Genomic DNA, 144,179 nt, shown 5'->3' with positions numbered 1-144,179 from the left:
CGATGAACTCAAGAGCTGAAGTCCGTGCTCGCTGCAGAGGAGCCGAGGGAGACTCCTTAAGTATCCCAGAGCTGCACAGAAGACGCATGCGCACCAGACACGAAAGACAGGATTCCAAAATAATATTGAAATGAGGTGATGAAAAAATGTGAATGCAAAGTTATGAGTCTGTGGTTTTCTCTAGAAATTTGGCAAGTCCGGAAATTTACAGCTAAAGTTCATGATGAGCTGGTGAGCAAGTGAGAGTTACACAATAACTCCTGTCTCCTCAACATTTTAGTGCACATAATAATAATTATAAAAAAATAATAATATTATTATAGAATGCCTCTGGGGACCCCCATGGTTTTAACCACCGCCCAAGTTTAAACTCGGGCCTTCCATTGGCTGAGAGCCAACAGACCCCACGGCCCCCCCTGGAGGGAGGCCGGACACCTCTCAGGTAATAAATACGGAGAATCCCTGCAACTCATTGCTTCTTCCCGGCGCTGAAGATTTGACCACAACCTCTCCCGGTTACTCCAGACGATCCAGCCGCTAAAAGGGAGCAACCATCCAGACGTTTGTATTTTTATTTTTACCTTAAGTTTCTGTTTTTCTTTTTGTGAACTTCCTCTTTCACATGATTTTTATTTTGAAAAGACCGCGGCAAAAGTCTTTCACTCGCAGGCCGAGTTCCACAGACTTTTCCCAGATCCATAACCACAGCTGCTCCTCAGCTGTTCATCCCTGCAGAAGGGCAAGAAACTTTCGCCAAGGAGAACAAGACGAATTCTCTCCTATCCGGCCCAGCTTGATCCCCGCTAACACTCAACTGTGCAATATTCACTGTGCCATAATCATATGTCTGTGCAATATAAACGGTTCATGTGCGATCCATTCACTGTGCATATTCTCTTCTCTAGTTTAACTCCATTCATATTTTTCTATATTTCTATGTACTTCTCTTATATCAATCAATCAAATTTTATTCGTATAGCCCATATTCACAAATCACAATTTGTCTCATAGGGCTTTAACAAGGTGTGACCTCCTCTGTCCTTAACCCTCAACAAGAGAAAGGAACAACTACTAAAAAACCTTTTAACAGGGTAAAGAAGGTAGAAACCTCAGAGAGCCACATGTGAGGATCCGTCTCCCAGGACGGACAGACGTGCACTAGATGCCACGTGTGACGGAGAACATCAGAAAGATAAGAGTGTTTGCAGCATTAATGAGAATAAACACTTTGCAGCATAATGGAAGGTAAATTAATTGATGGATTATTGTCAGTAATGGTAAAGTATCTGAGTAGACATGTTGTACATCAAGCAGTCTTGTTGTAATCATAGTCCACGGTCAGCAGCCACCACCATCAGGATCCACCATCACGATAGGATGCCACCATCGTCCACAATATATATTATATTTCGACTTATTACTGCTGATGTCTTTTTGCTGCTGTAATATTGCAAATTTCCCCATTGCGGGACAAATAAAGGACTTCTTATTCTTATTCTTATAATAATAATAATGATAATAATAACTAGCGCCTCTTAAGAGACCTAAGGACACTTTACATGTGTCAGTGAGGACAAAAAAAGGAAAGTAAGTAATTCACACATAAAACTAGAAATACGGTACAGCCGGTGTTTACTGTACCTCTCTCTAACCAGAACAGTCTTGTCTGCATACATTTGTGAGCAAGTGACCACGTGTGCCAACAATGAAAGAATTCCCTCGAGCAGCAGAATTCACACAAGTCAAATCATGTTTTAATAGAAAGGGAAACTACTTCATTATCTCCTCACCACCATGTCACTGGAGGTGTGGGTGACGTGAAGGTATTTTTATTTTTGGCTGAACTATCCCTTTAAGAGGTTACAGTGACCAGAATCGAACCAGTTCGTCTTTGAGTCCCAGGGACCATTTTGGCCAAATCTTTAGAAAATTCACTGGAGACGGACTGATTCATTTTCATGAACGCGATACAGGAGTCACTCAATGTGAATCAATGTCACATACATCCTGTGACATGGCTCACTCTCCAGTCATCTACAATACTCACCCACACTATCAGGCACTATCTATTTCAGCAGAGACAATTTTCCCATTTGCTGACGTCAGTATCGATGCCAGTTGCGCAGTATTGCTTCAGCCCCCCCACATCCACCTGTAGGCACCGTCATCACCCCCGGGGGAAGTGTCTAAACCATGTTGTTTTAGGGAAATCTGTTTTTGTAAATGTTTCTTGTACTTATGTCTCTCTTAGAAAAGACATAATCTCAGCGCGACTGCATGATTTCATGAGGAATAAAGACACATGAAAGATGATTGACAGTGTATTATTTCTGTGAAACGATGTGTGAACCTACAGACACAACAACACCGTCGTGTTACTCACAGGAAAAGGATGATCATCGTACATTAGTCACCACTACCGTACTGCATAAACATTGATATTGCATGTTTACTTATTACTTTTACTGATATTTTTCACTGTATTTTTGAACTGTCCTCTTTGCTGCTCCTCACTAGAGCTAACTATGTTTGCTGTCCTGGCTCCTAAATGGTGGATCGAGCTCCCCATTGACATCAGGACAGCAGAAAGTCTGCACATCTTCCACCGCAGACTAAAGACACATCTGTTCCGACTACACCTTGGTTAAGAAGATGATGTCTAACAACCAAAAACGTAAGTTTAGTTGCACTTATGTGTTGCATTTGTAGTTTGGCTTTTTGAAGCTAATGTAATTGATTCTTGCTGATCTGGGTTTGTTCCCTCATGGTTGAATGCACTTGTTGTGGAATGCCTTGGATAAAAGCGTCAGCTAAATGCAACGTAACAGTGACACCCTGTGGTGTAGTGACGTTAGATAAGGATCATTAAAGCATATTATAGATAGGTATTAAAAAAAGACATTTATTTGACATTACTATGTACACAATAGTTGAATTGATAAAATAATACAGATGTCCTGTGTGTGAGAAACCCTCACACTTGACCAGCTCATTTCTTAAAATGCCTGGATGGAGATTTACCAGGATAACACTTTTCTTTTTTCTCACTGATATTTGAACAGCGACAAACTGGTGAAGGCTAAACACCTTCATCACAGACGAGCTGGACGAGCACCTTGTCTTTAAGTGCTTCGTTCTGTCTGTAGATAAACATCGGTGCGTCATTAACAGATGGGCTGGTTCCCCCGTCCTCCTGTTAAGAAGTAGACTTGAAGATGCCCTTCACGAGACAGAGCTTGCCCGAAAGCAGCACCAGGAGGACAGAGAAGCTTGCAGCAGACTTGAGGAACAAGTGAAGAAGGAGAAAGCCAGGTTCTTGCGAGTAAATAAGAAATTAGAGAGGCTAAAGAAAGCCCCAGCGGACATAGAGGCACTGATGTATGACAAGGAAACACTAAACCTGCAGAACAATGATATCACAGGTAAATTAGAGGCCATGGAAGCAAAATTTATAGAAACCGTGTCACAGAAAGATGATATTATCTTTAAGAATCAAGCCATCATTGTTGAACTCCAACATACGGTCAATGAGTTAATGTTACCGGCGCCAGACCTAGGGGAAATCTGGACCGGCAGCAAGGGTTACACAGGCTAGGGAGCGCTGCGTAACCAATAGATACATAGATGTAGTCTCTGTGGATTTAAGAAGGGAGGAGACTAAATTCAGCGTCTTGCTCAGACTGAACTCATTTATTATCAAATATCACAACTTATAGATCTTCACACATCATTCATCTCAATTCTCCATTCGGTTTCACTATCTTGTTAAAGTGCTTTCTGTTATCATTATACCCAAAATAATACAAAAATGAAATGACAAATACATAAATACTAATTAACAAGACTGAAACACATTCACTTAACATCAATTCCTACACTGGCTCATACACACACTACTCTGATTACACACATAGACACACACACACAATGAATCTCTCTCATACACACGCATAACATAAACCAATTCCCGTTTTTAGCACTTCTTTCAATCATACCTATCACCATTTTACACTCTACACACACACACTTCACTCATCAGCGGCATCTAACAAAATGGCGTGACAGCTATGACCGGTAAAGTGAAGCTAGTTAGCATATAACATTTCACTTGTGAACATGCGCCAAGAGCTGGCTACAAATACTTTTAGCACATTTTAGAACAAATGCTACATTACAGAACCGAATATCTGTTACACAGACTTATTACACCAGTGGTTGAAACTTAAGTTCAAAAGAAAAAGTACGTGTACCCGCCATGACGAAGCACGTCAGGACTGACGAGTCACCAAACTATATATTTTTGTACTTTAACCACACTTCTCGCTATCATCAACACTCATCTAACAACCAACATAACATCCACACTTGACTCTGAAACTAAATTAAGTTATAAAACTGAGTTTTGTATTACCTGTGGATTTAAGAAGGAGGAGACTAAATTCAGCGTCTTGCTCAGACTGAACTCATTTATTATGAGCTGCGCATGCGCTGAGCCTGTGCTTACGGTCTCCTTCAGGATCCACCGCTGTAACAACAGCACCACCTACTGACGTGGAGTAGAATTCTCATGGGAAACTGTTAGAATAGTTCAGTTGTCTTTCAAAAAAGGGGGTATCTGTTAAATGAAAACTAAATGCATAGCATTTTCAACCTATTACACTCTCCCTGCTTTAAGAGATGTCTCCGGCATCTAGAACCAAACTAACAGAAGTAAGGTGCACCTGTCAAAAGTCTAGAAAGTCTGATTGTCAATGGTCAGTCTGTCGCAGTGTCAAAATGTCAATTAAGTCAAAGTATGTCGTCACCTGACTAGTATGTCCATATTGGTGCAGGGTAGTAACAGGGTTCAGGGATAGCTGGGTAACATGACATGGGGTGCAGACGCAGGCAACCATCATGTTTACTCCTGGCCTCCAGGGCTGGTATGAAGGTTGTCCAAAATGGTTGTATGTGAGCATCTCACAAGGTTTCATTGCTCGGGTTGACCTCCTCACCGATGGCATTTCCTCCTCTAGCAGCTCTGTGACAAGTTCACAGTCTCCTTGCTCCTCTACCACTGCCTCCATTATATCATCCCTCACTTGTCCCTCAGCTGGTGGTGTAGTGGCCGGTATTGCTATCTGTACTGACCCTGGCACTGGAACCGGATCAAGTTCATGTGGCTGTTGCATTTGAGCTGTCTCAGTAACTCGTCTCACTGGCTGAAATTCAGGAGCTACAGCTCTGAGTTCATTCCCTAGTTCGGACCGGGCACTGACTTTTCTCATTTCATACGCAGGTATTGACCTCAGACAATAAGTGTACTCTTCCTCATCATCTGAATGTTCAGACTCCTGTCAACTGTTTCACTGGGATGAACCTGACTGTTTCTCTGTTTCCGTTTTTCTCGGGAGCATGCTGACTCTGTTCCAAGGGTAAGTCATTAACAGGTAACAGAAGGTTGCGATGCAGGACACGGAGCGTTCGCTCTCCTGTTTCTGGCTGAACTCTATACACAGGTCCATCTCCAATCTTTTCAACAACCCGATGAATTTTCTTTCCCAGTAAGAGCGAAGTTTACCTGGCCCACCCTCTCTGACAGATTTCTGACAAGCACCCTGTCTCCAGGCTGCAGCACCATGCCTTTAACATGCCGATCATAGTACCTCTTCCCTTTAGCTGAGCTCTTTCCACTGTTCTCTGAAGCAATCTTATATGCCTCTTGCATGCGAGATGCCCATTTCTGTGCATACTCCTGTCTAGACTGGGACTCTTGTTCAGGTTTTAAATCAAAGAGTAAATCAACAGGCAAGCGTGGGGTTCTGCCATACAATAGAAAGAATGGTGAATAGCCCGTTCCCTCATGTCTGGTACAGTTATACGCGTGAACTATATGAGGTAGATGGGTTTTCCACTCAGCCTTTTTCTCTTCCTGCAGAGTGCGAAGCATCTGCAGTAGTGTCCTATTTAGACGCTCGACCGGATTCCCCTGTGGATGATAGGGCGTAGTTCGAGAATGAGATATTCCTGCCAGTTGTTGGAGTCTCTGGAAAAGATTGTTCTCAAACTCTCGGCCTTGATCATGATGCAACTTTTCAGGATACCCGAAGCGTGGGATAAAGTCAAAGAAGATTTTCTCAGCTGCTGTCCTGCCTGACTTGTTCTTGGTTGGGTAGGCTTGTGCAAAGCGAGTAAAATGATCTACTAGGACTAAAATGTACTCATAACCACCTTTACTCTTTTCAAGATGGAGATAGTCAACAGAGATGAGCTCAAAGGGGGCACTGGTTGTTATTGAACCCATAGGTGCTCTCTCTGGAATGCCTGGCTGCTTCTGTTTAATACACTGGCACTGGCGAATGACGTAATCTTCGATTTCACGTTGCATAAAGGGCCAATAAAATCTCTCCCTCACCAAGTGGATGACTTTATCTGCGCCAACATGTCCCATATCATCATGAAGATGTTTTAGTACAGTAGATTTAAGCTTACTGGGGAGAACCAACTGTTTCCTTTGCCCTATCTGCCTGTACAATATTCCCTTGTCAAGTGTAAGTCTGTTCCACTCGTGGACTAGCCTGCGTGTCTCTCTACCCATTTGTCGCTTGTCTTTGTCGTTAGGATTCCATCCTCTTTTTTTCAGGTTTATCACCTCACAGATGGGAGCATCTTCCTTCTGAGCAGCTTTGATGCTTTCAGGAGTGATAACTGGAATGCCTTCATGAGGTGGTTCATCCTCAACCGGATTCATCTGCAGTGCGGCCACCCAGGGTACATCACTGTCTTCGGCAGCTTTGTCCCCCTGCCAGATGGCAGAGATTACATCTGGGGGCATTGTCTCTGTGTACTCTTTAAGGTGGTCGTGAAGTGGCACGGGATATCTTGACAGGGTGTCAGCGTCTGCGTTTGACTTGCCTGGCCGATATCTAATGGTGAAATGGAAGTCGGCTAACTCACCCACCCAGCGGTGTCCTACAGCGTTCAACTTGGCGGTGCTCAGGATGTAAGTAAGGGGGTTATTATCCGTATATACGGTGAAGGTGGGGGCATAATAAAGATAATCTCTAAATTTATCACAAATTGCCCACTTCAGCGCCAGGAACTCGAGCTTGCCTGAGTGAAAGTGATAGTTCTTTTCAGCCGGCGTGAGGGTCCTGGACCCGTAAGCAATGACACAGAGTTTTTTTTCCTGTTGTTGATAGAGCACAGCTCCCAGACCTTCATTTGATGCGTCAGTGTGGAGGACAAAGGGCAAATTAAAGTCTGGGTAGGCCAATATGGGTGGACTGATGAGCATGTCAACAAGGCGCGACACCACAGCACTGTGTTCTGGTGTCCACTGGACAGGGGTCTTGGATGATAACTGACCACTTTGTAACACCTTTTGCTTGGTCTTGTTAGATCTAACTGAGCTAGCTGTCTGGCTAGACTCACTTGTACTGTCTAGGAGTTTAAACAGTGGCCTTGCTATCCGGGAAAAGTCCTGTATGAAGGTTCGATAATAGCCTAGAAAACCTAGAAGAGCTCTGACCTCGCCTACATTCTTTGGCTCTCTATCCTTCAAATGTTGAACTGCCTCAAGATCTTTAGGGTCTATCTTGATACCTTCACTGGTCACTAGGCGCCCTAAATACCTGACCTGACTTTTAAACAGCTCACATTTGTTTGGGCGTAGTTTAACACCATGTTCTCGCAGGCGGCACAGCACCTGCCTCAGGTCATCAACGTGGTCACAAAGGTCTTAGAAAAGCAAAGAACGTCATCCAAGTATGGAGAGCAGCACTCATCTCTTAGACCATCGAGCACTCCCTCCATGCACCTTTGAAATGCGGCTGGAGCGTTGGTAAGGCCAAATGGAAGGCGGATCCACTCGTACAGGCCCCAAGGCGTGCTGAAGGCAGTCAGATGTCTGGAGCTCTCATCAACAAAACCTTGATGGTAAGCACTGCCTTGGTCGAGTATTGAGAACCAGGAGTAGCCCCCCAGGTTATCTAACAGATCTTGGATGCGTGGAAGAGGGTGGCGGTCTGCGACAGTTTTGCGGTTCAAGCCCCGAAAGTCAACACACAGACGTAAACTTTTGTCCTTTTTTCTGACACAGACCACAGGAGATGAGTAGGGTGAGGTGGACTTTCTGATCCAGCCATGGTCGAGCAGGTTTTGGACATAGTCCTTTACCTCTTTGTACAAGGGTTTGGGAACTGAGTTGTAGGACGCTTGGACTGGTGTTTCGTCCTTCAGGTGAATTTTCAGTCGTAAGTTTGGGATGCAACCAATGTCGGAGTCATCTTTAGCAAACACATCGGACTCTTCATACAACATGTCTCTGACCATCTTTTGCTCATCCTCTTCAAGATGTGACACATCTACCTGAGGGTGCCATCTCTGTTTTGTCATGTCCGGTGTTTCATGTCTCTCACTCGCTTCTCGCTGCTCATCTGTTTTTAGCTGAGCTGAGTAGACATTAACAGTTGGATGTGGCTTTGAACCACCTAAAAAACGGTTAACTGGTGTCACTGCAGTAACTTCCTCCAATGTGCCTAGAACTGTTCTCTTTGTGAGGTAAATATCATGTTTAGTGGGGTTCTGAATGGAGATTTTAACAGCTTTTGTGGACCCACTTGGAACATCTACCAAAGCTGGCAACAGCTCTAACCCTTCAGGACAGTTACTCACTAGGTTAGGTTGAAAGAACATAGTCCCGCCCCTTGGCCACTCTCTGACTCTACACTTAAGCTCACAAATCTGCCCTGCAGGAATGTTTAGACCTCTCTTCCCTGTTCTCACGCAGTACTCATAGGCTATTGCATCAGGAGTAAGAATCTGGAGGTTAGAAACTAGCGCTTCCACTGCACTATCACTGATACTTAAAGCTTCCTTAAGCAAAGCGGAAATATCTGTCTCATCTTGATTTGTTTTGATTATCTCAGCTATAACATTACTGCCTAACAGAGGACAGTTCAGGCTGTTGCTGCTGATTAACAGTGGCACTTGTATTTTGACCTGTCCATAATTCTCACTACAGACCTGAAGTTCAACATCTACCCAGCCATCAAAAGGAACGTCTGTGCCATTAGCTGCAGTGATCTCCAAAGGCTGCTCGGAAAAGAGGGATTCAAGTGGCTGGATTCGAACATTGGGGAGTGCTTTGTCTATCCATGCTCTCTCTACCATAGTCACTTGGGACCCTGAGTCAAGCAACATTTCTAGAGGGACTCCATTGATAGCACATGAGACCATACATCGCTTTCCTATGAGATGTGCTAGGCGCTTTCTTAGTGGTGGTTGGGACGGTGTTGGCACTTCCCTACGGCTGGCTGTTTTAGAATTACTGGCTTGTGCTGTGGGCTCCTCAGCTGTCACGGTCACTGGCTGCCCCTCTCCAGTGACCTCACCCCGTTTCCCGACACCTTTCTCTGCAGACAGCCGATGGCACGATGACCAGCTTGGCCACAACAAAAACAGTGAGGGCAGCTCACCTTGCTCTGCTGTATACAGTTACTGCATCTGCCCCTGGTCTCAGATGATGGAAGCTGAGGACGGGCTGCTGGTGGGCAGGGGTTCGCAGGGGTCCGCAGGTGTCACACTGTCAGGTGGTTTTGCAATCTGGGCGAGATGTTTTGTCAGTGAGGACACTTGTGCAGTCAGTTCTCTAATAGCAGCACGGTTAGCCTGTAACTCAGTGTCAACTTTCGCTTGTTTGTCTGAGTCACTACTGTCAAGCTGAGCTGTACTTACAGTCACTGGTCGAGGTTTTGCTACTGTGCCCAGGCGCTTTAGTCTTTCTGCCTCTTCACTCGTAGACTTAGTGATTTGATCTAAGAGGAAGTCGTCACTAACCTGTAGGTCCGTGAGAAAGGGTTTGAGGTCATGTCGAACATGGCTGTTTTTCTCATTTAACCCCTGGTATAGTGTGTGCAGAAAGGTACCCTGAACCAGCCTTTTGTCATAGCTAAACTCTGCACCAGGCTGTTGTGACTCAAATAGAACACGTTGCTTTAAACCCATAATTTTGTACAAAAACTGCTGTGGACTCTCCCTGTCTTGCTGTTTAGTATTACTTAACTCTTGGAAAAGCTCAGTACTGTTTTTGTCCCTGATGTGGGCGCGGAGAAACCGCTTTAACTCATCAACAGTTAAATCATTTTTGTTAGTTAACATATCTCTGAATGAACCCGGTTTTATGATCTTAATCACAGTGCGGATGACCTCTGACTCTGTAAAACCTTCTTGTACACCTTCATCCACTTGTTTACAAAGACTACTATATGACATGTCAGAACCAACATCAGAAATTTGTCCACCATGTAACTTAAACTCTCTGCGAGGAAGCAGAGCTGCAACATCATTAACCCTTAGTACCTGATCTCCCATACTAGTGGATAGACTCACTCTACCAGGAAGAGCACCACCAACACCGGTGGAGAGTGACTTGGCCGGCATTGAAGTGGTGAGGTTCTCAGCTGGCATACCAGTGTCTCTTCTCGTGGGCGATGTACGTCGGTGAATGTCTCTGTCCATGTGTGGTGGATGTGTGGAACTGTCTGTGGTCGGTGGAGATGGATAACCGTCTAGATGGTTGTGGTCAGGATGAGGGGGAGTGGAGCTCCCCTGCTGGTGGCTTGTTGAATCTCCGATCTGAACTTCACCCACGCTGGGGTCCGTGGCCAGCAGGTCACTCAACATGTCGTCGAAGGCAAGGAGTTGGGCCATGCCTTCATCCTCCAGGGCGGTCAATTCTTCACCTCTTATATAGTCAACAATCAGGTCATACAGTTCTGGTTCACTCAGCTCATCAACTCTGCTAGTTGTATCGATGTAACTTACAACTCTCCGTAACTGGCTTACACTCAAATCAGACAGTCTCTTCTGGATCTCGAAGACCAGCGTCCGCCGGGGGGTGACAGTGGCCATGATGACGTTACACAGGTGGCCTCTGCTCTCTGGATGACGCACTTGACTGCAGCCTTCCCTGAAGCACTGGACACAGGTTCACGCTGTCTTGGCACTCACTTCACCAGGCGTTGTCGCTAGATCATCCCGGACGAGCCCCCAATTGTTACCGGCGCCAGACCTAGGGGAAATCTGGACCGGCAGCAAGGGTTACACAGGCTAGGGAGCGCTGCGTAACCAATAGATACATAGATGTAGTCTCTGTGGATTTAAGAAGGAGGAGACTAAATTCAGCGTCTTGCTCAGACTGAACTCATTTATTATCAAATATCACAACTTATAGATCTTCACACATCATTCATCTCAATTCTCCATTCGGTTTCACTATCTTGTTAAAGTGCTTTCTGTTATCATTATACCCAAAATAATACAAAAATGAAATGACAAATACATAAATACTAATTAACAAGACTGAAACACATTCACTTAACATCAATTCCTACACTGGCTCATACACACACTACTCTGATTACACACATAGACACACACACACAATTAATCTCTCATACACACGCATAACATAAACCAATCCCGTTTTTAGCACTTCTTTCAATCATACCTATCACCATTTTACACTCTACACACACACACTTCACTCATCAGCGGCATCTAACAAATGGCGTGACCCGCTATGACCGGTAAAGTGAAGCTAGTTAGCATATAACATTTCACTTGTGAACATGCGCCAAGAGCTGGCTACAAATACTTTTAGCACATTTTAGAACAAATGCTACATTACAGAACCGGAATATCTGTTACACGGACTTATTACACCAGTGGTTGAAACTTAAGTTCAAAGAAAAAGTACGTGTACCCGCCATGACGAAGCACGTCAGGACGACGAGTCACCAAACTATATATTTTTGTACTTTAACCACACTTCTCGCTATCATCAACACTCATCTAACAACCAACATAACATCCACACTTGACTCTGAAACTAAATTAAGTTATAAAACTGAGTTTTGTATTACCTGTGGATTTAAGAAGGGAGGAGACTAAATTCAGCGTCTTGCTCAGACTGAACTCATTTATTATGAGCTGCGCATGCGCTGAGCCTGTGCTTACGGTCTCCCTTCAGGATCCACCGCTGTAACAACAGCACCACCTACTGACGTGGAGTAGAATTCTCATGGGAAACTGTTAGAATAGTTCAGTTGTCTTTCAAAAAATAGGGGGGGTATCTGTTAAAATGAAAACTAAATGCATAGCATTTTCAACCTATTACACTAACAGCACATCGGTCAAACAGTGAAAGACCGATGGACACTCCAGATGAGTCCAAATGATGTCCCTCCCTCCTTCATTCCTTCCCTCGCTCCCTCCCTCAGGTGCTGACCTCCTGCTCCAATAGCTGAAGTGTGGTGAGGCCTGCTCACACGTGGCAAGCCCGTCTGTATTTCTGGGGGGTGTATCAGCATTTTCTAGAGGTCCTGGGTGCAGATCTGGTTCTGCCAGTCGCTGCGTTTGAGACGTCTGTGGCAACTGATGATGTTTCAGATGATGCAGGGCCTCGTTTGACCCCTGTGACCCTTTGGTCGACAGGGATGCAGCGAGCTCGGGCCTCTTAGCACTGGTCACGATTTTTCCGAGTTAAAGCTTAATATTGCCGGGCTTGAGCTACAGTCTCAAGGCGAACTGACCTTGTTGACTTATTTAGGATGCGCTATTTGGATCCTTTTAATCCTGAACTCAGACCATTAATGACTGAAGTAACATTCAGTCTGATTGTAAGAAAAATGTGGTAAACACACAACCCACAGTGGGGTGCTGTACTTATAGAAAAATATTTACTGGAAGAGATTTACTTACTAAAAAGATCAAGTATAGATAGAATTATTTTTCAAAAGAGATATATTGAAATATGTCTTAGAAACATGAGACATTTATAAGATAACGCTGCCTAAAGTGGCTTATTTAAAACACTAAACTTGGATGCAACTGTCCAGGGTGATATTTCGTACCTGCTTTTTTCCTAACATTTCTTTTATTCCTTAGAGGAAATAACAAAAAAAAAACAAAAAAAGAGAGTACAACAAATTGATAACACAGTATGTTATAGCAATTTCTAGAAACAACTTCATTGAAGTGGTTTGTCAGCAAACACTCAGCACTCCAGTTCACTTTACAGAGCATCGAGTTGTCCCCTCGTTTCAGTCCACACGTTTTTACCATGTTTGTCATAAACTGGCTTTCCATCAGTTGCCATACGACGCAAACATAAACACCCGCAGTCATCAACCTTTTGTCTTTAGTGCTCCTTTTTAAAATATGATCATTTTTGCATGCCTGCAAGGTTTAAAGTTTACTTCTCAGCCTAATAATTAAAAAAAAGCCACAGACTTCCCGTGCTTTGGGGAATGTCACCTTCATTGTCCCACTTCCTTTGGTGTGTAAATCTCTCGTTGAATTTTACTTTACCCACTTCAACACAGCAGAGAAATGCCATATGAAAAAAAAAAAAATACTCAATATCTGGGAGCAATAGTTTTTTTTTTTCTTTCTTTTCTATTGATATAAATATACTATATATAATATTACACATGAGATTGAACTACATCCTTCTTCCTGTACTGTGTTACGTGAAATGGCAGCTGTTTCAGTCATGTGTGTTCTGCTGTAATATTCTACCAAGTTCCTTTCAACGAGAAAAAAAAAGTTTTTTGCTCAGGAGAAGTGTGGTGTCTTTTATAATCCGTCCAGCTGGAGGTCGCAGTTTTCGTTACGTTTTTTAGGATCCGCTCATGTTATTCATGTATTCATCAACCTTCAGATTATTTTCAGAATCAATTGGTGAATCATTTTGGCTAAGAAATGCTAAACAAAAATGAAGGTGACCTCTTCATGTTGCCTGATTTTTGAGACAAAGGCAGAGGACGTAAGGAACAAGGGGGAGAATCGTCCAATATCGACATTTAGTGTTCAATACAATAGTATAAAGCTTTTATAAACACGTGACAGCAATTTGCAGTGAAAATCTATTCAAACTAAATCTGTGTGCAATGAGAACACAACCTGCTGTTGGAGCTTCACACTAATGCATGATGAATGTAAATAAAAATAAAAATGGACGACGCATCTTCTCTTCCTTCCATTGGACAAAAATTTGGCTAAAATATCAGGGACACAAGTCCAGCTTGTGTTTTTGACGTCATTTGAAGCTTGAGTGATCGGGGGGTGAGGGTATAGAGTTCCCGCTGATACACCCCGTTGCTATAGCATCAATTAACTAATTAAAACCAAACATATCAGAAACATGAACACTTGGACAAACATCCGTGTGATGAGAACTTTTTAAACTGGGATAAATAATAATTTAGACTTTTTAGTGGCCATGTATGACCCTCGAACATGGAGGTTCTGCAGCCAGCCACCAGGGGGCGATCACGATAGGTTTGGCTTCACTTTTCACGTCATGACAGTAAATACATCAGTTAACGTGACGCTTATGCAGCACAACTGAGAAAAAAAGAAGGCTAACTCCATGGCCGGAGAAATGCTGAGCTTGCCTCAACGTGCAAACCGACTGATGCGATGACATCACGCATTGTTTTGCAATATAGAGTTAAATAGAAACAGCAAATGAAACTGACCGTACTGTTTCCAAACATCAGGATCTGTCATTAACCACAAGCAGGATTAACGCATTAAGCAATCTTTATTGACTGATGCAACGCCCTCTCCCACGTAAACCGCACACCACCAAATCGTTCTGTTGACGTAAATGAAAGTGTTGCATGTTTTCTTGTTACCTGTTTCGCCACAGTCTCGTCAGCAGCTACAATCTGTGATCCACGCTGCCCCTGTGAGCAATGCTAAACCCACTGCTGTCACAATCTGTTTATCCTCAGGCGAACAAACGCCGCTCATTACCCTCAAGTGCACTTGCACGCATTTCATCCACAGGCACACACACAAGCACCGCCCCCTGCACTCTGTGTCACACGTGGCCTCTGTGACCTCTCCGAGTGCCCAGTGATGTGCGAGTGTGTGAGGGAAAATAATGCAGGGTGTGTGTGCGTGTGTGTGAGAGGGCAGCTCAAGTGCACGTAATACCACACTGAGCCGGGTGCCAGTGAAAGACAGGATTACTTCTCATGGCCCTGGTGTCCTGATGGCCCGCTCCAGAGATATGAGCCAGGCTAAGCTGCCCATCCATCATGTAGAGCAGGCGAGAGCCAGTGGAGGCCGAGGGTTGGATCTCTATGAGGTGGTGAGGTGCTGAAAACACCTGCCCCCCACAGCAACACACACACACAGACAAACACACACACACACACATATCCACGATTCATTTCTAATACAGGGAGAACTTCCTCTCTCACGACTTCTGGGTTGTGTAGGGGTGCTCTTGAGGTATTGCAGAATAAATGAGTGGGCCTATAGCGCTGTAGCCACAAAATCTAACAATTTAGGAGTAAATAAAGATTCTGCCAATTCTATATTCTGTTTTCGATATAAACAAAAAAAAAAGATATAGTTCCATTAAAAGAAATTTAACCTTTGACTTTGACTGAGTGTGGAATATAGTTATTAACGCCACCATGACCAAGCTGCTGCATTAGCCTGATTTACATCCTCCTTTAGATCGTCATTAAAACTCAGAGTAAAGTTGAATTAAATCGAGTTGTCACAAATTTCACACACTCGTAGAATCAGTTCCCTAAATATGCCAGATTTAGGGAACTGACGGGCGTGAGAAAAAACCAGTTATCTCTCGGGTTTTCTTGTGTACAGTGAGTCGCAGCACAGGAAACACAACCGTCTGCTGGAGGGTTCAGAACTTCAGAACTCATTGCACAGTAATTTAAAAACACAGCCAACTCTTCTCTCCATCTCGTGTGACCCAAACCCGACATTAATCTATTGTGATCGTTCACATCACAGGTTGTGCATCTAAGGTTTAGTCAAACTTACCCAGGATGCATCTGTGATCTGTAGAGCCTCACTATTAAGGAAATGTTTAATGTCAGGAAGGGGCTGAGTTCTTGCTTGTTTTTATTTCCTCCTCTGCATTTCTTTGTTTGTCCCTCCTGTCTTCTCAATAACAGCGGACTGATTGTCCTCCACCTCAGCGTTCCAGTCATGCCTGCTCATTAGTTCCCTCCGACTGAGTTGGCCAATCACCATCCAGGACCCGTGAATAAACGAGGAAAACCTGAAAGGAGGATTTCTTTGTAGAAAAGTTATCATGTTTCCTGCCTGAGACGTTACAGAACATGTCTCTGTCCATCCATCCATCCATCCAGGCATCCATCCTGCTTATCCTTTGAGGGTTGTGGGGGGCTGGAGTAAACCCCGGACAGGTTGCCAGTGTATCGCAGGACCAACACATAGAAACAAACAACCATTCACTCTCACACATATTTAGAGTCTTCAATTACCCTATAACCCAGGCCTGCATGTCTTTGAACTGTGGGAGGAACCAGGAACCTTCTTACTGTGAGGTGACAGCTGTCCACTGCACCTCCACACAGCTCAAAAAGAACCTGTTAAGTATTTAAAAAACGTAGAAATGTGTTGCGAGGTAGGACTGTAGGTGGGGTAAACCTGGGATGGCCTTTACATTTTGTATGACTTGTTTTATATTAAGAGCCACCTCAGTATCGTCTCGGTGCAGTTTCTCATTAGATAAAAGCATCAGGTGTTAGAATTTGCGGAGATAGTTTGGTCAAGCAGCCTTTATTGATTTTTATTAATTTGGCATTTTGAGAACCTTTGTAAAATTTGACTTCTGCTCTGACTTTATCAAGTCTTTGGGTTTTATGTTTTATCGTCTTCAGTCTCTGAAGACACAAGAAGAGAAATAATCATCAGAACATCACGTGTGAGAGCCAGATACAATAAAGAGGCTCATGCTTATATTTGTGAAAACCTTTCTGAGATGCAGTGAGAATGAGTGAACAGGGAAATACTCCAGTGTCTGTGTAGAGTGAGTATAAGCATGAGGAAGAGGAGAGACTGCGAGTCTCTGTGCTGGTGAAAGGGTTTTCCCTCCTGCCTGGTTTCCTGCTCAGCCTGTCCGATAAAAATCCACCAGTCGCTGGTTTGCAAGACCTAAACAAAGAAGAAGACAGGGAGGAGGCAAGGAAACAGGTCAAAGAAGACAGAGGTGTTGATGAGAGGAGGGTTGTTGATGCATGTAGATGTGTCAGGTAACGGGGGGGGGCAGAGAGTCTGGAGCAGAGAGTCCAGGGATCCCAGCGAAATATCCTATAGTGTGTGAATGAGTCGCCCCTGAGCTATTTTTAGCCATGTTGCCATGTGTAAGGAATGCTCTCCACTGTGTGTTCAGGCAAACTGTACAATTTCTACGCGCATGACACAGCGTCATCATAATCCCATGCATGAATGGAGCAAATGATCAGCTCGATTCCACAGAGCTGAACTGCTGAGAGATGCACACACACACACACACTTTCTTGTGCTTCTTATTCTTAGGGAGCACACTCATTGGCATAAAAGCGTTCCCGAGCCCCTCACCCTTACCCTGACCCAAACCCAATTCTAACCCCAAAACCAAGTATTAACCCTCAAACAAGTCTTGGAAAAGGTGACGACTGATCAAAATGGTCTATGCTTAAAATGTAGACACACGCACACACTTTAGTATCACTGTCGCCTCTTTCTCTCCCTGCATCTCAACATTCCTTCAATTCACGTTGATTTACTGACATGACAGCTGAGGACAAAGTCTTTCTCCAAAGGAAGACTTTCTCTCTCTCTCTCCATCTGTTTCTTTTCTTCCTGTGGCTCAGGGGGGCACAGAGGGTTCTACACCAACCATTCCAGTGTGTCCTTGGGCAAGATGCTGAACCCCTAATTTCCCCTGATGGCTGGTGTGATAGAAAAAACAGCTCTGCCTATAGAGCTGTGCATGGAAGTGTGTCTGATTTGTACCATAAAGCGCTTTGTGACTGGAAACAAATACAGTTCATTCAGCATAACAGATGCTGGGTTGCTGAGGTCATTGGGTTTAGCAATATAAGCAATTCTCCTCCAATAAAATTGCTCTATTTACATTTTTTAAATCAAGCAAACGTCACAACACACAAATGGGAAGAAGCCTTAAAACAAAAATGAAAACAATGACAAGATTCACTTGATTGTCATTCACACGCAAGACAAGTGCACAGTGGAATGAAATTATATGGCATCCAGCTCAAAAATGTAATTTTGAATGCCACTTTAGTGCAAATTCTAAACATTAAAATAACCTTTGATTTTTTACAAATCCCCAGCAGGAAATCTCTCTTTTTATTGTACCTGCTGAAAATACAGTTATTATCTTGAATTAAACATTAGCCGGAGAGGCAGCACTAGAGTAAGGCCACATGGGAGCAGCAGAGAACAAGTGATCCAGGTGCAAAAGGTGCAGCTTGCATCACGATGCCTGTTCATCTGGCCTGCAGGGAGGGAAGCCACAATTAAAATCAATAATGAGTTAAATAAAAGGACAATGGCAGCTGGGACAAATCAATCCGGCCAGCCAGGGACACACGCAGTGAGATCCGTGAAGCAGCCGCTCAGTGACTTTGTAGAACAGTGGAAACAGTGAAAACACTGAGTTTCTCTGGTCTCAGCTGCTCAATGATCAGAGCAGAAGCTGCAGGTGGTTTGTACCGAGCTGGAGTTTCTGTGTCCTCCTCCTCTCTGCTCTCACTACAACTAATAAACACTCATCACTAGTTATCAGGACCTGATCAGCACATGAAGTCACTTAGTGTTTGTTTGATTCGCTCCAGAGTTTACGAGGCTGCATTTAAACATCATGAAAAATGACTCGTCAACAACCCAATAAAAAATAAGCGTAACTAACCCTAACCCTCTGAACTTGAACTAGTTCATTTTAAGTGTGAACTGGCTCAACACTGCAAAAGAGCTACTGGACACCAGTCAGCATTGAAAGGCAGAAGTAGTAGGACTGGATCATCACACTCCTGTGACCAATCCTGCATGAGACTGAGGTTAGGCCCGTCTTTCTCATTAGCATACAGACACAGAAATACAGAAATAAATAAATGTGGAAATAAATAAATGTGGAAATATATTTAAGACATTTATTTATACATTTCTGTATTTATTTATTAATTTCTGTATTTATTTCCTTTTTTATTTATGCATTTATTTAGGTATTTATTTATACATTTATTTATTTATACTTAAGTCATGTATCGTCCTCCATACAAACATACAGAAACACACACACGCATGCAAACACGCAGGTGTTTGCATGCTGGATGCTGCAGGCTGGATTCACCGAGAGCGAGTGGGGGGCGGGGTTGATGGCGCTACTAACACGTGACAGACGCAAACAACTAAACAAAACAAATATCTCCCGGTGAAAAAGTGGCGACACACACGTTGAACACACCGACGAAGATGACGACATATGTGAAAGGCAAACTCCGTAGCCAATTCGCCATATTCTACCAGCAGGTCAGACACAACGGCCAGACACACACACGTGCACACACAAATACACGCACGCGCGCGCCCGCACACACGCACCGAAGACACGCGTATACAAAGACACACACACGTTAATAGAATGACTATTGGCCCTTTGACGTCTTTTAAATGACATAGACATAGATAGATATAGATAGTCTATGTTAAGATAGTCTATGTTATTTTAGTCTATGTTATTGAAAAGACGTCAAAGGGCCAACAGCATCAAAGGAACACACTGTAGATGTTTAAAGCACCCTGACTTGGTGCCACCCACGATAAGAAGAAGAAGAGCCATTCTGACATTAATCAAATGCACTAGTTGGCGAATAAAAACAGTTTTGTCAACACTAAAACAAGACAAATCAACAGAAGACAAAAACAAATCAACAGTGATGGCTACGCATAATTTCCGAAGCTCCAGTCTTCAGGACACTAAGAAGGAAATTGAAGAGGAAATTAAAAAGGAAACTTTGCAGGAATCTGACTATCAGTCGGACGCAGAGGTAAATGAGTGTATTCAGATAGAAAAAGATATAAACAACTCGTACAAGACACACCTACAGACTTTAAAATTAAAATGACAACAATCAGAAAACTTATAAATTATGAATTCATTTGTAAAACAAATAATTAATTATTAAATTATTATCTTTTGTTAATAGCATTCAGTTTTCTTTAGACGTGTAACTCATCTCATTGCATCCAATGTATTAATAACTCAAATTCAATAACTCTGTGTTGTCTGTATTATTTACTGGTAATTTTGTCTAGTTTGTTCAGCTACACAAGCAGACAAGTAAAGTAAACATGTTAATGGTTTGATAAATATGCTAATTTACAAATATTGTTTAAGAATGAACAGGAATGAACAACAAACTTATAATTATCTTATGTTTCACAGTTCAGTGAATCGGAGCTGTCAAGTGAAAAGGAGATTAAAGAGGAACTTGAGGAGGAGACTGAAGGTGAACTTGAGGAGGAGATTGATGAGGAACTTGAGGAGGAGATTGATGAGGAACTTGAGGAGGAGACTAAAGATGAATTTGAGGAGGAGACTGATGAGGAACTTGAGGAGGAGACTAAAGATGAACTTGAGGAGGAGACTGAAGGTGAACTTGAGGAGGAGACTAAAGATGAATTTGAGGAGGAGACTGATGAGGAACTTCAGGAGGAGACTAAAGATGAATTTGAGGAGGAGATTGATGAGGAACCTGAGGAGGAGACTAAAGATGAATTTGAGGAGGAGATTGATGAGGAACTTGAGGAGGAGATTGATGAGGAACTTGAGGAGGAGACTAAAGATGAATTTGAGGAGGAGACTGATGAGGAACTTGAGGAGGAGACTAAAGATGAACTTGAGGAGGAGACTGAAGGTGAACTTGAGGAGGAGACTAAAGATGAATTTGAGGAGGAGACTGATGAGGAACTTGAGGAGACTAAAGATGAATTTGAGGAGGAGATTGATGAGGAACCTGAGGAGGAGACTAAAGATGAATTTGAGGAGGAGACTGATGAGGAACTTGAGGAGGAGACTAAAGATGAACTTGAGGAGGAGACTGAAGGTGAACTTGAGGAGGAGACTAAAGATGAACTTGAGGAGGAGACTGAAGGTGAACTTGAGGAGGAGATTGATGAGGAACTTGAGGAGGAGACTAAAGATGAACTTGAGGAGGAGACTAAAGATGAACTTGAGGAGACTAAAGATGAACTTGATGAGGAGACTAAAGATGAACTTGAGGAGGAGATCGAAGAGGAGCATGAAACGGATATTGAGGAGATTGAAGAGGACATTGAAAAGGAAACTTTGCAGGAATTTGACTATCCCTCTGACTTCGATGAGGTAACACAAGAATAATTACTTAATTCAACTAAGACACAGCTGCAGACTTTAGATTATAAATGACAACATTTACATTAAGAAAATGTAAATGTAAATTATTTATTAATTTATTTAACAAACAATTAATTAGTAAATTATTATCTTTTGTTAATAACATTCAGTTTTCTTTAGACGTGTAACTGATCCCATTAAATTCAATGTATTATTTACTCAAATTCAATAATAGTAGTAAAATTACATGTTAATGGTTTGATAAATACTCAAATTTAATTATTTTATGTTTCAGGCTTCGCTGAGCTCGTCAGACTCTTCTCTTCGGGACATTAAGAAGGAAATTGAAGAGGAAATTGACTTTGACGAGGTAAGTGTGTGTCTTCAGATACTAAAAGATATAAACAATTCATACACAAGAATAATTATTTATTTTGACTAAAACACAGCTGCATACTTTAGACTTGAAATGACAACAATTAGAAAATGTATAAATTATGAATTAATTTATAAAACAAATAATTAATTAGTAAATTATTATCTTTGGTTAATAACATTCAGTTTTCTTTAGACGTGTAACTGATCTCATTAAATTCAATGTATTATTTACTCAAATTCAATAATAGTAGTAAAATTACATGTTAATGGTTTGATAAATACACTAATTTAATTATTTTATGTTTCAGGCTTCGCTGAGCTCGTCAGACTCTTCTCTTCGGGACATTAAGAAGGAAATTGAAGAAGAAATTGACAGTTCACATTTCAGTGAATTGGAACTGTCAAGTGAAATTGATCTCCAAAAAGACCTCCTGAAAGAAAGAGGAGCCAGAACTGCTCTTGAAGTGAACGTGAACAGTGTAAAAAGAGATCGAGCTCGAATGGAAGAAGACCTGAAGAAGGAGCGAAAAGAAAAAGAAGCTCTCGCAAAAACTCTCTCTTTGAAGCAAGAGCAAGCTCAAACATCCGGTCTGCAAGCAACACTTGAGCACATGAAGGTAGAAATGGCTGATAACAGGTCAGGGGAAGACCACCAGCATCATGAAGATCACCAGCTGGCTTCTGAGAACAAGATGCTAAGAAGTAGACTTGAAGATGCCCTTCACGAGACAGAGCTTGCCCGAAAGCAGCACCAGGAGGACAGAGAAGCTTGCAGCAGACTTGAGGATCAAGTGAAGAAGGAGAAAGCCAGGTTCTTGCGAGTAAATAAGAAATTAGAGAGGCTAAAGAACAAGAGGCTACAAGGCGACCTGAAGGATGCTTTAAGTGAGATGCAGCTTGCTCGTGACGCCGCCGTCTCCAAGCAATGGGAGGACAGAGATAAACTAGACTTTCTGACTCGTGAAAATCAACAAGTTGCCTCTGTGAACAATAAGCTAAAAAGTAAACTTGATGATGCTGTACGTGAGAGACAGCGTGCTCATGCGGCAGACATCTCTAAGCAGCGTAAACTGAACAATCTGACTGAGGAAAATCACCAACTGGCTTCCAAGAACGAGAGGGTACAAGGTGAACTTGAGGATGCTCTAAATGATATATGCCTTGCTCGTGATGCTGCCATGTTCGAGCAGCAGGAATACAGAGCTAAACTGGACAAATTGACGAGGAGAAATCAACAAGTTGCCTCTGAGAACAAGAGGCTACAAGGTGAACTGAAAGATGCTCAAACTGAGATATACGTTGCTCGTGAGGCTGCCATGTCCCAGCAGCAGGAATACAGAGCTAAACTGGACAATCTGACCAGTGAAAATGACCAAGTTGCCTCTGAGAACATGAGGCTACAAGGTGAACTGGAGGATGCTGTACGGCAGCACCAGGAGGAAAGAGAAGCTTGCAGCAGACTTGAGGAACAAGTGAAGAAGGAGAAAGCCAGGTTCTTACGAGTATATAAGAAATTAGAGAGGCTAAAGAAAGCCCCAGCGGACATAAAGGCACTGATGTATGACAAGGAAACACTAAGCCTGCAGAACAATGATATCACAGGTAAATTAGAGGCCATGGAAGCAAAATTTATAGAAACCGTGTCACAGAAAGATGATATTATCTTTAAGAATCAAGCCATCATTGTTGAGCTCCGACATACGCTCGATGAGTTAACAGCACATCGGTCAAACAGAGAAAGAAAAAAGGCCCACATTGAAGATTCCCTAAACCATCAGCAGAAGGATGCAGATAAACTGGACAATCTGACCCATGAAAACCAACAGCTGGCTTCTGAGAACAAGAGGCTACAAGGTGAAATGGAGGAACAAGCGAAGAAGGCGAAAGCCTGGTTCTTTCGAGCATATAAGAAATTACAGAGGCTAAAGAGAGGCCCAGCAGACACAGAGGAACTGATGTATGATAAGGAAACACGCAGGATGGAGAACAAGTATATCACGTGTAAGTTAGAGGCCATGGAGGCCAAATATGACCTAATAGTTCAGAGAGACAGAGCTCACCATCGGCGGAATGAAGAAGTCCTGCCACAGAAAGATGATGCCATCTTGAAGAATCAAGCCATCAATGCTAAGCTCCAACATATAGTCGATGAGCTCAGGGCACAACAGTCAGAGAGCAAGAGGAAACAGGCCCAACTTGAAGACACCCTACATCAGGAGCAGATACAAAGGGCCGTCTTGGAGGAGAGAGTTAGTAACACTGCCTCCACTCTTGAAAAACAAAAGAAGAAAACCGTTCATTTTGCCTATGCTGTTAAAAAAGAAAGGGCCACAAGTAAGAGATACAGTTTTGAGCTCACGGAAGCCAAGATCAATCAAGTAAAATTGCCGGAGCGGCAGCATTTGAGTCCATCCCTCCACAACCTCTGACAACCTGCAAAAGAAACATGGAGACTTTCATTCTACTTTCCGCGAGATGCTTCCAAATCTCGGCACCCACCCAAACAGCAGGCGCAGCCGAGGGCCAGAAGTCCGTTGATCTCATTGTCCCCATTAACATCAGGACACCAGAAAGTCTACACATCTTCTGCCGCAGGCTGAAAACACATCTCTTCCGACTACACCTTGGTTCGGCCCAATCCCATTTCAATCCTTGGCCCTATCCCTTGAAACAGAGTCACAAGGGGTAGTGGTTGAAATCTTCCCCTACGAATTGGGACTGCCCTTCAAGAAACCTGCCACGTCATCAGTAGTGGTCAATGTAAACAGACGAGTCAAAAGTTTTGCCGGGGATGTCATTGTAATAAAAATGTTGAGATCTTATATAAACCAATGCTATTGTTTGCAGTTACTAAAGTGACAAACCTATAATATCCAAATAACATCTGTGCTAATGCAGGTCCCAGCTTGCCGGTGATTCGCAAGGCATTGTGGGTACCCCTAGGTTTGAAGTGAGGGTCACAAAAATCTCAGTTCCTACGCCTCAGTCCCAACAGGTATTGGGGACACCTACCCCTACACATGAACACGGGAAAACAAAGGGGAAGGGCTAAGGGGTGAAATGCGATTGGGCCTTAAGAAGATGGTCTAAGTCAAGTTGCCTTTTTATATTAACTTGTCTTCCATATCATGACTGACAACAACTGAATTTCCCTGTTGTGTGGATCAATAAACTTTTATCTAATTGTGTCTTATCTTGAATTAATTCCAGAATCATCTGAAACTCATTTCAGCCACGTCACACTGACTCAATGTTTGATTTTAAAGCTTTAAAGCTGTTCATGACCCAGCTCCTGATTATATATGAGATCTTATGAAACTGAATGAGCTTTTAACTCCTCGACCTCCGTCATGACACGATGAAAGTGCATTCTCACTACAGATGAAGAAAACGTGAAATTTAATCTTTAAACAATAAATCCAGGTCTGAATCCGGGTTATAAACTGGTAGGAATTTGATGAAGCGGAAGTGGTAAGAAGTGGTTTGCACTGTTGCCTCACAGCAGGAAGGATTTGGGTTCGAACCCGTTTGGTTGGGTCTTGTGTTTGCATGTTCTCCCGTGCCTGTGTGGGTCTCCTGGTCCAGAGGTCCTTTTAACTCATTTGTACATTCTTAATACAAAAAAGAAAATATAGTAAACATTGCTTCTAGTACAATTTACCTTCAATTCCCCCCCTGCCACCTCTGGGCTGTAGAAATGGTTGTCACCCTGGAAGCGGAGAGACATCTGTTTTTTATTGTCTTTTTCACGTTCACTGATGTACATCCAAGCTGAGAACAGATCAAATGAGAAGAACAACTTATTTCAAATTCAAAAAATAATGCACAACTAGGGCTACGTTGTAGCACTAACGGGCCCGAGCACACGCATTTTGAAGCCTGTTGCGGTTAGTGGAGAGAGTGATCAATGACCAAGTGCACGTCTCCGCGTTACGTGCGTTTTGCGCACTGCAGCAAGGATAAACGCTTCACTTCCTGCGTCCGTCACGCGATGTCGATCCTTGCCTGCTAATTGCTCATTACAGTCCACGCTATCAATTGCACATCACACTGTGAACATTTTATGTAAATCGAATGATAGTTGTAAAACAAAGCTTACATCCTGTTGCCAGACTAATAGATCTGTTCAAGTAGGGGCTCTGATGTAGCGTGAGCAATTTTGTGTCAATTGGACAATGTTACAACAACATAATTATCACACTGATCAGTAGGTGGCGCTATGACCCTGCACTAATATTAATATATGAAGTGTCCGTCCGAAAAAAAAAATACGACAGACGGACGAAAAAAAAAAAAATTAAATAAAATTAAAAAAATTAAATAAAATCCGTCCGTCTGTCTGTCCAAAAAAAATAATAAAATACGGACAGACGGAAGTAACTAAAAGTACGAAAGTAACTAAAAGTACGAAAGTAACTAAAAAGTAACTAAAAGTACGAAAGTAACTAAAAGTACAAAAGTAACTAAAAGTACAAAAGTAACTAAAAGTACGAAAGTAACTAAAAGTACAAAAGTAACTAAAAGTACAAAAGTAACTTAAAAGTAACTAAAAGTACGAAAGTAACTAAAAGTACGAAAGTAACGAAAAGTATGAATGTAACAAAAGTAACAAAGTAACGAAAAGTACGAAAGTAACGAAAAGTAACAAAAAGTAACTAAAAGTAACGACAAGTAACTAACAGTAACGAAAAGTTACAAAGTAACGAAAAGTAACTAAAAGTAACGAAAAGTTACGTAAAGTAACGTAACGTAGGTGGCGCTATGACCCTGAACTAATATTAATATATGGATGTGTTCAGGTCAGGATTGTGATCATAGGTCAGTAGTTCGGAGCCGGTTGGATAATGCAGAGTGGATTTACAAAGTACTTCCTGTTTCATGGCGAATCAGTAGGTGGCGCTATGACACTGAGGAAATATTGACACATAGAGCTGTTCAGGCTTGGTCTCTGATCATGAGACATCAGTTTGGCAGTGATAGGACGATGCACACTGGAGTTATGACAACATCGTCTCCTTTGGCGAAGGATGAACCTTCGCCGCACCTCAATGTTTACACGGTTTGAGGAAATGTCACAATTCTGACCATGATCCTATGACTTGTCTCAGCTCATTTGAACTGTATATTGTAAAGCAGCCAGGAGCAGTTCATCAAAGTATAAAACATGTCACTTCCTTTAGCCAGCAGGTGGCGCTGTTATTTTAAGTCATGATTTCTGTGTAGATGTCATCAGGCCGGGACTCTTGTCTTACATGTCTAGTTTGGAACTCGATTGGACCAAATATGTCCGAGATACAGAACCTTGTGTTTTGATGGCGTGTAATCAAACTTTGACGCCACGCCACGGTCACACCGTGTGACGAAAAATCGATCTTTGAGGTAGTTTTTATCTCCATCTTGTTGTGATGACACTCATCTCCATATGAAGTTGATCTGATGAAAGCCCTGGGACAAGTACAAAGTAAAAATGTAGAAAATGGCCACTAAATCCAAAATGGCGGGCTTCCTGTTGCTTTTTTCCCATTGCACCTCTGACCTTTTTTGTTTGTCTGGTCATGATACACCTGGGCTACGAGTTTTGTGAAGATCGGTGAAAGCTAACTGAGGGGCTTTTCCTTAGATGGCGCTGTTGAGCCATTTTTCCACGCCCATTTCAAATTACTCCAGAATACAATTACTTTTTGGGGTTTTGAATTCCCTGCACACTTTGGTAAAAATTTGAGCATGTCTAGGCCCTGAAAAAGCCCCAAAAGGGAAATAGAAATCCTTTGAAATACAATAGGGCTTCCCACCGTTCGGTGCTCGGGCCCTAATAATAAGATAACATTTCAAATCAAAGACAGCAATCTATATGATTTAAAGGGGACATAGCATGCAAATTCCACTTTGTTAGTGCTTCTACACGTTAATGTGGGTATCTGGCATGTCTACCAACCCAAAAACTCTGGGGAAAAAACACTTGCGTGTTTTGTTATGGTTCCTCTAAGTCAGAAACGTCATGCTTGAGCGACTCGATTGAGCTTCCTGGGTTTTGTGTCGTAACAAGGCACTGGAAGTCTCCCTACATGGTCTTGGCCCACCCCCCACCTCAGTCCCCCGTCAGTCGCAGCAGTACAGGCAGAGATCAGCAGCTTCTCGCTGCGCCGCCATCGTCTCGGCCTGGTCCGTTAACCAGGGTAAGCAGTTCAGAGGAGCTGCGGGAGAGTCAAACCCCGGAGGAGCCGTGAAGAGACTGGGAGCGAGAGGGAGCCAAGCCCCGGAGACCGAGGGTCACCGAGGACAAACCTGAGCCAGAGCTCAGCAGAGTCCGAGAGCCTGGTGAGACGCACGGTGCTGCCCAACACCGGACAGACATGGCGATAATACTGACACGTTCACTCTCTGCCATTACACACACTGTTGTTTATTTGCCTTGACAGTGAAACCTGAGCCTGTTGTCCCGACGATAGAGAAACCTGCTTGGTCTGAGGAGCAGATCGAGAGGAAGTCCAAGTCCATCATCGACGAGTTCCTGAACACTAACAATTTCAAGGTGCTAAGATCCAGTCAACTGATAACTGATTTTTATTCACACCAACAAATGGCTGCTTATAAGAATATTAACAATGACATGTTTACTGCATCCGTAGATTAATTTATGAATCAGATCATTTGGTCTTTAAATACATTATTTCGTGGGGCAACCTGATGGTGAAGGCACCACATAGACATACATGCTCTCAAGCAGCAGCTCTCCTGTTTGTCATTTAGTGTCATACCCCTCCTCTCTCCCTACTTCACTATCTGTTTATGGCCAAAGTGGTGTTGAACATCTCTTTTTCTCACTCCTCTCCAGGGGCCTGTACTACAAGCGAGTTCAAAATACCCAGGATATCTTTCTGATATCCTTAACTGAACTTAACCTAACTATCGCAACCGCGCAACAGTGTAGTTTCATTTTGGTGGCAAAGAAATATATAGTGGCATGATATGTTACAGTTTAAATATAAATCAAACCAAATTTCTTTATGTAAACATAAACGCAGGTTTTTTACATTGTTTATTCTGTAGCTCAAGGCTGCATTTACAGAGATGTACGAATGCAACCACCACATCCCAGACCCTGAAGTGGACGCCGGTGACCCTGAAGTGGACGTCGGTGACCCTGAACCCGAGGTCCCAGACCCTGAACCCGAGGTCCCAGACCCTGAAGTGGACGTCGGTGACCCTGAACCCGAGGTCCCAGACCCTGAACCCAAGGTCCCAGACCTTGAACCCGAGGTCCCAGACCCTGAAGTGGACGTCGGGGACCCTGAACCCGAGGTCCCAGACCCAGAAGTGGACGTCGGTGACCCTGAACCCGAGGTCCAGGACCCTGAATTGGACGTCTCTGACCCTGAACCCAAGGTCCCAGAACCTGAACCCGAGGTCCCAGACATCTCTGGTTTGAAGCTCAACTGAAGAGGATAAAAACCCACTGGTGCCGACCTCCAGTCTGAACCTCCAGGAGACAACATTTGTTCCAAACCTCAAACCATAGAAGAGGAATGAAAAGAATTTAGTAATTTAGTAAAGTAAGAACTTAGTAATTGTTTTTCAGTGTTTCTGAATGTATGTTGCTTCTGTGGTTCACAGGATTCAATCAAAATAAATGTTTCAATATCAATGAAAAATGTTGTGTAGTCAATATTTGTCTGATATAAACCTTTGTCTATTTGCATCTATTTATAGCCACAGAGACGCACAACAGCAACAATAATTATAACAATGATAATATTGACAATAGTGAAAATGATAAAAGTTGAACAATATTCCAGAATTAACTGATTTACATTCAGGTTAGAAGTTGTAATGTAAATTAAAGCCCTCAAAAAGCCAATTCATTTGCCTGAAAAAATAAAATAATAATAATAATAACCAGAGTCGCCTGACAACAGGACGCTACAGGGTTTCCAAAAAGAGAGCAGAATTTACACCAGGTGTGGAGAGCATGACACGCTGTGTCTTAGGATCAACAGGATCCCCTGCACAGTGGCCAGACTGTTGTCGCCTGACAGAGTCCATCTTTGTAAAACTGTGCAACCTCTATAAGAGCCCTAAAAACCAGGGCAATTATGCTCTGACAAGATGGACTCTCATCCTCAAAGACTACAGCAAAATCAGGCAGCTGGTCCTGGGTAATGGTGTGGTCATGCAGAGCACTACATTACAGTTGTTTGAGTCAATCAAACAACCCTCATCCAGTGGCACAACAAGTGCCTGAAGAGGCAGGAATGTGGTATTCTGCTGCAAGGGGTCAACTTGCCTCCCTCTATTCCTGTTGCTCCTGTGCCTCTCCCACCAATGCAGTCACGTCCCACTGCTGCACCCCCACAGCTTGGCCCCCAACATCAATACCACTTGCCACAGAGTACAGCAGGAAAGGCCGTGTACAAGAGGAAGTCTGTTCTTCCAGCCCAACACCTTCATCCTCCAAAGGCTGTCTGCCCAGGATTGCCTTCTCTGAGGCAGTTGGTCACACAGCAGACACGTCCACATACCTCTGCCCCTATGCCCGTTGTCCCCCCACCCAGCCCTTTCAGTGGCCCATTTGTTTTTTTGCCCCCTTTGCCTATTGTCCCCCAATCCAGCCCTGTCAGTGGCCCAATTGTTGTTTTGCCCCCACAAGTCCCTGCAGTCAAATTGCTTGCTCCTGCTGGCCCCCTCCCCTCCCCATCTTCTGCCCAAAGACGGTACATTCGGACAACAGAAAAAAACAAATGCAGTCAGTGTCAGCAGCCCCAGAATCTTGAAAATGGCCATCGTCAATATTATGGCTATGTATACTGTCCTTTTAACACTGACATGCCACATGACCAGTGGATGGAGGACATGCGGAGGAAGAGGGCAGCAAAGAAATGATTTCATTCTTCTGGAGTGTAAATAATGTATGTATATAGTTTTAAAAGAAAGTGTTGTTGCAATAGTTCAGTATTTTTTATCTTCTAATGTTTGGTGGTTTTAGTTTTTTTGTATGTTTATTGGCCAATACATGAGGATTTCTTTCATTCTTTGTATTTATTTTGTTATTACCTCCAACAAAGAGGTCATTTTTTCACTCCAGTCTGTTTGTTGGTCCATTTATTTCATTCATTTCTTCGTTGTTACTGTTGTTTGGGGTTCTTTGTGTCAAGATTTCCAGTGTATTTTATAATAAATGTGTATACTTTTTCTACAGCACTATCTTGTTTATTTCTCCCAAAGATATAGCATATTTTAGCTATTAACTGTGTGTATGTATATATATATATATATATATATATATATATATATATATATATACAGTTAACATTAGCTTAATCTATTCAATAAGAAAAGACCATTCAAGTGAAAATAATAATAAAATATGTGTTGATGCAACTACTGATTGTTAATAATGTGAGTTACATTGCTATAAAAACAAGATTTATTAATATTATTTCATTAACAACAATCACATCTCTATGCAAGCATTACAAACACAATGTTTGACCATTTGACCAATATAAAGTAACTAAGTGACATTTACGAGATTCATAATACTTGGTAACAGTTTGGGTAAATAGACACATGTTGCTGACGGGAATTGATCCAGCAACCTTCGGATCCACAGCTGCTTATGCCATACTCCAGCAAAGTGTCATTTTGGTCATATTACTCTAATTAATACAATAACAAATGCATCCTACAACATCTGACAGGCACCAGGATCAGTTTCAATTCTCTATTCTTTCCATTTCCTCTCTTTTTCCTTCCCCCCTCTTCCCCTTCTTTCCTCTTCTCCCCCATACAGACTATTGTTCCCCCATCAATGGCGTTTGACGAAAAGTCCCAGTAATCTTATGCCTACATTTTCAATGTCTTGAGACCCGTTTGATACAGTTTGACATGGTTGCGGTCAGTGGATGAGGAGGAATACATCCAAGTGTAAGACATGCAAAAAACATGACATTTCCTGTTTCCACCAGGGCGCGCTGTGATTTGAAGTCATAATTTCTGTATAGATATCATCAGGCCAGGACTCTTGTCTTACATGTCTAGTTTGGACTCGATTGGTCCATGTATGTCCGAGATACAGAACCTCGTGTTTTGATGGCGTGTAATCAAACTTTGACGCCACGCCACGGTCACACCGTGTGACGAAAAATCGATCTTTGAGGTAGTTTTCATCTCCATCTTGTTGTGATGACAGGCATCTCCATATGAAGTTGATCTGATGAAAGCCCTGGGACAAGTACATCAAAGTAAAAATTTGGAAAATGGCCAATATGGCCACTAAAGTCAAAATGGCGGGCTTCCTGTTGCTTTTTTCCCATTGCACCTCTGACCTTTTTTGTTTGTCTGGTCATGATACACCTGGGCTATGATATTTGTGAAGATCGGTGAAAGCTAACTGAGGGTCTTTTCCTTAGATGGCGCTGTTGAGCCATTTTTCCTTGCCCATTTCAAATTATTCCAGAATACAATTACTTTTTGGGGTTTTGAAATCCCTGCAAACTTTGGTAACAATTTGAGCATGTCTAGGCCCTGAAAAAGCCCCAAAAGGGAAATACAAATCCTTCGAAATACAATAGGGCCTCCCACCGTTCGGTGCTCGGGCCCTAATAATAAGATAACATTTCAAATCAAAGACAGCAATCTATATGATTTAAAATCTGATCTCAACGACTGCAAATAGGGCCTCCCACCGGAGGTGCTCGGGCCCTAATTAAGCATCTTGTCATATTCATCCGCTGTACATTTACAATTCTAGCTGTTCTCATTCAACATTTCTGTGTCTTAAAGACAATTAAAAAATATCCCCCTTATTTTATGATTTAACTTGTCCATAAAACTCTTGACACGCAGCTTTCAGCTATTGTGATTAGATTATCGATATTAAATTTTAAATAATTTTTTTAAGGAAATCTACTTCGAGCATTTTCCAGTCCCTGCAGCTTCAGAGATCATTTCATTACTTGATCACATGACTAATATTTGTATCATCTTTAGATAAGCTCACTTGGCCAGAAGAAAAATATGATCTGACGGATGATGCCAAGGACCTCTTAACCTCTCTCCTGAAGAAGAACCCTGCGGAGCGCCTGGGTACAAGTAAGTGGCAGCTTTCACAAATGATTCACATGTGGATGAATACCTCATGGTTTGGGATGCACTACATCTCACAGGAATGAGACTAGTCTGGTGGACCTCAAAGAAAAGGTCATGAACAGATGGACGAGGTCTGGAGAAAGAAAAATCTAGACCTAAGAATGTGTGTTCTTAGAACAAAGGAAGATATTAGTGGGGCTAAGGAGGTGACATCTTAAGCTAGGCCTAACGTGTTGAAATACAAACAAAATGTTTGATTGTTGTTCTTCTTATCCAGGAGGAGCATATGAGGTGATGGACCATCCATTTTTTCAGAAACTCGACATGAACAACCTCCTGAGTGAGGTTCCTCTGTACATCCCCGAGTTGGAGTATGGGGATACCTGCTCTGAGAACGATAGAGAATCAAATGAAGGAGAAGAATCTGCTCTTGATGAAAAACCTGAAGATGAAGAAAACTATGAATCTTTCACCTATGTGGCCTTCCGCTTCCGAAAGGTGAGGTTTTTATCCACTGCTGTTTGAGAGAAGTTGAAACTATCTCTTAATATTAGATACTCACTGATTAAAAATGACTGAGAAAAATGTAACTGTTGAGTGTAGTGTTTAGTCTAACTGTTTTACTTTTAAACTTTCAGGCGTATGACAGACCTACACCGCTCAAGCAGAGCCACTCGTCCTCAAAGCTACACCTCAATGAAGGAAATATCCTGGAGTGTGCTGAAAGACTTGATGAGGAGGACGTCATGGCCTCCAGTGAAGAAAATGTCAACGAGGCTGCTGAAAGCCTTGATGATGAGGAAGACATGACCTCTGATGAAGAAGATAGCGAGGAAGAAGATGCTGAATACCTTGATGAGGAGGAATTCATGACCTGCAGTGAAGACGATGTTGAGGAGGCTGCTGAAAGCCTTGATGAGGAGGAATTCTGGACCTGCAGTGAAGATAATGTTGAGGAGGCTGCTGAAAGCCTTGATGAGGAGGAATTCTGGACCTGCAGTGAAGACAATGTTGAGGAGGCTGCTGAAAGCCTTGATGATGAGGAATTCTGGACCTGCAGTGAAGACAATGTTGAGGAGGCTGCTGAAAGCCTTGATAAGGAGGAATTCTGGACCTGCAGTGAAGACAATGTTGAGGAGGCTGCTGAAAGCCTTGATGAGGAGGAATTCTGGACCTGCAGTGAAGATAATGTTTAGGAGGCTGCTGTAATCCTTGATGAGGAGGAAGACATGACCTCTGAAGAAGAAGATAGCAAGGAGGATGCTGAAATCCTGCCCCATGAAGCTACAGCAGCCGCAGAAAAGTACATTGTACAACAAACAACAACAACAAAAAACAGTTACGAGTGTTCCACCATGAGGTTCATTCACCTACAGCTGCTTGAGCTGGCCAGAGAATGTGACTCTACACTCCAGAGCGGTATGGTCAGCACCAACAACTTCTTGGAGCTGGAGGACAAACTGGAGAAGCTTCTCTATGAGGTTGGAATAATTATCAAAGTTTTTTAACCACGCTGTCATTTGTCTTGTCATAATAATATACGACAGAATAATACAGAGTTGTTAAGTATATTTCTAAATAAGGGTGTTTTTTACGGAATTACATTCCATGTATGACTTCCTTTCAAATTACGTTTTATAAAATGAAAAAAAATGCAGGGCTGTCAGAGTAAAAACTGCTTTCCCTTTCTTCACCCACACCTTACATTCTCCTACCTCATATATTTTACTGCATGTTGTTTATTCCTTTATTTCAGTTCATGTTTCTTAATTTTCATGTGTCTGATTTCAGACCCGCTCAGCCTCCAGTCAGAAAACCACAGATGAGTGACTCTCAGGTCAGAGAGTAGTTGAATCTCAGACATGGACGTACTGAAGGAAATGAGGAGACAATGAGGAGACAGGGCGGGCAAAGGAGACGAGGAGAAGAGAAAGAAGAAGAAAAGTCAGCAAGTGTAATGATAGACACGCTTTCAATGCGCACTTCAATTAAACGAAGCATAAACTGTTAAAATGCCAATGATGGAAACAATAAACAATAAAACATTGATAACACTTGAGATACTCGTGTGATGTCACCACACTAGCCGCTACGCACGCCAACACGGTGACTTTTTTACCCACGACTTCTCTGCAGTCTATTCTACATTATCACATGACTCACTGCTCATGAGTCTGACTACGCCCATTTTCAAATGTTGCTATTATTTTCCATAGTTGTGTCGCTTTCAAGTCACAACATACACACAGACACAGATTTCATAATAATGCACAAAAGTGAAAATAAGAATACCAAAGTAGATCCTTAGCACCTGAGTAACACTTTGCAACAGCGAAAAAAAATGAAACTATTCCAATACCAACAGTCTGTGTGGAACTCGGCTGCAGCAGAGGAAACGTGTCAAAGACAGTCTTTGCCTCATTATTCTTGGAGTTTAAAGTCAAATAAGGGACCTGAATATATTTTGTTAATACCCAATAACAGAAAAGAAAACACGTCCTGAACAAAACAGTATCAAAATAAGAAAATTGAGGGTTGAGAGTTAATTCTGAAGTTGAAAACAAACACTCAATAGTCAAAGGAAAGAAATTGAGACAAAAAGGAAATTTACACGTGAATAATCCATCTGCTGATTGAAAGCATCCCAACAGCTACTTTGTGGATTTTTCACATTAACACACAAACATTTCCTCCCAAAATTAGACTTTGTATAAGAGGTTGCCCAGTGTGAAATACTCCATTGATTGTGATTGCAATTATTGAAGCACACTGTTTTAAAGATTCACAATCACTGACTTATTGGGGCGGACAGATTACCGGAGCCTGTGTTTGACTGGGAAAAGATCAATCTGACTGAGCTGTGATGGGTGGCTAGCTTGGAAACAACCACAAAACTACAAGAGGGATAAATGGCAATTTTAAAGCGTTCAAATGAATTGTTGAAGAGCAGCAGAAAGCTGCCTCTGACCTGGCGTCGCCTTGACCTAAAATAATTTCCTCAAAAGCAAAAAAAGACGAAAACATTACATGGCAACAAGAAGCTATTATGCTACCACTTAAATCATTCAACATGGCTGCAAAAGGAGCCTTCCATTATGGTAGCATGAATGTACTGCACCTTTGTTCTTATCTGACACAGCAGGTTTATCATTTGCTTTGTGCATCATGCACGTTGAAGTTGCGTGGCAGAGAAAGGATTGCATGGGGATCAGGGTGCGACCTGGGCAGAGCGGTTAGGGCGAGTACCACACGGGCACCAATGGCTGATGGGCCCGAGGAACTGACTTGTTCCCAGATGATTCATTATCAATTTAAGCGCTAATGACAATGCACCGCTACACTCAGCAGATTAGGTTCTGAAATGATGTGCACAAACGTGTCATTATTCTGGCTTCGTACTCCTTGTGAATGTCACACTCTGATGTGTTCCTCTCTTTTGCTTGTTCCTCCAACAATTTTCTGTCTAAGAAATAAACTCCTCTGCACCTATTCCACTTAAATCATTACTTTACCTCTCAATAAACATATAGTATGTGACTTTTCTTTCATTATGGTGTTGGTGACAGCACACATTCAATGTCATTTATCCTGCAACACCTAAATCACCATTTAAATAGAAGTTTAAACGCTTTGAAACAATGTTGTGTGTGTGTGTGTGAAGCTGGTTGTTCATCTTCATAGGTCTATCTTTGTACTTTTTGTTCCTCTGATTCTTATTAAATGCACACAATTTGTTGACTCAGTTGTTGGCGTCACTAGATGTTCACACCTGGGGAAGATGGGGTCTTCATGTGTGTGGACATCTTGAAGGTGGTTTACAAGAGACATCCACTAAGCCACATTCTCTGGACAAGAGCTTGAAGATGTAGCAGTCCAGTACACATGGGTCTTGATACTTCGCTGTCACTTCCAGTCTTTGTACCTGGCTATCTTGTCAAGCTTCCTTGATAAGCCTTGTTAAATTGTAAAGGTTGAGAAAGGGATAAATAGATAAATATAATGACACTTGAACTCACAAATAACCATACAAAACAAATCCTATTTCGATAAAAACAGTACACACAACCTCAACTTTTTTTAAATGCCAGATTTCATAAAACTGCTTGATGTCATTGTCCTTTAGGTATTTCTGGACTTGTGACTATGTATTCCAGTGTTATACCCTTTTCTGTGAGGTGTTCTAGGATCTTTTTAGGCCCTCAAGCTCCATTTGGTAACTCCCGCCAACTTTGTTGCTCTGATGGTGGAGACAACACATTAGAGTATCATATCTAAGGGTTGAGGAAATATATTTTTGTTGTTGTCTTTTGCACAGCTTTGTTACATCAACAAAAAAGACACAAACAGTGTTTGTCCTACATGTTATGAACATGCATCATGAACAGTAATGTAAAAAAAGAGTCATTGCATCACGCAACATTACCTGTCCTTGCTAAATGTATAATGTTCGCTGTGTTATGCGCTTTATATATATATACCAACCAAATAATATTTTCTGTGGAAACTGGTCGACTTTATCTGACACTCACCTGCCCCAGTTGGATGTCACTTATTGTGTTGCTCTCAAGGTGCATCACACTGTAGCTGCCCTGGGGATATATATATATATATATATATATACACACACAGATCCGTAGCCCCACGGACACCAGCTCTCTGAAAACAGGAACCCAGTCCACTGCAGTATGTAGATGATGCGCATGGTCAACAACCGAATACTGATGAAAATGAGGACCCATCCTGCAGCCGTGAGACCCCATGTCATCAAACGCTTGTGCTGGTGCTCTTTCGCGAAAATTTCCCAGAACAACTGCAATGAAGAAGGGAAATAGAGTCCACAGTGACCTCTGCACAGAGATCCTTCTGGTACAGGATCTCCAGAGTGTCTCCTGACTTGGTTTTAAAAAGCATCAGCTGCTTCCCTCTCTGCATGGCCACGATGCTGACCTGAAAAAAACAAACAAAAGAAAAAACCTTTTGAGTCATGAAGTGTCCCGATATTTTGGTCCAGACATTCTCCAGTCTTTGCCTTTCATATATATGAAGAAACATCAGGGACATGTCTATATATCTTACCTGGTGAGTCCGCCCTCATGTCACCTCCAATGACGATGCTGTCTTTTTGGCTAAGCTGTTGTGGAAGTACCTCCTGGGCCATCTTCAATTTATGGAATATGCTGGCTTCCAGGTACTGTACATGCGTGCATGTCTTCGGAATGTGTTGTATTGGAAGACACGGATGTGCATTGCCTTGAATATCTAATATAAATATAAAGATATAACAATAATTACTCTTTCTTTGCATGTTAATATATAATATAAAAGTACCTTCTCCAGCTTGAAGAAAGACGCACCAAAGAAGTAAATTGCAGCAGACAGGTGAATGTTCCCTGCAGGGGTGCTTCCACAAACTGGCTGGCTCTTCCATTGTCTAAAGAAGCTGCAGTATTGGCAGAGTTGATCATTGGTCAAGGAAGTTCCTCGACTTCTTGGGGTGATTTCACACACCCGTTGGCACACTGGGCAGCTCTCAAAGCTCAAGGAGGCAGGTTTCGTAGACAATGTATTTTTCTTCCCCATAGGAAGGACTCTAGTACATAGTTACATTTGTTTACATTACATCTTCAAATCAAATTCTCTTCTGAAAATACAATCTGACACATGTTCAACTATGAAATGTGAATGACCATTTTTTTTACCTCCCCAAACAAAACAGAAATTATAGCACCCTTACGAAATTTGTGATGTCTCTCTAACAGCGGTCACAGAGTCTTGGGTTGAATGTCGAGTCGTGAGGCTCAGGAATGTCGAAAGATACATCCTCTTCCCTCCAGTGTCTACGCGTGGTCTTTTGCCTTGGATAAAGCTTACATTCTCTCTGACTGGTGTTGAAGACATTGGAGACTCCCCAAATGTGTGGAGAAAGGTACTCGAGCCAACCCCTATCTTTCTGCAAGTCACTGTGGCCTGTGTGCCTAATAAGACCAATGTAAAAACAGAGGAATTTGAGAAAGAAATGAATATAATCATTGAACATAATACAAATTTTGTTTACCAACAATGAGTTTTACTTACCTTTGCTTCTCACATGTTCCTTCAGAGTCCCCAGAGAAAGTTCTGTTAAAACTGGTCTTGTAGCTGGAGGGTCTGTTTGCATCCCCACGTGTTTATAGGGGATTTATACCTGCTGTGTAAAGTCAATACAAAGACACAGCAGCCTCTGCTAGAAAACAAATCTTGTATGTGCTGTTCTATCTAACACGTCTGTGGATGGGATCATTGTTATTCTAACAAGCACATTGAAAGACTGTCTCTGGTAAGATATGAGCTACCGTTTCTGTATCCTTTATGACGCTACCTACATACACTTTTTAACAACCACAAACACGCTGAAAGCACATTAACAGTGTGTTGGCTATGTGATTCAAGTCAGTATCAATGTAAATGCTGTTATAACACACACGTGAGCTTCCTGAACTGTGTTACACTGTCAGCTCTTTGTGTCCTTTGTTTAGCCACGAGGCAGCTGGTGCAGCAGCAGCACATGTGACGAAAACAAAGCTTGGAAAGACAATAGTCGTACAAACAGCAGCGAAGTAGAACTTTAAGAACCACAGTGAGGAACAAAACGGTGACGGTACATAGCGTTACGTGTGTTGTTTCTATGGTTCACAACATGTTCAGAGTGAAGCTGCTCTGTGCTTACTCTGCGAACACTTAGCAACGCACTAGCATTAGCATTTAAAAACCAAAACAAGAGCAAGGAGTGTGTCGCCCACTGCTTCATTCCTTGTGAAATACTATCAATCATTAATCCGTTTAGTTACGATTTGTGAATCTTGAACCGGGGTGAGGAGTGTGGGGACTGCTGTATCCTTTATGATTAATCTCTTGCAGAAACCGGAGTTGTATTGCTGTAAGTTGAGGAAGTATTCGGTGTTAAAATGAACTGAGCAAACCCAAAAAATTGTAGGTAGGAGGGGGTCTTCGCAGACTTCACTGGTACCGGCTGGGTGGGGCTGAGATAAGAGTACAGGAGTACATGACGTAATCCTGCAATTTTTTCTTGTCTTAGTGATGCTCTTTCTATTTGTTCTTTGTCTGTGCTTAGCTTGTTGGATACTCCCCCCTTTGTCCTGGTGGGCGTTTTATTGGTCGACATTGATATTATTCCAGAGCCCTCTTGTTGCCCCTGTTGCTGTTCACAGCATTGGTAATAACATCAGAAAAAAATTATGTTTTTAGCAGCTGTCTTTAAATGCGGGAGTGCAACTGTAAGTCCTTTTTCCAAAAAAGGGAAATGCCATTCTAAACAATCTACGAAAAATACTGCCAAGAACGGTGCCATTTTGTGAACCAAGACCGCTGTATCCCGGTAAATCTCCACCCACTTGTGCTGTTTAGTATGCAATGTATTTGTCTGTATTGTGTACATATGGCTGATACATGGCCATTTCTTTTAAATTGATATTTTACTTTCCTGTAGGTAAAAGTAATGTGATGATTCTGGTCCGACTTCAGCGATATCTCAATGCTGTCGATGTGCGTTTTACAGAGTCCAAGGTAGTGTGGGCGGTAGTAAGTTGTTTGCTATCCACTGATTGTTTGAATCTGAAATATGCACCAATCTTAAGAGGGGAGCATAGCTGTCACTCACAGTTTGATAATCTATAATGTCGGTATAGACAAACATATTGTATATCACCTTATTTATATCAGCCGGATATGGAGCCTGTGATCTTCTAGAAGATGTTTTGGCTCCACTCAAGATGGACTCGTCTGGAGTATCAAAGGATACATACCCCTTTCCCGCAGACTTTTGCAACTTTAAACTGAGTAAATCACCCTCAGTTTGATAATTTATTATGCCAGCTTCTGGAGTTTGAAAGGATACAACCGATTGAAATCTGAGCAAGTTTCCGTGAAATACTAATACGTCTCCTATTAGTAGCACAGAGACTCGTTTTTTGCCAGGATCATACTCTAGTCTAATGTGATTTATCCCAGTCGTAGAAAGACATTTATTTATCTCTTTCGTAATTTGATATAGATCTGTGCAGAAACCTGAAGTAACTTTTTGATGAGCCCTGTTTTTAGATCTATTTTTAAAGACTTCAAATTCATTTTCACTCTTCAGAAACCAACGGGTGACGTCACAGGCCCTACGTCCATCTATATATACAGTCTATGGTCTAGCATCGAATCATCGTCCATGCATTGTGTCTTTCAGTGAGAGAAATTCTATGTTTTGAGAGCTTCCTTATTTTTGGAGTGTGTTACGTAGTTTGATTTTGTTTTCTAAAATTAAGGATGGTTTACGATTGAACTTAGATAGCCCATATTCACAAATCACAATTTGTCTCATAGGGCTTTAACATGGTGTGACATTTATGAATGCTTTAGATTACTACCATTACTCCACAATACCAGATCCATTGGGTTGAATTTGTAGAAGGCAATATGACATTGTTTTCATAACCAGATGTTTGAAAGTTGCAATACATTTTAAGTAACACTTGGTATATGATATACCAAGTGTTACTTAAAGGGCTCACTCACCTTTCTGTGAAAATAAATCTGTTAAGAGTTGTCTGCCCTCCGTTTCCTTTCTTTCTCTTTCCTTTTCTCTTTCTTTTAAGACTCCCAGACTTAACTTATTCAGCCAGTTTCTGCCATTTTCATTAAGTACTTAAAAATTAAATTCATAAGATTAATTAAAACATTTAAATAAAAAAAAATCATTCAGGGTTTTTAAGGGGCCCCCTCCCCTTTGGGGCCCTGGGAAGTCAGTTCCACTTTCCCCCCCACTACGACGCCCTTGGCAGGGGCGTAGCACAAGATTCTGGGCCCTATACACAAGCAGTCTCTTTGGGCCCCCTTCCTCTCTCGATTCATGATGTCCCTCATGCATATTTAAAAATAAATTTCTACAAATAACAGAGTCAGCTGTACAAATGAATCTGTGGTGTTTGTTGGGGTAGTCACTAATGAACAATACATACATCTGTAAAGGTAAATATGAAATCTTGCCATATGGAACCTAAAGTATTAATTTATGAAAGAATGTAATCTCACCTCCAGCGTTTCTGTTGACTGAATCCATTCATTAGTTTTTTTAATGTTTTTAGTGTGAAATGTTTGCATGAGTGGAAAAGGCATGGCTTCATACGGTATAGGACTGTATAGTACTGGTATTTATTTAAGTGTATAGGACTACTTTTATACAAGGAAATACAGTGATCACATCAGAAACCTCAGAAAGGCTGTAATTATATTTAAAAAACAATGTAACTTCAGGTTAAGGGCAATAGGCTCTCTTTCTCTCTCTCTTGCTCAGTCTCCCTCTCTTGCTCGACCTGTCTCTCTATCACACACTTATGTCCATCTTAAATATAAACCCTCGGTATAAACCGGTATAAACTCAGCTGTAGCTCCGCGGTGGATCATCACCCAGTGTGAAAGCAAGTAAGCTATTTTAGTTAGTTGCCTTATCGTGAAAGGTTGGTCAGTTTATTTGTGTTTTCCTGTCATCATAACCAGTGTATCTGTATAGGACTTTTATTGTGAAGGGTCGCCAACGGAAGTGGTAGTTGTTTTTGAGAGGGATTTGACTAGATGTGGGAAAATAAACGGGCACGTCCCGGTTCAAGTTCGCATTCTTATTTTACTATGAGCTCTCAGTAACGGCGGATCAAACCCTCGGCGACAACATCAGACAACTGAGAATCTGCGACACACAAACGCGGCGCAGCCAGTGTGACCCGGTCCTAATACACTGTGTCATTACTAGTTGGGCTCACTCACCTTTCTGTGAAAATAAATCTGTTAAGAGTTGTCTGCCCTCCATTTCCTTTCTTTCTCTTTCCTTTCCAGACTCCCAGACTTAACTTGCACTTTTCTGACCGACATTTCAACAATCACTTCGATCGTGTGCATAGACTATATATAGATCGCGTGTGGCAAAGACTAAACCATTTGTTTGTAGGGGTGAGACAGGTGACCTCAGGAAGCCTATTAGGATACTAATTTCATAAATCAATCGATTTATTCAGCCAGTTTCATTAAGTACTTAGAAATTAAATGAATAAGATTAATCATAAAATGTTAATTAAAAAAATCATTCAAGCTTTTTAAGGGCCCCCCTCCCCTTTGGGGCCCTAGGGAGTCAGTTCCACTTTTCCCCCCACTACGACCCCTGGAGGTGGGTGACATGAAGCAGCATGAAGGCGAACTGACCAGGACAAAGGGAAGCACAGAGAGTTATATACTCAGGGGAGGCAGGGGTCATTGGGCACAGGTGAAACACATGAGGAACTGGTGCAGACAATCACAAGGGTGGGAAACAGGACAAAGACAGGAAGTAGAGGTGGGAAAACACACCAAGAGCAGAAACTACAAAATAAAACAGGAAACACAACTCAGGGAGAAAACATGTATCCAAATACAAACATAAACACTAGGAGACACCGGAAAACGCAAAATAAACCAGGAATCAATAATCAAAATGAAAAAACTTCATTCAGAAGGCAAAAGTCCAGAATAATATAGAGTCCATAGTCTGTATGCATAATGGAAAGAGGTTCACCTCATGATACTCACCTCCGGCCTGCGCAGGTTTTGAGTGTGATAGAAATAATCATCATAGAAGGTGAGAAAAGTGTCCAAGTTCAAGATGGAAAAATCCCTAAAACTCAGAGTCTGGAAGTTATTGATCTGCTTCACCAGGCAGGCTATTAAGTGTAATTTGTTCTTCTTGGCTGGAAGTCCTGAGCGGGCGAGAAACACTGGGACCAGTGCCAGCACTCCCAGAGCCACTGCCACTAATGGTCGGTAAAAAAGCCACCTTGCTCAAATGGTAAGAAGAGACAAAGAGCAGGAGACACACAGGGCAAAGATCATCAGCCCCACGGACACCAGCTCTCTGAGAATAGGAACCCAGTCTACTGCAGTAGGTGGATGATGCACATTGTCAAAAACCGAATACTGATGAACATGAGCTTAACTGTTTGCGGTTGAAAGACCTGGATTGCGATAGCGGTAGTATAACGTTAGCAATAGCAGGGAACATGAGTGTTTTTAATTGTGAACTTTGGTACATCCTGTCATTTTGTTTTTTTCCTTGTCACTGTCTGTCGTCCTGAACGGGAAACAGTTGTGCCCACCGTCCTCAAACCGGAAGTAGTAGAACAGCGTCTTATGCAACTAGCGAATATAATTCATGGAAACAAATAATGTTAATGACTGCCAACATTTCTGAGGGTTGATTGCCGTCTGTAGCGATCGCGATGAGCAGCAAAAATATGCTGGACCATCGGTGTTTGGATGTCTGTGTATGCTCGAAAACAAAAAGCCAAAGGCACAAGCAACACTTTGTTGTTGTGCTTAAAGTTAGCATTATTATTAGCTGGGAGAGCGGAGCCGTATACAGTGACGTCATGACGTGGCTCTTTGAATGGCACTGGCCTGTTGAAAAGCAACTGCGAACCAGCACTAGCACCAACCAGGAACTGGAACCTGGTTCGCCTTGGTGGAAAAGAGATATTGGACAAACTGCATGCTCAAACAGTATATGAGCTGCACTACACCATAATTCCTTAATCGTTCAAAGTTTCATAGTGACTATTTCGGACTGCGATGCTTTTTGGCTTGACGTCATAGTATAACAGTTTTATTATTATTATTCATCGGCTAGTTTACAATTCAGTTTATTGGGGGGGGACAATTTGACCAATTTAAGCATTGGGGGGGACGTGTAGGCGATCAGTGAAGGAGGGAAAAACGTCAAAGACAGGAATTTCACTCAAGGGTAAGTAACAAAATAAAACAGGAAATGACTGAATGTGTAACAGAAGAAAACACAACTTCACTCAAGGTGCAAACAACAGAGACACAAATCCACAAAATCAAACACAAGAGAAACAAGGTAAAAGTCCAGAAGTCGTTCAAAAGATCCAGGACAGAGTCATGACTCACACGTATATTTTGTAATTTCACAATTGTTTCAGTTTACTCTGATTCTGAAAGAGGGGCCCCTCATCTGCTGCTGTTCCTGAGGGGCTCCCTCTTTCAGGAGAGAGGATGTTGGGGGTTATAAAGTCATGTGGGATCGATAAGTGCTAAACCTGGGACTTGAGATAAAATTAGAACACATTTTTATTATTATGTGAAGCTGCATATTATTTTAGTTTCTTCACAGATGTGTTGTTCCCTCTCTGAATGATTAACTTGCGACAAAGTGATTTTCATGAAGTTTCTTAATCTGTCATTAAAGTTTTTTCTGAATCCCACTCAGAAAAACCAAGATAATCACCAGACTATACAGATCGATTTCATTTCAGCTTCTCTATATTAGTTTGTGATGTTGTTCTTTTGTGGTTCTGTAAAACGTGCAAACACAAGACTGTGAAAACTGTTGAAATCATTGTTATTTTACATTTTGGATGAACAGGTGGTTTGGTAAAAGTGGTATATTGGCCTCTTACTTTTTACTGCACTGACGGTAATGAGCGTTCTTGTCGTTAACTTGAGTTATCTGCACCTCACCAGGACACATAGGAGCCTGAGTGTGGAGGCTGAGCCCCCTGGGCTGCTCAGTTTGACCCCTGGGTTCATCCTGTGTAAGAGAACATCAGGTCTGTAGCTCTGCCTCTGAACCACTGTCAATAATTAAAGATTTAAAGAGCGAATATATATCTTATGGTGAGTCAAAATTATGACAGTCTCAGTCAAACACATGAGACACTGAGTTGAATCTTTCGCTGACAATGTCAAAATTCAGCTATATAAGTCAAAATTATGAATTTTTTCTAAAATCTTAATTATAATTATCTAAATTATTTAAATCTAAATAGGTGGTGATTTAGAGGTCCACAACCAAGGTAATAGTTTTGACTAATTGGAAAAGTGTCAATTACAATAATCTTCTTTCTTTGTATAAAAAAGACCTTAATATGGAATTATTATCAGAGCAAAATCAAGTGTTGATCCATCCTGACCTGCACAGTCTGCCTCATAAATACTCACCACATTCTTTATTGTGAATTGAGACATGATACTACCCTCTAGTGACAACAACTGTGCAGTGTGTCCTATTTACAGCTCCACACAGAATAAAAGCCTGTAAATAAATGGATGATGAAAACTTGCTGTAGCATGACCACAGGCCTCTGCTCTGCCTCCGCCCCAAATAACCATCCAGCCCTCCTCCTTTTCTTCCTCCACCCTTCCTCCGAGGCTACACCTGTTGCACAGGACATGGCGCGTTGTTGCAGCAGATTTCACACAGTACAGGGATGATTCTCCTCTGGTGGTTGGACGCGCAGATGGAAAACAGTATCAAGTGACAGCACAAGGTATGTTCCAACAATGTTTTTAATTCTACTTCTTAGAGACCAACTAAGGAGGTAATTTGGGGTTTTCTAACCCAGTTTGAATAAACTACGACAACTTTATTTTGGCCTCCAGGTGTGTAAAACAATAATGTGTGAGTTCCTGAAGGCCAGTCTGCACGACTAGGCTCACACCTTCCTGTGCTTCAGCCGAGAGCAGAGACTTAATATTTGAAGCACATCTCGGTTGTGAGGTGTTATGGGCACAATAAAGTTTTGCAAACAGTAAACATACAAGCAGATGAAGCCTTTAACCGTGTCTGTAACATCTTGTAGCTGTAGGATATATATAAATTTTGTTGCTACCACATTGCTATTATTTTGTAAAAGTGTCCTGAAAAGCAACATGTTCTCTAAAGTTCATATAATATACAATATTTATAATATACAGCATTTAAATTACCACTGATGACATCACATCTCCAGGGAATTCAGCCAAGTGCCATGCAAGGGTTTTTCTTTCTAGAATTGAAGTTAGTCAAAATATTATCAGAATTTGTGAAGCTTGAAATATTAGATTTTACTTGAGTTTTAGTTTTCAGACAAAACCTTTAACTAAAGAGACGTCATCAAACACTTGCATTTATTTTCTTTATGTCACATTTTGACTTTTTACATTTTAAATCTTTCATTTTACAGAGTGGCTCCAGTTAGAGCATGTTCTGTCTGTGACAAGCTCTTTCCAAGGATTTGCTTTGAAGCCGTCTGTGTGCAGGCTTTAGTTATTCTCAGCGTCCCATGAAAGAATTACAGCGAGCAAGTTTTTCTTTTGGCTACATCCCTGAATGTCCATTAAAACATTTTGCGTCATCTTAGAAAAATACATTTAAATATTGTGTGAGAAATAATGTGCTAGAAATGTGATACTCGCTGATATCTTAGAGGCTTAGAAGTAAGATATGACATTGAGCTGTTTCTGTTGGACTGTTAGACAAAGCCAGTCGGACAATGTAGGGCAACGTATTTTAAAATCCATTCATTTGATCTCAGAGGTCACATTTCCTACCTGTAGGCCTGTCAACCTACAAACAAACCAAGCTGTCTCACTGACGTTTGGCCGCTGACATTGATGAGCGTGTGAGTATGTGTACCTGTTGTTTCCTCTCTCCAGCTGTGGGATATGTCGAGCCCTGGAGAGTAAAGGTCGTGACCTTTTAATAGCTTCCCGTGGCCAGTGTGGGGGTCAGCTGCCTCTGCCTGGTGCCTGAGTCTTTACTTGGGTATTCTGTGATGAGCTGAGCTGTCATTAGCCTTTTACAACCTGAGCAATATGACCCATAAGAACAGTGTCGCTTTTGCAATTGAGCTGCTTTGTGTCTCCTAATTATTTACATTTGTGAACTTAATCAGTGAGAGAAAAATAATTTACTTGGAAATTGTTTCCTTTTCTGTTCTGAAACTAACCTTCTTTTAATAAGTAGAATATTCAGAACAGTATATTGACAAAAAAAACAAACAGATTTTAACTCAAGCTACAAAAATTCTGAGTTACCAAAGCCAAACCTCAGCCTGTACCTTGGATTTATATAACCCTCTGTGTTTGCCTTACTTCTGATGCAGGAACTATATTAATCTTGGATTTTCTATTATTAGTCTATTATTTTTTTCATTTCAAGCAGATGCATGTTTCACATTTCAAACGTAAAAGCATTTAACGCCATCTTGAGTGGAAAGCCTCGCAATCCTGCACAAACACAGGCGCAGGCGGACAGGTGTGTCAGTAAACCCATCAAAGAAACAACAAAAAGGGAAGAAACACATGTGTAGTTGTTTGAAACTAGTTTTGTGTGTCAGATTTCAGATTTGCAGACATAAACAAGCCAGAAAGATTGACAGTGTGATGACAAATGACAAGTCAACTTAAATTCCAAATTATTTCCACTAGGGATGTGACATTTCTTGTATAAAATAAGTAATAAAAAATCTCTGTGAGAAATGATTCTTTATTCATTTATTCACAGTTTTACCTCCACTAAGGAGGTTATGTGTTCATTGCTGTTTGGCATTTGCAAAAACTACTGAACTGATTTATTGAAACTTGGTGGAGGGACATGGGCCAAGAAAGAACCTCTTGCGCCTGATCCGCACTGAGGGGTGGATCCACTTTGTCTTCAACATTGCGAGTTGGGGCGTCAAATTCCCAAGAAATCATTCATGGATCTTGATAAAAATAAAAAATCTGGCACATTTATGGAACTGATGTCTATGAGTTGAAGTTAAGGCGACTTGGTGAGGGTATGTGCTCTGATGAGTGCCAATCGTGTTTACTTATTATTTTATATCAGCTTTTCTTTAACACCTCTCATCAGGTTGCTATTCACTTCCTGACATTTTGAGAAATTAGTTTTCAATCATCATGTTAACAGATTAGAAGATCTATGCTGCGAATGCATCTGTGTGTGTGTGTGTGTGTGTGTGCCTGCAAGTATGTAAACACATGTTTTAAGACTGGGCTCCTTGCCACTAATGTCTTTCTGTCAGGGCGATTGCTTACACAGCTGCCTACTTGAGTGTCTACACACACACACACACACACACACACACGACGTGAGACAACTTCTGTGTGTGTGATGTTTTTAAAACTTCAGAACTTAATCCGTTTGATTTCACTTTTTCCTGGTTTGGTTGAAATACTGTGAAGCTCCGACACTGTATCACTTTCTTTACCATATGTACCACCACGTGACACCCTGAGTTCCACTTTAGTCCGCCACTCCTATCAAACTTGGAACATCTTTGTATGAGGACAGATGTGAAGACCTCGAGGTCAGCCAGATGTTTTCTGGTCTTGTGATGATGATACCTTAGAAGGAGGCAGGTGAGGAGCAGGTCATGAGGCTGTTAGCTGCTCGTCCACGTCACATCTGGGTCAATTTATCCCGCTGGCGGAAATGACTGCCTTCACCTGGCAGCAGGAAATACACACTTAACATAAGTCCTTGTTTGGTTTCGTCTTGTTTCGATTCATTGTGTCCTTTTTAGGAGAGGTCGCTCATCCACTCTTGTCAGCTCTTTTTCATTTCAGATGCTTTGAAGTCAGGAGATAATGTGGATGCTGAACAGAGCACTGGGGGATGTAGAGCTCTCTCGTTTGTGGTCTTGTGGAGAAGCAGAGAATTTACAATCTGTGCTTCTCAAGTTACAGTCACAAGTGAGACAGTTGATGAAAGGTGACACCTAGTGGTCTAAAACACACACTGCAGCTTCTCACAGTGAAGGGAGTGCGTACAAGGAGAGGACACAGGCACACTGATGGGTTAAAGTGTCCATGTCCACATATCCTGTTGTATATTGTCACTGTTTGCTTTGATAAAATGCAAGTTTAAATTATGGTGTTTTTTTCTCTGCCTCAATTTACGGATGGTCTGAAAATTGTTCTCTCCCCATGGGGCTCACTTTGAACCCTCCAGAAAAATAAAAAACAAACATAACAAAATGATAAATCAGTATTTATGTGGTGAAGTCCGATGTTGACATAAGTAAAGTGTGGATTTATGGCAAGGTGCACGTTTACGACCCACAGTGCAGAGTAAAAGCTGTTTCTTTGATGTGACTGTTTGTGTAACTATATTTATGCTATCCTATGTTTCAAAGGAACTATTTCTGACGGCCTCCCTCCCTCCCAGTGATTTTCATACGGTCCCTTAGCTCTGCGTGGCTTTTGTTCCCTGATCTCTATCACAGGAACAGTAAATTATGTTCCTGTGGAGCACTGGGCCGGTCCCTAAGACTGTCAACCCATCACTCTGCGGCTTTTATGGTTTAACCAAAACATCTGCTGCGCCCGCAACCACATTTCAAGGAAGGCAAGGGAGGCAGACGCAGCTGAGACTTGGAGAAACGGAACACAACTGCCCTAAACACCGTGTTTGCTACCATAAATACTTCAAAGTTGACGTTAAAATGATGTGGAAGTTGGAGAAAATAGAAATGATCTTAGGAATCTGAGAAAGGTTGACAAGAAAGAGACCAAAAAATTATTTGTATATAAACATACAGTATATTTTCTTTTTTTTATCTTTAGAATTTCAAGTAAAGGATTATCAACTTTGTCCAGTTCAAGTTCCAGTTACAAAGTGATAAATCAGACAGATTATCTCCACTCAGACACAGTTACCTCCCAACAGCTGCTCCTGGACTCACTGTAGGAAAATTAAACCCACAGTGCAACAGGGAGGAGAAGAGCAGGGACAAGACAGCAAAAAACAACGGGTTCAGGCGAGATGAGGAGTACACAGAGGGTGAGGAGAGTAGCAGGAGGAATGAATGAACGAAGACAAGACACATTCAGGGGGGAAACAGAGGAAAAGGAAATAGCAGAAAGAGAAGAGCACAGAGGGATGAGTGCATCACATCAAAGCAGGGGAAGGCAGTCAGAACAAAATGGTCCCAGGAGACGCTGCGGAGACATTTGATGAGACAGATACTGGGAATGAGATGAGGGGGAAAGAGGAGTGGGGATAGCTGACAGAACAGATTCACACAGACATGTGGTGACAGTGGTATTTTAATAAAGCTCACATAATTATTATCTTATTGTCTCTGGCTTTCCACAATGAATTAACACTCCTTTGTACTCACACGTCAAGTCTGTGAATCACACCATGAAACTGCTGTTGGTGCTGTTCACTGTGGCCTTGTTAAATAAAGTTTTCACTGTCTCTCATTTTCAGTTATGTCTGTTTATTAGTGGATCTAGTGATAATCAAACATTACAATCTCAATATACTACAGTGTATAACTAAGTATATAAGTAAGACGCATCAAGATATGTTCTCTACGCTCATCTTTCCCACACACACACACACACACACCTGTTGTCCCCCACTTCACCTGAAACAACACAGTGTGTGTGCAGCAGTCTATCTCTGACTCAGCTGCATGTTTGGGTCTCTGTGTTTCCCATGGCCCGACAGCAGGCATTGTTTTCATATACCACACTTCCCAAAACACCACTGTGTCGATAGCTTTGCTTACACAAGTAAGAGTTAACAATTAAAATCTGTCTCAGTGTTGTGTTCATGGGCGTCCTAATGATTACTTAAAACGTGTCCCAGAGCTGGAACAGTGTTCCCGAAGGTCTACATTTATTAAAAGTTTCAAAAAGAAATCTTGAGACACTTTTTACAATAGCTATCTGCTGATGTTTTTTTTACCTTATGGTTTCTTGGTTTTATCTCATACTGCTAAATTTGAAATTGTTTTACCCGATGGCTGTTTTTTATTTAGTTTTTTCCTAAATGTTATATATTGCTTTTATGTAAAGCACTTTGTGTTGCACTTAATGCATGAATTATTCTATAGAGATAAAGTTTATTATTATTATAATTACTATTCTCAGGGTGAAAGACTTAAAAATATATATGATTTTACTGTAAAACGAGTTGCCTAGAATTTGCACAGGTTGTATGTTTTCATTGTGTGCATTTTGTTAGATGAAGTTGATCTTAACCAATAGAACTCATGTCTTTTCTTGTTCATTCTTCATTTTTGTATCCATGCTATTGTGGTGGCAGTTTCTGCAGTGTTGGATGATCTGTTGGTTCAGCATGAAATATATATTAATATAAGTTACCTCTATAAACTCTAACTGACTAAGTTTTAAACACATAGAGTAAGATAAAACAAGAATAAAGGAAAAGGTAAGACGGGCTACTTTCAGATTGATGCTAACATTGAATGCTAATGTAATGTAGGTTGGGGGGTGTAAATAAAATGGTGAGCAAGTGTTTAACCAGAGATATGACAAAAGCTTATTGGTGGAACAAGGGTAAAGCAACCAATGAGATCAGGAGTCCCTCATTGCAGCCACCAATTGGTCAGCTGCCACTGCTCTCGCATTCTCATTGGTTAACAGGTCAATTTATTTTTTACAGGTAAAATCTCCTAGAGGTGCAGACTAGCAAACATGATTCCTGGAAATACTCCAGGAGGAAGTAAAATATACAATAAAAATACATAAGAGAAAATTCCAGCACCATTAAACACAAAAAACACAAAAAACACAATACTAATATAAAATCATGCACAATATATACAGCAAATTAAAACAATAGAAAAATTACCACAACTTTAAACATGGCATAAAATAGTTTACACCTGAGCTTTCTGGGAATTGTTAATAGGATGTTTACAAGTAATTTTTGTTTGTAAATGTGAGACATTAGTGTTACACATGTCTGCCTCTTCAAAACAAGAAACAAGTAAGTGAGTTTGGTGACGTTCATGTGCATGGCTCGACGTTTGGCGTGGCAAACTGCTATGACTCGTGAAATTCGCTGCAAACGACAGCAATTGGTAAAATTTGGATTGGTTCATTTAGGGTTGTTGCGACTGCAGCATTATGAATGAAATATGGCAATGTAGAGCTGGGCCTGAAAAGATATATGAAGTCCTGGCTCATTTATTTGTCATACATTTTTACCCAGTATTAGAAAGGATCTATGGATAATAATGCCTTTTCATTTTTCATCCTCGCCACAAAAATGTTGTTTGCTTGTGTGTAATGAGCATCACATTGAGGTGTGTGTGTATGAGTCTAGACGTTTACTCTTGTAAATCACGGGTAAGGGAAAAAGAAAACACAACATTTTTCTCACACTCAAGAGCCATTTTTTCCTCTGGCTCGTCTGCTCTTGTGAATGTAACACCTGCTCCCTACACTCGACCAGCTGAGGTTAGAGCCTCTCAGCGCTGTGGCTCTCAGCAAAACACATCAAGACAAAGAGCAACTATCCAAAACATGTGGAATCACTCAGTGGGTCGACCATGAGAATTTAACATATGATAATAATCAATAGTGCATCTGAGTGGCTACTTCTGCCAGACACATACTCCACAGAGCCAGAAACGTCTTTCATTTAATTTGACAAAACTGTCTCAGGAGAAACGATGACTCTTCAGATCACAGTATAGCCTCCCATTATTACACTGCAAGTTGATCTGATATCTGTAAACTACTTCACATACGATTATTACCCAGTTGATCGTCCAGTTAAAGCCTACAGAAAACAAACCAACACAAATATGCTTTGTTCTTTCCAGTTATGGTAAAGATGTTTCCAGTTTGAGATGTGCCTTTAATGCATTATTCCTCTCCTGCAGAGCGTGCACGTTCCATTATTCCCAGCAAATGATCCACTCAGCTCTCACACAGATATAGACTCAGGCTATATCCTGGATTGTGGCAGAGTGGGGGTCATTGGCAAAGCACATTGTTTTCCACAGGAGATTGAAGATCATATTGTGGATTTGCTATAAACAGGATTTTTACCATATAACATTATGATGAGAGGATTATCTGGGATGTGGAGAGCACAACCAGGAGGATATCTAAGGTTGAGGATTATGAACCCGACTTTACTGCACATACACATTGCTGCCCTCTGGGAGAATGGTTTGCTCATTTCTTAAAACCAAAATTTTGTAAATTGCGCTATACATTACACTGTACAACAAATGAGTAGGATTAGTATCATTTGGGTTTTTTCCAATACCGATACTTTTTAAACAGTTCCGGGGCTTAAACGGTGCCGGAACGATATATTATTCTTAAAAAAATTATGATTTTTTAATTTTTGTATTGATAAGGCACATTGGAAACTGAATTAACTCTGTTTCAAGAATACTAAATATACAAATATTATCATGGCAACAAACCCTCTGGGATTTGATGCTCTAAGCCTTGTCTTGGGCTTCAAAGGCATGGCTGCCCAGGGACAAGACGGGCGAGCTTACCGGCGGCGTCTTCTTTCCGGCATGGACCCAATCTCAGGCCCGCTGGCTTGCTCGCTCTTTGTTTTCACCTAGCGTTGGTTCCTTAATTACAGTTCATTTGTGACATTAACACGGAGACAATACTTAGACAAAACTCTGAGATACGTGTGTCTACCAGCTGTTCTCAATCCTTCCCAATGAAGCTGATACATACACCTCTTTTTCAAAACTCCCTGTCGTGTGTGAATCGGTAAGCCCACCCCTCAAGCCTGACAGCCATGCAAACTGCCAATGAGGAGACCATTTGGGCTGTGACAGTATTAATAAGTGCAAAACTCTTTACACATTTACATAACAAAATAACATGATAAATAGACCTAACCCAACTACAATAATTTAACACTAAATCATTTTACAAATAAAATGTCCAGCTCCAAACTCGTCATCAATTGTCTCCACTCTGCGGGCTGATGTGCTTGATATGGGATCACACAAGCATTCAGTCACTGCATCCCTCTGCACAATGCATCCCTTGTGTCCGTAACGCTGTTTGTCATGTTCCTACTTTTACACAGAACTGTTTTTAAACATTTGGTGCTCGTCCTGGGTGTCGTAATCATTTCACATGAAATACAGCCACGCTTTTAACTGTTTAGCTTCAGGCTTTTTGCTGTCATGTTTAGCTGAATGTAGGCTGAGGCTACGTGCTGCCAGAGAGACGTAGATAGTGTGAGATTTAAGTGAAATTTGAATGTAATTTTAGTACAAAGATGAGACATCAAAATGAGGCACTGAAAACTGCATTGGGATTCGGTCCAGTAGGTAACAGCCACATAGGAACCGCTGCCTGTTGGCACTGGATTTCAGTACCCAACCCAACAAATGAGTATTTAAATAGTCTGCATTTATTTAGTGCTTTTCTAGACTTGATGACCACTCAAGACGTTTTACAGAACAGTTTTTGCCATTACCCCATTCACACACACATTCATGCATTGCATCTATATGCAGCACTATGAATATGAGAAGGGGCAATTCTGGGGTTCAGAATCTGCCCAAGGACATTTCAGCATGTGGATTGGGGAAAACTGGGATTGGACTGTCGACCTTCTGGTTAGAGGACGACCGCTCTACCCTCTCAGCCACAACCATGTTATTTGACATTATTTCTAAACCTTAATGATAACCTGTAATAATCTGATCTGTTGTCATGTTTTAGTCCTCTGAGAGGAAGCGAGACTGAAAGGAGCGTACCCAGCAAGATCTTCTCTCAGTATTAAAACGTGATGTCTCATTATAAAACCTCAGCGGGAGCAAAGCTGTTAAATTGGGACAGATGGAAAGCAAATTAAAGTGTTGAGGGCGTCTCTATGCCGTCTTTTATTAGCCATAAAAATGGAGCATGATACAGAGAACCCAATACACTGATGGATGGACAATTAAAAGCAGGCAACATTTGGGGAACATGCCACGATGCATCACTCGACAGCACCTGAATGAACAATGAAAGACGAGTTCACACATGCACACACATGCACAGATTCCCTCTGACCCTGCTGGAATGTCCTCGAGTGTACAGCCTTTCTCCACAAAACCCTACTCTTTTTTTAAGTGCTCCACAGACTGACATGCTACTCAAAACACGCCTCAAACCCTCTCTGTAAAGACAACCAGAAATACCTCACACAAAAACACATCTGTGGTGTAGACAGATACCAACGGGGGAAGAAACCTGGTGTTCTTTGCCTTTTGTTTGTTGAAAGAAACAACCAAGTGTCTAAATCACAAGCCTGAGGGCCCCCTAATCTTGACAAGCCCCGGGCTGGGGCAGGAAATGATGTCACAGTCACAGCAGCAGATCTCCAGACACTGATAAGGTCGCTCTCCCTGGGAAAGTGAAAGAAGGGACAGATCACCCCTTTGTCTTCTCTTCCTCGTCCCATCAAGACGGAGGTGATTACAGCAGAAAGCTGTTCAGACACTCGTCACTGAGACAGAAAACGTCAGAATAATGTCACAGAGTCGTGCTGTAGGTGTTCGGGTCTGATCCCAGAGCAGCACACACTCAATGAAATCAGCTAACATTGTTCCTCTCCCCTTGCGTTAAATGAAAACAAGCCGCGACACATAAACTTTATGAATATGGGCTCGGGGAGCAAATAGTCAGGTAATTGATCCAAGACGTTTTGCAGGGGGTAGATTGCCAAGAGGAGAGTTGGTGCTTTCCAGTTGCGTAACGACAGTTATTGTGTGGACTCACTGTGAGTCATGTTTTATAGACTGGGGGCTGCTGTGTCTAAGTGTTCACGGGAGGTTATGTGGGTGAGTGTTGGTTTGAAGTAAATACTGATGGGGTTCTGTTCACTTGCCGTAGGGGTCTCCCACTCACAAGGAAGGAATTAGACACGGAGCATTCGGGGTCCCATCCTGCTGCGTTTGCGTGCAAGTGTGTGTGAACATGTGTGTTTATGTCTATATTGAAGAAATTGCCGTACATGTGCGTGTTTATACGGCTGCTTAATGAACCCGTGTGGGTGTGTTCTCTAAACTTCCTGGCTTTGGCAGTGGAACTCTTGCTCTCTATCTCTGTGTACATTTCCCCCCCCGTCTAGTTTTGTCTGCTTCGCTGTTCAATGCTTCCTATGCGTGTTTACGTCTGCAATTTTAAGAGGATCCTATCTCCACGTCCACTGAGTCACAGAGCACAGAGCAAACCCCCTCCACCCGCCTCCACTCGCTCTTTGTCGGCTTAGAAGCACAGCCCATCTGGTTTTCATGAAGGAGGGAGCTGTGGCGCGCTTTCATCCTGGTCGGCCTCGGCTTCACCATCACGTTTTTGCTGGGGAGACAGTCCAGACTGGGCCGGACCTCGACAATGAGGGAAAAAAAACTAAAGTAGATTCCTCAATTTCTCATAAATCAGCTGGGGCCAGTGCAAAAGATATGCAGGTGATACACTGAAGAAAACTGAAATATCGCTGGAAAATGTTGGTCCACAGAGCTAAAAGGAGAATGACTAATGGAGGTGACTAGATACAGATAAGACCAAAATAAAACGAAAGTTTATCAATATTACGTAGATGTGCGAAGATGCAAGTTTTTCTGCAGTTTTCAACAAGATTTTAGACTTTTAAAGAAAAATTCTAAACCATTTAAAACCTTTTTCTTATCCTTACTGGACATAAAGTATGGTGAATATTAGGTCAGGTCCCTAAGTTGTTGTGTACACGCACAATGTATACGTGCACTTTGTGTTTGCTGTAGTTTTTCTGACTCCCCATTTGACTTTAATGCCAAAGGTCTTAATTTTTGTGTTTTCTTGCACAAGGTGCAGCCGACTTCAAGTGTGTTATTTTTAATAATCCTAAAAAAAAATCTTAAGTTGTCGAGACAAATCTTGATGAACATGTCAGAACTGGCACTTTTCCATATTAGATAAAAGTGACATTAACATAAACAATATTAACGGCTTCTTAAAGTAAAAGTTTAGTTTATGAGGAGAGGCCATGTTAGTCCACACACACACAACACTGAAACACAATGGTTGAGTGTGCTCTAACAAAATCTGACCATGCTGCAGTTTGCATTAGTGGTTATTGGTTTTATATTGGTTTCGTTGTCGCAATACAATTTAAGTTTTTCCCAAAAACATTTGAAAAGAAACTGAGGCGAATGCAACTTTATAAAAGTAACATTGACTTTATAATCCAATTAATGTTTAAAATCTAAATTCGAAATGATTTAATTTGTAGTTTTACATCTGGATTCTTGAGGACCTGCAGAAACCTTGCAAGTCGTTTAGAAAAGCTGCTTTATACCATGATAATATGTCCATGTCTGCACTTCCCCCTATTGTGTATACTGTTGAATTAATGTGAGCTGGCAATTATGGCTTCATGTGCACTCTCTTGTTTTTATTTGTCATGTTTGAGAATATGTTAAGAAGATCCCGAATACTTGTGAGCAGATAATCTAGAGGAATGTGATTCAGACACAGAATGACGCTGATGTACCTGCTGATTTTCCTTCCGTCCTCTCAGCCCCTTCTAAAAACAGATGTTCACATAAAAAAAACAAGTTGCAATCCTTTGCCAAGAAACTAAGGAGGAAGGAAAACAAAGGAAACAATAGAGAATGTGAGTTTGAAACAAAAGGGAGAAATCAGTCACGGCATATGTGTGCCATATTTGAAGAATGTCACCTACATATTTTTGTGGTTTAGGGTGAAAGACAAATTAGCATGCTTTCAGTGAAAGAAAAACATGTGAGGAATGTTCGAGAGACGGCTGTTTCTGCAGAGCGGGGAAACCGCAGATACTGAGAGAGTTGGAGAGGGAGGCTCACTCTTCATATATCCAGCTGTAACTCTACCTGCTGAATAAAGAGAAGGTTTTAATTAAAATAAAACATATTTTCTTAATGAAGAGATGAAGTTCCAGGAATTTGAACGAACAAACAGACGGGTAGAGGTTGAGGCCGCTTGTCTAAACCAGCTTCGCTCACATGATTCTCTGGCCGTCAGCCGGCACAAATAAACGACGGCCTGTCAATCTTTTTCCTCCAGGAATGTCTCAGTGATGAGTCTCGTAGTCTTGGGTTTCATTCTCTATATATCTTCCAACTTCAGATGTAAAATGCAGTCCAGAGGGTGTAACCCTCACATTCCTCTGGCCTAATGTTGAGGTATAGTCACTCCACTCTTCACATGCCTGCCGCTTGGCTTGGACCTCTGCAGGGAAGCCCTTCCGCTTTGATACGAGTCAAAGACTGGGCAGTCTGCCGGAAGACAATTGCTAAAGAAAGGAAATGAGAAAGCACGGAGCAGACGGTGGACGTCTATGAGGGACAGGGGAGAGGAGAAAGACTGACTTAGCCTTCTGAAAGCTCCCTGTGATTAAAATAGAAAGAAAGGGGCCATGGGCGAGGGGCTGGATCTCTTCAGCTCTCTGATGCTGGGCCAAAGGAGCATGAATGCATCCGTGTGCCTGTGTGTGTTTACAGGACGTAGACATGGGAATGTTTCAGTTCTTACACTTACACATTTAGGGATTGTCTCCACACAGGCTGACATGTTTTTGTGTGTCCATTTGAGGAGTAAAGTGTGTGTGGTTAAGGTGAGTATGTGTGAGTTAGTGTGTGATAAAGCCAGCCGGTTTGAGAGAGTGAAGAAACTCTGAAAAGCCTCAAGGGGGATTTCCTCTCCTCTGAAAGAGAAAGCTTTTCTCCTCCCATTCTGAGACACTCTTGCCTCCCCTCCTCCCTCCCTCTCCCTCTCTCACCCCCAAACACTCAGAGTAGACGGAGAAGTGAGAGGCGGATCAACAGGCGGCTTGACAATCGTAGCTGCGTTCTGCGCTACGCTTTCAGACTTGTGTAAAAGTCTATGAAGACTGGAGATGACTTTGCCTGCTTATCAGTCAAGACGCCTCACTGTCATGTGGACATACTTCAGCCACCTCCTGTTGTTGATGCACTAAAACTAAAACATGGCTCTTCCGTCAGCACTAAGCCCAGGGAGGCTGTCTGCAGAGGAATATCAGGGACAAAGATGAAAACAACTTTCTGCCTAAAGAAGAGAAACTCCTGCAAAGATGGTAAAGTATCATCAGGTTTCACTTTTGGTTGTAGATCTTGTCTGCTGGTTGAAGAGTTGAGGTGCTCCACTGACCCATTAAACTCAGACCATGACTTTAGTGGTTTTCACAGAACTGTTTCACAGAAGTTTTCTCCAGACTGTTGCTGATGTTCTACTTTGGACACAAAGCAAACGAGATAGAATTTCAAGCCCTTTTCAAACGATTTCTTCTCGGCTGCATGAAACTGTGCACAGCACTGCTGCATCCCCTTTGTTCTCTTTTTATGAAACCTTATCTTTGTGACACACAAAAGGCAAAACAAGGCTAATGTCACTGCACTCTCCAAACCTTTTTGGCATCCTGAGCACAGTTGGTGGGATTGTCTCACATCACGCAGCATCTCAAGCGTTTTAAGAGCGAGTGACGGAGAGACGCACATTGCCTCTTTGTTTTGCTTCTTGAAGTCTTTTCATTAGAGCTTATTTGATGCAGATGGCACACAAGCCTCCAGTGAGTGGAGTGTTTTGTTGTTCTAATTAGTCCACTACTTTGCATGTGTACATGATGGGATTCTTCAGATCAGGGTTGCGGCTCTTGTAAAAGTTCAATCACAGGGCTTCGTCTAATCCCAATAACAACAGAAACAAATGAATGGCAGTGAGAAAACCACAGGATGGGAACATGTGAGACCCTTTTCGATGGATTTGTGGGAAAATGTGGTTTCTTTGAACTTTTTGGAACTGAAAACAATCAAATAAATGCAGATAAAGACCATAATGATGCATGAAGCACAACTAAGAATGTATTTAGTGAATCTCCCCGATGTTCCCCTCTTTAAATGGAGTCATACCCATAATATGTGTCCAAGTGCACCAGATGAATGATGGTTTTACAGAGAGCGGGAGGGAAGGATAGTTAAAGATGTCCAGACTTGGCTGTTCGTCACGAACATCTCTGCACTTTGTCCTCCCCTCACATCCGCTGCAGCACTTGTTTGATCAGCTTTTACAGCCTTGGCTGTTTGTTTTTCTTAATACATGACTGATGCTGTCGTTACCACCCACCATCTTAAAGTCGTGAGCCGGCAGAGTCAAAATTATTAGATCGCTGTGCTGTGCGTGACCAGGGGTTTCTATCTTAAGTAAACATTCAACAAAAAATACAAAACCCAGAGCCCCGTCATGCTGGTGTGCACTGTATTTGCATTAGTTACTGTGTGACAGGGGCCACCAAGAGTCATTCATTCACCAGCAAGGTCAAGCACGTTCTTCTTAAGACCTTACAGCAGCATGTGTGCAGTAAACATGGAGGTCTGGTGCAGCACAGACAAAGTGTCTGTTGCAGAATTCAAAGTTTATTCAAAGTTGATGCAAAGCATTAATGGCTGTGTGCTCTTGGGGTTTGTGTTCATCTTTCCAAAACCTGTTTAGTATCAGCTTAGCAGGTATTTCATTGGTTAATGCACAATGGTAAAAATGCTTTATGGCACAAATCTTTCTAAAACATCATTCAACATGAACCTATTATCATCTTTACAGCAGACACAGAGCAACATTACTATTCATTTGGCATCATGTCTGTGTCCAATATTCACTCTAGCTAGTCGCAAATTTGAGCTGTTTGCAGTTCTTTTTGTAGTTATTGATTGTTTTTGCTGAGCGTTGCAGCCCACTGTTATTAGAAATGTTGGGCTAAAAACTGTATATACTGGCTGTGTCCAGAAATGTTGTTAATGAATGCCAAGACTAAACTAAACCAGAAATATTAGGGCTCTGAAACCAAAACAACAGCTGAAAGATGCTAAATCTTCCAAACAGAACTGAGGGAACCTGCAGAATACCTCTCTGTGAGATCATCATTACATACACAGTCATTTTATCAGTAACATAACCTGTTTTATATTATCAGGAAGCTTCAGATCATCATCTCATAAGACAAAGTTTATATTGTTTTTGTTTTATCAACCATATGCATATCACTGAATGTATGAACTGTGTAAAAACACTGTGGACATGCTGCATGAGAGAATCCAGACAGTCTCACAGTTCACACACAAGGTCAGCTCTGTGTGTGTGTCTCTGACGGTCATGGGATAGTCTTCAGTAGCTCCCTCCCCTGCCTGTAACAAGTCATCACATCTTTACAACATCATGCGTGCTCCATTTCTGCCGACTGCTTCTCTCGCTGTGATTCTGCCTGAGCCCTACAGAGCCAGACCGGGAAAAAATCTAAACACTGAAGCGATGTGATTTATACAGAGAATATGAATAATTGCAGACATGTGCTTTGAGGAGCCGTATGAGCCAAATTATTTCAATTTTTTTTTTGTCAGGAAGTGGAGGGTCTGAGAGTCGTCCTGGCTCTGTGAACGGTGTTTTCACTGTGTTTATTATCTATGTTTCACAAAAGTGGGTCAAAGTCAACAGAGGCCGTGCAGAGTGTTTTCAAAACAGAAGCACTGCCAAGTGTTCGGAGGATTTGTCCGTGCAGCCATAGACACTCAGTCTGTGAGTTTTCAGAGTGCAGTCTTAAGAGACCCAGTTACTGCAACATTATCATTTGTGTGAATGTTACTGCTGTCGTGGCCTCCTCTGGTGTCTCTTTTTGTGAGAACCGTTGTCTTTTCGCTGCTTCGGTGGTTACGACACACCAGTCTGACATAAAAATAAGCCTCTGCTTGTTTTAATTTAAAACCAGCTGAACAACTTCCGTCAGATTTGTGGAAAAGAGCGTGATGTGGCATCCAGCGTGAAAATGCAATATTGTCACAGTGGGTGCACAAGGATTAAACCTCCCAGCTTCAATATTGTCGACTGCAGTTTGTTTTAATGCTGCAGGTTAGAGGCTCTGATTTCCTGCCTCTCATTTTGCTCTGGCTTTGTGTGGAGTTGTGCACTTGTTTGGATTCCTATAAAATGTTTATGGATGAAAAATGAGGAGCAGAGCAGACGTCAGTGTTGAGTACTCGTTATAAACACACTTACATGCCGACCAACAAACAACTTCCTTGTGTTGTGGACGAATGGATTCCACAGGGCCTTCCTTCACTCGCACGTTTAATGTTCTTCAATCTTGTAGGTATTTTAACATCATGAGTCTGTCTGTGGGAGCTATTAAGGCGAGCTGCACTTTCCAAAAACAAAGCATTTAGAGTTGTATTGCCAATAGTTTGCCAGATGTAAGCTTTGTGAATGAACCTGGATCCAGGAGACTTCATGTTCAAAAAAAGTCAGCTTGAACTTTGTGAACTTTTTCTTCTTTATGTGCATTTAGACATTTCATCGTTCATTCAAGCGTTTTTACGGCTTACCTGCATTGAAGCCTGTACAAGCGCTGTCTTCCTTGCGAATCACGTTATCAGGCATTTCGCCATTTCTTTAACATTACACTTTTCTGATCCTATGGTGATTTAAAAACAATGCTGACCTGACATAACAGGAAATATGTTTTGTCAAAATTTGCAGCTTTCAAACACCATCCCCAGAGCAGAGAACGACAAAGGAATTGTTTTTAAAAAGCTGCTTTTATACGTTACATTTCATAACATGTGGTTGCCATGAATGACAGCAATGAGTCAGTGTCTGTGATTTCAGAAGAGATGACAGCAGAGATTTATGTTGGATTTACACACACTTGGTTCATTGTTTCATAAAGGCAAATACTTCCAGGATGAGTCTATACAGCAGTGTGTTTTGAGAGTTTCAGGTGAGATCGCAGATTATTACATGTTATGATGTTAGACCTTCATTGTTCATTCTGCTCAGATTCAGAGTCGTCTAAACACTTTGGATAAAATCAAATGAGCAAATCTTAAAGTAATGTGTAAACTGCATCTCATGCAGCATGTGAAAAAAAAGGAAATAGAAACCTTACTCCCTACTTATCTGCCCTCTTCACTTTGCAAAGTGCTTAATGTAGGTTTGAGTTGCATTTATTTATACTGTTTTAAATGTTTTTGTTGGTCATTTTCACTATTGTATCTCTTATTTGGCAAATGTCCTTTTAGTCAACAGCCTTGTCTGGTTTTTAATTGTTTGGTTTTTCTTCATGTACAGGACTTTGTAACATTATTAAGAAAAGTGCCATATAAATAAAGTTTATTTTTATTAAAATTATACTCAATCAACACATCTTAACTGTAATGTTGGTGTACCTCAAGGATCAATACTGGGTCTTCTTTTGGTCAGTTTATACATTATTATATTATTGTTATTATGATTAAGTTCTGAACTACAAAATGAGTGAGTAAATGTATCATAGCAGGGACCCTGCTACATTAATTCTCTGTGAGCGAGCACACACTGTTAACTCCTTCAGAAGTGATTTGAAGCAGCGATGTGGGAGTTTTTTCTTGGAAAGGCTTTTTTTCTATTGGTTAAAAGGATTTAGAATGGTTCAGCTGAATGGAGTGGCCCTCTGCTGAGTTTAACAAGAGTGGATCTCACAAAGACGCCACTGTCTCATGGCCAAACAGGAGATACTGAGGGGAGAAGAAGGAGGAGTAGCTGAGAGACGTTTTTGATTATATGACTAAGACAGTGACTATGATTGTGATAATGATCATCATTTCAACATCTTTCCACCCTTGGGTGCTGTGTAAAACCATTACTGGTTTACATAGACACTGCAAATGTATTTGTTGTGGCTTTTTAAAACCACAAGTAAGAGAAAGATGAAATCCACATGTGAACACAACTTAGTTGTGACATCTCTCCCTTTCTTTCTCGTGATAATATATCTTGTGGTTAAGCATCATATCCCATCAGCCCTCTGTGTCCACTCTGATTGTGTTTGTAAGAGTTGAGTTGGTGTTATCTGAGGCTCTCGGACACATCTGCACGTTCACACATGCCAAAATGAAGGCAGTATTCAGGATTTACCGGAATGACTTAACTAAACTGTCACTTCTGTTTATAGTTTTGATTTTTTTAGCCATGTGGGGGCATGACAGTCCATTTAATATGAGGATTTCAAGAAAATGTGATGACCAGTCAAGAAAGAGACATCAGCAAAAATCCTTTCAGCGTGTCACATCACGAGCTGCGTCCATTTAGCTGAAGTTAATCTTCTTTAAAATCACATTCTCCTCAGCTTATCTTCGCTAATCTTTTGACGCTTTGTGCCTGATGACACAGATTCAAATTGTGTGTTACACACCTCAACACTTTGTTTATACTGTGGCTCAAATCTGACTTTTAGCCAAAGCCTGAGGCAACATAGAAAAAAGCTGTAATTACCTGCTTTATAGTCAACTTTGCAAAAACCTCCCAGCCCTCGCTAAATGCTAGACAAGACAAAGAGAGAGTGAACCTTCAAACAAATGCCTGTTGTCCACACTAGCATGACATTTCAGGTCAAACAATTATCTTCTTACAGACGGAGGTTCTTTCTAGAGTTAAACCACAGACACTGGACAATAGTCAGCAGAGAGGGAATCCCCTTGTCTTGAATGTGTTGAGGAGGCGGTGGTGGAATGAGGCAGTCAGCTGGATACCGACCAAGCCCCACAGTCTCTGCAGACTGAGATAAAGCTTCAGGATTTAAGCTTAATTGAACGCCCCTCATTGAACGCATTGGCTGATTGTGGGCGTAAACGCTTGGAAAGAGAAGTAGCAACTCTATGTTTCTGTAAATATAAGGAAACATGGGCTAGATTCCACACACTGATATATAGTAAGAGAAAATGTGTTATCATAGTGATGTAGGCATGTGATTGTGTCTGGGTTTTCCCATGGGACTGAACAAATTGATGTTGACCAGCAGTTTATTCTACAGATAGGAAGCTGATGCACTGAACTGCACTGCAGACAATACAGTAGCAACTAAACACTAAAGCCAGACACTGTAGAAAATCATTTGGAGTGTGTGAATATTGACTAAGATATTGTTGCACCAGTATTTATTAAAAAAAAGTATTTTTTTCTTGACCTCACTTAAATGGACAAGGCATGAGTTATATTACATTTCTAGTGATTTGCTTTTATTTTCGCTCTGGTTTGTTTTAACCTAAAACTGTCTCGGAGCATTGTTTAAAGCACTATACAAATAAAATGTTAAGTGCTAAGTGTGAAGCTGATAAGAGAAATGGTTCTTGAAATATGCTTTCCATAGACAGACAGAGAGAATTCTGGAATTATTAGGTGGATTATAATGAAAGACCACTAAAGTCAAGCATACATCCCAGACCATTAAATGTATTCCTGACATTTACAGTGCCCATAATTTTGCATAACTTTTTCATATAACTTTTCAGAGCCGTAATTAGGTTTCTATTGCTGCTATACAATGAGAAAACTGTGATACTCAGAGGAAACTATTTTAATTTAATAGATAAATAACTTTAAGATTAATCAACAATGATGCAGAATAACTAGAGAAGTCAAAATCAGGAGGAGAGAAAATGAAGTAACTCAGTTATCGATAAGTTCTTAAATGCAACAAATGCAGAGGCTGAATGCTTTGTCAGTCAGGCGTCCTGTTTTGTCTAGAAAGGTTATGTTCAATGAGGGTAACTGTATTTTTACAGGTCTGACTTTGCTTCCTTACTGAGTTGTGCAAGTACTTAGCTAACATGTTTTAACAAGTATAAGTATGGTCACAAGCCAAAAGGCCTACTCTCACTTTTCCATGATTATAATTATGACTGTAATTTATGACTTTCAATCTGATTGTGGTTATGATTAAAGTCAAATGTTTTTAATGTCAAACAAAAAGCAACTTTTCAGGAAGAAGTTTGTCTTAAAAGAATTCATGAAGAGTTATCTGGCAGTTTGTCAGACGTAATGAGATACAGGAGAGCGAGCTTCGCCTGCAGGCCACCCTCCTCCCTGCCCTTACTTCATTTGGCTGCCTACCCTGTCTGAGCCGGGTCCAGCTGAGTGGTGCTCAGTAAAATCTCAAGAGGGTTTCACTCATATGAATATCACTCACCAAACCACCCACAGAGAGGACCACCACTCAGGGGGGAAATGTCTCAAACTTCTTTGTTTTGAGAATCCAGACATTTCAGCCGGAGTGTTAACAAAGAGGCTTAAATCTCAAATGAGGTTGGAGTAATGTTATGATAGTCGGTCACTACAGTTTTAGTCTAAGCAAATGCAGTAATTGAAGGACTGGTTAGTCTATAAAAGAGTTGACATGCTCTAATAAATCTGTGGAATCAGCAACCAAATCTACACGTCTGCGTCACAGCACACATGCAAGGCTGCAGTGGTCTTAATAAAGCTTTAATGCTGGGAAACTATATTCTAAGGCCAGTACAGAAACTGTGGCCCTGTCAAATAAAGTAAAGTAAAGTAGCTTCCCAGTGTTGTGTTTAATTAGATATGACCTCAGGTTAACATTTAGCTACGAGACATACAGTAGAGCCCAAAGCTGAATGGCTGCAGTCAGTCGAAAACAGCTGTGATGCATTACCATTCACGAATCAGCCTCAAAGGTATTCTGTTGTCCATTTCCTAATCTATTGTGACAGATGTGCAAATCAAAAAAAGAAGCATTCCTTTCTACTGAGGACATGCAAGAGATACAGAGAATACTACAAGTGGTCAAATACTGATATTGATGTTATTTAAGTTTGTGGACATTAAAGACCAAATGTACAATACCAAACAAAAACGTATATAAATACAAAGCCTGAATGATTTCGTGAAACATTCAGTGAATCATGAACTTTTGAAATTTTATGACCTTTGTTATCGAAGCTGCTCACATTAGTATTCGTTCAGTCCCAGTGCTAACCAGTGCGGGGTCTTTGAAGCTGCAGCACTTGTGTTTACACTGGGCCAGTCTCTGGTCTCAGTCAGACCATCAAGCTAAATGAGGAAGGGGCTAAAAACAGAGCCCTTTGTGGAGCTGGGAGATTTACACAGCGGGGTACTGTGAACTGCTTGTATGAATAGCATAACCTGCTGTGATTGGCCACTAAGACCTGTCCAGATGTAAAATATGTGTCAAGTCCTTATTTTCACCTGACTCAACATGAATATTATTCCTTTTCTTCTCAAAGAGGCTTTTATTTGACTACACTGTGAGTGAATAAAGGAACAATTGTACATTTCGGTATACAGTACTCTAAATGAGGAAAATGAAAAACAAATCATATATAGAAAGAGTACATCCATATCCCACATCATACATGACCGTGAAATCCAACATGGTACTGTAGATTATTTGACTCCTAGAGAGATTAACCAAGGATCCTCTTTATTTAGAAAAGTGGACCACATTGGTGACTTTTAGCCATGTTAGCTTTGGGCATGGCCGCAACCATGAGTTTATATTATTGTTTTTCATTTTAATGAAATGTTTTGACCACTGTTAGGTCGATTTGAATTTAATAACTTATCAATTCCATAACTCATGTAGTCTCATCATCAAATCAAAATACAAAAAATATATTTTTATACCAAATATCAGCAATAGGGCTATGTTTAATGACAATTGGCAAAATGTTACTTACTCGCTAAAAATATTAACATGGTAAACATTACCCGTGCTAATGTTAGCATGCTCATGTTGCTAGCATGAGACCTAGAGGTACCTGAAGTCTGTTGCTTCGTCTGTCAGCTCAGGAAACAAGGATCGGAATCCCATGGCTCTGGGATGATGACGCTGGGGAACGTGCATGTGGCTCCGTGGAGTATTACACGTCACACACGTATGGAGAAACACACGCAGAAATCTTGACTCTGTATTTAGGTTTTAGCTTCCTACAAAGTTTCATGCGCCATCTAGTGACCTGTTTAAGTATTGTATGAACACAGTAAAGTTCAGTGAAACTACCTCAGACACAATACAAATAAAAACTATATATCAGGGTCTGTTTTTAAAAACACTTGACTTATTCTTTTAGCAAGGAACTGTTCCACAATGAGCTGTTAATGTCTTTAAATAAAATATTTGGTTCCTGTATGTACATATTTTAACCCTGAACACTGACATACACATGTGGCTCAGTGCAAATCTGCACAGTCTCATGTTTCTATTTACATGTTTGTAGGCGCGTTAATGATAGCAGGAATTTGCCATTGATTTTTATACTATAATCTTATAATACTTAAAAATTATAAATATGCAAAGGAAAAGTTGAAATGCTACATTTCGTGCACTTGCATCTGTTTTACTAATCTAATCATTTCAAAGAGGCCTTCTTTTCATCTGTATAGTTTCAGTACATTTAGCAGAACTTTTCACTGCTGACACTCATTCCTGGTGTCAGCAGCTCATCCAACACAGACACGTAACCAAAAGCAGATTTGCACTTAACACCAGCAGCAAGCGTGCCTCTTGAAAGAAAATGGTGTCATCTTACACAGTTGCATCTTTATGGCCATTTGTGCTGAAACCATAAGCCCCTGCATCTGCTTTGATGCCTTTGTGACACTCTGGACAGGTTCAGACGCTGACCCTGGTCTGCTAATACACCATCTCAAATTAAGTGTGTCCTGGCCAGACATGAGACAGGTTGCACACACTCAGGCAGGACAGACTTAATCATCTCCAGGTACAGTTGAAAGATTTTTGAGTAGGATCAGACCTTGTCCTCTTGAAACTGTTTCTAATTTGTTTATTTAATTCCTATGTACAGTTGATCATGATGTTGGTGAATCTGATCTTGTGAGTCATCCAAAATTGTGCTCAAGCTGTAAAGCATATCAGTTTCTCTCTGCTCCTTTTTCTTAAACCGAAAACTCTGTGGGGGGGGGGGGGATCAGTAGGTCTACAGTCCGGCATAAAAGGCCTATAAAAATATCTGTGCTGTCATTTTGCATTTGCAGAGAATATGGTTTTGACATATCTTGGCCAAGTGAACTTTCTGCAAATAAATCCATGTTACGGAAAGTCCAATCCAAACAGACATTTACTGTCCACATTCCACACGGCACTCATTTTCACCCCTATTGCACACAACACTAAGAAGAGCACATTTCTTTGCATTAACCACAAACTATCCAAAGTGTAGGTAATGAGAAAAAGCTGACCATTACTGGACCTCTTCTCCGGAAGGTGATGTGATTCTTTAATCACTTTGAAATTTGTTGAACTGATTTAGGGGGATTTTATGTACTTTTCTTTACTCCTCCAGCTGTGACTAAATGTATTTAACATGAGTTTTCCAGTAATAATAGTCAGGAACCGTTTGTAATTAAACCCTAATCACTACCTTGCGGTTGTATGCCTCCGCCAGCCAGTCAAATTACAGGAAATCTCCCCTGAGTCATGCTGTTCAATAATTGACAGTGAAGTGTTTTTGCAGATTATGATGTCACAGGAACTTTGACCTTTGACATTTCAGATATAAAATGTCACAACTTCATGATTTCATTTATTTGATTAGATATTTGTGTGAAATTTTGTTATAATTAGAGTGAGGATTATGGCCAAAAACGTGTTTTGTGAAATAACAGTGGCCATGACTTTTGAAACCAAATTAAAATTAATGTGTAAGTCAATGTTTCTGCCAATTGTGAAGAAATTACCTCAAGGCATTCCTGAGATATAACATTCTCTATAGAATCAGACTGGCAGTGAACTCAACAACCCATCGACACATGTAGTTTCCATGACTTGTTAAGCAACACAAACCTCATGTCACTGACCTCCGTCTGTTCTTGTTCTCCAGAATCCAGAATCTCTGGACTCGTCCATCCAGAGCGCCCTCTCGGCCCTTTTCCCGCCTTTCGAGGCCACGGCGCCCATCGTCCTCAGCCAGCTGTTTCGCACCATTGAGGAGCGTTACCACGGAGATGCATTGCAGTGCCTGCTAGATTTCCTCATCCCCTCCAAACACTTGTTGGAGAGTGTCCAACAGGCAGCATGTGTACGTATCATCCTCTTCCTTATAATATGCTGAATGTGCACACATTTTTTAAATTGATGTACCTAAACAGCAGGTTTTATAGAGGCACTTAATATATGACAGGAAATTTAATGCAGTTAGTTGTTCAGTTTGGTGGGAAAAGCTCTGCTCTTAGAGGCAGTCTAAAAACAGGGAGTGGGTTTTAACAGTGACATCTGTTAAACTTAGTATTTTACACAGATTAGACTAGGTTTTTAGAAATCACATATCCCTACGGTCCAGGGGGAAAACGTGTTTGGCAAAGATACTACCTGCTGCAATTTGTCAGAGACATAACTCATCTTAACACAGATATGGAAGAAATATATATTTAAATTCATTATATAAATACAGACCATCACTTACTAAGTCTATTGGGAATAAACATCCATTAAATTCTCATAGAACTCGCTATAAAGACACTCATCATTACTATGAACTGAGAATCATAACGTAATGTCTTAAATCCATGGTTTATTTAGCACATGTTGAATTGTGCCAATTATGTCACATCTGCCTTTAATTGGCAAACTGATAAAGTGCAAGTTCACCTGGGTTTTAAGCAGAGAGATTGACTGACATATCGCATTGGTTATACCCAAATCACACCCATAATCAGTTAAGAGACTAATTCAAACCATTCTGAGCCATTCACCTCGAGCCAACTCAATATGGTCACTTTTGTCTACAGTGTTTTGAAGACAACAGGTGGAGCAGTTCAATTAAAGTGTGAGACTGGTACTCAGATATTAGCCTATTTAGATTTGAGTTTTTTTGTCTGTATTTGATGCGACTGTGGTGCATGTATAAGATCAGAAAAAATAAGACACTTTATTGATCCACACACTGGGGAAAATCAGTTGTTACAGCAGCAGGCAGGTAAGAATGCATAGAAAACAGAATAAAAATATGAAAAACAGGCAGTACAATCAAAATTAAACAAAAAATGCTGGAAAAAGTACAGAAACACACAAAAACACAGAAAAGAGGGTTGAGCTGCTGTAACTAGCTGCCACTTGTACAGGGCCATCTTGGAATTACTATATAATATGAGGCAATCAATTGTATTGACATAAGGGTGAAAATACATCAATTAAACACTGAGAAAACTGTTTTTGTGTTGCGCAAATTTGAAACAAAAATGTATTTTTTTCTAGGCTGGATACTCTGATGTGGTTTTCCGTTGTGAGGGCTGGCCTCTGTGTCTCCATGACAAAACCATCATCCAGTTAGCGCCTGTAAACCCTCTGCTACTGCGTCCTGGAGACTTCTATCTCCAAGTGGAACCTTTCGGGGACCAAGCGGCTCGCATCGTCCTCAAAAGTCTTCTGGAGGGAGGCGGTCGGGAGGTGGAGGAGACCCCCGTGCCTGAAACGTCCTACCCCTGCATCTTCACCGAGGACTGGCTGCAGGACATCAATGAAGGACGCCATGGGACTCCTCTGTCACGTTGCTTGCTTTGCACAGATCAAGGAGTAATCAAGTTGCCCTGGGCCCAGATAGCTATCCCAGAGTTTTTGGATAAGCCTAAGATCATGCCCACGTATCAGGAGGCCCCTCCTGAGCCGAAGCATATCTCAGTCACCTCCCATTTCAACTCCTCCACCCTCCCGATGGGAGCCATGTTTCTTCCTGCAAAAGACAGGATGTTGGCCTCTATGAGAACCGTGCACTGTTCTTCTAAACTTGTCAAAATGGAATATGAAAGACGCACACCAAAATCTTGCTCCAAACCTTTAATCAAACCTGTGGGTTGGGTTTCTCCTAATACGTGGGACAGTCGTAACTATGGAGAGATCGAGGGGGACTATGTGGACTTGGTGGATATCGCTAAAGGGAAGGCGTTGGTGGATAAGCAGAGAGACAGCCACCCGAATCCACCCCATTCAGCTTTGTTCAAACCTGTGAGACCCCCTCCACCTGTACCACTTGGGCATGGTGTCCCCTGTGGACGCACCCTTCAGTATGCAGAGGAGCCGTGTACGCCATGCAGCCAGAGGAAGCTGGGACAGGAGCTGACCGATCATGACTTGAAGTGTCGGTATAGAGACTCGTACCTGGCAGCACTGAGGAACCCAGTCCCTTTTGAGAGAGGGAGCAGGGACCTACTCTCTGCCCTGGAGGAGGCCGGCCCTTGTGCAGAAGGGGAGTTAAGATCCAAGGGATTTGAAGCTCCGATAGATGAAATTGGAAGCATTTATAACCACTCTAAAGAAGCCGTGATACGTCATGACCTCTGTCAATACAAACCTTGCTGTGAACCAACAACAGAACACTTTGTGTCTAACCTCAAAGACCTTCCTACAAGCCCTGAGTCTGAAAACCTTATGAAGGAATCACCCACGGTTTTGAAATCAACCCCTGGTTTGAGCCAGAGTCAGAGAGTTCAGACGAAACTGATTTCCCACCAGTTAGGACAAAACACTAGCGAGCCTCCGGGATCAGATGTGTTCTCGGAGACGCGTGATGGTGACGTGAAACCACAGCAGAAGGTGGAGGTTCTGAAACCATCAGGGATACACAAAGTAAAGCTGAGGTCTCTGTCCACAGTGTCAGAGACACCCAAAAGAAGTCCGCTCCTCTATAAACTCAACAACCGGAGCCAAAGTGATGTTTGCCCTGAAACAATCTCCAGTGTAATCCTGTGTAAGAAAGCTGAACTGTTGGATCAGGTGACCACGAAGCTGGAGAGACTGTCTCAGAAAAAAGGTAAAGCAGAGTCAGCAAATTAAGATTTCTTCTTTTCATAAAATATTTAAATATTTAATTGTCATTTAAAGTGTAACTTTACACACACACACACACACACACACACACACACACACACACACTTCTGTACTTCTTTCTTAGTGAGGACACTGATACATTCCCTAGCCCCTTACCCTAACCTTAGCCAACTAACTAAATACTAACCCTAACCCTAACCGAAACCTAATTACAACCCTAAGCCTAACCTAAACCTAATTGTAGCAGTAACCCTGAAACCAAACCCTCAAACAGTCCATTGAAAAAGTGAGGACCGGTCAAAATGTCCTCACTTTCCAAAAATGTCCTCACTCGTACAGGAACACACACACACACACTCACTCACACACAACACACCAATTAGCGACAACTACTGTAGCAGCAAACACACTTTAGAGACAGGTCGTATAAAGTTTCCTCACAGCCAAGACCACAGTGTGTGTGTGTGTGTGTGTGTGTGTGTGTGTGTGTGTGTGTGTGTGTGTGTGTGTGTGTGTGTGTGTGTGTGTGTGTGTGTGTGAATGGTAGACGATGTAGTGGTTTAGGTGTTTTAGCACAGCTTTCCAGATTCCCACTCGAGAGCGGTCGCTGGTGGCGGGGGGGCAGCCCCCCTTTGATTAGGAGAGTTAACTTTTTTCAAATATAAATAAACACCATGAGGTAGAAAGGTTGACCGTATGTAAACTTTGGTCCTGCAAGGGCCGACACAGTTTGAACACTAGGTGGCGCCATGTTCAACCCATAAATGTATATTTTTTAAACATTTGCTAAAGTGATATTAAATCCAGCATTAATGTATGTCATGTTGTGTGTGCAATATCTCTTTAAACACTCGCCCACACACAGTTTGTTTTTATTTCACACAAAGACATCTTTTATGTTGCTGAATGATTGAACAACCACTGAACAGACTGAGCAGATTGAAACTCGCTTATAAGGGAATGTACAACACTGAGGGTCACAGTTCAGAAGGACTCTTTAGAAAGAATGGTTCAAAGGTCAAAGGTCAGGACTGAGTATGATCTTCCTCCAGGGATCCTCCCACTGCCGCCTGGGCTCTCTAGCAGAACGGCTGCATTCACGTCATTCCCATTTCTGAGGGAGTGAACGGAAATAGCACACTGCACCCCAATGACAGAAAGGGCCTGATACCAGCGGGTAAAAAGAAAGAGCAGAGCATTCCTCTGATGTAGAGAGACAGTATAACATGCAAGAAGGAGGTTTCTGTGTCCCCTGCACCCGCTGGCACGCACCCGCCTGCCCTCAGAGGGCCATGTTGAGATCCTGACTGGAGACATGCTTGTCATGAACTATTAGAGTAGCAAAGAGAGCGAGCACAGGCGAGGCTTTGTTGGCTCTGAGGAGAGGCCAGTTAGGATGTCTGGAATCAAAGCCAGGCTTAGTAGCCAGGCCGCCACAGTGTTTTGTTACTGAGTTACCACGTCCAATGTTTAAGTTGTGTCTGCACACGGCTGAGCAGCTGTGTGGAGCAGGTCCGTGTTGAAAGAGGGCTGTTAAAAGTTACAGCTGAAGAAATGAATGATTGCTGTTAGTACGAGAGAGCACGTGCCACCGGACTGAATGTAAAGATGCTGCTTGATAAGAACTCTTAGCCATCAAGAAAAACTACAACTAACATTACACATACACAAGTTTTTCCTGCAACGTTTGTGTCACATTTAGTTTTTTTTTACTAGGGCTTGACTCGTATGGATTTTTGTGAGCCAATGCCGATACTGATATTAGCTAGTAAACCATTTCAGATACCCATATATCAATTGATAGATATTAAAAAGACATTATTCCTAAAATGTCATAATTGAATCCTTATGACAAATAAATGTAATTCATTTTGCAGTTAAACCATAAACCTTATTATAAACAACTCTAAATGGCAAGACAATTTTAATTTAACCAAATATGTATAATTTGAATTAAGAATTATTATTTTTTTAAATACAATGTAACTTTCCAACCACATCTTTTCAAGTTTTTATATTGGGGCATATGAGCAAATATATACGCAGATAGAGATATGTCTGTGAAAGACTCATATCAGCCAGTATCACCAGTCAACCAATAAATCAGTCGGGCTCCAATTTTTTGCTTTTCATTGTCCATTGTCAGGAATCCTGTACTTTTGTGTCCACTGACAGACTCCCACTCAAGCAGGAGTGAAACTTCCTCCACCGCAGAAGGAGGTGACTCCAGACTCCTCAACTCAAAGACAGAAAAAACATCTTCTCCTCAAACTGCGATTCCTCCTGCAAGTCCAGACTCTCCTCAGTCTCCACACACAGAAGAATCTACTTTCAGAAGCATCAGCGGTCTGATTGAACTGGGCATCATTTGTTTACCGGGTACCTTTAACACTTTTACACTAATGTATCAGTTCGACCATATTAAGTGTGGTTGGCTATGGAAAACAAGTATTTAGGACTTCTGCATCTTAAAAATCTCACTCGTACGTCAGTGCACGAGAATGTTGCACTGTGACGGCACTTTTCATTACTTTTCATGACTTTGACTCAAATGAGTCTCTCTTGACCACTTTGTGACTTTAAGAAGCCACCTGTGACCTCAGCAGCTCTCGTGTAACATCAGGGTGTGACTGAGCAGATGTTCAAATGACTGCGAGTCCCAGCCAGTCACTAGAGCCCCTTACTTTTCTTATATGAGCGTCAAGAGGTCTTCAAGACAAAAACTTCAAATAATGTGACATGGCTATTGAATAATTTGGAAGATTCACAACCCTCAAAGTATCTATGAGCAAATTAACTTTACATCATTCAACAAATCTTTTGTTAAAGATTAAATAGGATTTTATGTCCTTTCCTGAAACACTATCACCTAACGTTTCGCTGGTGTGGTTGTTCGCAGGCAGCAGGGACAGGACCTGCAGAGCAGTTGTGGAGGTTCATGGTGACAGGAAGGAGTGGACGTCGCCCCTTGTATCAGCTCACACTGTGTGCCAGATGCTGCTCTACCTACACTCCATACCAAGGTATGGAAAATTATGACGTGTTTATTTTGTATTTAAACAGATCAAAAAGTTTGACCCATTCCTTTTTTAAGGTTGTTATTTCCTCACTAAATCAGCAGCAATTTGTTTTAGTTGATATCTGGATTTACCAGTCAGCGCCCACGGTGCCATGTGATAAAATTGACCACAAGAGGGCAGCAGAGCATCATTTAAAAAGTTTTTCAGCAGTCACAGCAGACTTTGAATACAGTACATACTCTCACACCCAAACAAAGAGATTACTTATGGCTGATCCCATTAATCGTTACTGTTTTAAAAATAAAAATATGCAGAATCACAACTTTATGAATAAGTCTGCCTTATCAAGTGCCTGTTCACCTGTGCTGTTCCTCTGCCCAAAGTTGTCCAAATACTTTAGCAATGATTTTTGTTTGAGTTTGATGAAGTATTTAAACATCAAAAAGCCATACCCTAGAGCAGTGGTTCTCAAATGGGAGTACGTGTACCCCTGGGGGTTCGTGAAGGCACTCCAGGGGGTACGTGAGATTTAAAAAAATAAATATTTAAAATTAGCATCCATTCAAAAATCCATTAAAAATAGTTATTTAATAAATATTCAATAAAATATAAGTGTTTAATAAATCAGACACTGATGGCACAGCGCTGTGTATTACATCCTTTTTTCAACCAAAATGCTTTGCGCTGGTTAGGGGCTACTTGAATGAAAAAATATTTCACAGGGGATACATCACTGAAAATAGGTTGAGAACCACGGCCCTAGAGAGCTTGGTTCACAGTAAAGAGCTCCACTCTGACAGGCAGATGGCCAACTGTCTGGCATGTAGCGCCTTGCTAGAATTAGCAGCCAAGTCTGATATCGGATCATTCAGCGGTTACCCGAGGAGAGGGCATTAAAAGGGTGTTAAAGAAATGTGACATGTGAAGAAGTGGTGGTTGTGTGGATGACAGGGGGAAATAACATAGATTATTACAGATCTGGGAAGTTGATTAAGAAAAAGTAAATGTAAGCGTATTTGAATGTTGCATCACATAAAGACCACTGATGTGAAATGAATATGGGCTGACACGAATGAGTGTTTTTCATAGGAAAGAGGTTCGAGAGCTTGGAATGACTTTGGTCATCAATGCCAGGAAGAAGCCTCCCCCTCTCCACGTCTACAAAGCTCTGCTGATGGCCCAGGTTACAACACACACACATCCACACACGCACACACACACACACACACGTCATAGTGAATAATAAACCACAGACCTCACCTCAAAAACAATCACATCAGTAATGAAGTCAATAGGCCTTACAGGGTTTTTTAACCTTTAATGGGTTTAATGCTGCAGGAACAAGCTCTTCATGCTGTGCACAGTATCGTCATACTGATGGATAAAGACACTTGTCCACGCCCTGAAAAACAGCCCGGGCTGCAGGTCAGAAATAAAACACCTCTCATGTCCCTTTTCTGTGTATTTTATTTTTATTTTAGTCAGATCTGACACCAGAGACGACTATTTTTCCTTCCTTCTTTAAAAATCCTTTGTCTTTTCCTGTAAGATGGACATGGTGACGTCTATGAAAGCCCTCAACAAGACAGTGGAAGCCTCCCAGCTGACATCTGACCTGGGCGGTACCTTTACTTACAGCCATACAGACTGGGTGCAGTTTCACCAGGTAATGACTGTTCAATGTGTGTCTGCAGAACAGTGACCGCTGTGGTAACACATCCCAAAGCATTCACTTTGATAAAGAGTTTCCCGTGGATTCAGAAGAGATTTCTGTAAAACCACAGCTCACCCACTGGAAATGACTTGTTATCCAAACACCCACACCAAGCATCCATCATCTCTATTATTGTTTAATGCCACATGGAGCTTTGGCTTTTGAGAGGAGGGAGGATATGGTTACAGCGATAAAGTGCAGAGTCCTAGCTAAGTGATAAGTTTGATTAAATATTACAGTTTAAATTACAGACAGTTAAGTGGGGGTGGATAGTGGTTATGCAGCACTGATGAGTACAGACTGTGATGGAAAATCTTTGTCTTTACAATGTCCTTACATTGTAGATCCCAGATACCCCTGACCAACTCAGAGACACTAATATAGCTGCTTTCAGACACGCACTGAGCTCTGCAGTTCCTCCGTATTTTCTCCGGACGAGGTGCATGTGTGGACGAAAATGTCAGAGTGAGACGCTCCGCAGTTTTTAGGGACTTTATCCGCCGGGCCTCCTAGTATAACGTCCGTAGAAATCTAGGAGAAGACGATGTGTGAACACAGCAGGGGATCCCCTGCTGGATTCACCATGAGCAAGGGGGGGCGTTGATGACGCTGACGAAGATGTCAAGAGAGTTTGTGTCGATAAGAGCTTATGACGGTGTCGTGGTGCTGTAAACATGATCACGTGATCTCTGCAGTGGAGTTAATACGTCACTTCCTGTCTCTGCCTGCTGCACCCGGCTGAACCACCTCTCGTCTGAATCATGCAGAGAATTTGTTGCTGCTGTGAACGTGTCTGTGCAGGAAACCTCTCGCTGTGTTGTGCATGTGTGTAAGGCAAAGTCTGAGTAAACTCTGCAGCCAATGCTCCGGATTTTACCCGGAGTTCATGTCTGAAAACGGCTTGACTGACCATGACGCACAGAGACGCTAACTGTTTTCCTGGATTGTCACTGAGGTCCCAACTATCCTTGAAAGGGACAAGAACTATTTATTATCGTAAATTAAATGAGTGTGACTGTGCACAGAAGAATAGTCTGACAAAAATGACAGAAAACCTTTGTTGGGGCTTTTTAGTTGGTTGTAATATGCAACTTCACCTTTAGATGTCACAGCCTCCTACAAACGGAACCTTTAAACATTCCTTTAACCTACAGTGTTAATAAAGTTAATGAAGTGTAGAAGCTGTTTGCAGGATAAATCTGAGTAATCTGTGATTACATAACATATTCCCCCAACAGAAAACAGAACTATGTTTTCCGTCTCTTTTCTTATGAATTGTGTTTGTGAATTAGTGAATTATTTTACATCTTGAAGCCCCTAAATGAAAACGGAGAGGGAAATTATTCTTTGTTTTAACTATAACGTGCGTAACTAGTAAAACAGGGGTGGGGAACCCTTTTCCTCCTATCCATTGGCTATTTAATTTCCTATTACATACTTCAATTGGCCATAATACTCTAGCAGATAAGCAGTGGCAACCAGGCTCCTTCACTTCTGAATGGGGGTTTCAGCGTCTTAGCCATTAGCTCACTCACCACAAAACTTGAGCATGAAATGGTCCCTATTAGAGTGCGGTCATGTGAAAGCTGCTTGTTGGACAGCAAACTCCGCTGAGGAGCATTAACTTTATCCAAGAGCATTTCTCCTTGTAACCCAGTTCAGCTATATGTTTCCAGCTGTAATGAAGCTTGAGATTGGCCTTTTTATCACTGCAAGTACGTCTCTGCTAACTATAGACACACTGTGTTGTCTTTTAGTTCAACAACAGCAAAATGTTTAATTTCTCCAGCATTCTGAATGTACTTTTGTTGACAGTCGCCGTGGTGCTTGGCGGTGATTACGCGTAATTAGGTACATATGGGTTTATTTCACCCTGACTATGAATTGTCTCTTGGCCTGAGGCACTAACCCTGTTAAATCCTCTGGAAGGGGTCTCAGTCTACAAAGCCTGGGAAAAAACCCTACTAATCCACAGGATGGAAACAGGCTGAGGAGCAGCTGTATGCAATAGCTGTGTCGTCTACAAAAACATAGGGAAGGGTGACCAAGAAGTTCTCAATAATACAGGATGTCCAAGTAAAGGTCAGATTGAAAAAACTACTGTGGCATTGTTCAGTATTTCTGGTGTGTTTTTCTACCATAGCTCGCGGCACACTGAGGGCAGTCTCCTGTGTTTCTCAGTGCATGGCCTCAGGATGGTCCTGCCTGTAGTGCTTTCTGCAGCTGATGGAGGATGTATATACAGAAAGCTTTCAAATGTGTTTGTTAATCTCCACCAATCTTCCCTTTTGAACCTAAATCATTTCAGAAACTGGTTTCCTTCATGGCTGAATTGCGAGGGGCAGACTTCCTGTTGCAGAAGGCCATCAGGAAAGTGGATGGCAGCAAAAAGACACTGGACACTGCCCAGGTAAAACGCACACATTCATACTCTGATCTATGATATATTTATTTGAGGAAATGTGCCTTCATTTGGATTTTGTATGTGCTGCAGGATGTGCAGCAGTGTATTCAGGAACAGAGGGCTTCGATGAAGGAGGTGCTGGAGGACACTCGACTGGTGACTCTGCAGAGAGAAGGAGGGGCTGCACTGGCCAGGATGAGGAAAGAGGAGTTCCGATTTCCACAGTCTGAAGATTACAGGTATCACAATGTATTGACATGTTGTTCTGCCTCTTATACTGATCAGTGCAGTGAGAGGAACACATTGTAACAGCATTTCCCAAATTTCATTTAATCAGCATTGTCTGATCAATCGTTTACCTCATTCACATACTTTTGCTCAGGTTATATATGAATGCGAGTATAAGGAGTCTGCAGAATTATTTTGCATTCCATCCCAAAGCCTTTTTTTACTTATTGCTCAAATATTTGGCAAACTAAGATCCTAATGCCATTTATATCTCCTGATGTCATTCTATTTTAAGGGGAGGGTTTTTCCCAGCACTATAATTCAATAATAATAAACTAAGAAAGGATTATATCTGAGAGTGCTGTGTGGTATTTGTCTGAGTCTGTTGTTCTTTATAATACGTGTCTCTTCGTGCCTGCAGAGATGGTCTGGAATCAGTAACAAGTCTGTACAACCAGGTGGAGGAGAAGCTCCACATGCTGGTGATGAGATCCAACGAGTCCCTGCAGCACCTGGAGTTTCTCTTCAGGCTCAGAGACATGGAAGCCAAAATCAGCACGGTACCACCAGTCTGTTCACTAACAGGGTGTTTTAGACAGGGCTGTGAAGTATTGGTGTCAGATTCTGTATGTATGTGACTGTTAGAATAAGAAATGTAATCATAAAATCACAGTTTGCCAAATTATAAATCAACGTTGCATAACTCTACATTACATCTTGCAGGCAGGGACCTGGTTCAATGGAGAGGGTGAACCGAGACTGGTGGACTCTTACACAACAGATGATACCCTGGTGGGCACTGAAAAGGCTCTGCAGCACTTTGAACAGTTTCTCACTCAATCCAAGGTATTTCTCCAAAAGGGGTTTAAAAGACATTATCCTTATATGGCTCTCTGTTTCTCTGTTCGCATGCCAACATTTTCTGCTGAATCTCCCATTGCAGAAATATTTAAATGGCTGCGCTGATAACAGTAAACGGTAGATTAAGAGATTTCAGACAGAGAGTTCCACTTGACTTCTCATTGTTTATCTCAGGAGAAACAACACCACGCCTTGACCCTTGTGACGGAGGCCCAGGGAATTGTCGCTGCCAGCAACTCCAGCCCTGCAACAGATGTTTTTCTTACCCTGATCAGTTCTTTCAAATCCAATGTGGATGGTTTTATGTTGCGGGCAGAGAAGAGATACAAGGACCTGGACACACTGGTGCACATTCACCGCTTCTGTTTTCAGGTTTGTGGTTTTTTTATTGTTTCATTTTTTCCCCACTTGATATTTGTAATTTAAATCTCTTCTTTTTCTGCCTCCACTTGCCCTTTCTCTGCATATTTCTAACAAATATGAGTTAACCTTTGAATCTCAAATGCTGAATTCACTTTTCTCTGTCTCTCTCTCTCTCTAGGCGTCGGCCCTGGCCAAGGAATGCAGTCATTTTTTGGAGCAGGTAGAGCAGGGGTGTTACTCAGCTAAGACCCTAAGCACACTACAGATGTATGAAAGGAGATTAGGTGGGGAATTCTCCACCCTGCACTTCCAGGCGCTGAAAGCTAAGGCCTGTGCAGTGGGATCCGGGGCCTCTGGGGTGTTAAAGGTGTGGAATGCATCTTGCGTCCTGTGCCAACAAGTCAGGAAGCATCTTGAGGAGATGCAGAAGAAGAAAGGAGCAGATAAGAAGCAGAACCAGCAGACCACAGCTGCAGCCTCTCAAGTGGAACATGGGGGGACGGAGATGGATGAGAAAAGGAGTGAGGTGGGGGAGGATGAACGCCCCCTGACAATGCAGCCAACCTCTCCGAAAGAGGTTGTCAATATTTCAGAAAATGAAAGAGAAAGCACCAGTGCTGCATTTTCCGAACACCATTCAAAACCTGACTTGAAAGAAAGTGAGAAAGGACCTGATGCAACAGTTAAAAATAAAAAAATGACTCCAGTTTTTCCACATAAAAGTGACAATCATCCAGAGACCAAATGGAGGCCAAGAGAGCATCGCAGCCAGGTAGATCTGAGGAGCTGGGAGTCTACTGAAGTGTGCCATGATTCCCCACCGCACAAGGGCCTGGGTCGGTCCCTGAGCGATGGATCATGTGTCAGCTCTCCCTTGATGAGCATCTCTGGCTTTTCACCTTTGAATGTGAGACACAAACACTGTCAGGGCAGGACACAGCCACTCCGACAAAATCTGCCCATTTCCCATAACGGGAGTTTACAGTCAGGGAACTTGAGCTGCAAGTCGATCAGAGACAGTCATGAAGTGGAGGGAGAAGGATGCACAGCCTCCACCCAGAGCCCTGAAGATTCAACAACCCCAGAGACATTACTCACACCAACAGAAAACAATGGCAGCAGTGTTTTGTAAGTGATGCCACCCTCCCTCAGCTCAGCAAAAGAAATTATATTCTTAGCTTCATGAAAGAGAAAATGATTCACCAGTTAAACAATAACATCTTACTCTGTTTAAATCATTTAACATAAAACTAAGTTATGATTCCAATATCACCTGGCTTTACTTGAGAGCTTTAATAAAATCAGTGATTTTAAATTTTTCATTTCCTACATGTGAAACAGGAAACTGCAGCGGATAATGGAGGAGCTGCTGTCCACAGAGAGGGAGTATGTGAAGGCTCTGGGTTACGTTCGAGAACACTACTTCCCCGAGCTGGAGAGGGCCGACGTCCCTCAGGACCTCAGGGGCCAGAGGGGGAGCATTTTTGGTAACTTAGAAAAACTCCACGACTTCCACCAACATCATTTCCTGGAGGAGCTGCAGAGCTGCGTGAAGGAACCCATCAGAGTGGGACGCTGCTTCCTGCGACACGTAGGTGCTGCTGGGTGGTCACTGTGATGCTTTTGAAAATGTATTAGTTTGCTCTGAGAGAGTGATGCAGCTCGTTCATAACAAAACAAGCTACGTGTAAAACAGAAATGGAAAGTGAGTTATCTGAGAGGACATACTTACACCAATGCCCCACAGTTCCGTTAAAAAGCCCCATTTAATTTCATTAGACACAGATTTTTATTTGGATCTGCAACAAATCGCACACGCTCATAAATACCAGTCCACCAAACATGCCTGTTTTTTCCCTTCAAGAACCATATTCTTTATTAAATCAATGAAAATGTCAAAAATCCCCTAATCCCGCAATGTGCAAGTGAATTTTTTTTCAATTGTTTCTTTCCTGACCCATACCGCAAGTTTCATTGTAATCCATCCAGTAGTTTTTACATTATCTCCTTGGCGGAGGTAAATAGAATCTTAAGAATAAATACACATACAGCTTCATAAATCGGTGTGGTTGTGTTATTTCCATGACACAATCAGGTATTGGCAGATGAGCGTCTGTGTAGTGGTCCATGGTTTTCTTTTTAAACCACGATACTTCAGTATAATTAATTGGCAAAAAAAGTTCTTCCAGATGTGTCCCGACTGTAAACAGATGTCCCGTCTTTTGCTTTGAAGAATCTTTACTTTCAACAACTTAAATGTTGATTTCATTACACATTTATTGGAAATACAAAAGTGCTGCATTTTACAGTGTGGCCACTTTTACTGGTGATGATGAATGATGATGGTCTTTATTCCTTTTGTTTCAGAGAGAGAGCTTTGCTTTGTATGCCCTTTACAGCAAGAACAAACCACAGTCTGATACTCTTCTCATCAATCATGGGCAGGTTTTCTTTAAGGTAAGAACCACTTCCGGTCTACCTTTGCTCTTCATGCGCTCATTCCTCTGCCAAAATTATACATCAGCATCTAAAACAAGAGAAGAGAGTGTTTTTTTGTATTTAAATAAGACTAAGTCAGCCATGTTGAACACTTAGGCTAATATGGAACTTGTAAGTTTGTGCTTACGGGAAGTCATGCACTGTCTAGACGTTACCACAGAGCTAACAGTCTGGCAAGTTTGCAGGCAAGACCAGCTCCAAAGTACTAAAATTACCATATTTTAACATCCATAGCCTCTTACCCGCCAGTTCTAAAAATGTCATTAAACATGTCACAACATGTAAGGTCATGTGTTCTACAAGAGGGAGCATGCATATGGACTCTTCACATACATACAACCCCATTTGTAGGCAGCAGTTGGCACAGCTGTGCTTTGCACTAAATGCTACCAGCAAACCCATCCATCCATCCATCCATCCATCTATCCATCCATCCATCCATCCATCTATCCTTCCATCCATCTATTGTCTACTTATCCTTTGATGGTCGCGGCAAAGTAACAACGTGAGGTACACTCTGGACTGGTTCCCAGCGTATTGCAAGGACGAATTAAAGACACAATGCCAACATGCAACACAAAATATCAACGTCATGGTGACACTAGAGCAGATGTCAAGAGATCAGCAAAGTCATTAAGATTGATCCTCTGGGGAACAGGAATAAATGTATGACATTTCATGGCAATCCCTATATATTATATAACAATTTTAATCAGTTATTCTGTGTTTCATTCCTAATAAAATGTTCTGTCCATATCTGATCCATGTTGAGTCCCACTCACTTAACATGACGCAGTTTTCCAACTCAGCCTCTACCATTATCCCAATGCAGTTCTACCAGAACATCTGTAGCACCGCTGCAGGTTCACTGACTGCTCTGTCTCTTCTCCTCGTACACCAGCAAAAACAGCTGAGGCTGGGAGATAAAATGGACCTGTGGTCGTACCTGCTGAAGCCTGTGCAGCGCATCAGTAAATACAGTCTGCTGCTGCAGGACATGATGAGAGAGTGTGGTCCGGGACAAACCAGAGAGATGTCTGAGGTCCAGGCTGCCCTGGAGGTCATCCACTTCCAGCTCCGCCATGGCAACAACCTGCTGGCCATGGACGCCATTCACAACTGTGACGTGGGTCCTGTGTAATTTAGTAAATGCAAATTTTAGACAATGGGTATGTTGTAATATGGCAACTTCAGTGGAAACAAGGTATTGAGAAACACAGTACAGATACTGGCAAGACTACGTAATCCGTCATGGATGATGTGTGGTGAAGTGAAGTGCTTTCAGAACTGTAAATCATATTTGGCTTTTCTGCTGTGTCATTGAGTAGTCATGATTAATCTGGCATGGGATGAGAAGAGCTGGATGAAAAACAGCAGAGCAAACAGTAGTTTTATCATCTCTCTCATGGAATGTAAAGGGAGATGTGTGGGGGGATGATGGAGTTTCCAGTATCTGGAGTGTAGAAATACAGGGAGAGCTGGATTCATGACAGGTGTTTCTGTTTATTTAATGGTCTTTCTCACATTCCAATATAATATTGAAGTTCATGTGCTGAAGTTTAACTGTATCTGCTATGAGCCAAATCTGAACATTAAGCATGTGTCTCCTTTTTGTGTGCTGCAGGTTAATCTGAAGGAGCAGGGCCAGCTGAGATGCCAAGATGAGTTCCTGGTAACATTCAGGAAAAAAAAGTGTTTCCGCCACATCTTCCTCTTTCAAGAACTCATCCTCTTCAGCAAGACTCGAAAGACGGACGTAGGAAATGACACATATATCTACAAACAGTCTTTCAAGGTTCATATAGCGTGCATACACACTCACACACGCTCACACACGCTCTTGTACTTCTATCTTTCTTCACTCATTGGCATAATAACCTTACCCTAACCTTAACAATCAAAACTGAATGCCTAACCCTTACCCTAACCTATTTCTAACCCTAAAATCGAGTCTTAACCATCAAACAGTCCATTGAAAAATATTTTTTGTGTTCAAAGACCCAACCACTTCCACCATGTACAATTTCCTGTGCTATACAGTCCAGATGACTGGATACACTCTTTATCCACCACCTACACAACCTGCTCTCCAGCAGTTTACTGGGCCCTCTGACACACTACATTACCCTTTACAAACAATTTGAGTCTTTTCTGTGTTTGAAACAACCATTTTACAGCTTCAGTTTGTCTTTGTTTGTATTTAGACATCAGACATAGGCATGACCCAGAACAGCGGCGACAGCGGCCTGTGTTTCGAGATCTGGTTCAGGAAGAGGAAAACGCAGGACACTTATGTACTCCAGGCAGTTAGCCAAGAGGTGAAGGAGGCTTGGACCAAGGACCTGGAGCGCATCCTCTGGGAGCAGGCGGTGCACAACAGAGGTAACAGCAAGCACCAGCGACAGTGAATAAATCAATGACTATTGAATTTGACATGCTCAAAACAAATACCTTATAATTTTAAAAGCATTTTTAAACAAATGTTTGATTTCACGTGTTTCTTAGAGGTCCGTATGCAGGAGAGAGTGTTCATGGGTATTGGAAACAAGCCTTTCATGGACATTCAACCCAGTGAAGCAGCGATCAGTGACAGAGCTGTCAACTATGTACTGATGGGAAGAGGTACGTAGAAACACAACCACTAACTCAGATTTCAGTTGTATCAGTAGTATGGTGATAGTTTTCTTTCACTCTGATCTTTTAAAGCTCATCACACTTCTTATTCTCATCTAGTCTCTGCAGAAAACAAGGTGCTGTCCTCTGTGGGATCATATGTGGCAAAGGATGGCCAGCCAAAATCTGTCGGCTCAGGCACCAGTTTATCTTCCTCCTCTTCCTCTGGAGGCAGTTCCATGTCCCCTATGGGATACCGGTGTAGACCAAAGGGCAGGTCGGTTGATGGGGTGCTTGCAGGATACGTATCGCCCCCTGGAGCGCTGGAGGAGGACGATCTGGACCATGACAGCGGGAGTCAGACCTTACTATGTGAGTTTGGACAGTGTACAAGTGGGTTAGTGGGTTGGTTGAAGTTTATTAGTTGATTGGATTTTTCCTCCATCACTCTATCCATCTGCTCGCCTCTCCATTTGTCCCATGTTAAATCAAGTCTTCTCTACCTTCCAGTGGACAGCTCGGAGTCATCAGGAGAGAGTGTGAGCGGCTTCAGCAGCTGCAGTCATGGCTACCACTCAGCCGTTGGAGGGGAGGCGGAGGACTCCTCCTCTGTGTGTGCCTCTGTAACCACTGTTAAAGAGGCTGCGGTCGGTCACCTAGCTGAAGCTTCTGCACAATACCACAAACCAAATGCTTTGGCAGGATCCCCAGACAAAGCTCAACCACCAGTTGCTCCAAAGCCCAAACCCAAACCACAGTGCCAGGCCAAGGATCTCCCCTGTGGCAAGGTGCGGCACAAATCTCCTCCATCCAGTATTTAGCTTATTGACATGATTCAAAGCATCAGAAAACACCTAATTAACCCTGAAAGTAAATTACTTACAGTAATTAGTTATTACCTATATTTGCCATGGTTCCTTTTTTCTGCCTTCCAGATGTCATTTGTCGATACTCTGTTGTGATTGTGAATTATATTAAACTAAGAATATTTGTATGACTCTCTCAGGTTCAGAACACTAACGTTGGAAAATCCACTGAGGTTTGACTTGTGAGTGATGGTTTAAGGTGAGTTCCTTAAAGTGTAATTTCATTCCATTGAATACATTATCCAGCTACCCTATTATACACATATTTATTAATATGTGATAATAAACTGTGCTACTGTGAAAAGAAAAGTTTTTTTTCCCCCTGCAGATCTAGAGGCAAACAAAGAAAAAGAAGAGAGAAGTCGACCATTGTCTGCGTAGAAGAGAGAGAGACTCTTGGAACAGAAACCCTTTAATACGATGTGTTACTGTAATCAATTACCACTCTGTAAATACAGCTTTTAAATCCCACCACTTAAAGAACAGGTCAGAAATGTACGGTACTCTGAGCATGAACAGTGACACATTTTGAAATACACCGTACCTGACGTGGGTCTGCATAGTGTATTTTAAATCAGTGTCATAGTTTATTCAGAATATCATAGAGTTGCTATAAGTCTTTGTCTCTGTGCTTAACGCAAAACTTCACCTTAGTTTGAAAATGTAGCTAATTCACTCTGGTGAAATAATAAAGCAGCACATAATGTCATCTTTTATATCTACTGCCTTTTGTACAGTTATCAAACTTATTATAAACACGTTCACTTTCTTTGTTCTTAATTAACAGTTTTGTATAAACTTGTATGTTACTGCTATGAAGATATTGTTCCATGTAACAGTTGTATTTGAAATACAGAACATTTGCATTAATGGTGTTTGCTTGATTTTATGTGTTTATATTTGTTCCTCATCATTTTTTTGCAACAATCCTATCAACATCGGAGCCGGGCAGAAAATCATATTTTTCATTAGTCACAGTGTTGTGCCTTCATTATTTTATATACTGCATTTAAAAAGGTCTACTGAGATTTTACACTTAAAGCTCTTGTGTTGGGTTTTCTTTGTTCCTTCGCTGTCATTATTCCTCTGACACTGAGGCGCTGACACCAACATTCTCTCTCCCACCTTCTCTTTTTTATCATTAATTCTGGAAGTCAGTGCAGGCGATAAATTGCAAAAGTAGCCAAGTCTCCCTTGGCAAAGTCACTTAAGTCATTTCCAGGGTTTTGGTTTAGTTTCACTTCTGTTTACCACTGAACTCACTTTTCTGACATCATGCCCGACTCTGCAGCCCAGACTCTGAGTAAATCAAACCAAATGACTGGCTGCATGCTCTACTTTCATTGAGTTACAATTACAAATTCATTATTGACTCCAGCTTTTTTGGTGCATAATTGTCAAATTATAGACTGGGGATGTAAGTTGACATTGAACACAGGATGTAGTGCTGTAGTAGGCTCTTCACCTCATACACCAAAAAATAATCCACAGATCATTTGCCTTGGCTTTTACAATTTGTCCTTTAGTGCCCTTGATCCTGTGCACAGAGCTGCTTCTTCACCTCATCATGTGTTAATGAAAATCTACTTTGTGTTTTAGCCTAATATTACACTTGAGGGGGTAGTTGGAACAGCACATGCTGGAATAATAGCACACTGTTGACATGATTTACAGATTTAAACCCCTCTTAAAAAGATAAGGCTTATTTAACTCGTCTAATTAGGAGCAAATACCACAAAACAGAGACACCAACAAATGTTGGTCCTTTTCTCAGTGTTCAGACTTTACTAACCTGTTCATTGCTCTCAGCAGTGAGCACATACGTTCCTACTGGGGCCTAAAAATCTTTCCAAAAAGATTTACCATTCTTTAAGCGCCACAGTAATTGCCCTAGACAGCTGGACACTGTAGTTAATAATAGATGTTACTCAAAGAGTAAAGAATTTGTTCTGAAGTATTTTCAGCGCTAGATTAATACGAGTGGATTAGTATTTACAATAGCAGTGGTGTATGGAGAATTAACTCATGAACTACACTGAACCAGTTAATCATAATTTAAGGTCACGTCCTCCAGTCACACAGTGCGGCTCATTAACGCTTTTTTGGGGACAATAATGGAGCTCTCTGGCACATGTGGTTACAAACTTAATCAGTATGTTCACCAAACACATGAACACGTTTAGTTTATTATTGTGTTTTATTAAATTGGCAGCATCAGACTGATTAACTGTTTCACATGGTGTCTGTATCCAGATCAGTAAATGCAGTTAGAGGTTAACATGATATAGTCAAAGTGTGGCCCCAGATGCAGACTCAGGTCACCAGTGAGAAACTGAGAGCGGGAACAGGTGAAAGGAGTTCAGGCAGCGTGTCGTGGCATGAGATAATGTGATCGTGGGATAATGCCGGAGGTTCTAGTGAATCTGAAGGGGAAACTCACACTGATTCTTGCAAAGAAAGATCAAAACGTCGCATCCAAAAAGTCACAAGAACAAAGCAGATACTTTCATTGAAGCCGACAATCTGGTGAAGAGTGGATGAGGAACCACAGTTTATATAGTGCAGCAGCTGATGAGAAGATGAGATGCAGGTGTACTCTGGAACCTGCAGGGGAAGCCACACACACACATACACACACACACACACACACACACACACACACACACACACACACACACACACACACACACACACACACACACTTTTGGAAGTGAATGTGCCTTTAGTGCTATTTCTACATTGCATCAGACTTGGCTGCGGTTGTTGAAATGTTCTTCACCTTAAATGACGCATTATCCAAGTGAAATCTTGTTTTTTCTTATTCATGCATGGAGGAGTAGTGACTTTAGAGGCCAGAGGAAGTTGGCCTTCTACCCACGGTACAACTAGAAAAGTGCATACCTTCGCCAAGGCCCAACAAGCCCTTTAAATTCAATCAAGCTGCACCAAATTACACGCACTCATAGAAATCACTTTTTGGTCAAGATCCATGAATTATCCTCCTGGGACATTGTTAAAAACCCTCATCCTGCAATGTGAAAGAAAGTGATCCGAAAAATCCTGGATCTGCCTCTTTATCTAGATTCACTATATCTAGTTTAAATTTAATCCATTCTTTCTTGTCCAGGTTCAATCCCACCCCAAGTTTTGTGGAAATCATACTCACTGATAGAACCAACCAACAAAGTGACAAACGAACAGGGGTGAAAACAACCTCCTTGGTGAAGGTGATGAAGAGCTACAAACTGTGACCTAAATATTTTGCTCACTGTATCGAGTAACTTTTCTCGCCAGCTCCCTGTCCCAGGGAATCTCCTGCAGTGCTCTTCATAAGTCAAAGGCAAACTCCTGGAAATGTCTGGACCCAATTTTCTGCACATTTACCGGTGTTCATGACTCCATATGAATTACATTCCTGAATATGTGTATAACTGGCTCAGCTCTTATCACTGTTTTCAGGGAACTTGTTGACTGTGACAAAAATCTGCCCCATCCTTTAATCGTGGTGGTTAATAGCTCCAAATTTCACTGAAACTAAAATAACCACTTTGATATTACTTCATTATTTCATGACCTTTCTAAACCCCTGCAGTATCTTCTATATCACTAACCTATGTTCTTGGTTTCCACTGCTCTCGACAGCCCCAGTGTTTCTTCTGCTCTTATCATTAAAACCTTTTAACCTTGGACTGAAGTACACACTCAGAAGGTCATAAGGGGCAGAGAGAGGGGGCATTTGTTTCTTTAGAAACAGCTCTTACATTTTCTGGAGAACAGTCTGATGAATCACTGTGGGATGTTCAGAAAGGTGCTGCACAACTGGCGTACATGAATACATGAGTCTCTCTCTCTCTCTCTCTCTCTCTCTCTCTCTCTCTCTCTCTCTCTCTCTCTCTCTCTCTCTCTCTCTCTCTCTCTCTCTCTCTACTCTTTGGGGGAGGGTCACGTCACGCCCACCATCCCACTCTGGAGAAGGAGGACTACAAATAAAAGCCAGATAACGACAGGGTGAGACCGGTATATCCTTCCCATCTTGGCTGGACATTCACAGAAAACACCTAATAGATCATCATCATCAGTCATCATGGCTCAAGGTGAGTTTGTACTCAAATCCTTTCTATTATGTTTAAATTGATCTGTCATTAATAACCTGTGTTTTCTTAATTTGTTATTATAGCGAGGTAACAGTCTGTAAAAATAGAAAATGGTTGATTCATAGTGACACAATCTTCATTCAAGTCAGTTCTACCTGCTTACTTTAAATGATGCTCACTATTTTAACTTTAATCATGTGTGCAGGTTTATTTTGAAAGTCCAGACAGGCCTCACTTTCACATGTTGTCTCTAGCATAAGAATAACAAAGGTGGTGAATGTAAAGTTGTCACAGCCATCACATACAGTATCATCACCCTGTGCTGCTGCTGCACTGAACACACTCTCAGGCAAACATTCATCAGAGATCTGAGGAGCGGGTGCATCTGAAAAATGTTTCACCCTCATGTTTGAGCGGATGATTGTCGCCCTGGGACCTGGACGCTCATAATAATAGCAGCTGAGGGAAAGAGAGAGAGAGTGAGGGAGAGAGAGGGAGAGGAGTTGGAGCCTCCACCAGTTAACTGCTGCTCTCTTTATAGGCACACACACACACACACACACACACTACCCTACAAACTGTTTGCTTTAGGCCTTGCAAAGACGTTCAAAGCGTCCCAAACAAGCAGGTTTCAGCTGCAGTTTTGCTCTGAATATCTTCTAAAAGTTGACAATGTTGTTGACCTGTGTCATATTATTTACAGAGGTCTGATGAATGCATGTAGTTTTTATTTAGGGTTTAATTTCATTTGTCATCACAAATAAAAATGATAACAATAATAACCTAACTTATAGAGCACTTTTCAACACAAAGTTCTGCACAAAGAGAAAAGAGTTGGTATGAGCAGACGCATGGGTGCACAGAAGCAGTGTGAGCGTGAGGAGAAGAGCTGAAGCTGCGGTGAAGGAAAGTTGTCCAAGCAGCAAAATATCTGAGTGTGAGCTAATGGACCAAAACTTGTAGAACATCTTTTCACCACTGCAGAATACGAATTTAGAATAAACAGCATATTGATGAATAAGGACTCAGTTTAACTTAAAAGTGCCAGTGATGACTCTTGAATTCAGTTTGGGTGTTACCTGCAAGGCTGAAAAGTTGCTTTTCTTGAGAAGGAGGTTTGTATGTTTATTTTTCCAGGATCTAAATAGCCTTCCCAGTTGACATCAAAGACATTTTATTTTTATTTCCCCGTTAGGCTTATGCTGGCGTCAGCGTTGCATCCAGAGACTGTTTGTCTGTGGTGAGGGTCATGGTTGGTCATGTGGGAGTGAAGGGTGGGCTTCTGCAGTAAAGCTGCGTGAAGGAGGCAGGGTCACAGCTGAGGAATCTCTACATGTGTTGGGCCACTACAAGCTATGTGACCCTAAAGAATCGACTGAAAGCCAGGGACATTTATGCAGTTTGGCTTCACACCACTCACGCATACCATCTGACATACCACATCAGCTTCACCTTCAGCGACACATGCTGTTGCACTGAGGTTTGGCAGCGACCCAGAACGAGTTTCCTCTCCACCAATAAGGTAACCACAAAAAGGCCCCAGATCCCCACAGAAAGGATTACGTCAGGGTCTCATTGCACCATTACTCTGCTGTGTCTGAAGGTTTAGGGGTGCAGACTTTCATATGTTATTAATCGCTGTAATTGTTTTCACATTGTGTCAGGCGGAGGATCAAGTTTGTTGGTCATATTAACTCTTGTCTCAGGGTGTGATTCAAGTAAAACTCCTCTCTTTTCAGAAGAGGAGAAAATCCTTCATTTCTTCTAATGGTTCTTCAATAAACTCTTAGATATCACGTGCCTCAGTGTAATGCTCACACTGATTTGATATTTGATGAGTTAAGCAGCTGGAGACCATGCACATGTAACTCTGATCCCCGGCTGGATCACGTTCTGTGCCGTTTAATTGTGTTTCTCTCACACGGCCTCATTAATCAGTAATGATTGATGGGATTAACCACAAGGACAGTTTTAACACCCAACTTTTTCATTATCATCATCGCACATGGTCAACACCAGCGTGTTCTTTTTTAACTGTTCCTCCGGAAAACCAGGCAGGTAGGAACCAAAAGCACGAGGAATGTAAATAAGAACCTAAATACACACATTAAAGATATAGTGCACTCCCAAATGTTATTTGAGCTGTAAACTATATTATTGACCGTTCTTTGATGAAACACATTATTTTGTTTTTAAAATCACATTTACTACCACATTTTTACAAAATCTAAATTTATGGGATGAACATTTGGGCCACATTTGCTATTTTAGAACAGGACCACTTTAAGCTCACATTGATTTAGTTCAAGCCACAAAAAGGCCAGAGGTGCCGCATCATTTCCTGAAGTGGCCCACATAATAAAAATAATATAATAGGTATAAATTTGTAATTTATAAAACAATGTGTATGAGGTTACACACAGACTAAACTACAAAGCCCTCACAGTCCTCTGCCTAAAACCTTCAGCTTTCCCACAAAAGGTAGCACTGTCATCTTTAAGGCAGTTCCCCCAATTAGAAACACAAATATGCCTTCACTTAGGAGCTGACCCAAGGTTAAGATCAATAAAAACATCAGAGCCCTGACAAGTACTGTGGAATGATCCCCCACGGACTGTAAAACAGCAGGAATTCTTTGTTGACTCTAAATCTAACTCAGCCTTGACACCATCACCTCATGCTTGTCTCCTGGGCTTTTCTTCCTAACGCTGAGGTATAATATATGGGGAGAGGTTAACGTCCTGATACAGAGCAGGGCATTGGTTCATCAGCAGCTGCAGGACCGTGGAGGTATTACGTAAGAGGACCCTGACTTTTCCCACTAACAGGAAATCAAAGGGTGGGATTCTTAGTCACAGCATGCACTTGAAAGAGGGAGCGGTCCCATGTTTACACACTCCACAGGGACGGTCTGTGTTCACCTCTTGTTAGGTTCATACTGGAAGACACAAAACTCTCTTAATAGAAATGGCCGTGAGTGTCCTGCAGTGTTCATTCCACAGAATGTGTAGAGGCTCAAATATTAACGCCCTTTACAAATATTTAACCTTGGAAGGAAAGAGGTTCACATTTAGAAAGTACAGTGTAAAAACCATGTGAACAACATGTAGAAACTTGGAATGTCATTAACCACAGTTTCCTGGATAGTTCACCACAAGTCTGCTGTAAAAACATGTTTGTTGCTGTTAGACCTTGTAAATTCAGCTTTACATATTACGACATGCTCTTCGTCAACACGTTGGGTTGTTGTGATTTTTTAAGTGTTCCATAAACATACACCCTACCGTTAAAGTACATTAAAAAGAGCAAAAAACAGATGTACATGCTTCTAGAATTTTAAAATTGTTCTTAAATACTCTTTAAAACCTACTTTTATATGGTTATATTTTAATTTTTTATAAATATTTCTCTTCTTCCTCTTCTTTTCAGCTCTGGACATCGATCGCTGGAACCTGGAGTGTGAGTTCAACAACCTCGACCATCGCACTGATCTGAACGGTGTGGACCGGCTGATCGTCAGGAGAGGCCAGCTGTTCACCCTCAGCCTGTACCTGCGCTCTGGAAGCTATCAGCCAGGATTCAGCTCGCTTGACATTCTTGCAGAAACAGGTACCACTCCTTCAATTACTCCTTTATTTTACATATATATTTCATGAATGCTATACATACATATTTTAAATATTTATTTCCTAATAATACTTGTAAAACTGAACTCATTTTATCCATCAGTAATTTATTAATCCCAATGTCTATGTGCTTTCTACGGAAGCATATTGCATTCACTTGAAAAAAAAAAAATTCGTTTTTTCTGAGATAATTATCTCAGAAATTCCGAGATAAGTTCTCAAAAAACAAACAAAAAAAATAAATAAATCAGTTTTTCTGAAAAATAAAAAAACGCTCTCTTTATCTGAGATAACTATCTCGGAATTTCCGAGATAGTTATCTCAGAAAAACAGAACTTTTTTTTTTTCAAGTGAATGCAATACGTTTCCGTAGCTTTCAGACACATTGAAGTTTCTGTGTTATAGGGATTTGTACTCACTTGAAACTTAGAGCTTAAAAAAACATAACTTTCCCAATATGAGTAACGTGAGTCATAATGATGTTATAATGAACGGCGGATGAAGGAAAAACACGAGTTGCAGCATGTCCTCTCATTGAGAAGAGGGAAGGAAGGAAAGGAGGTAATTTTCCCTTGTTCAGCTGTCACTTGCGCTGCTTGTGCATTTTACACTGAGTGCACTCACATAACTCACCAAGATGCTCTCTTGTTGTTGCCACTGTTGACCTTATCCTCTCCTTCATATTCCGGTTGGTGTTAAAGGACTTTGCTGTTACTGTTGGGAGCCTCAGATACTGTTTGCCTACAGAAAACAATGTATCATGTTATGTTTTCAATATTTGGATAAACTCGTCATGTAGAGTACGATAAGACAGCTGTTGCTCGACATCCTCTATTTATACAGGAAGAGTTGCTCGCCAACAGGAAAGCATGTGAATATTCATAGATAACAATATTAGCCAGATACGTTTGAGTGGATAAGAGAAGGACCCTTCATCCCACCCAGGGAGAGGGAAGTGATTGACCTTCCATTGCTGTTCAGATGGTTTTAAGTTTATAGAGCTTACCAGAATTTAAATCTAAACTAAGGTTGCTTATCATTACACAGTTATGCTGTGCCCGTACATGAGAACATTCCTGATGTTCTGATTAAATTTAGCATGGGTTTTGGGAAAGCATTTGTGATTTTCCTCTCCCAAGACACAAATATTTCACTGGACTCTCTTTGCTTCATCGCCACACATGCAGGACTCTTAATATTCACTGTCACATGCAGGTCCTCATCCCTCTGAGCAGTATGGCACCAGGGCCTCCTTCGGTTTGTCCGCCAACATTGACACTTCCCGCTGGAGCGCCGCTGTCACCAGTCCTCCTGGAGACATGGTGGCCCTGTCTGTCTGCTCTGCCCCCGACGCACCTATTGGCCGCTACACCCTGACCCTGGGAGGATCGGGGCGGATCGAGTTCATCCTGCTCTTTAACCCCTGGTGTCCAGGTGAGTAAACAGACCATACGTCAAGTTGTCATGCTGTGGATCCAGTGAAGAGATCTTAGGCTACAAAGAGCTTGTGTTTCATGTCAGACTGGGATTATGACTGGAGCCATTCAGGAGCAGTATTTAAGAGATTATATAGAGTAATGGCAGTAGTTTGGTTTTGGTATGATGTAAGACAAACTACATCACTCTCATACATTTCTACTAAATATAAGGCAGCTGGAGACAGAGGGAAACTGAGTAGCTGGATTTAGAAAATACCAGCATAAGGCTCAGACATGACCCAAGAAGTCCGGTAAATTTCCACACAATTTGTTCTGGAATTTCTCCAACCTTACCTTTTATATATGAACAACACAGCAGGATATTCTGAGCGTCCGATGCATTTACAATAATAATGTCTGGAACATTCCGGGGTAGAGAATGCAGGAGGCAGGACATGACGACACCTGCGTCGGCCCTTATCGCCAATAGCTCTCAATTAAATATCAAATAAAGTAAAATAAAAGATACTCTTTTTTATTTAAAAGCTAACAATAAACTCTTATCACCCACAGGGTGAGAACATGTGTAGTTTTCAGTTTGCACAGAATCAACGATATACCAGTCATGTACCAATTGGGACATGTAGTAGGAAAGTCATTGTATTGTTTGTCTCCTGGCTGCAGGTGATGCAGTGTACATGGACAATGAGCAGAGTTTGGCAGAATACGTCTTGTCTCAAGATGGAATCATCTTTCGAGGCGACTACAAACATCCCATTTCTACACCCTGGAACTTTGGCCAGGTACCAACACCAACACTGACACTCTGAGCCTCCGCACACACGCACAGTCGACCAGGCCAGCCAACATTGTGACTGAGTGGTGAAGGAGTTGAGATGTGTATATTCTGATAACAGGACAATGTTCATTTATCGAGTGATTAACTGTGTGTTGTATAAGTGAAAAGATATTAAGTGTTTTTGGAACATTTACCACTAAAATGAACTGAGATACTTGGACTATCTCGTTCTTAAAAGTGAGAGGAATATCACCCTCTTCAACTATGTCAGTGATAGCTGATACAGTTAGATTAGCTTGGCATTAGCCAAGGGTTTGTACCTGTTTTCATTAATAAAAACATATTACACTTTTTTTCAGGTTCATAATTTTAATTTGAGTTTTTACTTTCAAAGGTTTATATGTTCTATTGCTCCTTTTAAAGGTTTTCAAAAAGGACACATTTAAGATCAGATAATCTGCAGTTATGCTTGTTTTTATCTTCAGTTTGAGAGTGGAATCCTTGATGTCTGTCTGAGGATTCTGGATATGAATCCTAAATGTCTGAATGATCCTGGCAAAGACTGTTCAGGGAGGAGAAATCCCATCTATGTGTCCAGAGTGCTGAGTGCTATGGTAAGACAAATACTCATACTGGATTTTGCTGTTTATGTATTTGCATGTGTGTTACCAAATACAATGAATTTAAATCTAGCATAAAAAAGCTTGTATTTCACATGTAAAATATGTTCTGCACTCCATTCCTTTGCCTGTTAGGTGAATTGTAATGATGACAGAGGGGTGTTGCTGGGAAAATGGTTTGGTGGTTATGAAGGAGGTGTGAGCCCCATGTTCTGGAGGGGCAGTGTGGAGATTCTCCGCAACTGGGACACACAAGCCTGTCAGCCTGTGCGCTACGGACAGTGCTGGGTGTTTGCTGCAGTGGCCTGCTCAAGTAAGATAGGACAGAGTGCAGCTCAGTAGCCTATCACTGGAAAACACACTTGATTGTCTCGAACAGACACCACATAACACCACATATGCACACACACACACACACACACACACACACACACACACACACACACACACACACACACACACACACACACACGTTTGTACTTCTGTCTTAATGAGGACACTCATGATATAGTACATTACCTAGCCCCTTACCCTAACCTTAACCATCTAACCTAAACCTAACCTGTTTTCAAACGCTGTCAGTTTCCAGAGCGCTTGGCATTCCGTGTCGAGTCGTCACTAACTACCTATCAGCCCACGACACCAACAGCAACCTGGTGATCGAACGTTACATCAACGAAAATGGAGAACTCATTCAGTCCAAAGATATGATCTGGTAACTATTCAAACAGGTTATGTATATAATGCATAGGATAGTGTTGTATTAATGTACTTTGAATGATGTAACATTACATTTTCTGAAGAAAAACGCCACATACAATTCAAGGAGAGATATTTGCATAATGTTAAGACATTGTCGGACTACTGTGACTTGTTTGAAATTAAAAGAAACTTTGAAAGCCATTTCATTTTCATTTACAATATGGCAATGTGATCTAAAATTAAATGAAAGATTTTCTCAGAATCAATAGAACACTATTTAATCAGAAGCATTTCCCATGAAGGTCTAATTCCCCCTTGATTTTCTGTTAATGTAATGGAAATTATTTTTTGTATAAACCCTCAGTGGAGTAGAGGTGTAGTTCTGATTTAAATATAGTCAACCAGTTTACTGCTGTTTTGGTGACATCACCTGAACAAAACTTCGGCAAAACATGAAATGTATTATGAAAGTGCCAGAAATAAATCAGAGCAGTGTTAAGTGCAAAAATCAAGCTGATTGTGTCCATGCTACCTGTAGGAATTATCACTGCTGGGTGGAGAACTGGATGATCAGGCCCGACCTTACATCTGGTTTTAATGGCTGGCAGGCCACTGACCCTACACCTCAGGAGAAAAGTGAAGGTAACAAATCATCTGCACCAGTGCACCCATAATGTTTTTCTTGTTCAAGGGAAATGGTCACCAAGATGAATCTATCACCTATCATCTACAGGATCATGTATCGTCTATCATCTTTGCTTTGGCTTTTCCCCTCAGGAGTGTACTGCTGTGGCCCCACTCCCGTCAGGGCCATCAAGGAGGGAGAGCTCACGTTCAAGTACGACGCCCCATTCGTCTTTGCGGAGGTCAACGCGGACGTCATCACTTTCAAGAAGAAAAAAGATGGCAGCACATCGAACGTCACAACCACTACAGTGGTAGGCAAGAACATTAGCACGAAGAGTGTGGGCAGTGACGCCAGAGAGGACATCACTCATCTTTACAAGTATCCTGAAGGTAGAGCACATCTGTCTCCCAAAATGTTAAACCATTCTTTTAACCACAAAATATACAGGTAAAGTTAAAGTTGTTCTGTTTTTTGCTGCATACATTCTTTAATTATTTGTCTATCATTTGTGGATTTGCATCTCTTAAGTGTGAAATGTGAAAAACTCAACCCTATTCTGAATAATAAACCGATACCCCTAACCATGAAAATAGCTCCTCAAGGTCATAATGCCTTGACAAAACAAATCGTCCTAACCCTAACTATCTGACCTAGATGAATAAACCTAACCCCCTTGGTCTGGAACCTCGAAGTCAGAAGGTTAATCCTGATCTCAACCTCTGCATAGTGAAGCTTCAAGTCAAAAATCTCTCATCTAAAAGCTGAGCAAGGACTGCACTTCCAATACAGGAATACAAATCAGAGATCAGACTAAAATCCAAACAACTGGAACGAGAAACAACTCACTCTGGATCCAAGCCGAGAGACTGAGTCTGAAAGTCAGAGATATGATATGTAGATGATATGTGAATGGGGGCAGTTGAACTGGGCAGTTGAACTATCCCCAGTTCAACTGCCCACTCAAAGGACCAGGCAGGTGATTTAATACTCTCTAACCCTAACCCTAACCCTAAGCATAATCCTAACTGCCTTTGTTCAAGAAGGTCAGGTTTATGCTCTTTTCATTCTGGATTGCAAAACTCCTGTTATTCAGCATGTGACTTTTTTTGCGTCCGCATTTACAGGTTCTGATGAAGAGCGGGGGGCTTTCAAGAAGGCCAACCACCAAAACAAGCTGCTCCAGAAGCCGCAGAATCAGGGCCTACGCCTCACCATCAAGGTGTCGTCGGACATGAGGAAGGGCTGCGACTTTGACGTGTTTGCCGTGGTTACCAACGACACCCAAAGCAACAAGAAGTGCCGCTTGGTGCTTGGATCCTGCGCCGTGTCCTACAATGGGTTTCTGGGAGGGAACTGTGGCTTTAAAGATCTGCTCAATGTTGAGCTGTCACCAGGAGCAGGTGAGACCAGTCACTGTGTGAAACCTAATGCACTCGATTCAAGTTTTTTTTTTTTTTAGTATACTGTGTTTGTTGTTCTAGAGAGACGGGTTCCACTCCGGTTGAACTACTCTAAGTACAGTGGCAAGCTCACTGAGGACAACTTAATCCGTTTGGCGGCTCTGGTGTTGGACTACGCCACCGCAGAAACAATACTGGCAGTGAAAAACATTGTGCTGGACAACCCTGAAATCAAAGTCAAAGTGAGTATAACCTGCAACACGATAAATGAACAGCAACAGTGCTTCAAGTTTTTCCTTTTTTGGGTACCACAGTAGAAAAGACAAATTTGAACAATGTCCAATGCAACTTCAAAGTCAGAACAAAGCATTAAAACTTTTTATTCAAAAGCTATATCATATCAGAAGCTCACTCATATGTCTGTTTGAGTGACCTGCAGTTCTTTCTCTAATACTTAAATTAACGAACTACAAGAGCCCGTCATTGTAATTATAATCAAAATCGGCACCTCTTCCTGTGCATTAACAGACTAAAACCCCAATGGGACTCTCATTGACTAAGACCTCAAAGTGTCTGTGTTCTGCAGATCATAGGTGAACCAAAGATGAATCGTAAACTGGCTGCAGAAATCACCCTCCACAATCCGCTCCCGGAGACACTGGACAACTGCTGCTTCAGCATTGAAGGGGCCAACCTTACCGGAGGCAGCGTCATCAATGAGAGGTATAAGGCTCTTGTTACCCAGCTGGGTTTTGTTATTCGTCGCTGACACAGAGCGACTGACTGACAAACATAAGTTAGAAACTGTAAATGTGACCTCAAAAAGACACTCGGAGCCGGTCAAACACAGCAGCCCAATCTCCATAAATAGTCATAACTGTCTCTGTCGGTGATAATAGATCAACTAAATATTTATGTTATCAGAGTGACTGTAATAAAGTCCTCCCTGTCTGTGTATATGTGTGTGTGATACAAAAGTAACTTTAAAATATTTATCTGACAGGCTGGGCTCCTCCGTGGGACCAGGGGAAGAAGCGAAGGTGAAAATTTACTTCACTCCCTCTCACTCCGGCCTGAGGAAGCTGGTGGTCGACTTTGACAGCAGCAAATTGTGTCACGTCAAGGGCTACAGAAACGTCATCATCGGAAAATAGAGCTTTGCAGCCTCTACGGCAGCATTTTAGAAATGTTTATTTTTCAGCCATTTCGCAAAGCATGCTCTTTTGCACACTTTTCAAACAAACCAAGTTTTCTATTCAAATGATTAAGAATCTCACTGTATTTCGCTGAGTACATACTGTGCTTGTGCATCTGTCTTTATTCAGAGCCATAGCTGCCTAAATGTGACCAGAGGACATTTTGTACTTCTTATTAAGACTGTAATTGTAAATGTGCATAAAGTTTTCAAGACAATCTGTACTATTTCTTCTCAAAGACTTAGGTATGTATTTTAAGTACCATGTACTATTTTTAAACTTACTAGGTGCTTCAATTGAAAGGTCTAATTACTATCCTGTTATTTTGTTGTAATATTTTGACCAGTCACATTGTCTCCATGCAGTCTTGTTGGATAATGTGTCTAAATGAGAGCATGAATGCAAGGTGTACATTCTTTCATTTGTATTATTCCATGTCTACTGTGGCCCCCTGTGCCCTTTCACCTGCCTTTTGCAGGGACCCTAATGCGCCCTGTGCTTGAAAATGCTCCCAAATGATCAGATTCATTGAGGTAAACCACAGCAGAAATAAAATAATTTCAAGTGGAAAAAAACATCAACATTGAATCTTGTTTTAACAGCCCCTGCAGACACCACTCTCTCCTGGTGCACAGTGTTATCTGCTGCTAGGATGCAGCTGCAGTCCTGCAGAGGGTCCTGACCACTGACAGCAACAGAGTCAAAACTGATCTCCAGTATCCTACAGTTGTTAATCAGGAAATATGCACTTAATACACAGGAAACTAATGTTTCACTGATCATGTTATTACACTTTATCAGACTTCCTCTGCAGTGCTACCAAATACAATCCATACTGTACATATGGCTAAAAACTAAAAGTAGAAACTATATTCTCCCATCAGTAAAGATACATATGTGTGTTTCTATGCAAGTATTGGTGCATGTGTGAGGTATTTTGAAGGTTACAGGAAGTGCTGCTCTCTGCTGGTCAGAAACAGTATATCCATGATTTAGAGAGGAAGTTAATGAGCTTCTACAGAATGTTTGTGTTGTGCAGTGGCTCACAGTAACAGAACAATTTCACTGAGTGAAATTAGTATATAAGTGTACAATAGGCAAATGTTTAATTTTATATGGAAAATGAAAACCTCTAACTGTCCTTTAATCGAAAAAAGAACATGTTTGCCTTTTGCCTATTCTGGCAGATTTGCGGATAATAGCTCAAGCTCCCATAATAAATATTAGTATGAACACTATAAAAATTGTATCAGTCAGTTTAAATTAAAAACACACAAGGATCAGCTAAAAATGCATGAAAAAACAAAAAAAACGATCTTATGGTTCATCAAAACTAAGTTTCCTTCACTGAAAAAAGAAAATTGTTTTACCAACTTAAAAAAATTACTTAAATCAAAAACATACAAAGAAATGATTTTGTTTCCAATTAAAAATGGGCAATTATTAGTATAAGTAGTTAACTTTACTTTGGATAAAGGTAATTCTGGTTGGCGAACAATTTTCGTCACTGTGTAACTTCCACAAATGACAATTTTTTAAAAAAAAGTATTTAGTTTTTCCTAAAATCATGCTTTTATTAATCCTATGTCAAATGATAAAAAAACAAAAGAAAAGCAAACTATTGTCACAGCAACACTAATTCTGAGGTCGTCATGTTTCCTGTGCTGTTTCATCAACAATCAGCTTACAAACCTTTGAATTCCTGCAAATTCTTTAAAACCTGAATTCAAAACACAGAATCATGAAAAAAAACCCACCAACTTCACTTCAAATCAATGTATTTAACAGAACAGATACCAAACAACAGCACTTAGAACAAACACAGTCAAGGGGAGATGAGCTACATGTAAAAGGCTTCGACCAAAGTTTATACTGAGGTTGAGGAAAAACAATGAACAGAGCATGGTTGTGTTTTGGTTAAGTAGCACAGAGGAAACCAGGAAATCTACAGTGCCGAGTGTGAACAGACACAAAAATCTATATTACAGTCTCGATGCGATGAATGCATACATTGATATTTTAACAAACATTCTAGATGTGGTTTGGAAAGCTAAACACATGTATGTAGTTTTGTGTTCTTGACACTTACTGCAGGTTTTGGTGCGCTTTAGTAAAAGACAGAAGAACTGGCACATTGCAAAAGGAAAGGGTCTGTTGTGTGTCTGGATCAATGAACCCAGACTTTACTCTACTATTTATGATAATAGTAATTCAGACTCTACTGCCATTCACTCTAACCTTGTGAGTATTCGGTCACTGAATGAGTCCCGGTCAAACAAAATAACAAAATAGAATTGCGTCTTTATCGTTATAGTCTGGCTGTTACATTAACATAATACTATAACATAATTTTAATCCAAATTGAAATAAAAAAGCACAGACAAAAAAGCATAAACAGAACATAATCATATATACTTTGAAAAAAAAAATTGCCCTTTATTGGCATTCAACAGCATTGGCATCCAAACAGAATAAGAATAGAGTAGATAAACGAACCATGAAACACAAAGTGTCCAGTTACAATCGACACCTCAGCTCTGTGGTGACGTGTGTGTGGATGAGCGTCCCTCGTCAGAGACCATGCAGACAGACAGACAGACAGACGGCTCACTCTAAAGCACACAGCTCTCGTTACAGTCAGTGGTGCTGCCGGCTGATCTCCTCTTCAGTTCCCTGCCCTCTGTCTCATGGTGGGGGTGCGGCTGGTTCCCCTGCAACTGGCGGCCTGGCTCCCGTGGCTTGACGTCGTCCGGCCCCCGACCCCTCACCGGCTCCACCTGGAGGTAGGCGCGTACCCGGTGGTCCTGTGCCACGGTGCTGCTGAAGTCAATGACGCGACACTCGTACGTGCCCTCGTCTGATGGCTTGACGCTGGAGAGACGGAGCTTGTGGGAGATGTTGCTGCCGGCCACTTTGACCACCTGATGGAGAGAAAAAAAAAAGATGGCAAACACTTATTCATAGAGTTAATGATGCATATGTCTGATCTTGACTTTACTCCGTACATCAGCTGATGTCAGATCAAACTCACGCTGATTTTGGTGGCATCTTTGGACGTCTCCTCCAGGGGTACAACCTGCACAGAAACATGAATGATGTTTGAGCAACAAACAAAAAATCTTATTCCACGCAACATCCCATAGCGACAGAATATTATTGATGTTTATCTGCAGTTTTTACACAAATATTTGCCTCCTATTGCTGATCTATAATTTTCTCTTGTGGCTGAGCTTTATCTACAGCAGGTTTATGTTTGTATGTTTGCATGCTTACTGTACATGTGCATGTTCGGACGTGTGTGTGAGCATGTAGGCTCCGTCTGTGAATGTGTATGCAGAGGCACAGAGGTATTCTTTTGGGCATAGGTATGAATTATGCATGGAGCGGAGAGAGATTTTGAAAATCTATTTCTTTCTCAGTGCCAATTATAGTGTCTTGAGGCACAACAGGGGTGCCTGCGAGTTCCCCCATGATGGGAGAGAGTCAGCCTGTTCCCCCAGTGCTGACAAATGCTAATCAGCAATTATCCCTTCGTTTTAGTGCTACAGGGTTTCTGCCACAGCTAATATTGCTTTGCCCTCTGCACGCTATACACCGAGCTTTAGGGTCAATCCGAGCAGTTGTGTCCAAATAATAATAAACTGGAAAAAAGGAAAGAAATATTGGAGAATAAAATATGGGTGGCTGAGCAAAATGATCACCATGAAAAACATTGATATGAGGGAATAGCTCTGCCATGCCACGACTTTAAAGCACCAACCAAGTGCAGGAGCATCTCAGTGACAAAGAGAAATAGTTCCATTTTCTCTGTGTTGAGTTTGTGTTTCCTGGATTCACCAAATATAGTTTTTTTGTAGCTATATATTTTTAAACATGGGCAAAGGACAAAAACTAACTTGCTTTTTAATTAGCCAGTTAGAGCCTATTAAAGACAATGTTTGAATGATTTGTTCTTATGAATGGATAATATTACTACATACTGCTTATCCTTTGAGGCTCGTGGGGAAGCTGGAGCCAATTCCAGCTGACACTGTGCAAGAGGCGGGGTACAACCTGGAAAGGTCACTAGCGTATCACAGTGCCAACATACAGAGACAAACAACCAATTACACCTACAGACTATCTATAGATGAATATGTTAGCGACCACCAGGGGATGTTAGGGACATATCACCAGTTCTGCACCTTTGCGTCTTTGGGTGCTCCAGCCTTATAATCTCCAGACACCCTCTGCTAAGGCAGGCCCACCACAGGCTGATCAGACCTGGTGTATGTTCCTAACAACTTTGGGGTCTTTCCTCCTGATCCAGAGCCACTGGCTGCAGCGTTCTGCATTCCGTTATGTGTCTTTTATGGTCTGGAGCAGGGCTTGACTGTGGATTCCCAGCTGATTGAGCAACCTGAAGGAGGATGTTGCAATAAAGACCCTGCAGTGGACAATTTCTTCCCAGCCTCGTTGTTCTACCTCAGATGCCATTCCCACAGACACAAAGGGTGTTTGACCAGAGTACCAGGTCTGGTCTTCGGGTGGTGGTGACAATTTGTGATTGGACTAGAAGCCAACATTTCCCATTCTCTGGCTTGCTCTGACTGATCACTCCTGGTCAGCAGAGGGGGCCCTCTCTGTCCCTGTCCCCCTTCTTGGACAAAGGGTCTCCTTGCAACTCTGCTTGATAGCACTGGTTGCTTTGTGACAAAAAGTCGGTATTGTTACAATATGGATTTTAGTATCTAAGTTTCTAAGTTTAAATTTTGAGTTTTGAGTTGTTCTATTACCCCCTCAAACTTATGCTTCCTGTGGTATCTCAATTTCTATTTTTAAACTGACCAGTAGAGCTTTCCCCTGGCAACTGCAAGACTGCCCCCTAGGGTTCAAGTATCTCTGCACCTCTACATTCAACAAAAACAAAACAGTCGCAGCTTACATAATTGGTGACCTGGGCTGACTTCTCCTGCCAGTTTTTGTGGTCCTTGATGTACCACCACTGGATCTCCAGGGAGTAGGAGGGAGAGCCCGCCCCTCGGAAGGAACAAGCCATCTCTACATCTTCACCGCTCTGCGTCGTGATGTCGTGTGGCACCTCTGTAAAAAGAGCTGCAACAGATAGGGGGAGAGAAAGTTTCAGGGAATGATGGACTTCAGAAAACCCAAAGAATGACAGAAACACAGATTTCTATTTCTCAGTTTCACTGGTGACTCTGCTGACTTTTGAAAATGGTCCATAACTCATCATAACAGTACATTTTCCATCACATAACATCTGGATGAGCGTGCAGGATGCAGGGAGCCTAAGCTCAGGCAACACAGAAGCAACACCTAAACAAAAACACTCCTTCAAGCGTGAACTTTATACATTTTCTTTAACCACACTGTACAAATTCAATGATAATCTGTGTGCAGTTTACAATTGAAGAAACAAGAATTAATGTTAATAGATGAGACTATAATTAATTAAGGGACATTTTTGGATGTAATTTGATTTGATGAATGAGATGAAGGATTTTAAGATATGGATCAAATTAAACTTGATATGTTAAAATTACATTATTATATCAATTATATTATTATATATATTATCATATACATATAACATATATACATATATTTTTATTATAGTTACTATTATTACATAAATCTGAAATAGTAAAGAAGTTAAAACCCAGTCAGAAACAACATTAAAATACATTTTACGAATATTTCACTTTATTTTCTACAATAACCATGAAATATAATGTCCTCAGAGTCAGTTTATTGTTGTGCAGGACAACATTTCTATTGACCATTCCAATCATGAAATAGTTAATAAAGTGTATCGTAAAAGCATAAAGAACATAAACCACTCATTGACTGAATGTAAATAAAAAGTGTGTAAATATACGATTTATGACCAAACACACTTTCTAGTCTAACTGTCGGTGTATATTTTATATGAGTTCATTTATATATGTGTGTATGAACCCTAAATTTGTTTCTGTTTGTGGTCAACTATTATTATGGATTCACAACTATTAATTAAAAACAGTTAAGCTACAGGAAATTGTAAAAAAGTTAACTTGCGTTTTTAGGGTACTTTCAATAAGCCATTGAGCTGAGTCTTCACAAAACAACACTATAACTACATTAAACTATATTCAAACATTGATCTGACATTTGTACTGAAATAGACATTTTCAACGTGCTGAATGCAATTGCTTCTGGAACAGAGCTACTAACACAGCTAATATCATGAAACTGCATTGCGATTCAAATTCAACTTTGTATCTGAAATATTTTTTAATAGTTTATGTCATTATTCAACATACTAAGTATTTTTTAAAACTGTATCATTCATTAGGAGTCATGTTTGAGGTTACCTGGGGAATAAAAGTACGATATTCACCCTCCTGAGATATCAGATTAAAGAGAAGAGGATAAAAGCTGGACAAGCCAAATACATAAAACCTCCGGCTATGGCTATCGCCTGAGATTCTTTAGACCATGTAGCAAAGAAAGAAGTTGGCCATAGTCTTTGTAATTGACATTCGCCTGGCATTGTGCGAGGCTGATCTCAGGGATGAACGGGAAGATGGAAGGGAAGAGGCTGAGAACAGAGGGACGGTGTCATTTGACTGACTGGGCCCTCAGGAGCCGTGCCCTTGATGCACCGCTGCTTGCAGCCAGGCAGTGGCCTCATTTGTCAGGAGGAGACGTACTGTAGGTTTGGAGCTGTGCAGGTGCCAAGAAGGGTGGAGGAAGAGGGAAGAGAGGAGCAGAGAGAAACGAAGGATGAGGGCAGAGGTGAAGAGAGGCGTGAGGTGAGAAGAAAGAGCTGAGAAAGATGGGACAGTGAGAGAAAGTGATAGGAGAGGCTGAGGGGGGAGCTGGAAAGCAGAGAGATGAAATACGCACGCGCGCACACGCACACACACAGTCTGTCTATAATACAACACCCTTTTACTGCAATAAAACAAACTTTTGTAATTATTATCCAACTATGCAAAGTTAGATAATAAACGTGCATTAACAACTCTTTACTGCAAATCTCAGTGCTTTTTCTTATTACTTTTCAAAATTAAACACCCTCCCAAATGATCAATATCAATATTTGTGCGCAGAAATACAAAAATGTTATGCAACTAATGTTCTCCCAGGGTTGGCTCTGCAGAAACCCACATCCCCAACAAGCTACTTAGTGACTTATCAATTTCAAAAGCTATAATCAGAGCATTTAAAGACTTGTGTTTAGGTTTGATTCCTCAGCGGAGAGATAAACACGCTGGCTGAAGTGCAGACAAACTGTCTCCATACGTACGATTCACAACAAATCCTTGAAATGCTTTCCTGATTAGGTAATGTATTGAATTATGGCACCTGGTTTTGTCATGGCGACATGAAGGGCCTTTACGAATGAGCTTTAAAAAAAACAGCTCACTCTCGCCACTTGAGAATAACTCTTTTTACTTCTCTAGGTTCCATATTATGTTAATTCTCCCGAGACTAAAAAGAGACAGGTGCAAGGACACGTTTCAGTCTTCCTCTACAGTCCATTTGCCCTTTTACATTTTACAGTGTGAATCCTTGTTAAGACATTGACAGATACAAGGGCAGAGAACATACTTTCATCCGTTTCTCATATTCGGAGGCATATCGGAGACCTTTCAGCCACAAGTGGGTCATGCAGGAGAGCTGTGCTTTACAACACACGGCCTGAAGCAAAGATACTGTGGGACTAGTCTGTGTGTCTTATACATTAACATGTTTGTGAGAAAAGACATTATTTGTGTGTAAGAAGAAAGATTCTGGTTTGATTCGGATATGACTGACTGCTTCATTTTAAACTTTCACTAGATTCTAAGACAGGGAAAACAGCAGGACACAAATAAATACATATTGGAGCAGACAAATGTTTTTTCTAGGTGTGATTTTTTATTTCTGTTCTGCTCTGTTGAATAGTAAAACAAGACAAAGGACATTAAATGTTCCTGAACTGATTCCTGGTGATTCTGCTGCCCAGCGGGACACATTTTTCTGAGACAATTTCCTGTAGCTAAGTATTCCTTCAGTGCCGACTGTAATCACAGCTGGCATAATGATTCATTTTCATCTGATGATGCATGGCTTTCCTGATGGCAGGGAAATCAGCATTGGACGATAACAAGAGATTAAAAAATAGCAACATTTATTATAAAGTAAAATGATTCATAAATTAAACTGTGATGTGACATCAACCATAACCTTTGAAAAATATATTTTAGACGCATCTATACAGTGTCTGCTATTATTCTTAAGCAGCTGATAGAATTTGGACTTTTACACAGTCAGGCAGGATCATTACTGGGTGACAGGGAAGATAGAAGTCCACAAAGTCCTATTTTTCCCAAATTGAAAAACATTTCCTAAAGGTGGAAATTAAGGTAAAATGTGGATTTGAAGTCTGTGTGTCTTATACATTAACATGTTTGTGAGAAAAGACATTTGTGGTTTTTAATTCCTAAAACAGTGCTATATTTTTAACTTCAAAAGTACTCTGTACAAGTCTTTTAATATGTGCTTTATAACGTTAAAACCTATTTTTTTTCCCACTTTTTATCATTTATCTTTACATCTTATTATTCATATGTGCCTCTTCTTTTCTTGAATGTGTGATAAAAACCAGAGGAGGTGAAACAAAACGTATTATGATGTCTTGTAATAATGTGTTTTGAACATATGGTGCCAGAGCTGAAGCCTGGATTAACATAGAACTTCACTGTGCATAATATGTATGAGCAAAACAACAGAGGGAGGCACTTCTATCATATGGGTTTTTGTACTATTCTACGTAGGAGTTTTTGCCCCAGAGATACAGTCTCAACATCTAGCAGCAGAGCACAGACAGCCGCATCTGTCATTTTCAAAAGAATGTTTCTGTTCACAGCACAGAATGATATGGAAAAATATTCATTCTTAACTGACTAAAGTAATACATTATTACGACAGAATTAGTTGATCACCAGAACATGAAAGGTTTGTTCCGTTAAGAAGTAAATGGATGGAAAAGAGCATCGGACCAAGTATGGGACCATGGGGGACACCAAGTGAGACGGTGCTATGAGAAGATGAGTTTCTAATAGAGAGACTGAGGGATTGGCTAAATAAAAATGAGAAAAACAAGTTCAAAGCAGAACCAGAGACCCTCTTCTGCTGAATGAGACTTGACTGATTTTAATATGTCAAAGGAAGCTGATGGATCAAGGAGTAAGAGGACAGAGTAGTTACTGGAGTCTGCAGCTATGAGGAGATCGTAGTCTCAGTAATGCAGATTCAGTCCTATGAAGGACCACATGGAAATTATCATTATTACATTGTGACTTATAGAAATGCAGCCACCACATGTATGTGACCTGGGTTTGGATGAAGTCTATCGAATCAGTTATTGTTCAAACTTGTCAGTAAAGTTTGGGTTCATCTGTAATGCACTGCTTTCTCTTTTCAGTCCGGTGTGCAGCATCAGTAAACAGGAAACAACGGCCACAGCCCTGCACGACGGATGGGACTGGACCAGATTTCTGAATGTGTTTCCTGGCTTTAGTTCAAAGATGAATTGTTTAAAGTCTGCACGGAGGAAGTATGACGGAGAAGTGGTGAAGAATTAATGAGGGTACCGGAGTCTCTACAGCCATTTGAAACCACAGTGTGTGAAGTCAAAGTCGAGTCAAGGAGAGAGTTGTACAGGGAGTCCTGAAATACACTCGGGAGTACAGTGCTACAGCAGGACAGGCTTATAGCTGCAAGGTAATTCCAACACATTTCCCCAGCCAGCCAATAAGAACCCAATTCTGCAAACGCATGATTTTTCTAAATTTTCCACGTCTTTTCTTTCTCTCGTTTAAATCCTTTCTTAGCTCTTTCTCTATCCTGCTGTCTCCCTGCTGCCAGTTCACTAACATCTCCCACAAATCTCCACCTCTTGTTGAAAGCACTGTTTTTTTCTCCTCTCTCCCTTTTCTATTGCCCTTTCATTCTTACTTTCTACCTATTAGTCCTAACTCTGTTTTCGACTCAAGCCTCTTCTATACCTTCACCTCCCCTTCCTCCTTTATTCAGCTCCCCTCCTTACTTTCTCTTCCTCTCTCGCTGAGTGGCCACTCTGTGTCTGTCTGGCATAAAGAGATGCTTCCAGCTCTCAGGGTAGCCCACCACATCTCCTGGAGCTTTGCCCACTGGCACTAGCAGGTGTTCAGTATCCTGGGAGACTTGCCCTGCATGTTTCATTGTGTGGCCTATGGCTTGTATTCATGCGCACTATGATGTTCAAAATGTGTAAAGTGTAACATCATCCTGTCACAAATGAACCATACTGAAAGAACATTGTGTCCCTTTAAGAATTGGAGGCAGTTTCCCTGCAATCATCATCCTGCAGCACTTAAGATACATGGTTCTCTCCATCAGACACAGATAAATGACTTCCAACAACACAAGTAGAGCATATTAAATCTCAATTCAAAAAAGAAACTATTCTCTGCAACAGATGAAAGAGGAGGACAGAAACATTAAATACATTTAGTCTCCTCACAAGATGCTGGAAGCATTATTAAAAAAAAAATACATCAGCATTTTTGCAGACTCTGCTTCCTTTTTGTTTCTTTCACCTCACAGATGAAATAATTGATGTAATGTACACATTTGTAAGAGGTTACATTCTTTAAAAAGACCACAGCTGCAATATAAATTGCCCTCCATCTCTAAAGTAGGCTTTGCCACAGTATATCCAGAATTAGAAGACAAAAACAGATGTTAGTTATATTTTCATTCATTGAAATATTTCCCCAGCAAATGTGTCATTAGCCGTTGAATGGTAAATTCTGGTCTTCCCAACCTCAAAAAATTACAGATCACATTAACGCATTCACATACACAAATTAATACAGCGCTTTCTTTATGTAGCACATTGTCTATCACTAACACATCCCACTCTCACACTGACGGGACAGCTGTAAGTGGCAATGTGTGGTTCAGTGTCTTGACACTTAGAACCACAGACCTTCAGATCAGTCGATGACCTGTTCTAGCTCCTGAGCCAATATGACCAAGAGTCATATAAACAAGGTTTCAATTGGTAGATGTATTTCCATCCCACTAGGTGATGAGGTGAAGACCAGACTATAATTGTTCAAAGTTCATTTGTTCAAATGCTCAAGGTTATTTTCATTATTAGTCTGCTATTACTTAGCCCTCTGAAACATGTCTGACTTCTACTTAGTTTCTGATTCTTGTGGTGACAGAAGAGCTGGAATGACAAATGATTCGTTTATGAAGCTTAAAAATGGATCATTAATTGTTTTTATTGTTCCAGTCATTTTCAAAGCTCCTCTCTATTTTAAAATACTGTCAGTTAAATATTTACAAATCAAGATAAATCTACCATCTGAAGACATCAACTCAGACTTTAGGGAAATCTGATGGGTATTCTTTTAAAGCATCTTAAATTATTTATCAATAAAACAGTATGTAGATTAAACTAAAAAATAAATTATGTACAATAGCAAAGTCGTGTGCACATTCACAAAATCTCCAATGAAAACACAGAGGTAACTCCAATCTACAAATTAAAAGTCCCTTATATAATCTACCTGATTGTAGTAGAAGGTATTAACTATGCTTTAAACATGACAAAAAATGCAATATCCTCTATGCTGTATTTAAGTCTACAATAACCTTGTGGTCTCACAGGCTGTGTGCTTGTAAATGGAGTTATAATAAGCTTCTCTCTATTCTACTCTTCACTAATGGCTCTGGTTTCTTTATTTGCCTGTCAAGCTCGATTCAAGTTTGTTTTTAATGGAACTTTGAAAAATTGTCGATTAAACTTTCTTCAGAGTTTCTGTCTTAAATGTGCAGAGCTTTTGTTGCAGGCCTTGAGATACAAACAGAGAATAATGAGATAAGTTTTTGTATAAATCTGCTCCTCATTCCATTTTAAACATCAGTCATGCTTAGTTATACTTCAAATGTTTACCTAATCAGTGCTGCTAAGGCCTTTATCTTGATGTTCTCCTTCCTTGGCATCCATTGCACTTCTGTCAGTCCTGGGAGGGATCCCCTCATGTGGCTCTCTCTGAGGTTTCTAGTTCTTTTTTTCCCTGTTAAAGGGTTTTTAGTAGTTTTCCTTACTCTTGTTGAGGGTTAAGGGCAGGATGTCACCAGCATTCAAACCCTATGAGACAAATTGTGATTTGTGAATATAAACATACAAATAAAATTTGATTGATTGATTGATTGATCATGCTGTTATTATTATATTGTAAATACTGCATGAGTAAAATCTGGACAGAAAACAGATTTCCCTCTTTATATTAACTGTTTTCTCTTTGTTAACTAGACTAATCAGAGGATGATGAAAATCTTTAGGGCCAATGGGCCTCATTCACTAACATGTGCACAGAAATGTTCTTACTCTCCACACAAAATAAGAACGGGCGCAAAATCACCCCCGGTTTCATGACACGTGCACACCAGCCAATTTAGTTCTCACCATCATGCCTCTATTTCTCTATATAAGGTCATCCATTTGGTGTATCATGAAGAGAGACGTTGAAGTTATAAGAGATGGCCCCACACGGTAAAAAACTGAAGAATTCCGTTGGAGTGTCGGAGGTGATAGCAACTGAAGGCACATGTATCCGTAGCGTGCCCTCCAGAGTGACGATGTTTAAATAAAATAAAGCCTGAGGTGCAATTACTGAGGCGGTGAATGCCGTGTCCCCTGAGGTTCGAACAGTGGCAAAGTAAAATAAAATGAATGGCAGACCAGAAAAAAAAGAAAGAAAGAAACCGTAGGACAAGGAACACCAGATCTGACAGGATGAGAGGCTGGCAGCAATTATTGGACAGTCATCATTAAGTGGAATAAGTTCAAGGAATGAGGGAGAAAGCGATGACATCCACCAAGAACCGTCACCCAGAGGTAATTTATTACATAATTGTTAAGATGATATTTGCAATTTCTTGTCTTTTGTGATTAAAGCGTGCAATTCAATCAGAACAAATTTTTATGTAAATGAAAATAGCATTGATGCACAACAGTTAAGTCATTGGGCTAAACAATATCATTTGTAGGCCCTGGATAACGCAGAAGTAGAGGATGTTGCAAGTTGCCAGCAACACAGTATACACTTCCCAGTGGCATGTCCGCGTCCAGTGGAGGAAAATTGCAACAGGAATAAAATACATTAATGAAACAGTGTTGCTGTATGTGCTCTCAAATAAATAAGTGCGTGACTGAATATGTGTGTGTGTGTGTGTCATTTGCTTCAGAAAAATTAGGAAAAACCCATAAGAAAGTAGCCAGCCACCACTGCAGCCCTGCCTGGAAGCCCTGCTTTTGGCTGTGCGTCTTCGTGCCTGTCTGGTAGTGGTTCTGCTCCAGGTGGTAAGGGGACACCATGAGTCATAGGTTGTGAAGGACACAGCACGCCAGGATAATCCTGCACCTTCACAGGTTTATAAAGGAGCTTGCCGGTAGCTGTGTCCAAGCACATCCAACGAGCTGCCCAAATATATGTGGGCATGGATTTTCATTGGAGTCATTAGCCAGGTTTTTAGGCCTTTTCCCCAATCACCTAAATAATATAACACATTGTAGTGAACATGGTCTGAGGAAGTTCTAAAGCACATATTGATGAATCCCAGATTTGTGTGACAAACATTCATAAGCACGGTTTAAGCACAGATTGTGTACACATGGTTTGTGAATAAGGCCCAATGTGTGTGTGTGTGTGTGTGTGAGGGAGAGAGGAGAGCAAAAGCAAGGCAGAGCGCTGGACACAGTTCTACAATGAAGCAATGGCACAAAAACTAGGTTAGAGATCTTTTAAATTGTGTAAAAGTCTGAACTTAAAGTGCATGTATACTTTTGTAAATACAAAGCACATGCAGGGTATGTAGTGTGAGAGATGTGACTGATATCCACTTACATATTACAAGATAACTAAAGTTTAATTTTACAAGAGTGGTAAAATTGTTTATTGTTATGATAACACTTGTCCTGTTGATAAATAACTGACTCACATGAGAATCCCAAACAATTTCATGAATGGGGTGTCAAAACAACAAAGATGTTGTGACTGCCCTTCCTCCTTCCCCTCCTCCTCCTCCTCGTCTTTGATCAGACTGGTCAAATTTCCCATCAGTTTTCTATGTGCCCTCTTCAACCTGCCTGTGAAACAGGACTTGTTAACACTGTCTCCTGTTGAGAGCTGTGCAAACATCATTCCCTGACAAGCCTGCTCAGCAGACATCCAACTGTTTTCTGACTTTAATCACAGCAGCGTCATCAGAAATCAATACCATAACCTTGGTAGAATATAAAATCAACACAAAAGCCGGTAAACTTTCATGGTAGAGAAAAGAGTGAAAACATGTACTTCTGAGGTGAATATTGACTTCTAGGGAAATCTCATACTGGTTTGTTTCATTTATAATACTGCATAGCCACTGCAGAATAAGTTTGCTTGGCTTGGCCTTGTCCACGAATAGATTGTCATAAAGGCGGTACTGTCAGGAGTGCCTTCCCTTAAGGAAGGGGACCCTTGTTTGGAGATGCAAGTGCAGTACATGTATTTTTAAAATGGTCCTCCTCGGCATTTTTCACTATATTGCTCAGAGTAGCAATGGTGGAAGCGAGGCCACGGGAATACAGAGGCGGCTGCTCGCTACCAAGCAAAGACTCATTAAAAATGAAAAAAGAAAGAAAAAAAGAATGAAAGCAGTGGAGGACATAAATATATATCAATCCCAAAAGAGAGCACTCGAGTATTTTCAGGTCCCAGGCAAAATGAGAGGGATATATCCAGCCTGAGAGGCACCGGGAGGTCAATCCATCGATCCTCTCTTTCCCTCTCGCTCCCACCTCCCTGTCGCAGACGGAGCTTGAACTGATTGAGGATGACTTGATTACACGGGCCTTATTAGCATGGAAGAGAAGCAAGTGTGACATCCACATCTTTCCTCATCAATTTGTGAGAGTCAGAGAGGCCTGCAGGGGGAGCTTGTCACCAACACAGCTTGTAATTGTCTCTGTCAAACCATTAAAGGGTGATTATTGTATTCGTCTGTGTTTTTCGTATAGTCAACATAAAGCATAAGACTGACTCTGAGGTTATTCTCTTCATCCACATCCTGTAAACAGAACACTGTGGTAGCTCTCTGTTGTTTAGTGGTAAAAGGTTGTGAGTTGAGAGTCTACTCTCAGTTTGGCTGAGGGAAGGTTTGCAGCCATGGAAATACAGAAAAGAACAAAAATGTCATCAAACCCAAAATATGCTCGAGAAATAAAATCATTACAGATTGACTGGTCTGATATATGTTATATGCTGGGGGGATAGTAAAAAATACTTATGAAACTGGACACTTACTTTCAGTTAATAGTGCGTTTTTTAGGGACTATATCAAGCTGCAGATTTAAACACATTCAAGAGTTCAAGTTCAGTACATACCAGTACAATGCTTATGGTCCAGTTAATACAAAATGGAAAATTGTTATTTCTTTGAAAAAAAATCTAAACCACCAACATGCTCGCCAAAACATTTTCAAAGTTGAAACTGCAAATGCAGGTTGTAAATGTTGAGATATAATTGTTAAATTGATATAAGATCAAGCAATATCTATTTGAAATAAAAAGAAGGCGCAGTCATTGATGCTTTTCTTCTTAACAGCTATGCAACTCTTCTGTAGAACCCAATCAGCAGACAGACATGTTTTTTTCCCGTTTCTTAATATGACAAGGAATGACAAAGATATTGAGTTTCAGTAACTGCAATGTCTGCACCATCCTATCTTGCATACTTTTACTTATGAGAAAAATACTTTATTTTACATCCAATTTATACGATCATATCTCTGTTTTTACTCTGCTTATCAACACCAAACAAAACTACCAGAGTTTCAAGTCAGGAAACTGGAACCTGCGCTCCATGTGGCTCTGTGTTCACACTGTGACGTCTTGGAAAAGTCACATGAATTGATCCCGCCGGCATGATCTGGATTAATCTGATATTTTAAAGAAAACAGGAAAAAAAATACAAAAGAAATACAGAGAATAAATTCAACTTCCTGACATTACAAAGCATGAAATCAGGGGCTTTGTGAATGTTTGTGTAACCTTAAAGTAACCTAAAGGTGTTGAGAAGATAAACAAGACAAGAGAGGCATTTGAATTGATGTCCTGGTAGGTGGAAGAAATCCTTCTCCAAGTTAAGGGCAAACATTTTTCTTCGGAAAAGGTGCCGCCTTCCGGGGACAGCTAGTACAATCGGGTTCATTAACTCTGTAGTTCTACTTGAGACACATCCGCAGGGAACTGAGGAGAATTGATTCATTGAAATGAAAAAAATAATCAGACATATACCAAGACGTAAAAATCGTAACTTCCATCATGGCGCATTTAAATACCCCCCGAACAGAATCCCTGTGGGAAGAGGTATTTCCCTAATTTGATGAATGGCTTTAATAATCAGGGAAGGCCCAAGGGAACTATGTGGAACCATGAAACAACAAGCTTCTGAATAAAGTACATATATATCTTGATCCTAAAAACCCGTCAATCCTGCAAACAGACCAACTGGAGGAGAAAGTTACGTAAGGTTCATATTCACTAATATGGGGAGAAACCTTTATTACTTTGTACTGGTCTAGAAAGTAATACAAGTTGACGTGAGCCTTTCACAGACACATGTTTGCTGATATGGGCCAAACTTATTTTATTTTATTTTACAGAACTAACAATGCAGAAAAGATGTGCCTTTACGTACATATTAACATAGACTATTTTTTTTTAAAGTAAAGTTCTATATTTGCTGTATTTTCTTTATAATGAAGTTTATGGTAAAACTGTAAAATGTCATAAACGACTTACATTTCTGTATATCAGTATCTGTCCCCAAAAATCCATATTAGTCAGGCTCTAATTTCCACCTGTCAGCCTTTTGAGTGTATTGTATTCTCATTATTACCAGGAAGTTTATAGTGTCCCTACAGTAACAGATGAGTCAAACGTATGTCTTAATAAAAACCTTAGTTTGAGCCATAATCTTGTGTCTCTCCAGTTATGATGCGGTTTGTCTTCTGAGCAGTCAGTAACACTGTGTTTGTGAATATTACCATCACACTGCATTTCTGTACAGCACAGGCACAAGCACAAGTGACAGCAGACAACCCAGCGTGGGAAATAAAAAAACAATGATGGTAAACCAAATGAGTGGTCTCACCATTTGGCACAAAGTCAATAATGCTGTACTTGGTTTGGAATCAGTGGCAGGGCAAACAGACGTGTGTCTCCTCAGGGAAATAATCACTTGCTGAGACACCTTCAACCTCTATTCAAGGTGGAAGGTGAAATAATGAGATGAGTGGAGGCGGTAATCAAGCAAGCAGCTGTCTGCCTGTTCCCGCCAATACACTGGGTCTGCAGGGTGAATTTTTCATAGCCCTTGGGAGACAAGATTCAGAGGCTATTTCTGCGTTTCCTCCCAGTGTGGGCAAACACAATGTAGCGTGTGTTGTTGGCAACACAAGCCTGAAGCTCGGAGGCATTTTGAGGAATGCACACTGTACTCCATCTGGACTCCCCAGGGAGGAAAGACAACATGATGTTCTGTTCTACAGTGCTGCCCTTGAGAGCCGTTTACGTGACGTGTGTGAGACAGTAAGAGCTCTCTGCTTGGCCCGATGTGTCCAATCTGCAGCCATCCACAGAGCTAGAACTGGAGCTGAACTAATGAGAATTAATGAGTTCCACCTTTCATGAAGTAGCGCTATCGTTTCAGGTGTGAATGTAACGTAACCAAATCGAACAATTCAAGAGAGTCGTGCACAGTGACTGCACCTCAAACAGCACCTTAAAGCTCCCGGTCTATGATGGGGACTGTATGATAAGAGGTTGCACACAAAGATAAACTTCTGAGGCTCACTGCCACCGTTTGGGCCCCATCTTTCCTGCCTTCTCTGCTTCTTGTGATTCAAGGTTCCTAAGACATTTCTTCACAGCCAGAAAACCAGGCTATTCTCTTTCTGGTGCTTCAGACCACATTTAAAAAGCTGAGTCAGCCATTTTCAGAGCATCTGCAAAAAGTTGAGTAATTGATTAAAGCGTTGTTTAGTGACATACAAAAGGTAACGTTTTAGTAACTACTAAAGTAGTTTAGTTGTATGTTACTAACCTTGTATGGAAATAATAATTGCTCTCATTGTTGAGGACTAGCTCAGGTTAAACCCTAATATATATGGAAAATATTATAATTCTACTTCTAAATCTACTTTTACACCCATAACAGAAAAGGAAATCTAGAAATACACAACATTTACTTCCATAAAATTGTTCAAAACTGAAGTCTTGCACACAGTACACGTCACCATTTTTCATGTGGGACTCTCCAGGGTGAAATATTGCCAAATTTCTGATGTTTTATTTAGCTCTGACTAATGCTACACTAATGGAAATCACTTTATAAAAAACTGTACTTGCCAGTGGAAGTACTGCTGTGTTGGAGCAGTATAGAAGAAGTGGTAACCGGGAAAAGAAAACTGCAGTTTTATCAGGGTGAAGGTACAACTACTACAGACGAGGCATCGGATCGGTCTGCTTTAAGCTTCAGTTCATGTTTAATGAAAGAGCAAATAAACAATGACAGACTCTGAAAGCTTAGTTTAATGAGAATGTTCAAAAGAATCTAGATTTTGGTCCTGAGACGATGTGATATTTTTTCACTAATTAGACCGATCTGTGAAACAGGTAAATATTTTCTCATCAGTGTTGCCTGACAAACACATCAGAGATTAGTGCGTCACCAGAGGAAGCAGCTGTCCCTTCAAACTGTGACATGTTAAAACTGAATCCCGTCTTCAGCATCCTCTTGAGGTGAGCATTCCTTCAACCTCTCCATTTATTCTCCCACCAAGCTTCTGCCAGCACCCTCTGCTGTGACAGTACTACTGTACAATATGTTGCCCCCTCCTCCTCATGCACAGTCAGAGCTCCATTAAATTGAAAGCCAATGCAAACTGCCTGGGCTGGCCGTCCTCATTAAGAGGACACCAAGCAGAGGACTGGCAGAGGATCCCAGACACTTTGGAAGCCTAATGAATTGGTACACGCCTCCACACTGTGCGAGCGGCACGCTCACGATGGATAACAGGATGAACGCCGCCGAGGAGCACTAACATTGCGGAGGCTTGCACTGAAAATGAAAGGTTCAGAATTTATGATGAAACCATGTGTGGCTGCAGCAAGGCTTTGTATTATACGCCGTCTGCAAGGACAAAAACTCACATCACACATGTAAAAACAACAGTGATGGTCTCTCCTCTGTCTTCACCGCTAAGTCAAACCCTCACACATGTGGCACACAGCGCGGTCAAGTTCCTGATCCATCTCACATGGTCATTTGTCTGCACACGGAATATATAATATTGCAATGGAGGGGATTCACTCTACACTTCAGCTCAAGTGAAAATGAAGGGTGCAGGGGCTGACCGGGCCCCGACCGGACACACTTATCTGAAACAAATGAGCTGAATCTAACAAGCTACCCTCAGAACAGTGAATCCAGACGGTCTCCTCTACATGAAAGCTCAGCTCACCACGGTTTGAGCCATTTATCCAAGAGCCAGATTAAAAAAAATCATCTTGTGGATTACTTGACCACAAAGGAAAAACCGCAACTCTCTCTTATGCTGCTGGAGCTGCAGAGTCCACACACTGAACCATTTCTTCTTATTACCAGTCTGAGACACAATGCGGGAGAGAGAACACAGCAATTCAAACCAATTCTAATTAACTCCCTTTGGGACGATTGCTATCGATTGATTTTCTAACCTGTCCGTGACAGTCAATCCATTTGGAGCCACGACACTTGTCAATAGTGCTTGAGCTAAAGCTAACTCACTAAGCAGGGATGGTTCAAGGGACGGCCGGTGATGAAGAGGTTATCTCAGTATCTAACCAGTAAATCTATGTGCCATGCTGCTAGAGGAAGGTAACATTGCCAGTGAGCAAAGATGTAAATTATACTGATACTGATATAAAGAAAATGTCCTTTTTCCGTCATGGTTGAAAGCTAAACAGCTAAAATACAAGTAATTTTTTTAGCAGCTGTCTGAATGCATATTCAAAAAGCTAGCAGAGGATGAGGATCACCTACTGCATGAAACCAAAGTCACAGACAATTCTTGCCGCCTAGCAACCAGCAAAGTTATTTCAGGCTAATAAAGACCAGGCCCCCGTCCAAATCAAGTGGCAACTCACAGTGACATCACCCACTGGTTTGTCAGAGTTTGCATGCCACCTGCACCCATTGGATGGTACTAGCTGTCAATCACATGCCATCCATGTCCCAATGCATACCGTGCTGTATCAGCTATTTTAGTCTACATGGCATCATATTTTACAAAATTGTCAACACAAATTATTATAGAAGACTTTAAAAAGAGATTGTGACAGTAAACTGCTGACATTATGAATCAAATGAGGAGTAGCGTCATTTTTCCAAAGACTTCTACAGAAAACGGACATATTTTTGCAACCAGTGGCGATGCCTTCTGCTGGTCATTCAAGAGAATACAGGTTTCAGGCACTTCAGCAATGGCGTCACTTTCCAAACCTGGAGTCTAGCTCCATTTTTTTTATACTGTCTTTGGTCTAAATGAGTGGGGAGAGAGACGCAACTGCACTTTCAATGGTCACCGGGCCATTAAAACTGCATAGTTAGGTGACTTTGTACCAAATTATGTTTTAACCCCCCCCCCATTCTAGACCAGCTTCTTGTACAACTAAATCCAGAATACCATGACATGATGCCGTCATCTTATCCCACCAAAGCTCTTGATCAAATGCAAGAATTTATGTGCGGTAATTTCTGGTGTTTCAGGCTTTTCTATTCAGGATTCTTTAAGTGGGTTGTCTCCTCCCTCTTAGTCTGTAGTAAGGGTGTCAGTTTCTACAACTAACATCTACTGCTGCTACTTGAATGAGACAATATCTACTTAACAACCGAGGAACAGCATTAATACTGGATAACTGTGAGCAACAAGGCCTAAAATATACATATTTAAACATGAAGTAGACCTTTTAGTTGTGAAACTAGATCTGAATCTAGATCAGAAAAACTGTTTGCATGATGTTCCGTACTACTTTTAATTAAAAGACAATTCAGGTTTACTGCAGGTTTCACACAGTTTATGATCAGGGATGGTCCTATTTCAGTGGATTTTCATCACTGGTGAAAGACTCTGACAAGTTAATGAAATAAAAGGTTTTGACGTGATAGATCAGCCAACAACAAAACTGTCAAATCGTGTATAGAACAAATCATTTCACTACATGGCAACAGCAGAAATATGTGATCAAGTACCTACACCAGAGTTTTGTTCCAACACCCAGCGAAAATGAATTATGATAAAGGTGCTACAGTAGACTAACAGTACAACGCCTTCACCCACCTCCATAAAAAGCACATAGCGCAGCCCCCTCTCTCCTTTGGGTTCATACTGCAACTGTAATTTGTCTTACCAACACTGAAGGCATGTGTCCTTGTTCTTTCTTTAGATGGTTCACCTTGGCTTACATCATCTTACAAGTTCATATTTCATATCCATCAAACTAAATCTCCAGCCAAACCTGGTAGCAAGCTTCTTACGTAATTTAATATTGTAACACATCGACCTTTACTGATTTGAAGAAGTATTCTTTTTTAGTGTCGAACAGGCCACACTGCACCGATTGATGCTAAATTTCACACACAATTACATTTATTTTGCAGAATTGAAAAACACTTCATAGGTTAAATTTCTATAGCTGGACTTATGCACATTTTGGAAAATTCCTGCTTTAATTTTAACAAGGGACTTACTCTTCAGGTTTTTCCTTTTTGTTATTCTCTACCGTAAACTATTTAATTAAGAGAAGAAACAATAATATTTTAATGCAGGCAGAGCAGATCTTAAAAATGAAATGCTTTTATTTTGTTTTCCTTTATCGGGTTATTAGGATTCTGGGAGCCTCGGGTCAGAGAATAATGTCTGTGCCACAGGTTGAGTGTTATTTTGGCCATTGGGACTTGCTGCAGAAGTTCAGGTGTGATTTTCTGTTTACAATATGGAAAAGCTGGGTTTGAGTCATTTTTGTGTAAAGTCCGGTGTTCCATTACTCATCAGTCCCTGCCCCCAAAATCAAGGTGCCAGAGACTTACAACTCCCATTACCTTCAGCAGCAGTTGGAACATAAAAAGGATATTGATTGGAGGTGGTTTGCAAGAAATCCACCTGCTTCAACTGATGCTGTTGCTAATCTGTCATGATCACATCAGGAGCCATGTGGGGACAAAGAAAATCTGAAGGTGGATGGCATATTTTTTATATTTTATACATATTTTAGGCAATATCTTGAATTGTTTTAATTTTAATGCGATTTCTGGAAAATATATTTCCCCCCCAAGGGGTCCTGACCGCTAATTTGTAAATGACTGTACCACAGGTAAATTAAAAACATTTGTTGCGTTACAGCTTGCTTATTTGAATATACAAATCTTTTCAACACATACAGGTAACAACAGCAGCTTTAAATTTTCACCCTGATCTCACTATAACAGATCTGATCCTTGTACAAGTTATCACTATAATCATGTGTTTAGTACTTACATTACATGTATTTTGAAATGAAGTTTTTAAAGCTTATTCTTACCCTAGATCTCTTATAATAATCCACCACCATCTGCAGGGATGCCTGCTCATTGTGAGCTGACATTTAAGCCATAGATACCTTCACATTATCATAGTAACACCTGTAGAAGTCACTTTTCAAGAAGGAATTTCTACTGAAATAATCAAACTGACTTTTTTGTCAGCAGTACAAAGATTCGAAAAACACTTTATAGTGAGTCTGTCAAACCAAACAGGTTGTGCTGAAACTGATTCTTCATCAATCTGAATGTGGGGTTTATGATCATGTTGTGTGTAGCACAGCGCTTGCTAAATGATTTAAAGTGATCTGTAAATATCACATGGATCAAATGTTTTAGAAGTGTTATCAACCACATGTGCATCTTCATAAAAAAAAAAAACTGTTCACTATAAATAAAAGAAATCCCCACCTGACAGAATGAGTGTTTAAAAACCACTGTATCATGAGCTTCTTCTCAACCCTCAAACCACCACCTGCAAACACCGGAGCACAACAACTCACCGTGTCCGGAGACGTGGTTGTCCACCTCGGCGTGCGCCACCCTCACCGCTGCGTTAAGTTGGAGGTAAAGTCCCGCGTACTGCAACATCCCCAGAATCACTCCAAAGCTGCCCATGGCTGCAGCCGGTGTTTGTAGCAGGGGCTTGAAGCGGTCACATGAGGCGGAGAGCGTCGGTAGAGTCTCCCCACAGGCGGCGGACAGGGCAGCAGCCCTCACACGCACACAGCTGGAGGAGGAGAAGGAGGAGGAGGAGACGGGTCTGATCTGCAGGAGGAGGTGACGAGGACACCAGGCGGAGGGAGAAGCAGTGCAGGCAGGTGCTGCGGCTCACACCGACACTCAATTAAGCGGAGGGATATCACAGAGAAGAATGATTTCACTTTAATTCCTGCTCCTGTTTTTATGTTAAATATGTCAACCACTCATGACTGGACTGCATGATGATTATGTTCTCTTGATTAGAAGATTTTTCAAATGTTTTAATATGTCTGCTCTTTTTTTTAAATACACATATTAATGTTTTTGTCAATGTGATTCTCTGGGTTCAGTGTTTCAAAGGGTTACAAGACAAATTCCTTGGAACAGTTCAAGTTCAAGGGATGGACCTAGCTGCATTATGGGAATTGCACCTGTTCAATATCTTGCAGAGTGCTAGATAAGAATATTGTGACCGCTCTCATGTTTGGAGACAACCGTAATTTAGCTTAACTTAAAGGGATAGTTCACCCAAAAATTGAGAATACATCATCATGTACTCACCACTATGTCAATGGAGGGGTGGGCCAAGTGTTTGCATCCTCAAAACACTTCTGGAGTTTCATGGGTAAACAGTGTTGCAGCAGAATCCAACACAATTGAAGTCATTAGTGACCTATCTTCAAACGTAATAAAACAACAACAAAAACATGACATGCCTCCATACCACACGAGCATGGTGTCCTCCCAGTGTCTGTAAGCCTCAACAATCAAATTAAACTTGAAAAAGCATCATTTATACCATGCTTTAAGTCTAAAAGTCTGCTACCGGAAGTAGTGAAGCTAACACGCCCCCTGCATGTGCCCTTGGGCGAGAAATTGTGTGCAGTGTGTGCTGTGTTTCCTTTGTGTGCGTGCTAAAATGAACCCGGTTCCAGAGGAGGATTTCAGACGACATTTAGTCTAAAAACATGGTGTAAATGACGCCGATTAAGGTTGAATTTGAATGTCTGGGCTTGCGTGGCTTGAATGACACCACAGGAGCAGTATGTTTTGTCTTGTTATGTCAGGTTGAGGCAACAAAATCAAAAAGGTCCACTTGTTGAAAGCCGATCAATCACAATGAATCAAAAAAACAAATCACAATGCAATCTTTTGCATATTAGGTTGACATAATATGTTTTTACTCTGGAATATGGTTGCAAACATGAGGGGAATGTTCTCTTCCATCTCCTTGTGTCTTTGTTTTTCTGTAAACATAAATTTTGCACCATAACAATGAGCACTAATTGCATCTCCACGTCAACTTTGCACCAGGGATTAAATACCTCTGACATTCCCTGAAATTCTCTGACTTTTATGTAAAAGCTCCTATTAATATCTCTGTTATCATTACTATCACTTTCTCTTCTTCAATTTTCACAAAATAACCATTTGCATAGTGAGAAAATTATATGATACAAAAAGGTCACAGCCTATTTTATTGAGAGAGGTATTATCCCTTCACATTTGTGCAGCCTACATACACATTTGTTTTTGTGTGTAATTAATTATTATCGAACGATGAAAAGTGCTATTTATCCTGCTGACTCTGATCCATCAGTGCGAGAGGATTAATCGTGGAGCTCACAGCCAGTATTTCGTAGATTCATTTTCTTTTTTATTGAAGTTTTAAAACATTGAAGTTGTTATTGTGAAGGCCCAGGTTTATATGAGATGTATTAGAGTCATGTGGGGCCCTGAAATCAATGTGTTTGCTCAGAGTTTAATGAGGTCTTTAATTCCAAGGCACCTGCTGGCTTCTGTTGGTGTCAGCAATATTGGAGAATGATTTGTTTGGGGTTTAGACATTTGGGACGTCCACAGCTAGAAGCCTGCTCCCTTCTCATATCAGCATGGACGGATAGCACCAATTGAGGAGCTTAGCAATCCAGTTAACCTTCGAGGGGCTTTGAGAAACCTTACTATTTTCAGCGTGCCTGCTCCAATATAGGCTCATAGAGGTGTTAATTTTTCCTCCTGGCTCATGCCCGGAGAACTGAGGGTGAAATTGAAGCTGATGTATGTAGACGTGAGCCCCAAAGACGGACACAACACCTGCCTGGTAGCTCTGCTCTGCACCTGCCCAGCACTAACTGCCTCAGACAGACCATGCCGCATGAGATGTGTGTGTGTGTGTGTGTGCACGCATGTGTATTGGAGATGATGGTTATACAGCAATAGGGCCGTTAAATGTAAAATGAAGGGAGCGAACTGGGAGTGTGACTCAAACAGGGAGTGGATTTCAAAGTCGACAGCATCCACTGAAGCTTCATGACATCAATTATTTATTGAGCTCTCTTTGACACATTCAGCCGCTTCTTTTACCTGCTGCTTTTACATAGCAGAGCAGAGTAGTGTGCTCCTCTATCGCAGCAAATCAATCTGCAATCAGCCGAGAATGAAGCACACAATAAGCTTTCAACAAGCTGGTATGCTAAATACGACTGCACTTTTTTACTAGATATAAATTCATTTTATCTTTATTAGAGAATTTTTTTTTTACTCTTAAAAGGTGGAAATGTGGATCATCTCCAGGTACCATGTAGTGCCCTGGCAGAAAATCCTTTAAATTCAGCAATTGATTTCTATTTTCATTATTTTCACCAGAACAAAATAAATAAAACAAAGACAAAGGGCCAATGACATTTTAGCAGCAAGTGCGGAGAAACTGCAGCATTTATCAAATTATTTTCCAATATAAATTATTCAATCATCGCACCCCTGGGCATCCCTTAGCTGTCATCATACAAATGATTTTGAACAGAAAAAGAATAGTTTTGACAATCTTAATTTATCTTGTTTCAAGGCTCAAAAATACTGCATTTAAAATGAGGGTGATTTGAATTGTGTCGGCCATTTGTAGGTGACATACTAATTGATACTGCCAGTGTAAAGCCAATCCAATATAGTTAATCAATCAATCAACTTGTATTTGTATAGCCCATATTAACAAATCACAATTTTTCTCATTCTTCAACATTTCAGCGTAGGGCGTTTTCTTGATATTTTCACAGATTTCAGGGAATAATGCATTAATATGGATACAAAACTCCATGTTGTTCATCAGCTAATCACCTCTTCAACCTGCAGCAGTATTTAAACCCCTGCTCAACCCTCCAGACTCTGGCAGATCCTTCAGTCTATACTGTCTATTCAGTGCAATATAAGCCTCCGGGCAAAGTTCTTATCTGTTATTCCTGCTGTCATATTTGCAAGTTTTTGATTCTGAGTTCGTCTGTGCTCCAGTTGTAGAGGCAAGTTTTCCACATCTCCACACTTACTACCCGTATCCTGTTTGAATCTCCTCCTCCCGTCTCCAGCTCTTTGTTTGAATCCTCGTCTCATTGCCTTCCCTTGTCAGTCACCCTGTCCCCATTAACAGAGAATCCTCACCTGCTCTTCACCTGCGACACTCCAACAAAAGGCACTGGTGAAAACAATCCATCCCTCAAACAGACAGACACTGATGACATTAAATCCTTTTCCAATCTGCTTCAGCCTTCCAGTCTGTGCTCTGCATTTTCTGCTACCTTAATTGAGTCATTATAATATTAGCTGATGTGGCTAGCTGGCTAACAATATATTCCAATGCAGTGTCATTTGTAGAGCTGCTAAAATGCTAAATAATGACCAACATGTAACACTTACTGTGCCGTATGTGACATTATGTCAGCACACCAGTAAAACAACACTTTAAATGCATATTTTCAATATATATGTATATTTGTTACAATATTTAGTATCTTTAAAGAAATTGCACTTTCAAGTCAGTATTTTAGTATTTTTTAAAGAAATTTAAATTGTTTAACGCAATGTTTATTGTGTTATTGTTTTTGTGGATTTTTGTAAGTGCATGTTGTCTTCTTTTACTTGCCCTAAACCCCAAAAACCTTAAGGATTAATTGTTTTGTATTATTTGAGATTGTATTGTGTTATGTTGTATTGTATTTTATAGGCAGCTGTATTCAAGCCATCTCCTTAACTGCAATAAAATAGCAACAAGTGCAAATGACAGTAACAGAGCTTTAAAAGCTTTACATGTACATAACTGACAAGTAATATATTTCTGTATATTAAAAACTAAATTTGTTTGATGCTCTACAGGGTCCTTAAGTCTGAACTTGCTGAATTATAAAATTAATCTCTGTCCATTAACCCTTCACTCTAAAACCATAAAAAAACGTAAACAGTAATGTTGCTTTACTGAAGAGTTAGAGGAAATGACAGTGTGTGTGCCGAATGGCCTTTGCTCCTGTTTCCATTGCTCTGTTTACCACATTAAACAACAATATTGCTTTTGGTTCTTGACTGTGCAGCAACCTCAGGCTTTTCAGCACCTCACAAGCTTTCGACATCATATAACCGCTGCTTTAATGCACAAGGTGAGGGCTTAAAATGAGGGTGCAGCTGCAGATTTCTGTTTTCCATCCTTTACATAGTCCATAGTGATTTAACTCCACGGCATGTGAGTCCTGAGACGTCTTTTCTTCATCCAATCTCTTTGCAGTGGCCAAGCTTTTTAGCCTGTAGGTAGAGCAGGTATCACCTTGAAAAGCATAATTCTTTGTGAGTCAAATGTTAGAAAATGCTGCCACGTACCTGGTGAATTTGTGCAGGGTTTACTCTCTGTGAAACGTGTCTCTCTTGGGAGTCAAGTGGAGTAAGCTGATTGAACAGAGTGAGACAATGGTGAGTCTTCTGGAATCGCTGTGCATCAACAGTACATCATAGGAACCACGTTGATTTTGAGGACATTTAACTGAAGCTAATCCCACTTCTGATGGAGAGTTTTATATGCAACAGTAACTGACTTGGTTTAAAAACAGCAGGATGTTCAGCGGTGAAAACATTTACACAATGATTTTTAAAATGCTGTTGAAATGTTCCCTCACTTACAACTGCTGAACCACCAGACCGTAAACTTTCAAAACCAAATTTTTTGTACACACAAACCAATTCAATGCCATTTGCCTTCACGAGACCCCTACACCGCGACACCAGTTCTCAACAGGAGGAAAGTATTTTCACGCCCCACAGAATTCATCACTTCCCAGTCAGGCAGATCGCTGGCCGGCTTCCCTCCTCTGTCTCCACCTGTCATCTCGCTGACCGTTAAGGAAAAATTATATGATGGCAAGAGCCTCGCCGCCATTTCCTGGTTCACTGGACGCAGCTTCGCGCTCCACTAAATCTTCGCTGTTCAGTTTCTGGAACAATTTTAGCTGGCTGCCCCTGCGAAGCGAAGATGTCAACTAGCATCCCGTCAGTACAGCAGGTGCGGCACATTAACCATCTTTCTGTTTACCGACTTCCCCATCAAGTTAATGTGGCTCGACAGAAACATGCAGTGAATAAAGATAAGGGTGTAGTGGTGAGGAGTGTCTCGTGCATCACAAGTAAATGAGAGGTGCTAAATATTGGCAAAAATCCAAATTGTTAAATTGAAATTATAGTCATATAATTGTTTTATAAGTGGCATGATAAAATGATGTGATAAATAAATATTAACTTTATTATAAACATATGAACATAATCTAAAGTTTCTTCCTAATTAATAATCACTCTATAAAACTTAGCAGTTGATTACATTATGGTTTGTTAACTGTGGAACCGGACAAGCGAGATCTACTCTGTATATTAAGTTAATACACCCTCATTAGAACAAGCGTGTGGCTCAGGGGGTGATGCAATCTTTCAGAGCTCTCACTCCCAGCAGCCCTTGGCATTTCGACATAATGGTCACAGATTGCAGTCAACTGCTTTTTAATCTTCCACCAGTTTTTGTCAGTACTACGGGGTCGGGTCCACGGGTCTGTTGAGTCCCCATCGTTTTGATCAGACAAGCAAAAGCAACACTGGACCAGACATGTAGCTCCATATTTGAAGCAGTCAAGGTCCTCTGCCTCTCCTCAGATGTACCTCATCACCATAGGGCTCTATGTGAGCTTTTTGCTTTGCTACATTAAGATTAACATTAGCATAAACAACTGTTTATTTACCAATCTTGCAGAAACGTTTGAGGTGACCATCAAACTCTCCAAGAGCTGTTTCCAGCAGTAGAAAGCTACGTCAATGTTTTCTATTGTTTTGCCTCTATTTATATCATTTCTTAGCTTTTACTGAAGTTAGCATGCTAACCAGCGAGCGAGTCTCTTTCCGACAGCCCGAGTAAATGTAGCGTCGAGATGAAGTAGCAGTACACAGAGGGTGTATTATTACCACTTGTCTTGTACACACAAAGATGGCTGGAGCTCTTGGCAAGCAAACACCACCATCACCCAATACTGGCATGAAACCAAGTTAATTGACAGAGAAAACTTTGGTATGACAATTATTATAAATACAACATCAAGTTATTTAATTCTTATAATGATGATACAAATAGAAAATGAAAGGGAACATTTGTAAAAACATGAACCCTTTGTACAAAATAATCAGTTTGAAGCAAATAGGCCTGTAAACAATTGGAATTATCTGCAGCATTTAGCAGTTTCTTTCCTAAATATATGGTAATTTCGCTCCACATCATCTTTTAAAATGGCAGCTTACCCACTGAGCCCAGACCCTGTGTCTTACTTTTTAAGGGAAAACATCTTGGAGAAGGCACATATCCACCCGATGAGAAGATGGAGACACTCTCATGCTCATGAGTCAAGCTCCAGCAGCTGGTTCGCTCGGATTCAAACAAAGAACAACGTCTTGATCAGTGGGCTTAAGAGATGCTGGTAGGTGGATTTTGTTACGTCTTTTCCCATCTGTTTCCAGTGTTTGTACTAAAGTTAGCAAACCTACCATATGCTGGCCGCAGCTTCATAATTACCATACAAACACTAAAGTGGTATCAATCTCATCTACTCTCGGTAGTAAAGAAAATAAGCACACCTCCAAAACAATTGTTTAAGTCTATGTGTTATTAAATGTAAAGGAATGAAATGAAACTGTGGTGGCTCAGTTGTTAGCACGTCATTTGAAAGCAAGATGGAGCTTTCTTGTGTTGTCAGAGGTTTTCTTCCCGTTCACACTGCCGTATTCCCCATGAAATAAATGAAGTCAAATATTCACAAAACATTGCCATAATGTAATGTAACAAGTCTTTGTTTGGAGAAAATGGAATAAGGCCAATTGGCTGGAAGACAGACAGAGAGAATCTTTATTTTCGCTACAGTGCTGGTTAAAGGATTGCCTGTCTTATAACTATTCATTAGAATATGTAAAAACAATGAGAACTATGTGATAGATTTTGTTGACCTGTGTATTTACATATCCAAAATTCTTCAAACGATGTTCAAACCCAGAGAAAACCACAATTTTATTCAAGGTAACAGGACATTTCATTTTGGTCGCCTTTAATTGCATCATATCAACTTTATCAGTCTCTGTTATAACTTCCAGGGAAAATGACGTATGATGAAGGAAAAACGTTAGCCAGTTAAAAAGTTGGTGTTTTTTTCTTTCCACTTTTTTATTGGTCACTTGTAATGGATCAAGACTTATTGATTTATTGCTATTAATAAAACTTTAATATATTTCCTTGTCCATAAACTTTATTTGCGCCTGAATTGTGTCAGGTCGATTTTCATCGGCAATGGTGGTCAAGACAACAACTCCCATGGTCTCATGCTGCTTCATAATGTCATCAAATTAGGTCTTTCGTTATTGTTTTGATTGAGAGACCCCTAGTGGCTAAAGGTACATATTGTACGTTTAAGAATGTTTTTTTGCTTGTACTTGAAACCTTCCCCAGTGGGTGTTGTTTCTTGTCTCACTCTGCGAAGCAACCATCACGCCAACCCTGATCCCTTTTGGCAACATCTTATCACAATGACATGTTGAACTGCCTGACAATCTCCTTGTATTTGCTGTATATAGAGTTCATTACAACCCACTCTTGAACTAAGTGAATGTGCAACTGCAAATAACTCACATTCAATCTCCCGTCCTTCATTTATACCAAACAGGCCTCACTGGAAGAACATTTGGGGAAATCAGTCCTGCTTCTATGGCAACACCTTTTGGTGCCATCACACATAATGTGGATGACATCAACCTACTGGGATTTCCAGAGTGTGTTGGATCCTGCACCATGTTTGTTTCATATTCATCAGCATTCCCAGAGAGATGCAGAGAGAGAACAGGGTGCATTATGCAGAGTCAATCAATTTTACGTTTGCTTGTGTGTGCAGCTACTTAATTCCATCACTATACCCCGTTGTCATGACAACACTATTATACATAGCCAAAAGGAAATGAGAGGTTCAATACTGAGCATTTGCAGATGCTGAAATGCGTTGGGTACGCAGCTTGACAGCGTGAGGATACTGTCGATAATATCAGCCCTTATATTTTTTCTCTTACATGAAATCTTCATGCAAACATACCCTAAATATAAATAAATATATATGTATAGATATATACATATATACACACACATATATACTTTAAGAAATACCAAGGTCCTCATCTTGGAAATACATCTTAAACTCAAAATCCAAACCTAAGAAAGAGAAGAGGTCTCTTTGATACTGTTGGTAAAATCCTCCAGGGTACACACACACATACACACACACACAAACGCACACACATGCAGAGGACAAGCTTTGGTTCCAGTGGACAGGCTCAACGTCAGGCTTCTAACAGATGGGTTTTTATTACAGTTTCATGTGCAGCGGTGCCAAACTCACCCAATAAACTGGCATGTGCTTCATACAGCCTCTCTGGTGAATTCATGTGTCTTATGAACATGAAGGGCTCTGGTGTGGTGTGTCAAACTGTAAAAAAGGAAGAAAAAAAAGATTAATAGCAGGGCAGAGGAGCGATTGGTATGCTTCCAACTTTATAGTGATGCTAAAACGCAGAACAGGCACAGGGGTTGTCGACACCCAAGCTGTTTTGTTCCAAGTCTGAAAGTTGATAGTTTTGTAATTCCTCTCAGAAACGTCAATGACTAAACTGCTGGTGCCTCTGGTTCTGGAAGTAAAACTCATTCATTTTTTTACTTTTGACAATAGTGCATGACTCACAGTTGAGTCTCTTGCACAGATGGGATTGACATAAAACTCTCTAGGTGAAATCACCAGTGACAAAGATTATGAAATGGCTGTGCAAGCATTTCAAAACTTGAAGGTAGATGCCATCACTGCCCATATACTCACATTGTTTACATGGGCATGGTTGTTAAGCAAGACATCCACTAGAGGGCAGCGCATGAGTCAAGAATTTCGGTGGAGGAGGTTGTGATAATGTACCTCTTAAGAGAGAGGCAAAAGCTGCTCTTTGTCCCTGTGGCTGGGCGAGGCAACATCTTATATACCTGTAGTGTTTTACCAACTTGTCTCTCCTGAAAAAGTTCAACCATTGTTGAAATCCAAATGTCCAATGATCTCACATTAACCATTGCCTACACTGCCCCCCATGGTTTCTGATGGTACTGCTCCATATCCTCATCGGTATCCATAAGCTTTCAGAAGATTTGCAAAATGAATGCAGAGTACAGACAGAATAGTCTGTCTGTTCCCGTATGTGTATCAAAAGTTGAGCATGAATTAGCTTAATGTGTATTTTCGCAAGAAACAGTCACCCACTGAAATGGGCCCTTGGTTTTTTTGAAGTTTTAGAATTGAATTTTCAGCTGATTCAAAAGTGGGTGAAGTCAGTAATTAATTCTGGCACTGTTAAAAAGCTTAAAAACTGTAATCCACCAAACTGTTAATGCCAAGTATAGCTTGTTCAGACTGACAGGCCTGCCTGGCTCACAACAGAGGCCTGCAGGGTTCCAATTTTGCAAACTTGTTATGACCCATACACCTTTATTCCATTCCTGTAATGATAGTCAAGCACACAGGCTGCAAAGTCTGAGGGGTGAGGGGTGAGAGGTTGTGTTATCACAATAACAAATATCATGGTGGTTAATTAGATTTGATAAAATGTATTCGGATTTAGATGTTGAGAAGAGCTGCCTTCATTTTCCTTCCTGTTCATTCTCGTGTTTCTTTCACCTGCTGCCTGCCCCCTGTTTGTGCATTTCTATACATCTCAGCAGCTGTGAATGGATACAAACACATTATTTACCTGTTACACCAAATTTTTGTGGGGTTGAGAATGAAATTTAAAGAAGAGAGGTGTTTCCATTTGACAGCAACACACAGAGGATATGCCGTTACATGTTTGAGGCTTGTGTTCGTGGATATGTTCTATTCTTCTTGAATTCCAGCTCATGAGACCGGCAGAGAGTAACCCGACACGGGACTGTTCATCCACCCGTCGTCTCTGACAGGAGGATGATTGGTGGCATTTCTGTGCTCCTGTAATTGCTCCTTCAGAGGTTTTGTGGGCTTCTGCTCTCTTCTGCAGGAAGAAGGGAGTAGACCACTGAGTGCATTTATTGAAAAGTTTAAGTTTCATTCACACTGAGCAAGAAATCATGTACATGCAGGATTTCATGCACGCTTTGGGGAGACATGAATTATGCATTGTGCGATGAGAGATTTGCTTTGCGCTTGGTTCATTTCATGAAAACACCGATCATAAAAGAGCCAAACTTTGAACTGACGTGGTTGAACAGCTAATCTTCAATGTAAAGAAGCAATAAATAAGTGCTGAGGGATATAAAAATGTCTTGTGCCTTCGAGAGGACTAAAACAAAGGAAGCAGTGAGATGATAAGCTGCTGGTTTTAGGCTGTAGTCACAGTGTCAGAGTATAATCAAAATAAATGGTGCAATATGTGCTAAGTGGAGCCGCTGGGACTCGGCAGAAGACGAGCAGTGAGCAGGCAGTAAAACAGAGTCATAGTGCATACAGTAAAAATGTTGAGATTTCTGTGCTATTGCCATAATTATAACACCTAAGGGAAAATCTAGTGTTTTACTGTGTATAATATATCTTTATTCTCCTTTGCAGGTCTAAATTAGTAGCCATGGACTGACCCTAAAAGGTAAATACTGTATCAGAGCTGGAAAAAAATGAACTCATTAAGAGGACTTTCATAAGACTCTCCATCTAGATGTGTTATTATAAAGTAAACTTCACCCAAGGGAACTTATTAGGCGTGAAATGGAAGCATAACCCTCACCATCTCAGACAAGACCCTTTGATCCTATCCGCCTCAGTCATTCTAACTAATTAATAACATTGTGTTGATTTCTGCTGCATAGAACAGTGAAGAGAAGCATAAATAGTGAACATTAAGTTACAGATATATTGAAAATATACACATCTTATGAACGAATAATTAACCGTGATAGATGTTATTTTGTTTTTCTGTGCTCAATCTGCAACTGCTTAATAGTGAGGTTTCGTCAATATATGATATTGCTTGTATATTTGTTGATTACGAAATCAAAATATTTTCTAATGATTGACATTTTATTTAAATTGCAACAGACTGTGTTGAGAGCAAAAGAGGCGGAACACATTGATCAATGGCTTTAACATTTTTCTGCATTCACATACAGTTAGCTGTTAATAGAGATTAGCCAAAATGACGTGCAGAGCTAAAACACCTACAGAAAGTATCATGTACATATGTTTGTGTTTTGTGTGGAGAAATGTTTGACTCGTGAGATAGAAGAAACCTGTGAGACTGCAAACACAGTACGGTGAATGGTTGATGTCATGCTGTCTAAGCCCCAAAATATCAGGTGTTGCCCCCAGAGGCTAATTTGTCGTCTAATTTGGCGACGACGGCGCTGAGATTGGTGTTCCAGCATTTCCTTGTGAAATCTCTTGTAGTGAATGACCCGGCTTAGAATTTTGACCTCACCTTTCTTCTCAGTGTTTTTTGATCCTTCTGCCTGATTTTGACCGTGTACCAAACCCAAGTCTTCAAAAAAATACTGTTTTTTAACTTTTTTAACCTTGTTTCTGAGTCCTGCGATTGAGTCCTCACCTACAGTATTTACCAGGTTGTCCTTAAAACCAAAGTAAAGATCAAGACATTCAGAGGAAAGCTTACTAAATAATATCTGAGCATCAGGTACTCAATGCTTGCAAACAACTTTAGAAATCAATAGTTGTGATATTTTTTAATGCAGTGGTCTACAAGCATGAATGAAATATGTAAGATGTTAGAAAACTGACTACTACTATATTATATAGTCCCCATCCAAGGATCAAAAAGTAATCATAGCCTATCAGCGTTCACAATGATGATCCTAGACCTTGGATATATACTGTAGGATTTACAGGAGGCCAAGAGGCTTCTGTACATTATAACCCCTTCATAACGCTGCGTGGCTCAGCTATATACCTCCTGGTTTTCCTGCTGTAGCAAAATTCCTTCTTGTTTGAAAGATTTCCTCCTGCCCTCCCTGTTCTCATGTGCTCAATCTATGCCGTGTTTATGCAAGAATCTAACACACCCTGAGTTATAGACACCTTCTCACAGTGTTTGCATTGGAAATGTGGCCACACAAATGCCAGCGCTGTAGCAACACCATTGAGCACTGAGAGGTAAAACAGAGGCAATCACTTCAGGAGGCCTGCTGCTCCGTCGACACTGTGATTAGCCTCAGCTTCCAGGTATGTAATGACCTGTCACTGCTGCTAATCCATAGCACAGCAGAGGCCAGGCACACCTTCTTCCTCCTCCTCCTCCTCCTCCTCCTCCTCCTCCTCCTCCTCCTCCCTGACCCAGAGAGGACCTCACTATATTAAATACAGGATTGTTACAATTTCAAGTTCAACAGGAATAGATAAGACAATAAAAAAGCAATACGATTTTTGATTAAGACAAATTTTTGATACTTGATTCGAAGTTCCATTACATAAAATGATCGTGTAAATGGTAAAATATAACACATGGGAAATTAGAAGAGAAAATTTCGTCAGGAAAGAAGGCGTGAAGAAGCTGTGGTAGAGTCTGCCTGCCCTGAAAGTTGTAATAAAACATCACTTCAAGTGGTTTCCTCGAGGGAACACCAGAGAACTATGGTGAGATTGGGGGGAGAGGCCAGAGGAGGAGAGGGAGATCACTGGAGCAGATTTAGAGATAGTCCTGCAGAATAGAGATTGATGAGGCGCTGGGGAGAGAGGGAGAAACAGAGAGAGGAAAGCAGATGCAGAGACAGTGGTAGCAAACGGTGGAGATGTGCAAACATGGACAAACACGGTGTAGAGAAGGAATTGATGGAGCTGCGAGGCTCATTGAAGGATACATCCCAGCTGAGGAGAGTGTTCTTTTGAAGGGTGGATGAGCTGCAGAGTAACTAGTGTACGCTGAGATGCTGAGATGCTGAGATGCTGAGAGAATGTCAATGCAGTGCGGGTGTACCGCTGGGAAAACTCTGTCCAGTTACTGCAAGAACAAGGATCGTCACAAAATGTAACGCTGATGTTGGAGAAAACACCAGCAAATATATATCCACAGAAAAAAACTATATGCAAATAGAAGGTACAGAAAGTTATTGGTCCACTGTAAACATTGTAGGCAATGGTACAAATGGTTGATGGCAATGGTTACAAATATTTTTTTCAAATTAACAGCAAATTTCAAATATAATTCACTGTTTATATTACAATATACAACAATATAATATTAATATCTGTGTGTTTAATAACCTGGAGCCATCACTTGGGCTATGAATGTTAAGGTATGTTGGACCAATGTGACATATCTCAACATCAAAAGCCTCATCTAGTTTGTAAAGCACACATGACAGCACAAAACACAAACAATGACATGATAAAATACTGTAAAACTCAATAATAAGTGGCAGAATGGTTCACAACCACATGACGGATCCCTGCGTAAATGCCTACTTTTTTAACATGAGTTCTGTGGGGGAGTTAACAAGGTTCACATATTGTTCCCCGGGTGGAAATAGCCAATCTGTTCTAAGAAGGGTTTATAGAAGGGCACCTACGGTTCCCCACAGAAAAAATGATAGTCAGTGATCCAGAATCCCTGAGAGGTAACACCAGGTCACTGAGCACAGCCTGGTTATTTGATGCTTGAGTTGAACGTTTGCAAATGTAATAGAAAAATACTTAACTCTCAGATGAACGAAGCAAAAATCCTTAAATTCATGTGGCCCATAAACTGTAGACTCTTGTTTTATCCTCTTTCTCACCCCCACTAAGGAGGTTATGTTTTTCAGCTGCTTGTTTGCTGGTTGGTTGGTTTGTTTGTCAGCAGGATTACAGAAAAACTAACTTTTCATGAAATCTTAATGGAAGGATGGGATATAGGTCCCGAAAGAAAGAAAGAAAGAAAGAAAGAAAGAAAGAAAGAAAGAAAGAAAGAAAGAAAGAAAGAAAGAAAGAAAGAAATGGAAAAATCCAGGATTATTTTAGTAGACACATTTAGTAGACAGATATTTATTTCGTGCTATTTGGTGCAGCTTGATTGAATTTAAGGGGACTGCTGGGCCTGGGGTCTACAGTGTCAGTATACAGTAGTTTGAGTAATAATGTGTAACTGTTCTTTTAACTCACACACTGTTTTACTACAATAATTTTTAAAAAGTGAATTTAACAGCTGCATCTTGGATCAAACATATGTGGAATTGACTTGTGAAAGCAGGGAAAATACAAGGTAACTATTGATCACAGCTCTTATATCACTCACATGATTAAAATGAGCAAATGTTTCCTGTGTTCACTCTACTGGTGTGTGAGCACAAGGAACCATAACACAGTATACTGTCTAAGAGGCAAAATTCATATCGGATGTGCTCATGATTGAGTAGTAAGAGTATAAAGTCCGGGGGGGGAGGCGACAGTGCAGCGAGGTCAGAGCTGAGCTTCACCAGCCGCCAGCCACTGTGACTCATAAAAGTTTAAAAGCTCTAAGTTCAAAAGCTCCTGTTTCTTTTTCTGCTTGAGCCTCAGAGGGACATTGTGCAGCTTTTGAAATAAAACTTGGATTATACACTTATTGAAAAATACAGTGATAATGAACATATAGAGAAAATGTTATCTGACACACCAGAGAGGATGCTTTCCTGCTTTTCTGTCTCACCGGACGTGTCTCAGCCCTCTCTACAGAACATACTGCATGTCATTTAGCGTTATCTCTAGAAGTGATAGCAGACAACATCTCATTTATAGCGTTGTTTAAGATTTACTGTGGTTAGGTTGATCCCATTTCGCCAACCCCAAGAGCTCAAAGGTGGTTTTTCAGACACTAAACACATGGTTTACAGAGAGAAACACACCGTCTCCAATGAGCACACAGAGCATCTGTTTGTGATCCCTTTACCAAATGGATTAGCACATTTTGTGTCTTTGATGCCATTAAAAGGAACAACAGCTTTCTGAGGGCCAAGCAGAAAAGAAATGCATACATGATGAAATTACTCACTGGGAGCAGTGTTAACAAAACAATAGCAGCATTTGAAGGAGAAGGGAGCCACAGAATGAGTCCGAGTGTAATTAAAATGAAGAGTTTGTCTGTCCGTGACACAGAATACAATTCTGAGATGTTTCAGAAACCGTAATCACTCTGTTGCTATGAGGAGCACATTCCTGTGCTGCCGTGACCATGAACACCACGGATTAGGAGCTGAGGATCACAGTGTGATGCCTCAATTGGAATACTGTGTGTCTGTCTGCATACCAAGCAGCTCGTTCTGTGGCTTTGCAGAATTCTCTCATATAAAGACTCCATCACAGGTTGACCTGCAGTTATTTTAGCAGCTGCTAATATAAGAGCGTGACAACAGGGAATTGTGACGCCTTTCCAAGACTGGAAAAAATGCAATGTTAGACTTAAGTCCCTGCAATGCTTAGCCGTCTTTACTGCTGAGCAAACAATATTTATAGATCCATCAGAAAATGTCTTCATTGTTTGTCTTTCAATTATCTAGAGCTGCTATCTGGTTTACCATCAGCTCCAGCAAGCTGGATTCAGTTTAGTCTTGGTATTTCATAGTTAATCCTCTTCTCAGCTTCAGAGGTTTCTCCTGCAATGTCTAGTGCTGCTGATGCTGCAGAGATTCAAAACCCGAACCAATGCCACGACAACAAACTGACTTATCATAAAAGAAACTGTGTACAATTAGGAGCCAGACAAAGTGTGAGTAGTTCATGGTATTGATTAGTGATTTGTGGTAGTTATTATTTCCCTTTGGCATCGCAGATGCACTCAGGCGATTTGTATGGGGATGATGGGAGATGTATCCCCTTTAAACCAAAAGATGGAAAAAAAACACCTCTTAAATAAGATGTCAATTCTGGCTTCCCCCATCCCCTATGAGAGAGTGCTGCGTGTGCAGATAGATTTATGTGTGCCGGTGAGCATCATATAGTTAATGCTGCTAACATTGTATGGTATTGATGGTATCATGGTATTTTTGGTATCGACAATTTATTGACACATGTTGAAATGGCATTTGAAAAGAACAGGAGGACAAGCACTCTTTTCCTTACTCTCCCTCTCTCCCATACAGACACACTGACTCTCTATTACAGTCTGATTGACCATCAGCAGTACAGGGAGAAATCCCACTTGCACCAGTGGTCCATGGTCAGTGGCTGTTAAAACATCTATAAAGATTTTACAGTCTTCAGCAGACAGACAGGATTCAGCAAAAACTCTGTGCTACTTTCCCCTTTATTTGTTTGTATTCATGCAACAGTTCACAACCATCTGCCTTGATAAACAATTATATATCGGCTACCTTAACCCTAAATTAGATTCTCAGGATTAAAGCATTCAAGATCACAAGTGGAACATAAATACCAGGCCAATTTGAATGCAAGTGTAAATCTACAACATGAGTTACCTAGTAGACAGCCAGCGGAGCTGAAAATCTCTCATACACACTGAGCAATCCATCAGCAGTCGTCTGATCTGCTCATTTGAGATAAAAGTAGTCAGGTCTGCTCTCCAGGGCATTGAGGAGCACACCTTCCACCTCTCAATTCACCACCATGTCATTCCTGTAAGTGCGTCTTAGAAAATACCGCAGGAGAGCTCCAAATGTATTAAAGCAAATTCAAATGAATATAACGTGTGTGACCCTGGCTGAATAATGCAAACATTGAATGTGATTTGATATGTGTATCCTACCGCTGAAAACGAAGACTGCAAAAAGGAGAGAGGAGGAGGAGAGAGGAAAAGAAAACCATGAGCTCTTTGACTTCATTTTAACTGATTTCCAGAAGGAAAAAAAAGCACAATTGTTGAAATAAACTTTATAAAAGTTAGAGAAAGGAATACATATGTACATACATTACCTAATCTGTGAAAATGATTTGTGCCTGAGTCGAGTCAGGTAGAATTTCATCGGCAATGGTGACGAAAACAAGAACTCCCATGATCCCACGCTGTTCCATGACATCATCCAATGCTCTTATGTTATTTTTTGGATTGACAGCTGAAGTATATTCATAACATGCGTGGAGCTGGTTGTTAAACACGCTAAATCAATATGATCTTTTTTTCCCCCAGAAAAGTCTGATTGAGTTTACAGAAGTGAACAAAGATCAAGCTATTACTAAACCACACAGGTCATGTGTGATTAATACTCTACTTTCAATATCAATCACTTTCAGTATTTCACTATAATAATGTTCCGTATCAACCAAACAAAATGATTTTTAAATCATAAATAACGTATACTGAGATAAATGCATTATGCATTATACTAATAGATGGGAAAACTGATTCAATTATTTCAATTATTTCAAAACAAATATGTCCACATCTGAACAAAAACTTAACTCTTTTTTTTTTAACTCCAGATCAAGTTGTTTCCTTCTGTTTTCAGAGGTCTGATCCACAGGAAGTGGTTGCAGGGCATCGTTTGTATTTGAATGATGGAGGTTGTAATTTTACCAACCGAGCCGGCATTAATCAATATTATGTGTTGTTGACAGAATGTTGACATGTTGTGAAATCGCCTTAAGGTGACTAAAATAAAATACAGCACATGTGAGTCTCAAATATTCTCAAGTTAAGAAGTCATGGTTTCATATTTAGTGTGGCTGTCACTTGTGACTTAATCCTTTGTGATACAATTTGTTTTCAGTCAAATGCTTCCACATGCATTGATTCACTCTGGATAAAAAAAAACATGATTAAGTGGTAGTGCACTTCATCCACTATTCATCATGTGTCAGTCAACTCTGCAGAAATCGACTTTTTTGAATGCACCACTGTTGCCACTTGCTCAAACATCATGCTGCCTAATGTTAAAGTTAAACATGTTAAAGTTTGTAACGTGCAGCAGATCCAAACTCAAAGCTTCAAACAGTTTCTTTAGAAAGTGTGTGTGTGTGTGTGTGTGTGTGTGTGTGTGTGTGTGTGTGTGTGTGTGTGTGTGTGTGGTGTGTGTGTGTGTGAGAGAATTAAGCTATTTAGTGACAATAAATTTCACATATTTCAGATACCAGCAAATTGCACACATTGGTTATTACTCTTTCTTTGTAACTCCTGTTTGAACATGTAAGTTCTTGTACATTTGGGCTGTGTCACTTGTGGACCTCAAGTAATTGATGTTCAATTATCCTCCAACCATAGCTGACATATTCCCAGTTCACTGTTTCATCTTACTCCTCTGTGTACTAATTATTACATATCTTACATCTAAATCTCTTGCACACATTGTAAACCATTAAAGGGATAGTTCACCGAAAAATGTTCTACTCACCACTATGCCGATGGAGGGGTGGGTGAGTGTGGTTGTAGCTGCTACACTCTCAAACATCAAATATATTTCCAGTGTCAGTAATCTTTGTGTGGCAAAGCTGGTCGACTTTTACAGTGGAAATGAAATAAAAACATATTAACCTCATCTCTGTATTTTTGTCATGACTCTGTCCCA

The 144,179-nt window shown here is 41.0% G+C and overlaps 3 protein-coding genes across 3 annotated transcripts; 2 read left to right on the top strand and 1 right to left on the bottom strand.

The window, feature by feature from the left end:
• The first annotated feature begins 59,081 nt into the window (after positions 1-59,081).
• Positions 59,082-88,367, top strand: LOC118104895 (uncharacterized protein KIAA1755). Its single transcript, XM_035152179.2, has 24 exons — positions 59,082-59,381; positions 69,988-70,185; positions 71,361-72,912; positions 75,105-75,308; positions 75,829-75,952; positions 77,039-77,132; positions 77,288-77,374; positions 77,499-77,615; positions 79,972-80,073; positions 80,158-80,306; positions 80,717-80,855; positions 81,019-81,141; positions 81,331-81,528; positions 81,698-82,647; positions 82,861-83,110; positions 83,887-83,976; positions 84,920-85,144; positions 85,643-85,813; positions 86,223-86,400; positions 86,524-86,640; positions 86,752-87,003; positions 87,142-87,419; positions 87,638-87,696; positions 87,826-88,367. The coding sequence occupies exons 1-23, from the start codon at positions 59,379-59,381 to the stop codon at positions 87,674-87,676; spliced, it is 5,640 nt and encodes a 1,879-aa protein (XP_035008070.1). The 5' UTR covers positions 59,082-59,378; the 3' UTR covers positions 87,677-87,696; positions 87,826-88,367.
• Positions 88,368-91,490: 3,123 nt separating this feature from the next.
• Positions 91,491-102,197, top strand: tgm2b (transglutaminase 2b). Its single transcript, XM_035153341.2, has 13 exons — positions 91,491-91,591; positions 95,021-95,200; positions 96,433-96,651; positions 97,320-97,438; positions 97,920-98,048; positions 98,190-98,367; positions 98,637-98,769; positions 99,295-99,398; positions 99,534-99,773; positions 100,509-100,784; positions 100,866-101,026; positions 101,371-101,507; positions 101,788-102,197. The coding sequence occupies exons 1-13, from the start codon at positions 91,582-91,584 to the stop codon at positions 101,936-101,938; spliced, it is 2,037 nt and encodes a 678-aa protein (XP_035009232.2). The 5' UTR covers positions 91,491-91,581; the 3' UTR covers positions 101,939-102,197.
• A 1,544-nt stretch (positions 102,198-103,741) lies between these two features.
• Positions 103,742-125,490, bottom strand: vstm2l (V-set and transmembrane domain containing 2 like). The gene is made up of 4 exons (XM_035149835.2): positions 125,176-125,490; positions 106,905-107,074; positions 105,012-105,056; positions 103,742-104,901 (listed from the first exon to the last, which is right to left on the bottom strand). The coding sequence occupies exons 1-4, from the start codon at positions 125,288-125,290 to the stop codon at positions 104,593-104,595; spliced, it is 639 nt and encodes a 212-aa protein (XP_035005726.2). The 5' UTR covers positions 125,291-125,490; the 3' UTR covers positions 103,742-104,592.
• Positions 125,491-144,179: the final 18,689 nt, after the last annotated feature.

The sequence above is a fragment of the Hippoglossus stenolepis genome, chromosome 3 (assembly GCF_022539355.2).
Source record: "Hippoglossus stenolepis isolate QCI-W04-F060 chromosome 3, HSTE1.2, whole genome shotgun sequence".
NCBI lineage: Eukaryota > Metazoa > Chordata > Actinopteri > Pleuronectiformes > Pleuronectidae > Hippoglossus > Hippoglossus stenolepis.
The sequence above is the reverse complement of the archived record's forward strand: the minus strand, read 5'-3'. Positions and strand labels throughout refer to the sequence as shown.

Bases quoted from the DNA above. Each gene is read 5' to 3' on its own strand.
- LOC118104895 (XM_035152179.2), top strand. The intron at 77,375-77,498 runs GTCAGAAATAAA...TTTTCCTGTAAG, and splicing joins AAAAACAGCCCGGGCTGCAG to ATGGACATGGTGACGTCTAT. The intron at 81,529-81,697 runs GTTTGTGGTTTT...CTCTCTCTCTAG, and splicing joins TTCACCGCTTCTGTTTTCAG to GCGTCGGCCCTGGCCAAGGA.
- tgm2b (XM_035153341.2), top strand. The intron at 98,049-98,189 runs GTAAGACAAATA...TTTGCCTGTTAG, and splicing joins CCAGAGTGCTGAGTGCTATG to GTGAATTGTAATGATGACAG. The intron at 99,399-99,533 runs GTAACAAATCAT...TTTTCCCCTCAG, and splicing joins ACCTCAGGAGAAAAGTGAAG to GAGTGTACTGCTGTGGCCCC.
- vstm2l (XM_035149835.2), bottom strand. From the start codon at position 125,290: ATGGGCAGCTTTGGAGTGATTCTGGGGATGTTGCAGTACGCGGGACTT. The intron at 105,057-106,904 runs GTAAGCTGCGAC...GTTTCTGTGCAG, and splicing joins CAGCCCAGGTCACCAATTAT to GTTGTACCCCTGGAGGAGAC. The intron at 104,902-105,011 runs GTGAGTTTGATC...TCTCTCCATCAG, and splicing joins AAGATGCCACCAAAATCAGC to GTGGTCAAAGTGGCCGGCAG.